Source organism: Coregonus clupeaformis, chromosome 1 (genome assembly GCF_020615455.1).
Source record: "Coregonus clupeaformis isolate EN_2021a chromosome 1, ASM2061545v1, whole genome shotgun sequence".
Classification (NCBI taxonomy): domain Eukaryota; kingdom Metazoa; phylum Chordata; class Actinopteri; order Salmoniformes; family Salmonidae; genus Coregonus; species Coregonus clupeaformis.
Genome location: NC_059192.1, coordinates 82,325,843 through 82,470,021, shown reverse-complemented (window position 1 = coordinate 82,470,021; position 144,179 = coordinate 82,325,843). Strand labels below are relative to the sequence as shown.

The 144,179-nt window shown below is 43.1% G+C and overlaps 3 protein-coding genes and 1 long non-coding RNA gene across 7 annotated transcripts; 3 read left to right on the top strand and 1 right to left on the bottom strand.

Moving 5' to 3' along the window:
* Nucleotides 1–33,470: 33,470 nt before the first annotated feature.
* mcph1 (microcephalin 1) lies at nucleotides 33,471–99,173 on the top strand. Of its 4 annotated transcripts, none has more exons than XM_041888189.2 (16): nucleotides 33,471–33,550; nucleotides 56,347–56,414; nucleotides 56,531–56,622; nucleotides 56,722–56,840; nucleotides 57,078–57,159; nucleotides 57,435–57,546; nucleotides 57,620–57,751; nucleotides 57,874–57,957; nucleotides 58,071–59,252; nucleotides 59,881–60,002; nucleotides 62,799–62,836; nucleotides 62,991–63,153; nucleotides 63,351–63,428; nucleotides 97,555–97,792; nucleotides 97,963–98,047; nucleotides 98,976–99,173. In XM_041888189.2, exons 2-16 carry the CDS (start codon nucleotides 56,372–56,374, stop codon nucleotides 99,007–99,009), a joined length of 2,604 nt encoding a protein of 867 aa, XP_041744123.1. In that variant the 5' UTR covers nucleotides 33,471–33,550; nucleotides 56,347–56,371; the 3' UTR covers nucleotides 99,010–99,173. The 4 variants fall into 4 exon arrangements, with proteins under 4 accessions (XP_041744123.1, XP_041744116.1, XP_041744128.1 ...); XM_041888182.2 differs by having other exon boundaries at nucleotides 97,941–98,047; XM_041888194.2 differs by lacking the exon at nucleotides 97,963–98,047.
* Nucleotides 66,489–80,432, bottom strand: LOC121575241 (angiopoietin-2-like). Its single transcript, XM_041888214.1, has 9 exons — nucleotides 79,874–80,432; nucleotides 74,782–74,937; nucleotides 73,530–73,651; nucleotides 72,958–73,196; nucleotides 72,597–72,724; nucleotides 72,035–72,136; nucleotides 71,712–71,878; nucleotides 68,452–68,582; nucleotides 66,489–67,350 (listed from the first exon to the last, which is right to left on the bottom strand). Exons 1-9 carry the CDS (start codon nucleotides 80,153–80,155, stop codon nucleotides 67,190–67,192), a joined length of 1,488 nt encoding a protein of 495 aa, XP_041744148.1. The 5' UTR covers nucleotides 80,156–80,432; the 3' UTR covers nucleotides 66,489–67,189.
* Nucleotides 99,174–103,875: 4,702 nt separating the features above from the next.
* Nucleotides 103,876–139,661, top strand: LOC121575198 (1-acyl-sn-glycerol-3-phosphate acyltransferase epsilon-like). Its single transcript, XM_041888154.2, has 8 exons — nucleotides 103,876–104,617; nucleotides 113,033–113,102; nucleotides 113,277–113,392; nucleotides 113,516–113,605; nucleotides 115,654–115,744; nucleotides 120,128–120,289; nucleotides 136,922–137,045; nucleotides 137,558–139,661. The coding sequence occupies exons 1-8, from the start codon at nucleotides 104,399–104,401 to the stop codon at nucleotides 137,781–137,783; spliced, it is 1,098 nt and encodes a 365-aa protein (XP_041744088.1). The 5' UTR covers nucleotides 103,876–104,398; the 3' UTR covers nucleotides 137,784–139,661.
* Nucleotides 123,888–127,818, top strand: LOC121575207. Its single transcript, XR_006002308.1, has 5 exons — nucleotides 123,888–125,023; nucleotides 125,189–126,331; nucleotides 126,418–126,672; nucleotides 126,882–127,176; nucleotides 127,260–127,818. It is a non-coding gene; the product is annotated as an uncharacterized LOC121575207 (long non-coding RNA).
* Nucleotides 139,662–144,179: the final 4,518 nt, after the last annotated feature.

Here is a 144,179-nt window from a genome sequence, read left to right as displayed (position 1 = left end):
AAGCAAAGCAGTACCAATACACGTGACAAGTACAAGCATGTTAACATAATAGGTCGGTTTCCTGTACACAGATTAAACCTAGTCCTGGACTAACAAGCAAACTCAATGGAGACTCCATTTAGAATGCTTTTTAGTCAAGGATTAGGCTTAATCTGTGTCTGAGAAACCGCCCCTTCACGTATAACATACGTAAATCTTATACCCATGTAACAGGATTGGTTATGTTTCCACTTGCCACTGCAGAAAATCTGTATTTCAGTGTTTATGTATTCCTATTGGTTGGTTCAAGTCGGATGTCAATAAGGTGTTATGTCATTGGCTACGCTTGCGGATAGGGGGAGATCGTGATCTTCAATTCTTCCCAGTCTGATATTGACATGCAAGCGGTGGGTCACGTTCCCCCCCATGTACTCTACAAGGTGTCGAAGGCATTCCACAGGGATGCTGGTCCATGTTGACTCCAATGCTTCCCACAGTTGTGTCAAGTTGGCTGGATGTCCTTTGGGCGGTGGAACGTTCTTGATACACACGGGAAACTGTGTGTATCCAGCAGCATTTCAGTTCTTGATACAAACCGGTGTACCTGGCACCTACTACCATAACCCATTAAAAGGCACTTAAATATTTTGTCTTGTCCATTCACGCTCTGAATGGCACACATACACAATCCATGTCTTAATTGTCTCAAGGCTTAAAAACCCTTTGTTAACCTGTCTCCTCCCCTTCATCTACACTGATTGAAGTGGAATTAACAAGTGACATCAATAAGGGATCAAAGCTTTCACCTGGAATCACCTGGTCAGTCTGTCATGGAAAGAGAAGGTGTCCTTAATGTTTTGTACACTCTGTGTGTATGTGTGTGTGTGTGTGTGTGTGTGTGTGTGTGTGTGTGTGTGTGTGTGTGTGTGTGTGTGTGTGTGTGTGTGTGTGTGTGTGTGTGTGTGTGTGTGTGTGTGTGTGTGTGTGTGTGTGTGTGTGTGTGTGTGTGTGTGTGTATGGTACCTGTTAGATATTGGGTGCTTCCTGGGATGTGCTTTTATTATTATTGTTATTGCTGTAAGAGCGAGTTAGCTAGCATGCGCTAATTGTAATGGTCCCTGCTAATTCACAGTTATTTCCATGCTAACAGACAAATCACGAATCTACTGCCATCAACATCCTGTTGTCCTGCACATCTAATGTGCTTTCTTGTGTCTCGTCAGGTACTTACATTTATTGTATTTTGTACTGTTTTTGTCATTGTTAAGATGTTTGAAATTATATGAGAAAAATATATTCCATTTTATTTGGAACGGCAAGCCAGACAAAATTAAATGGGCCTATTTATATAATGAATATGAATTCGGAGGACAAAATTATTAAATATTAAAGCATTAGACATATCTGTCATGAGCCCTCTCACTCCACCGGGTTACCACCTTAATGTGTTTCCACTATCTTCCACTCTGCTCATCTCTCTCTCTCTACTCAGCCTAACGAGCTCCACCTGTCCCTGCTCTGCTCGGCTCTAATTACTCTGCCAGCTGCGCTGCATTACCCACTAACCTCTCCCAGTATTTAAAGTCCCGTCTGTCAGCTCTCCTTTGTCAGATCGTCTGCAAAGCTCACACCCCGGAACCTGTGTGCTCGCGCTTCTGGCTCACCCCTGTTTTGTGACCCCCGGACCTGCCTGATTCTTGGATACTCTTCTGCCCCAGGAAAACCAGACCTGCTTTCTGCCATTACGACTCCTGACTACTCTTCGACCCCGGTAACTCTGACCAGCCTTCTGCCTTGCTACAACGTATTTGGATTTCCCTTGAACTGTACTTCTGCCTGTTTTCATCCGCCCCGTTGTGTCTGTGTTTCCTCCCCCCCCAGGACTTCTGGACCACCAACCACCGGCGTCATCGGACGCATCGCTGCCACTGGGGGGAGGCACAGACCCAGCACATCGGACGGGATAACCCCTGGAGCCTTCACTCACTCCCTACATCCCTTTCCCCTTAAGTTTAAATAAACTTTCTGGTGTGACGCAATTGTGGTCCTCTTGTCGTCTGTCTGAACCGTGACAGTACGATCTGACCATCATGGACTCAGCGCACACTTCCCCCGACATGGAAACCGAAGAACCTGAGCAACCCACCGCCATGCTACGCCTGGAACACACTGAGAGAGAGCTAGGCCGCATGAGCGGCGACATCACCTCTCTGCTTCAGGTCGGCTACCAACAGCATCAGCAGTTCCAGCAGCACCAGCAGCAGTCCCAGCAGCAGCAACAACAACTCGCCAGGATCATCCAACTCCTCACCAACCTTACCCCAGCCAGTCTGCCCACCAGCCCTGCCTCCGAGTTACCTGCCCCGGTCATTTCAGCCGCTGCCCCGGAACCCAAGATTGAAACCCCGAGCGGTTCAACGGCGATTCTACCCAGGTCCGGCCATTCCTGACTAGCTGCCGACTTCAGTTCTCCTTGCAGCCAAGGACCTTCGCCACGGAGGGGGCTAGGGTCGGGTATGCCATCACTCACCTGACGGGCCGAGCTCGACTCTGGGGAACAGCAGAGTTCGAACGTCAAACCCCCGCATGTGCAACCTTCGACCTGTTTGCTGAGGAGATGCTGAAGGTGTTTGACCTGGATTCACCAACCGCAGAGGCGTCTCGTGAACTGTTCAGTATTCGACAAGGCAGACGTACAGTCGCAGACCATTCCATCGACTTCCGAACCCTGGCAAGACGAAGTTCTTGGAACACACCATCGTTGGTGGACGCGTTCTTCCATAGCTTGGCAGACTATATCAAGGACGAGTTGGTCTCCCATGAACTGCCTTCCACTCTTGATGAAGCCATCGCACTGACTGTCCGGATCGACAGAAGGATACAGACCCGTCGTCGTGAGAGGGGGCGCCAAGGTCCACCAACTACCGGCATTCGGAGAGATCCGACTGGGCTCCTGTCAGCTACTGCCACTCACCCAAGTCAGCTTGATCAGTCTGAGCCTATGGAGATTGGGCGAGCCTCTCTCACTCCTGCAGAGCGCCAGCGCCGCTTCACCTCAAACCTCTGTCTCTATTGTGGAGGTGATGGACATCGTGTGGTAACCTGCCCTTTAAAGCCGAAGCTCACCGGGCATAGGGGGAGTCCGGTTGAGCTCAATGACCACCCAGTCCTCCGACCGCAAACCCTTGCTGCAAGTTCACCTCCGCCTCTCTGACTCTACTCACACCCTGGCTGCTCTGGTGGATTCTGGCGCGAAGCCAACATAATGGACATCAAGCTGGCACGCCAACTGGGACTGGAGAACCTCCGTTTGACACCTCCTATTCCTGCCCGGGCACTGGACGGACACTTACTCGGATCGGTCACTCATGTCACGGCCCCGGTCTTGATGGGTCTGTCCGGAAACCATCAGGAAACTATCCAGTTTCACCTGCTCCCCTCTCCAGGCCAACCCCTCATCCTGGGTTACCCATGGCTCCGCCGGCACAACCCTCAGCTCGACTGGGTGACCGGGGTGATCAGGGAGTGGGGAGAGGACTGCCACCGAACCTGCCTGCTTGCTGCCGCACTACCCCCTCGGCCAGTACCTACTAACTCCGCCCCTGACCTCTCCCATGTCCCAGAATGCTACCATGGTCTCAGAGAAGTGTTTAACAAAGCAAGAGCCACATCTCTGCCCCCTCACCGACCGTACGACTGTGCCATCGACCTCCTCCCTGGAACAGCCCCTCCTAGGGGGCCGTCTTTTTCGTTGTCTGCTCCTGAAAGAAGGTCCATGGAGGACTACATCAATGACTCTCTGTCCACAGGATTGATCCGTTCTTCTTCATCTCCGGCTGGTGCTGGCTTCTTCTTTGTGGGGAAGAGGGACGGATCTCTTCGCCCTGCATCGACTACAGGGGACTCAACGACATCACAGTGAAAAACCGTTACCCTCTCCCTCTGCTCACCTCTGCTTTTGAGTTGCTCCAGGGAGCCACTGTTTTACCAAGTTGGATCTCAGAAACGCTTACCACCTAGTGCGGATCCGGGAGGGAGATGAATGGAAGACCGCATTCAATACACCAACAGGCCACTACGAGTATCTGGTTATGCCTTTTGGCCTCACCAATGCTCCTGCTGTGTTCCAGGCTCTAGTGAATGATGTACTGCGGGACATGTTAAACAAGTTTGTCTTCGTTTACCTGGATGACATCTTAATCTACTCCAGAAACCTGTCTGAACACACCCGCCATGTCCAGCAAGTCCTTCATCGTCTTCTGGAGAATTCCCTCTACGCCAAGGCAGAGAAATGTGAGTTTCACGTCAAGACAGTGGCCTTCCTGGGGTACATAGTGGCAGAGGGAAGTATCCAAATGGATCCTGCCAAAGTATCAGCAGTCACGTCATGGCCAGTTCCGGAGAACAGAAAGAAGCTGCAACAGTTTCTGGGGTTTGCTAACTTCTATAGAAAGTTTATCCGGAACTACAGTACCGTTGCTGCCCCTCTCACTGCTCTAACCAGCACCAAGCAACCCTTCACCTGGACCCCAGCAGCCGACAAGGCCTTCAGTACCCTCAAGGTAAGGTTCACCTCCGCTCCCATCCTCCAGATGCCTGACGTGGACCGGCAATTCATTGTGGAGGTGGACGCCTCGGATGTGGGAGTTGGTGCTGTGATTTCTCAGTGGGCTGCGGAGGATGGGAAGCTCCATCCCTGTGCCTTTTTCTCACGTCGGTTGTCCCCCTCTGAGTGCAATTACGACATAGGGAACCGAGAGCTGCTGGCTGTGAAGCTTGCCTTGGAGGAGTGGCGTCACTGGCTGGAGGGGTCCACCATTCCATTTCTCGTTTGGACCGATCATAAGAACTTGGAGTACATCCGCACGGCCAAACGGTTGAACTCCAGGCAGTCCCGCTGGGCCCTGTTCTTCACCAGGTTTAATTTCACTCTGTCATACCGGCCTGGATCACGCAACACCAAGCCAGACGCCCTCTCCCGTCAATTCCAGAAGGATGACAACCCCTCCAAGGATCCTGTGTCGATTCTGCCAAGTCCCTGCATCGTAGCAGCTCTGACCTGGGCTGTTGAGGAACAGGTGCTGGAAGCTCTCCGTAACCAGCCCGGTCCCAGCACTTGCCCAGCTGACCGCCTTTTTGTCCCCCGAAAACCTAAGGTCCCAGGTCGTTCAGTGGGGACATGACTCCCGCCTTGCTTGTCACCCTGGCTCCACCCGCACTTACAACCTGCTCGCCCAGAGGTTCTGGTGGCCCGCTCTGAGAAAGGATGTACGGGAATTCGTCCAAGCCTGCCCCATCTGCAACCAACACAAGTCGTCCTGCCAGCCCCCAGCCGGATTGCTGCAGCCCCTGCCTGTGCCCAGACGTCCCTGGTCTCACATCGCCCTTGACTTTGTCACGGGGCTGCCCCCTTCAAGGGGCAAGACCGTCATTCTCACCATAGTTGACCGATTCAGCAAGATGGCACACTTCATTCCCCTCCCCAAGCTCCCAACCGCCAAGGAGACCGCCCAGGTGGTCCTGGAACACGTCTTCCGGATCCACGGACTGCCAAAGGATGTAGTTTCTGACCTGGGTCCACAATTCTCCTCCGCTTTTTGGAGGGAGTTCTGTCACCTGCTGGGAGCCACAGTCAGTCTGACTTCCGGATTCCATCCCCAATCCAATGGGCAGTCAGAGCGGGCAAATCAGGAGCTCGAGAAGGCACTGCGATGCATGACTTCACGCAACCCCCACTCCTGGTCGCAGCAATTGACATGGGTGGAGTACGCACACAATTCTCTGACCTGCTCTGCCATCGGTATGTCCCCTTTCCAATGTGTTTATGGATACCAGCCTCCTCTATTTGCCAGTCAGGAAGGGGAGGTTACTTGCCCATCTGCACTTGCGTTTTCCCGTCGATGTCGCCGCACCTGGTCACAGGCCCGAGCCACACTTCTCAGATCCGTTGCCAGCTACACTACCGGGGCCAACCGTCGGAGAATCCCTGCTCCCACCTACCATGTTGGTCAAAGGGTGTGGTTGTCGTCAAGGAACCTGCCACTCAGGGTGGAGTCGCAGAAGTTGGCACCTCGGTTCATTGGCCCATTCCCTATCATAAGAGTGATTAGCCCAACTGCTGTCCGGCTCCAACTGCCTAATTCCATGAGGGTGCACCCCACTTTCCATGTGTCTAAGATTAAGCCCATTCATGAGAGTCCGCTGGTCCCTGCTGCGCCTTGTCCTCCTCCTCCACGGCTCGTCGATGGTGGTCTGGTTTACACCGTCCGCCGCCTGCTTCGGTCCAGACGGAGGGGTAGGGGGTCTCCAGTACCTCATTGACTGGGAGGGCTATGGACCTGAGGAAAGGACCTGGGTGCCAGCTAGTCGGATTGTGGATAGGACTCTCATCACCGCCTTCCACCAACGGCATCCTGATCAACCTGCAATCCGTAGGGGCCGCCCCAGAGGGATCCCTAACCGTCCTGCCCGCTCGGCTTCCTGTCCTGTGCCTGATCCTGTCTCGGGACCTGTCCCATCTCCCGACCACGGCCCTCCGGCTTCCTCCGAGGATGAGGGCGTTCGCTCGGACCGTTCGGAGGAGTTCTAGCCCTCCTCCGGCTCCCCTCCTCCCGCCCGGCGTGGTGTTGCTCTTGGGACTTCTGGGGCCGTCCCTTGGGGGGTTCTGTCATGAGCCCTCTCACTCCACCGGGTTACCACCTTAATGTGTTTCCACTATCTTCCACTCTGCTCATCTCTCTCTCTCTACTCAGCCTAACGAGCTCCACCTGTCCCTGCTCTGCTCGGCTCTAATTACTCTGCCAGCTGCGCTGCATTACCCACTAACCTCTCCCAGTATTTAAAGTCCCGTCTGTCAGCTCTCCTTTGTCAGATCGTCTGCAAAGCTCACACCCGGAACCTGTGTGCTCGCGCTTCTGGCTCACCCCTGTTTTGTGACCCCCGGACCTGCCTGATTCTTGGATACTCTTCTGCCCCAGGAAAACCAGACCTGCTTTCTGCCATTACGACTCCTGACTACTCTTCGACCCCCGGTAACTCTGACCAGCCTTCTGCCTTGCTACAACGTATTTGGATTTCCCTTGAACTGTACTTCTGCCTGTTTTCATCCGCCCCGTTGTGTCTGTGTTTCCTCCCCCCCCAGGACTTCTGGACCACCAACCACCGGCGTCATCGGACGCATCGCTGCCACTGGGGGGAGGCACAGACCCAGCACATCGGACGGGATAACCCCTGGAGCCTTCACTCACTCCCTACATCCCTTTCCCCTTAAGTTTAAATAAACTTTCTGGTGTGACGCAATTGTGGTCCTCTTGTCGTCTGTCTGAACCGTGACAATATCACTAAAAGCTTCAGTCATACAAAAGCTATACTTAAATCCGAACTGGTTCTCTAGCAAATTAGTAAGATTGTCTCACCCAATGTTCAAGAATGGCCTTTTTCCCTTTATTCAGATTACAACCACTCACTTTCAGTTATTTGAAAAGGAAATCATCTCCCAAATATCACTATTTCTAAAACAAGCCATAGAAAGTTGGTTGCAATTTCAATTTAATCCTCCAGAACTGACAGAACAAATAATGCAACAAATATTGTGGTTAAACTCAAATATACTAATTGACAAAAAAACTTTTTTTTTGTTGATAAAATGTTTAAAAAAGGTATAATCTTTGTAAATGATATCATCGGTAGGACTGGTGGAGTTATGTCGCACATGCAGCTAACCAAAACATATGGAAATGTCTGCTCTACCCAAAATTACAACCAAATAATTGCAGCCTTACCGCAAAAATAGAAGAGGAAAGTGGAAGAGGGAGAAAGTAAGGAACTTGTCTGTCGGCCTTGCATTAAAGAACATAATTGGTTAAGGAAAACTGTGATAAATAAAAAAGTATATCAGTTTCATTTAAGGACCAAAGCATTGACAGCCGTCCCATATAGATTGCAAAATAGTTGGGAAGAGATTTTTGACTTACCGTTCCCTTGGCATAGTGTTTATGAACTAATACGCAAAACGACACCGGATTCAAAACTTTGAATCTTTCAATTTAAATTATTATATAAAATTCTTGCTACCAATAGAATGTTATTTGTATGGGGGATACAATCTTCCCAGCTCTGCAGATTTTGCTGCGAAGAGACAGAATCATTAGATCATTTGTTTTGGTACTGTCCATTTGTAGCTTGTTTTTGGACACAGGTCCAGGAATGGCTAAAGGATTGCAATATTTACCTGGAGCTAACCTTGCAGATAGCATTACTGGGTGATCTGAAAAGTCATAGTCAATCGATCAATAACATAATAATACTTTTAGCAAAAATGTTTATTTTCAATTCACAATCTGTAGAAACAATGAGAATAGAAAGGTTCAGAACTTTTGTAAAACATCACAGTACAGTTGAAATATATATGGCAAATAGAAATCCTATATGGATGGTGTTAAGAGATAGATGGGAGGTGTTGAATGGAATTGAAGGATGGGACTAATAACAACTAACAAATAATAACAAGATAACTAATAATGTAAGCATACTGTGTCCATAATAAGTATATAGGTTGTAGGTTGGGAGCTTTTGTGAAAGAGCACAGTTAGAAAGATATGGCATATAGAAGCAAACCGGATGGACATCATGAAAATGATCGGAGAGGTTGAGAGTAGAAGAAGTTCAGGAGAAAAAACAAACAAAATATAATTATTGTAAAATTGACTGTGTACATAAAATGTAGATTTATTTTATTTTTTATTTCACCTTTATTTAACCAGGTAAACCAGTTGAGAACAAGTTCTCATTTACAACTGCGACCTGGCCATGATAAAGCAAAGCAGTGCGATAAAAACAACAACACAGAGTTACATATGGGGTAAAACAAAACAAAGTCAAAAATACAACAGAAATACATATAATATACAGTGTGCAAATTTAGCAAGTTATGGAGGTAAGGCAATAAAATAGGCTATAGTGCAAAATAATTACAATTAGTATTAACACTGGAATGAGAGATGTGCAAGAGATGATGTGCAAATAGAGATACTGGGGTACAAATGAGCAAAATAAATAACAATATAGGGATGAGGTAGTTGGGCGGGCTAATTTCAGATGGGCTGTGTACAGGTGCAGTGATCGGTAAGGTGCTCTGACAACTGATGCTTAAAGTTAGTGAGGGGAGATAAGTGTCTCCAGCTTCAGAGATTTTTGCAATTTGTTCCAGTCATTGGCAGCAGAGAACTGGAAGGAATTGCGGCCAAAGGAGGTGTTGGCTTTGGGGATGACCAGTGAGATATACCCGCTGGAGCGCAGACTACGGGTGGGTGTTGCTATGGTGACCAATGAGCTAAGATAAGGTGGGGATTTGCCTAGCAGTGATTTATAGATGGCCTGGAGCCAGTGGGTTTGGCGACGAATATGTAGTGAGGACCAGCCAACAAGAGCGTACAGGTCACAGTGGTGGGTATTATATGGGGCTTTGGAGACAAAAGCGGATGGCACTGTGATATACAACATCCAATTTGCTGAGTAGAGTGTTGGAGGCTATTTTGTAAATGACATCGCCGAAGTCAAGGATCGGTAGGATAGTCAGTTTTACGAGGGCATGTTTGGCAGCATGAGTGAAGGAGGCTTTGTTGCGAAATAGGAAACCGATTCTAGATTTAACTTTGGATTGGAGATTCTTAATGTGAGTCTGGAAGGAGAGTTTACAGTCTAACCAGACACCTAGATATTTGTAGTTGTCCACATACTCTAGGTCAGACCCGTCGAGAGTAGTGATTCTAGTCGGGTGGGCGGGTGCAAGCAGCGTTCGGTTGAAGAGCATGCATTTAGTTTTACTAGTGTTTAAGAGCAGTTGGAGGCTACTGAAGGAGTGTTGTATGGAATTGAAGCTCGTTTGGAGGTTTGTTAACACAGTGTCCAATGAAGGGCCAGATGTATACAAAATGGTGTGCGTCTGCGTAGAGGTGGATCTGAGAGTCACCAGCAGCAAAAGCGACGTCATTGATATACACAGAGAAAAGAGTCGGCCCAAGAATTGAACCCTGTGGCACCCCCATAGAGACTGCCATAGGTCCAGACAACAGGCCCTCCGATTTGACACATTGAACTCTATCTGAGAAGTAGTTGGTGAACCAGGCGAGGCAGTCATTTGAGAAACCAAGGCTATTTAGTCTGCCAATAAGAATGCGGTGGTTGACAGAGTCGAAAGCCTTGGCCAGGTCAATGAAAACGGCTGCACAGTACTGTCTATTATCGATCGCGGTTATAATATCGTTTAGGACCTTGAGCATGGCTGAAGTGCACCCATGACCAGCTCGGAAACCGGATTGCATAGCGGAGAAGGTACGGTGGGATTCGAAATGGTCGGTGATCTGTTTGTTGACTTGGCTTTCAAAAACTTTTGAAAGGCAGGGCAGGATGGATATGGGTCTGTAACAGTTTGTATAAGTATAAGATAGTAAGTATAAGCTGGAAGTAGAGGCCTAAGCATTGTTGTTCACTAGTTTACTCCAAGTAGGGAAAGGGTGGCGGGGATGGAAAGTAATAAAGGGGAATATATATATTTTTTTTAAAGGATATGTATGTATGTATGTATGTATGTATGTATGTATGTATGTATGTATGTATGTATGTATGTGTGTATGTATGTGTGTGTATATGTGTATATGTATATGTATATATATATATATATATATATATATATATATATATATATATATATATATACTGTATGTGTATGTGTATGTATATATATATATATATATATATATATATATATATATATATATATATATATATATATAAAACATGGGGGATTGGGAGTAATGCAGACAATTACATTGATGGAAGTTACAATCTATCTGCAATATTAAGCTGATCTACCCCCAAAATAAATAAAAAAGAAAAACACCCACATTTTTGTTACTGAATGTTGATGGTTCACATAGTATCTAATGGTATTGTTGTTTCACGTTCTTGATATTGTTGTGATGTTTCACACTGTTTAAGGAAAGATCATGCATCTTTTTTCCCCCATACCTTGAGAAGTTTGAGATGCATCTTCTGTGAATTAATTTACTCAGCTGGCTGCATCTAGATGAAAAAGGCTATGGAGTCCAGTTGCTTGTGGATCAAGAGCTAGCTTCCTGTGTTTCTACATGACTGGACAAGTTTTTAAAAAACGTAAAATATTTCCCCCTGATATAACCTCTGTTGGTTTATCCAGCACCCACCTCCCTGGCATTCTCTTCTAATTGCATTGTGCAGACATGAAGCAAAGCATGAGAAATGAAGGCCAGGCACTCCAGCGTAGTGTGGTATTCAAAGCGTCAAGCATTGCTCATAAAAATTGTACAAATCAATAAAATAACCAGGAGTACCACAGTATGGCTATGCATTTTCCCACAGTTCATTGATCTTCAAACTTTCAAAGAAATACAAAAATTATTTTCCACTTTCTAATGACCAATGCATCCTGGATATGTCCACGTGACTGCACACGTGTAAACATACAGTGCATTCGGAAAGTATTCAGACCCCTTGACTTTTTCCACATTTTGTTACGTTACAGCCTTATTCTAAAATGTATTAAATGTTTGTTTTTTCCTCATCAATATACACATAATACCCCATAATGAAAAAGCAAAAACAGGTTAAACATTTTTTGGGGAATCATTTACAAATAAAATACTAAAATATCACATTTACGTAAGTATTCAGACCCTTTACTCAGTACTTTGTTGAAGCACCTTTGGCAGCGTTTACAGCCTCGAGTCTTCTTGGGTATGACGCTACAAGTTTAGCACACCTGTATTCGGAGAGTTTCTCCCATTATTCTCTGCAGATCCTCTCAAGCTCGTCAGGTTGGATGGGGAGCGTCACTGCACAGCTATTTTCAGGTCTCTTCAGAGATGTTCGATTGGGTTTAAGTCCGGGCTCTGGCTGGGCCACTCAAGGACATTCAGAGACTTGTCCCGAAGCCACTCCTGCGTTGTCTCTGTACTTTGCTCCGTTAATCTTTTTTTCGATCCTGACTAGTCTCCCAGTCCCTGCCACTGAAAAACATCCCCACAGCATGATGCTGCCACCACCATGCTTCACCATAGGGATGGTGCCAGGTTTCCTTCAGACGTCACGCTTGGAATTCAGGCCACAGAGTTCAATCTTGGTTTCATCAGACCAGAGGATCTTGTTTCTCATGGTCTGAGAGTCCTTTAGGTGCCTTATGGCAAACTCCAAACGGGCTATCATGTGCCTTTTACTGAGGAGTGGCTTCCGTCTGGCCACTCTACCATAAAGACCTGATTGGTGGAGTGCTGTAGAGATGGTTGTCCTTCTGGAAGGTTCTCCCATCTCCACAGAGGAACTCTGGAGCTCTGTCAGAGTGACCATCGGGTTCTTGGTCACCTCCCTGACCAAGGTCCTTCTCCCCTGATTGCTCAGTTTGGCCTGGGCAGCCAGCTCTAGGAAGAGTCTTGGTGGTTCCAAACTTTTTCCATTTAAGAATGATGGAGGCCACTGTGGTCTTGGGGACATTCAATGCTGCAGAAATGTTTTGGTACCCTTCCCCAGATCTGTGCCTTGACACAATCCTGTCTCGGAACTCTACGGACAATTCCTTCGACCTCATGGCTTTGGTTTTGCTCTGACATGCACTGTCAACTGTGGGACCTTATATAGACAGGTGTGTGCCTTTCCAAATCATGTCCAATCAATTGAATTTACCACAGGTGGACTCCAATCAAGAAACATCTCAAGGATGATCAATGGAAACAGGATTCACCTGAGCTCAATTTCGAGTCTCATAGCAAAGGGTCTGAATACTTATGTAAATAAGGTATATTTGTTTTGTATTTTTAACATATTTGCAAACAAATTCTAAAAACCTATTTTCGCTTTGTCATTATGGGGTATTGTGTGTAGGTTGATGAGAGAACATTTTTTAAATCCATTTTAGAATAAGGCTGTAACGTTAAAAAAATGTGGAAAAAGTGAAGGGGTCTGAATACTTTCCGAATGCACTACATGCTCAAAGACAACATTGGGAACCAAGTCTAACTTCACAGTTACAGTGTGGGAAAAAGGTATTTAGTCAGCCACCAATTGTGCAAGTTCTCCCACTTAAAAAGATGAGAGAGGCCTGTAATTTTCATCATATGTACACGTCAACTATGAGAGACAAAATGAGGAAAAAAAATCCAGAAAATCACATTGTAGGATTTTTAATGAATTTATTTGCAAATTATGGTGGAAAATAAGTATTTGGTCAATAACAAAAGTTTCTCAATACTTTGTTATATACCCTTTGTTGGCAATGACACAGGTCAAACGCTTTCTGTAAGTCTTCACAAGGTTTTCACACACTGTTTGCTGGTATTTTGGCCCATTCCTCCATGCAGATCTCCTCTAGAACAGTGATGTTTTGGAGCTGTCACTGGGCAACACAGACTTTCAACTCCCTCCAAAGATTTTCTATGGGGTTGAGATCTGGAGACTGGCTAGGCCACTCCAGGACCTTGAAATGCTTCTTACGAAGCCACTCCTTCGTTGCCCGGGTGGTGTGTTTGGGATCATTGTCATGCTGAAAGACCCAGCCACGTTTAATCTTCTATGCCCTTGCTGATGGAAGGAGGTTTTCACTCAAAATCTCACGATACATGGCCCCGTTCATTCTTTCCTTTACACGGATCAGTCATCCTGGTCCCTTTGCAGAAAAACAGCCCCAAAGCATGATGTTTCCACCCCCATGCTTCACAGTAGGTATGGTGTTCTTTGGATGCAACTCAGCATTCTTTGTCCTCCAAACACGACAAGTTGAGTTTTTACCAAAAAGTTCTATTTTGGTTTGATCTGACCATATGACATTCTCCCAATCCTCTTCTGGATCATCCAAATGCACTCTAGCAAACTTCAGACAGGCCTGGACATGTACTGGTTTAAGCAGGGGGACACGTCTTGCACTGCAGGATTTGAGTCCCTGGCGGCGTCGTGTGTTACTGATGGTAGGCTTTGTTACTTTGGTCCCAGCTCTCTGCAGGTCATTCACTAGGTCCCCCCGTGTGGTTCTGGGATTTTTGCTCACCGTTCTTGTGATCATTTTGACCCCACGGGGTGAGATCTTGCGTGGAGCCCTAGATCGAGGGAGATTATCAGTGGTCTTGTATGTCTTCCATTTCCTAATAATTGCTCCCACAGTTGATTTCTTCAAACCAAGCTGCTTACCTATTGCAGATTCAGTCTTCCCAGCCTGGTGCAGGTCTACAATTTTGTTTCTGGTGTCCTTTGACAGCTCTTTGGTCTTGGCCATAGTGGAGTTTGGAGTGTGGCTGTTTGAGGTTGTGGACAGGTGTCTTTTATACTGATAACAAGTTCAAACAGGTGCCATTAATACAGGTAACGAGTGGAGGACAGAGGAGCCTCTTATAGAAGAAGTTACAGGTCTGTGAGAGCCAGAAATCTTGCTTGTTTGTAGGTGACCAAATACTTATTTTCCACCATAATTTGCAAATAAATTCATTAAAAATCCTACAATGTGATATTCTGGATTTTCCTTTCTCAATTTGTCTGTCATAGTTGACGTGTACCTATGATGAAAATTACAGGCCTCTCTCATCTTTTTAAGTGGGAGAACTTGCACAATTGGTGGCTGACTAAATACTTTTTTTCCCCACTGTATATTATTATTCTGGCCACTGAGACAAAAACACGAATAAGATTCCATCAGAAACAGTCCAGAGGGGAAAAGATTTTAAAAGAAATACACTTGACCTACTATGTGCAGCATTATTATAATGCTTACCCAATAAAAATTCACTAAATCACAGATATGGCACATTATTACACACATTAGGAGACAAATTACAGACAGTAGCCTACAAGTAGCAAAATATAATTTAATTTATTTTAATGATTGAAATAGGACTATAGCCTATTGTTTATATTTTAATGCAGTCATCTCGGTTTTAATTTGAAGCATCATTTTATACTACGCTTGTTTGTATCAATTGCAAAGACATTGGCAACTTTGTTTTGTAGTCAACTTGTTCTGAAGTTATCAGCGGTCACAGAGACACAGAGATCACCATGTGATTCTATTTGTAGCAGAAATCTCCAATAGTGTGCAACTGCAGCCCGCAATACGGGGCATTGTTGCATGTGGGCATCCCATTGGTTCTTTCATGAACACCCCCCCTCGAGCCATTGGTTCCCGACCTTTGCACTCTATTAACATACTCTTTGAAGAGAAACTCAGATGGTGCACAGAAGAAGAAGAAGAAGAGAACAGGACAGATGAATAGATGACACATGGTAACTCCTTCGTGACTCTATGGTGACACATCAGCACCATGGTAAATTAGGAAGCTGAGTATACAGTTGAAGTCGGAAGTTTACATACACTTAGGTTGGAGTCATTAAAACTCGTTTTGCAACCACTCAACAAATTTCTTGTTAACAAACTATAGTTTTGGCAAGTCGGTTAGGACATCTACTTTGTGCATGACACAAGTAATTTTTCCAACAATTGTTTACATACAGATTATTTCACTTATAATTCACTGTATCACAATTCCAGTGGGTCAGAAGTTTACATACACTAAGTTGACTGTGCCTTTAAACAGCTTGGAAAATTCCAGAGTGGCTATCACAAAACCCTGACCTCAATCCTATAGAAAATGTGTGGGCAGAACTGAAAAAGCGTGTGCGAGCAAGGAGGCCAACAAACCTGACTCAGTTACACCAGCTCTGTCAGGAGGAATGGGCCAAAATTCACTCAATTTATTGTGGGAAGCTAGTGGAAGGCTACCCGAAACGTTTGACCCAAGTTAAACAATTTAAAGGCAATGTTACCAAATACTAATTGAGTGTATGTAAACCCACTGGGAATGTGATGAAAGAAATAAAAGCTGAAATAAATAATTCTCTCTACTATTATTCTGACATTTCACATTCTTAAAATAAAGTGGTGATCCTAACTGACCTAAGACAGGGAATTCTTACTAGGATTAAATGTCAGGAATTGTGAAAAACTGAGTTTAAATGTATTTGGCTAAGGTGTATGTAAACTTCCGACTTCAACTGTAGGTGATTGAATCAGTCAACAGGCACACAGAACATAAGCTTTGGCCTAAACACACTGAGGAAAGAGTTTGAAAGAAGAGGATTTTTGTATATGTCCCCGTCAAGATTCTATATTGTATCACGCTCAAGCTTGGGCTTGTGGGCGTGCTCTGCAGCATTCTCCAGAAGGTCTGTAGGGGTCAGGCTAACAGTGAGTCAGTGCTGCTGTTCATCGACAGCAGAGATCTCACTCTGCACAGCTGCTACTTGCCATGAGCTGCTGTTGGTTACTTACAGTAGTGTTATTCTACCTTGGTCTAAGGGATGTGGTCATCCTGGTTAGGCTACAGGTGGGCTGTATCAAGTTGCATTTTGAACTTGAACTAATGTCCACTTGAAATCTGTGTCATTCTATTTTTATACAAGTTAGGCTACTCATTAAACATCAATGCCTATTGTATGGAAAAGTCCAAGTTATGCATGCATAGCTCAAGATACAGTATAGGAACTGCCCTAAAGGAAGTCAAGTGGAACATTATTACACAATTTCACAGAACACTACAGTATTGAACCCTGTATTGACGGTCTCATTTCCCACTCTGACAATGAGTCTGCCTGTCCAAGCTCAATGAAGTCAGTCAAATCAACAACCCTGTCACGATCGTCAGGGAGAGACCAATGCGCAGCGTGTTGAACGAACATGGTATTTATTATCTTCAGTGATAACATACACAATCCAACAAAACAATAAACGACTCGTGAAGTCCTCGGTAACAATGACCAACACGGAACAAGAACCCACAAACACAAAGGGAAAACAGACAGTTTAAATATGGCTCCCAATCAGAGACAACCAACGACAGCTGACACTCGTTGCCTCTGATTGGGAGTCACTCTGGCCAACCTAGAAATAAACACAACAGAACTACCAACATAGAAATAAACACATAGAATGAACACACCCTGGCTCAACATATAGAGTCCCAGAGCCAGGGTGTGACAGTACCCCCCCCTAAACTGCGACCGCGCCTCCACTAGAACAAAACAGGGGAGGGCTGGGTGGGCATTTCTCCTCGGCGGCAGTTCCGGTTCCGGCCTTGCCCACCACCCTCCAATAAACCCCCCATAGCGCCCCTGGTCCAGTCTAGCCCCGCTGGCTGGAGCTGAACTGGACGTAGCAGGAGCGGTTAGCTTCAGCTCCATAGTGGAGCAGTTGACCGGTACCTTACCAGGCACCGGTGACCCAGGCACGGGTTGTGCTGGACTGACGACGCGCACTCCTGGCTTGGTGCGTGGAGGAGGAACGGGCCTTACCAGGCTGACGACTCGCACCCCTGGCTTGGTGCGTGGAGGAGGAACGGGCCTTACCAGGCTGACGACGCACACCGTAGGCTTGGTGCGTGGAGCAGGGACAGGCCGGGCTGGGCTGGCGACGCACCCCGTAGGCTTGGTGCGTGGAGCAGGGACAGGCCGGGCTGGCGACGCACCCCGTAGGCTTGGTGCGTGGAGCAGGGACAGGCCGGGCTGGGCTGGCGACGCACCCGTAGGCTTGGTGCGTGGAGCAGGGACAGGCCGGACTGGCTGGCGACGCACACCGTAGGCTTGGTGCGTGGAGCAGGGACAGGCCGGACTGGGCTGGCGACGCACACCGTGAGGCTTGGTGCGTAGAGCAGGGACAGGCCGGACTGGGCTGGCGACGCACACCGTAGGCTTGGTGCGTAGAGCAGGGACAGGCCGGACTGGGCTGGCGACGCACACCGTAGGCTTGGTGCGTGGAGCAGGGACAGGCCGGACTGGGCTGGCGACGCACACCGTAGGCTTGGTGCGTGGAGCAGGGACAGGCCGGACTGGGCTGGCGACGCACACCGTAGGCTTGGTGCGTGGAGCAGGGACAGGCCGGGCTGGCGACGCACACCGTAGGCTTGGTGCGTAGAGCAGGGACAGGCCGGACTGGGCTGGCGACGCACACCGTAGGCTTGGTGCGTGGAGCAGGGACAGGCCGGACTGGGCTGGCGACGCACACCGTAGGCTTGGTGCGTGGAGCAGGGACAGGCCGGACTGGGCTGGCGACGCACACCGTAGGCTTGGTGCGTGGAGCAGGGACAGGCCGGACTGGGCTGGCGACGCACACCGTAGGCTTGGTGCGTGGAGCAGGGACAGGCCGGACCGGGCTGGCGACGCGCATCCTTAGCTTGGTGCGGGAAGCAGGAACAGGCCGGGCCGGACTGGGAACACACACCACCGGCCTTAAGCGGGGATCAGGAACGGGCCGGACCGGCAATACACCCCAGTACCTCTCGCCGTGCCCCTACATCTTCCTTCCCCCTTCTCACCAATGGCTCCCGTAACCTGGTGGCCCTCTGAACTCGCCCCTTGTCTGCCTCCGTCAGCCCCGTCGTCCATGCCGTGTGCCCCCCCCCTAAACATTTCTTGGGGATGCCTCTCGCCTGTCCGACGTTGACCCGTTTGGCGCCGCTGCTCCTCTCTCCGTCACCTCTCTACAGTCTCACTCCATGGCCGACGATCCATCCCGGCCAGGATTTCCTCCCAGGTCCAGGACCCTTTCCCATCCAATATCTCCTCCCATGTCCAGGCTGCCTGCTCCTGGACACGCTGCTTGGTCCTGGTATGGTGGGTTCTTCTGTCACGATCGTCAGGGAGAGACCAATGCGCAGCGTGTTGAATGAACATGGTATTTATTATCTTCAGTGATAACATACACAATCCAACAAAACAATAAACGACTCGTGAAGTCCTCAGTAACAATGACCAACACGGAACAAGAACCCACAAACACAAAGGGAAAACAGACAGTTTAAATATGGCTCCCAATCAGAGACAACCAACGACAGCTGACACTCGTTGCCTCTGATTGGGAGTCACTCTGGCCAACCTAGAAATAAACACAACAGAACTACCAACATAGAAATAAACACATAGAATGAACACACCCTGGCTCAACATATAGAGTCCCAGAGCCAGGGTGTGACAAACCCATTCCAGATTTTACCAGTAACCACTAATAATTTCGAGCCTACAGTATATAGACTAGTGAACCATGTCAAGACACCATTTGATCTAACTAAGCTCAACCATGCTCAGTCTAGATTGATAGAAGTTGCTTGCTTGCTGACTTTTCATGACATACAGTATCTGGGTTGGAAAGAAACAAGGTGTGTGGACTGTAGAGCGCTGTGGTCTAGAATGCATCAATCTGTCTCTTAATTCATTGTTTTCCTCCTATCAACTGGAGCTTTTTGTGTTTGTTATGAGCCCTTGAACTCGGGGGAGATGTGAACATGAGCTGACTGTTTGAGATGCCTAAAGTTATTCTACATGATTCTGAGCATGTGTCGAATCTGTGGAACACCTCTACAGCTAGGGTCTCTCCTCTGAATCCACACTTTTAGTTTTCGAACAGATAGCATTGGCCTAGAGCTAGAAACAAAAGTGCTTTTGAGAATAGCAATCCCACAATTGAAATATAGTCTGAATATGGGCATTTGAATATCAGTCAATCAATTCAACGGTATTCAGTAAGAGAGGACAAACGTGGATATTTCTAAATGGTTTTGGGGACTAGGAATTAAAGACATTATCTAAAAAGAAAATGTCAATGTGCCTATCCTATGTCAAGAGGAATTTCTGTGATAAAACATTTTATGACGCATGGATACCCCAAATTATGATTATTCTTCCTGTCTATCTTATGAAGTCCCACAGCTTGGACATAGTGGTCTGGCATATCAATAATTAATATTTGGCATGCATAAGTGTTGGAGGAATTGTGGACAGCTGTGAGGGACCTCCAGACAGAGCCCCACTGAAGAAAATATCATCTGCTACAGGTGCAGCACAGTGAGGGAGCGAGCCTTTCATCCTCTCTTGCACTCCCTGTCCTGACCATTGGTAGTGATTCAATATGTCTCAATTACAGCTATGACAATGTGCAATTTATAATTCCGGGTGCAATTTTGCTAAACTGCGAACAGTAAGTGTTTTAAAGATTATTTCTTGCTGATATGAAAGTTAAGTTCAAAAGGTTTCTAAAACCGTATCGCAAGCGAGGATTATTAACATTTCTACGTTAAAACAGCGCATCAGGATGGTAGTCCACCACACGTTTCAAGTTACGTTTTACAGTTTTTTACTAATTTCAGAACCTTGACGTCATTCTTCAAAACTCTAACACTTTTTTCAATTGCTTGGATACAATACACATAAAACTAAGATCATTTGTTCATTTAACAAAAATCACCTGTTCAATATGACACAACTTAACATCAAAGTACTACTATTTCAAAAGGCAATTCACACATTACATTTCAGATGAGTGTCTATTCATTTCATTACAATTATCCAACTATCAATTGATACAACTGCTCAAAATGATAAGTAACTGTTGCATTACTCTTAATGCATAGTTGTATGGAAACAGACAAACAATATTCCATGTTTAGATCATGCAAGTTTTAAGATAACGAGATTCATTGTCACCAATTAGCGTGGAGCATGAACCAATTAGACTACATTATCTATGGATGTAATATTTCATCATCATTCTTTATCAGACACCGTTTCTATGGTCCCATGTACCACCTTTTCAGACTATTTACAGTATTGACAGTACTGCACTGTATGGATGCAGGCCCTTGTAATTGCTTATCCAATTCTGCCAACTCGTTACTGATGATTGAGTTCACATTGTGGAACGAGTATATAAAGAATTGATTGGGATCCACTTGCAACAACATAGCGATACGTACTGTAACATGGAGCCGGCAGGTGATCCAGGTCACAATAGAGGTCAAGCAGTGGTGGGAGGAAGATGTGTTGGTCAATGGAATGGCAGGGGACAAGCACCCCTTCTGAGAGGTGGTCATGGGCCTCGTTTGAGAGGTGTGGGGGAACGTGGTAGAGGACAAGGCCACGGACCAAGACAGCGGCAGCAAAAGCAGTGTCCAATGAAATCCGAGCAATAGTTGTAGACCATGTCATAAATCATGGCATGACAATGACTGAGGCGGCTACAATGATACAACCAAACCTCAGAAGGTCAACCGTGGCCTCAATAATCAGAACTTTCTGCATTGAGAACCGATAAGTCGTCAGCATGCACTAAACATTATGCTACTCTCAATTGTCAAATGACTGCATACCAATGTGTATCACAGAGTAGGTGATGTGACCAAGTGTCTTCTTACTGTAATGTTCCCTGTAGAATTGAGACTAGGCCAAATAGGGGAGGCAGAGGCAAAATTCTGACTGACCAACAAGAGCAGGCTGTGGTCGATTTGGTTCGGGCCAGAAATGATATTCGCCTTACAGAAATTCGCCAGCATATCTTGGACAATGAAGACATGTTTAACAATGTGGAAACCATAAGTTTGCCGACTATTGCACGAATGCTGAAAAGGCACCAGGTGTCTTTAAAACAACTATACCGTGTGCCTTTTGAAAGAAATGCAGACAGAGTGAAGCAAATGAGGACTGAGTATGTTCAGGTATGTTCAGTTTCAAGATGACTGTTGTAATAAAATTCCCTAATAATTCTACATTGTACAGTAATCAGTAAATCTCTTTCCAAAATGTATTTTTAGAGGGTGATGGAGCTTGATGCTGATGACAACCATCACAAATTCATATATTTGGATGAGGCAGGCTTTAACCTGGCCAAGACAAGGAGGAGAGGTCGGAATTTCATTGGCCAGCGGGCAACCATCCAAGTACCTGGACAACGTGGGGCCAACATTACCATGTGTGCGGCTATATCAAATCAAATCAAATTGTATTGGTCACATGTGCCGAATACAACAGGTGCAGACATCACAGTGAAATGCTTACTTACAGCCCTTAACCAACAGTGCATTTATTTTTTACAAAAAAAGTAAAAATAAAACAACAACAAAAAAAGTGTTGAGAGAAAAAAGAGCAGAAGTAAAATAAAGTGACAGTAGGGAGGCTATATATACAGGGGGGTACCGTTGCAGAGTCAATGTGCGGGGGCACTGGCTAGTTGAGGTAGTTGAGGTAATATGTACATGTGGGTAGAGTTAAAGTGACTATGCATAAATAATTAACAGAGTAACAGCAGCGTAAAAAGGATGGGGTGGGGGGGGCAGTGCAAATAGTCCGGGTAGCCATGATTAGCTGTTCAGGAGTCTTATGGCTTGGGGGTAGAAGCTGTTGAGAAGTCTTTTGGACCTAGACTTGGCACTCCGGTACCGCTTGCCGTGCGGTAGCAGAGAGAACAGTCTATGACTAGGGTGGCTGGAGTCTTTGACAATTTTGAGGGCCTTCCTCTGACACCGCCTGGTATAGAGGTCCTGGATGGCAGGAAGCTTGGCCCCAGTGATGTACTGGGCCGTACGCACTACCCTCTGTAGTGCCTTGCGTTCGGAGGCCAAGCAGTTGCCATACCAGGTGGTGATGCAACCAGTCAGGATGCTCTCGATGGTGCAGCTGTAGAATTTTTTGAGGATCTGAGGACCCATGCCAAATCTTTTCAGTCTCCTGGGGGGGAATAGGCTTTGTCGTGCCCTCTTCACGACTGTCTTGGTGTGTTTGGACCATGATAGTTCGTTGGTGATGTGGACACCAAGGAACTTGAAGCTCTCAACCTGTTCCACTACAGCCCCGTCGATGAGAATGGGGGCGTGCTCAGTCCTCTTTTTTTTCCTGTAGTCCACAATCATCTCCTTTGTCTTGGTCACGTTGAGGGAGAGGTTGTTGTCCTGGCACCACACGGCCAGGTCTCTGACCTCCTCCCTATAGGCTGTCTCATCGTTGTCGGTGATCAGGCCTACCACTGTTGTGTCGTCGGCAAACTTAATGATGGTGTTGGAGTCGTGCCTGGCCATGCAGTCATGGGTGAACAGAGAGTACAGGAGGGGACTGAGCACGCACCCCTGAGGGGCCCCCGTGTTGAGGATCAGTTTGGCAGATGTGTTGTTACCTACCCTTACCACCTGGGGGCGGCCCGTCAGGAAGTCCAGGATCCAGTTGCAGAGGGAGGTGTTTAGTCCCAGGATCCTTAGCTTAGTGATGAGCTTAGAGGGCACTATGGTGTTGAATGCTGAGCTGTAGTCAATGAATAGAATTCTCACGTAGGTGTTCCTCTTGTCCAGGTGGGAAAGGGCAGTGTGGAGTGCAATAGAGATTGCATCATCTGTGGATCTGTTGGGGCGGTATGCAAATTGGAGTGGGTCCAGGGTTTCTGGGATAATGCTGTTGATGTGAGCCATGACCAGCCTTTCAAAGCACTTCATGGCTACAGACGTCAGTGCTACGGGTCGGTAGTCATTTAGGCAGGTTATCTTAGAGTCCTTGGGCACGGGGACTATGGTGGTCCGCTTGAAACATGTTGGTATTACAGACTCAGTCAGGGACATGTTGAAAATGTCAGTGAAGACACTTGCCAGTTGGTCAGCACATGCTCGGAGTACACGTCCTGGTAATCCGTCTGGCCCTGCGGCCTTGTGAATGTTGACCTGCTTAAAAGTCTTACTCACATCGGCTACGGAGAGCGTGATCACATAGTCATCCGGAACAGCTGGTGCTCTCATGCATGCTTCAGTGTTGCTTGCCTCGAGCGAGCATAGAAGTGGTTTAGCTCGTCTGGTATGCTTGTGTCACTGGGCAGCTCGCGGCTGTGCTTCCCTTTGTAGTCTGTGATAGTTTTCAAGCCCTGCCACATCCGACGAGCATCAGAGCCAGTGTAGTACGATTCAATCTTAGTCCTGTATTGACTCTTTGCCTGTTTGATGGTTCGTCGGAGGTCATAGCGGGATTTCTTATAAGCGTCCGGGTTAGAGTCCCGTTCCTTGAAAGCGGCAGCTCTACCCTTTAGCTCAGTGCGGATGTTTCCTGTAATCCATGGCTTCTGGTTGGGGTATGTACGTACGGTCACTGTGGGGACGACATCATCGATGCACTTATTGATGAAGCCAGTGACTGATGTGGTGTACTCCTCAATGCTGTCTGAAGAATCCCGGAACATGTTCCAGTCTGTGCTAGCAAAACAGTCCTGTAGCTTAGCATCTGCGTCATCTGACCACTTTTTTATTAACCGAGTCACTGGTGCTTCCTGCTTTCGTTTTTGCTTATAAGCAGGAATCAGGAGGATAGAGTTATGGTCAGATTTGCCAAATGGAGGGCGAGGGAGAGCTTTGTATGCGTCTCTGTGTGTGGAGTAAAGGTGGTCTAGAGTTTTCTTTCCTCTGGTTGCACATTTAACATGCTGGTAGAAATTAGGTAGAACGGATTTAAGTCCCCGGCCACTAGGAGCGCTGCATCTGGATGAGCGTTTTCCTGTTGATTTATGGCCTTGTACAACTCATTCAGTGCAATCTTAATGCCAGCATTTGTTTGTGGTGGTAAATAGACAGCTATGAAAAATATAGATGTAAATGTAAATGTAAAACTCTCTTGGTAAATAGTGTGGTCTACAGCTTATCATAAAATACTCTACCTTAATTTTAATTTAATAATTTTAGTCATTTAGCAGACGCTCTTATCCAGAGCGACTTACAGTTAGTGAATACATATTTTTTTATACTGGCCCCACGTGGGAATTGAACCCACAACCCTGGCGTTGCAAACGCCATGCTCTATCAACTGAGCTACATCCCTGCCGGCCATTCCCTCCCCTACCCTGGACGACGCTGGGCCAATTGTGCGCCGCCCTACCTCAGGCGAGCAAAACCTCGAGACTTCCTTAGTATTTGATTTTGTGCACCAGCTGTTGTTTACAAATATACACAGACCGCCACCCCTTGTCTTACCGGAGTCAGCCGTTCTATCCTGCCGATGTAGCGTATAGCCCGCTAGCTGTATGAAATCCATGTTGTCGTTCAGCCACGACTCGGTGAAACATAAGATATTACAGTTTTTAATGTCCCGTTGGTAGGATAACCGTAATCTTAAGTCGTCCAATTTGTTCTCCAATGATTGAACGTTGGCTAATAGGATTGATGGAAGAGGTAGTTTACTCGCTCGCCGTCGGATCCTTATAAGGCACCCCGATCTACGTCCACGATATCTCCGTCTCTTCCTCACGCGAATGACGGGGATTTGGGCCTTGTCGGGTGTCTGTATGATATCCTTCGCGGCCGCCTCGTTGAAGAAAAAATCTTCGTCCAATACGAGGTGAGTAATCGCTGTCCTGATATCCAGAAGCTCTTTTTGGTTATAAGAGACGATGGCAGAAACATTATGTACAAAATAAATTACAAATAACGCGGAAAAACACACATAATAGTACAATTGGTTAGAGGGCTGTAAAACGGCAGCCATCTTCTCCGGCGCTGTTCTTCAACTTCACCATCAGAAGATGGTGTGGTGGGACGCAGACCTCTTATTGGATCATATAATGCAGCTCTCCTTGTAACCTTCCTTGATGAGCTCGATCAGGTCTGTAGAGCTGATGGTGTGACCTATGTCATTGTGTGGGATAATGTCAGGTTCCACCATGCTCATATGGTGCAAGCATGGTTTCAGGCCCATGCACAATTTTCCATCCTGTATTTACCCCCATACTCTCCTTTCCTTAACCCGATTGAGGAATTTTTCTCCACATGGAGATGGAAGGTTTATGATAGGTGCCCTCATGAACAAGTCACTCTTCTCCAGGCCATGGATGACGCATGCAATGACATTACGGCAGACCAGTGTCAGGCCTGTATTCGCCATGCCCGACGTTTTTTTCCAAGATGTTTGGCTGATGAAAACATCCATTGTGATGTAGATGAGAACCTGTGGCCAAATCCACAAGACAGAGTTGATGAAAATGTAGAAGTACAGTAATCACTCCTATGTTTTGCTTTTTACAGTACAAGCAAGCAAGTTGAGGAACACTGCATTTGATGTTTTACAGTACTGTATTGTTTTTCATCAATATATTTCAGATTTTGTTCAATGATTCCACTGTGTCTGCAGTATTCTCTCTACTACTGCAGTACTTTTACAGGGATGTATTTACATGTAGTACCATAATGAAACATGTATCACCTATTTTGTACTAAAATATTTAATGATTGTATGAACAATGACACAGTGAAACTATCGGTTGCTTGTGTGTGGGTGACCTAAATTAACGTTTCATTGGTATTTCACAATACATTTGTTTTTTGAACCAATGATTGTGCAAGTGCAAGATTTCTTTAAAGATTTGAATGCACAATGCAATGTTTTGAAAATTGGACAGCCTGTGTTACAAGTGAAGACCGTTTTGAGTTTTGTGTCTAGAGTTTTGAAAAATGACGTCAAGGTTCTGAAATTAGTACCAAAGTGATTGTAAAAAACTGTAATGTCACATGCACAAGTACAGTGAAATGCCTTTATTGCAAGCTCTAAACCCAACAATGCAGTAATCAATAACAATGTAATACTAAAAATAACGTAAGGTAGAACAAAAATACACGAGAAATAAGAAATAAGCAGAACACAAGAAAGTAAGCAAGCATACTATATACAGGGCCAGTCAGTTCTAGTACCATATTTACAATGTGCAGGGATACTGGAGTGATGGAGGTAGATATGTATAGGGGTAAGGTAACTAGGCATCAGGATATATGATAAACAGAGTAGCAACAGCGTATATGATGATTGTATGTGAGTGGGTGTGCGTGTGTGTGTGTCTAGAGTCAGTATAAATGTATGTGCATATTACGTGTGTGTGATCAAATGATGAAGTGAGTGTTTGTGTGTGTGTTGGAGTGTCTTTATGCGTGAGTGTGTAGGGCCCTGTGAGTGTGCATAGAGACAGTGCAAAAAAATAATACAAGAGTCAACTCAGTTTGTGTAGCCATTTAGTTAGCTATTTAGCAGTCTTATGGCTTGGGGATAGAAGCTGTTCAGGAGCCTGTTGGTGTCAGACTTTATGCACCAGTAGTGCTTGCTGTGCGGAAGCAGAGAGAATAGTCTATGGCTTGGGTGGCTGGAGTCTTTAACGATTACTGGTACTGAATGGCATGGAGCACGGCCTACCCTCACCACCAGGGGTCGGCCCGTCAGGAAGTCCAGGATCCAGTTCCAGGGTCCCTAGCTTGGTGATGAGCACTGAGGTGTAGTGAATGAACAGCATTTTCATATAGGTATTCCTCTTATGAAGAAAGGGCACCCGGACCACAGCCTGTCCTCCCCGCTTCCATCACTCAGAGGCGGGCAGTATAAGAGCATCATGGCAAAAACTGACAGACTGGCCAAAAGCTTCTACCCCCAGACCATCAGGCTGCTGAATAGCCCCCACTAGTCAGCTACCTGCTCCCCTGCCCCCTCCTGTCCTGCAGACTTCCTACCCCTCCCCCCACACCCCTGCTGCTCCTCCTATGGACATTTGACCCCCTCTCTTCAACTGACATTTACCATGCCCCCACCCCCCAATGGACATTTATCATTGTTACAGTTGTAAATATGTATATATATATATATTTTTTTTTGTATTATTGTTTCATTCACTTCTCTTTGACCTGTACTGTTGGAGCTTAAGAATCTCACTGTACCCTGCAATTACATGTACCCTGTGCATGTGACTAATAAACTCTAAACTCTAAAACTGTTTTGGTCCCGTACCTACCACGCTCTAACAGCGTGAAGCAAACCCATGCACACGCGCAGATACTGGGAGCAAAGTCTTGCATCTCGATCATCGCAATATCTGTGGGGCTGCTCGTGGCAACTTTATTTTGCTGAGTCTACCTTTAAAATGTTCAATGTTTATTTGGGTATGAAAATCATGGATAGGCTATATTTATATTCTGTAAAAAAGATACGTCCACCATATGAGTTTTCTGTAGAAAAATAAATCAACATTAATGCCAATGTCAATATCAACTCAAGCAATTATTTTACCATACCATCTTGACCAACATGGCCAGCTAAAGCATATTTCCACCAGCTTAGCCAAGCTATGGTCTACCAACTCAACAATGTTTCCACCAGCTTGAAGCTGGTTTATCATCAACTGACCAGCTCAGGGGTCAAACTGGATTTTCCAGCAGGAAGACAAAGTCTTCATAAAAACTGTGAGCCAGACAGCTCTGGGACACATGCAGAAGTTGCAGAACTTTGTCCAAGTATCCATTTAAGTTCTCCTTTTGCTCCCATTCTCCCAGTGCACATCTTTGGAGGAGAAAGATGAATGATACCCTCTTTGGATACCACTTGTTCAAAATGTGACTGAGCACAGAGTGGTTGTGTCTGATGCTGGTGAGAGGACAGCTGTGCAGGAGAGCATTGGGCTGATGGCAAGAGCTTTCTCTTGTTGCTTTGTTCACTGTTTAATCGGGTCTGCAGTTGTTGTTTTTGTCTCCTTTGCCAATTATGTGGTGGAGTGAAAGAAGCAAATGGTGGTCCCGTTCCTCCTTTTTCGTTAGCCCTGGTGCAATCCACAGTGTCAAGCTGTCTCAGAGCAGCTGGGCCCAGTGCATCTGCTCTCTGGTAGTGGAACGCCACCTCTCCCTATAATTAATTGGAATAAAGGTAGATGCCAATACACACTGACATGGATAGGAAAGCAGCTGCCAACTCTTTTGAGAATTCTAGCTTCAGAGCTTAATCAAAGGCATAAGAAATTAAAAGTATTGTAGACTCAATGCGAAATAACCACAGGTCTCGCTCTAAGAATGTCCCAGTATATCTATGAAGACAGGACAAATTAGATCTGTATTTGTATGAGAGTTTGATGACGGACAATGCCAACCCACTGGGCAAAAACTGGTTGAATCAAGTCATTTCAACCCAAAAATTCAATGTGACGTTGAATCAACGTGGAAAACTGATTGGATTTGAAAAAAGTAATTTTTTTCACCCAACTTTTAACCTAAATCAAATGACATTTTGAATTCACATTAGTTGACAACTCAACCAAATGTATATCAAAACTAGAGATTGAACTGATGACTGTGCCCAGCGGGATGGAGAACAATGCTTGTTTTCTCGATACATGTTACTTTGAGCCCTGATATCTGTGTTCAGTTATTAAACTAACAGCTCTGTCTTCACTGGCAATAAGTGAGATCTGCTATATAATGCATTGTTTATAAAGGTAGAGAACTATTTGTGATACAGACAGACAGATGCTGAAAATTAATTTCCCCTCGCAGATTGCAAGCCTCACACGTGGCAAACCTCTTTACCATACCCTCTGTGGGTCTATTTATTTGGATCCCCATTAGCTTTTGCAGAAGCAGCAGCTACTCTTCTTGGGGTCCACAAAAAACACAAAAGATGACAAGTAACAAAACACTGATACACTGATAGTCAAGGACAGTCACACAAATGTAAAATACAACGATATACAAACAATACAATAAAAAAAATATACAAACAATACAACAACAAAAAGTATGTATGTTAGAGTGTGTCTGTGTGTGTGCGTGTGTTAGTGTCTGTCCCCTCACAGTCCCTGCTGTTCCATGAGATGTTGTTTAATGTTTTTTTTAAAGGTCATTTTGCTTTTTGCTTGAGTAATTGGAGATGGAAGGGAGTTCATGGCTCTGTATAATACTGTGTGTAACAGTGAATTCATTTTGTACTTGGGGACTGTGAAGAGACCTCTGGTGGCATGTATTGTGGGGTATGTACGGTTGTCTGAGCTGAATGTTATTTGATTACGCAGATAGTCTGGAATTTTCACCACAGTAATATTTCTCATAAGAACTAGAAGAGATACAGTTAATCTCTCATCAACTCTCAACCAGGAAAGACTGGCATGCATATTGTTGATGTTAGTTCTGAATGTGCAGTTAAGAGCAAAGGGGTGTTGCTCTGTTTTGACCATATTACTGGACAGTAATCAAGATGGGACAAGACCAGAGCCTGAACAACTAGTACAGTTGATTTTTGTATCAAAAACGCAGAACATATTTTTCTAACAGACATACCCCTCCCCATCTTCACAGAAACTTTGTCAATATTTCACCTTTATTTTGACAGGGAGTCAATGCTGAGACCAAGGTCTCTTTTCCAGATGAGCCCTGTATAGCACCACAATACACATCAAAATACAATCAACACATTAAACTACACATTCATATACAGTACCAGTCAAAAGTTTGGACACACCTACTCATTCAAGGGTGTTTCTTTATTTTTACTATTTTCTACATTGTATAATAATAGTGAAGACATCAAAACTATAAAATAACACATATGGAATCATGTAGTAACCAAAAAAGTGTTAAACAAATCTAAATATATTTTATGTTTGAGATTCTTCAAATAGCCACCCTTTGCCTTGATGACAGCTTTGCACACTCTCACAACCAGCTTCATGAGGTAGTCACCTGGAATGCATTTCAATTAACAGGTGTGCCTTCTTAAAAGTTCATTTGTGGTATTTCTTTCCTTCTTAATGCGTTTGAGCCAATCAGTTGTGTTGTGACAAGGTAGGGGGAGTATACAGAAGATAGCCCTATTAGGTAAAATACCAAGTCCATGTTATGGCAAGAACAGCTCAAATAAGCGAAGAGAAACGACAGTCCATCATTACCTTAAGACATGAAGGTCAGTCAATACGGAAAATCTCAAGAACTTTGAAAGTTTCTTCAAGTGCAGTCGCAAAAACCATCAAGCGCTATGATGAAACTGGCTCTCATGAGGACCACGACAGGAATAAAATACCCAGAGTTACCTCTGCTGCAGAGGATAAGTTCATTAGAGTTACCAGCCTCAGAAATTGCAGCCCAAATAAATGCTTCACAGAGTTCAAGTAACAGACACATCTCAACATCAACTGTTCAGAGGGGACTGTGTGAATCAGGCCTTCATGGTCGAATTGCTGCAAAGAAACCACTACTAAAGGACACCAATAATAAGAAGAGACTTGCTTGGGCCAAGAAACACAAGCAATGGACATTAGAGCGGTGGAAATGTGTCCTTTGGTATGGAGTCCAAATTGGAGATTTTTGGTTCCAAAGCCGTGGCTTTGTGAGATGCGGTGTGGGTGAACGGATGATCTCTGCATGTGTATTTCCCACCGTAAATCATGGAGGAAGAGGTGTTATGGTGTGGGGGTGCTTTGCTGGTGACACTGTCTGTGATTTATTTCAAATTCAAGGCACACTTAACCAGCATGGCTACCACAGCATTCTCCAGCGATACACCATCCCATCTGGTTTGGGCTTAGTGGGACTATCATTTGTTTTTCAACAGGACAATGACCCAACACACTTCCAGGCTGTGTAAGGGCTATTTTACCAAGAAGGAGAGTGATGGAGTGCTGCATCAGATGACCTGACCTCCACAATCCCCCGACCTCAACCCAATTGAGATGGTTTGGGATGAGTCAGACCGCAGAGTGAAGGAAAAGCAGCCAACAAGTGCTCAGCATATGTGGGAACTCCTTCAAGACTGTTGGAAAAGCATTCCAGATGAAGCTGGTTGAGAGAATGCCAAGAGTGTGCAAAGCTGTCATTAAGGCAAAGGGTGGCTATTTGAAGAATCTCAAATATAAAATATATTTAGATTTCTTTAACACTTTTTTGGTTACTACATGATTCCATATGTGTTATTTCAAAGTTCTGATGTGTTGACTATTATTCTACAATAGTAAAAATAAAGAAAAACCCTTGAATGAGTAGGTGTGTCCAAACTTTTGACTGGTAGTGTACGTAAATAATGTAATTCCTTTCTCCAGGAAACAGGTAGATGTTGGCCTAAGCACAATGCCAGAGGTACTGTATTTCTACTCAAAGACTCCAGACATTGGTCCAATAAATACATGTTCTGATTTAATTTGCCTGATATTCTGGAACCAATACAATAGTCCCAAAGTGCAAAAGCTAATCAAGCTAAAAATATTTGATTAATATTTGATGTATTAATATTTATGAAAAACAAGATGTCTTTGGTACACTGTATGGTATCCCCTTGATGAACTTCTCAATATAATCAAGTCCTCAATACACACACAGCAAGCATCCACTGCAGAATGTTGAGGCAAGCTAGAGACATAGAGACCTCTACTGGCAAGAGGTTACAGCATATTAGGTATGGTATCACCTTGATGAACTGCTAAATAGAATCAACACCTCAGGCGACATAGAGACCTCCACTGGCAAGAGGTTACAGTATATTAGGTATGGTATCACCTTGATGAACTGCTAAATAGAATCAACACCTCAGGCGACATAGAGACCTCCACTGGCAAGAGGTTACAGTATATTAGTGTAGTAAACCCTTATATTGAGGGTCATTCAAAAAGCATTCAAAATAGATGATTATAAAAATAAGATAGAACTGTATTTAAAAAAAACGTTTTTTTGTATGTACTGTCTTGCTGTTTGCTTGGACAATGTGTTAGGGTCAATGAATCCAATAGAGTAGTTGAAAATCAATTTAGCATTACCCCTGCTAATGAGTTTGAGTGATGGAAAGCTTCTCAGTGCCATGCACCTGAAATTGCATCACATCTAAATGATCAACCAATCTGAGCTAATGCATTTTCGGCTAGTTTTATGAGACTTTTCTCCATGGCTCTTTGCCCAAATTGTTGTTGTTTTTGTATGGAGAGGGAAATGTAATAACGATTGTTGGGTTGACAGTCAACCTTTTGATGGGTGTGTCCCCTGCACATTACTTAGCTTTATATGAACTCTCATAATTCAATTTTTTTCACAGAGAGACTCCACAGAGTACATGACTCTATGAGACTGGCTGCAAACATGAGTTACTTTCTAAAATGTTTGACTGTTTCTCATTATTTTCAGTAGAGATAACAGGTACAATTTGAATTTCACACCTGAAACGCAATTTGCTTAATTGGAGCAAGAGAGTAAAAATGTCTCACCAACCAACAAGCAAAGTAGAGTATGAGCACAAATGTGGCAACTGTTTATGCAAATGAGTGCATTCATATCCAAAAGAATGGTGAATTAGAATGATAGTCAGGCAGGTATTGTGATTCCAGATGCAAGTGCTGCATGGATCATTTAGAACAATCAACCCCATCACCCAGCCTCACCAGCCTTTCATAGTATGCTTTTGAGATTTGTCAACCAAATACATTTTGAACAAAATTAACATGCAGGCCTATTCTTACTTCTGAAGGGCCCTGGTTCCCGTCAAAAGCATTATGGCAAATGTTTTTATTCAGCAGCACCATCATAGCCATATAATATGTGTCAGTCACTCTTGTCATCCTCACTGTTTTATAAAATAAACAAATGCATTGCTTAGCAGTGATATTAGTTGAAACACAAAACAGTTTGTCAGGAGGTGTCTGGGGACTGGAAGCTAGAATGAGGAGAGGAGACTATATCCAGAGGAGGATATGGATTCAAAAGCTATTGTTCTCATAAATGCTCTATCATCATCTTGTTAAAAGCCAAAAAAATCTAGCTAGCTAATAATGTAAAAGGTGCATGACCATTTATCATAGCCTACCAGTAATTTAGGATTACTGTATATTTCTGACCAACCAATGACAGGTTCGTACGTTTCTATTTCCCAGCATGCCTTGTGTCCTAAAAATATACGCGCGGAAAGTCTCAAGATTGTGCAAGGATTTGGCCAGTGCCAAACTGTAAGTAGCGAAAAGTTTTATTTTTTTACCACACAGTTTTAGTACACGCTTTATGTAAGTAACTGGCTGGATGACAGTACTGGATCTGTTTGAAAATGTCGTCACACACTCAGTCGGAATATACTAGCTAACTTGCTTTGTTTAGCTAGAGTAGCTAGCCAACGTTAGCACTCCTACCTTTATGGCAAGTTGCTAAGTAACGTTATGGTACGATTTGCATTCACACGCTAGGAAGTTAGCTAGCTACTTTGCTAGATATCTTCGGACTCAAGGTTTAGTGAATTTGCTAGCCGTCAAATAAATACCTAAACGTTAACGTTACACCACAGACAGAACAATGAGTTATACAAAACGTTGGTTACACTTTCGAGTTCTAAATGTAATTTCTACATATTTTCACATCGCTTAGGCCCATGACCAGGTTGGATAAAAAAAAATCACAGGTCGGGTGTATTCAGGATTCTTTTAAAGTTGAACACTCACTCAAAACTCGACGATTTGGTTTGAAGTTAATGTTTGGGCTTGAAATTTAGAGTATGCTAACTGGGGGACATTGAATTACATTGTTTTTTTTGTTAGGAGATGCTAATATTGAAGTGGAACTGACAGCGTTTTAGCAATATGAAATCATATTAAAATCTGTTCATATACACCCCCAGGAATGACACTTTTTTTCATAAATTCATAGAACATTTGGGAATATAATAATGAATTTATGAAAATTCTATTGCAATATAGCGGCCGTGCGTTTGGATATTTTTAATAGACACTGTAGTAAATAAAACCTAATAAAAACATCGGTCTTGTCCAGGACCTGAGTCTACACAGACAGATGCGCCATAGCCAATCAGAGCTACAGTAAGCCAATATGCAAATAAGCCATTTGCCACACTGTCCTGCCATAATTCACATTGAAATGGGCTGTGTGTTTACAGGCATTACCAACAGCGTGACTTTATATCCTTAGAACGCATTTGCCACAAACACCCTAATGGATTTCTACAAATATGGGAGTCCTCTTACATTTTGAAAACTTCACAGTGTATTATAGAATCCCATGTATTATAATCTCCTGCTGTTGTGGTCTTAAGCAAGGCACTTAACCCCCACAAACTAAAATCCTGCACTGATAGGCTACTGTATGAAACACATGTGGTCCATCAACCCTCCATCTGGAGAGCTACTGGGTGTGCAGGCTTTTTATCCAACCCTGCTCAAACACACCAGTCAGCTTTGTCGGAATTACACAGGCAGTATTGAATAGAGGAGAATCCTAGCCAATTTTGAGTGCTTGAGAGACTGTTTTACAACCAGAGTATGCAGCATTGGTTTAATCAACTGCGCACTCGTATCAACTGCGTGTTGGTCATTTGCGGTTATACACAAGTGCCTGAGTGAAGTTATTTTAGGACATCTGACATAACAATGACGCATTAATGTATGCTAAATAGTTAACTAGCGAGATAACCAGCCAAGCGACACAATGTTTTGAATTGGCTATCTAGTTAGTCTGTTGTATATTAGTACTCACAGCTGGGACTGTCATTCCTGGAAGGAAAACCAGTCTAGCAGGAGGAACACAAGAATATCAATTAATATAATTAAAAGAACCTTGCCATAGCATGTAGAGACAAAGCACACATAGTGGAAGAGCTAAACCTTTCCGTGTAGTTGTCATAATTTATATTTTGGATTTATAATTTGTGCTCACTTCTTCGAATGAACATTTTGATGCTTTAATGTGCAACTGCACAAAGTCTTGGATGCACGTACATTGTAGCCCGTCTCACCTTGACTAGGTTGGTCATGGTGGTTCTAAAGTACTTGATGGTCATCTGGATGATAACAGGATTGTATTTCCCTGTTCAGACATGAGATTCTCTCCAAGGATCCTGTTATCATCCAGATGACCATCAAGTACTTTAGAGCCACCATGACCAACCTAGTCAAGGTGTTCAAACAGTTTGAGACGGACAGAAGGTTGTGTTCATAACAATTCAACTGTTTTGCCTTGTTAGCTCAATTCAGAGCTTGTGAAATTATACCTACAGTGAGGGAAAAAAGTATTTGATCCCCTGCTGATTTTGTATGTTTGCCCAATGACAAAGAAATGATCAGTCTATAATTTTAATGGTAGGTTTATTTGAACAGTGAGAGACAGAATAACAACAAAAAAATCCAGAAAAACGCATGTAAAAAATGTTATAAATTGATTTGCATTTTAATGAGAGAAATAAGTATTTGACCCCTCTGCAAAACATGACTTAGTACTTGGTGCCAACAAGGGTTTTGCCAATCAGAGGTCAGACGTTTCTTGTAGTTGGCCACCAGGTTTGCACACATCTCAGGAGGGATTTTGTCCCACTCCTCTTTGCAGATCTTCTCCAAGTCATTAAGGTTTCGAGGCTGATGTTTGGCAACTCGAACCTTCAGCTCCCTCCACAGATTTTCTATGGGATTATGGTCTGGAGACTGGCTAGGCCACTCCAGGACCTTAATGTGCCCCTTCTTGAGCCACTCCTTTGTTGCCTTGGCTGTGTGTTTTGGGTCATTGTCATGCTGGGATACCCATCCACTACCCATTTTCAATGCCCTGGCTGAGGGAAGGAGGTTCTCACCCAAGATTTGACGGTACATGGCCCCGTCCATCGTCCCTTTGATGCGGTGAAGTTGTCCTATCCCCTTATTAGAAAAACACCCTCAAAGCATAATGTTTCCACCTCCATGTTTGACGGTGGGGATGTTGTTCTTGGGGTCATAGGCAGCATTCCTCCTCCTCCAAACACGGCGAGTTGAGTTGATGCCAAAGAGCTCGATTTTGGTCTCATCTGACCACAACACTTTCACCTAGTTCTCCTCTGAATCATTCAGATGTTCATTGGCAAACTTCAGATGGGCATGTACAGTGGGGAAAAAAAGTATTTAGTCAGCCACCAATTGTGCAAGTTCTCCCACTTAAAAAGATGAGAGAGGCCTGTAATTTTCATCATAGGTACATGTCAACTATGACAGACAATATGAGGGGAAAAAATCCAGAAAATCACATTGTAGGATTTTTTATGAATTTATTTGCAAATTATGGTGGAAAATAAGTATTTGGTCAATAACAAAAGTTTCTCAATACTTTGTTATATACCCTTTGTTGGCAATGACACAGGTCAAACGTTTTCTGTAAGTCTTCACAAGGTTTTCACACACTGTTGCTGGTATTTTGGCCCATTCCTCCATGCAGATCTCCTCTAGAGCAGTGATGTTTTGGGGCTGTCGCTGGGCAACACAGACTTTCAACTCCCTCCAAAGATTTTCTATGGGGTTGAGATCTGAAGACTGGCTAGGCCACTCCAGGACCTTGAAATGTTTCTTACGAAGCCACTCCTTCATTGCCCGGGCGGTGTGTTTGGGATCATTGTCATGCTGAAAGACCCAGCCATGTTTAATCTTCAATGCCCTTGCTGATGGAAGGAGGTTTTCACTCAAAATCTCACGATACATGGCCCCATTCATTCTTTTCTTTACACGGATCAGTCGTCCTGGTCCCTTTGCAGAAAAACAGCCCCAAAGCATGACGTTTCCATGATGTTTCCATGTTTCCACAGTAGGTATGGTGTTCTTTGGATGCAACTCAGCATTCTTTGTCCTCCAAACACGACGAGTTGAGTTTTTACCAAAAAGTTATATTTTGGTTTCATCTGACCATATGACATTCTCCCAATCCTCTTCTGGATCATCCAAATGCACTCTAGCAAACTTCAGACGGGCCTGGACATGTACTGGCTTAAGCAGGGGGACACGTCTGGCACTGCAGGATTTGAGTCCCTGGCGGCGTAGTGTGTTACTGATGGTAGGCTTTGTTACTTTGGTCCCAGCTCTCTGCAGGTCATTCACTAGGTCCCCCCGTGTGGTTCTTGGATTTTTGCTCACCGTTCTTGTGATCATTTTGACCCCACAGGGTGAGATCTTGCGTGGAGCCCCAGATCGAGGGAGATTATCAGTGGTCTTGTATGTCTTCCATTTCCTAATAATTTCTCCCACAGTTGATTTCTTCAAACCAATCTGCTTACCTATTGCAGATTCAGTCTTCCCAGCCTGGTGCAGGTCTACAATTTTGTTTCTGGTGTCCTTTGACAGCTCTTTGGTCTTGGCCATAGTGGAGTTTGGAGTGTGACTGTTTGAGGTTGTGGACAGGTGTCTTTTATACTGATAAGTTCAAACAGGTGCCAATAATACAGGTAACGAGTGGAGGACAGAGGAGTCTCTTAAATAAGAAGTTACAGGTCTGTGAGAGCCAGAAATCTTGCTTGTTTGTAGGTGACCAAATACTTATTTTCCACCATAATTTGCAAATAAATTCATTAAAAATCCTACAATGTGATTTTCAGGATTTTTTTTCTTCTCAATTTGTCTGTCATAGTTGACGTGTACCTATGATGAAAATTATAAGCCTCTCTCATCTTTTTAAGTGGGAGAACTTGCACAATTGGTGGCTGACCAAATAATATTTTTCCCCACTGTATGTGCTTTCTTGAGCAGGGGGACCTTGCGTGCGCTGCAGGATTTCAGTCCTTCACGGCGTAATGTGTTACCAATTGTTTTCTTGGTGACTATGGTCCCAGCTGCCTTGAGATCATTGACAAGATCCTCCCGTGTAGTTCTGGGCTGATTCCTCACCGTTCTCATGATCATTGCGACTTGAATTCTAAGTAAATCACCTTCACACCACCTCCTCCATGCTTCACGGTGGGAACCACACATTTAAAAAATCATTTTAGTCATTTAGCAGACGTCTTATCCAGAGCGACTTACAGTTAGGTAGTGAGTGCATACTTTTTTCTTTTTCATATGCAGAGATTATCCGTTCACCTACTCTGTGCCTCACAACGACATGGCGGTTGGAACCAGAAATCTCAAATTTGGACTCATCAGACCAAAGGACAGATTTCCACCGGTCTAATGCCCATTGCTCGTGTTTCTTGACCCAAGCAAGTCTCTTCTTATTATTGGTGTCCTTTAGTAGTGGTTTCTTTGCAGCAAATTGACCATGAAGGCCTGATTCACGCAGTCTCCTCTGAACAGTTGATGTTGAGATGTGTCTGTTACTTGAACTCTGTGAAGCATTTATTTGGGCTGCAATCTGAGGTGCAGCAGAGGTAACTCTGGGTCTTCCTTTCCTGTGGCGGTCCTCATGAGAGCCAGTTTCATCATAGCGCTTGATGGTTTTTGCGACTGCACTTGACTGACTTTCATGTCTTAAAGTAATTGACTGTCATTTCTCTTTGCTTATTTGAGCTGTTCTTGCCATAATATGGACTGGGTCTTTTACCAAATAGGGCTATCTTCTGTATACCACCTCTACCGTGTCACAACACAACTGATTGGCTGAAACACATTAAGAAGGAAAGAAATTCCACAAATTGACTTTTAACAAGACACATCTGTTAATTGAAATGCATTCCAGGTGACTACCTCATGAAGCTGGTTGAGAGAATGCCAAGAGTGTGCAAAGCTGTCAAGGCAAAGGGTGGCTACTTTGAAGAATCTCAAATATAAAATATATTTTGATTTGTTTAACACTTGTTTTAGTTACTACATGATTCCATGTGTTATTTCATAGTTTTGATGTCCTCACTGTTATTCTTCAATGTAGAAAATAGTAAACATTTAAGAAAAACCCTTGAATGAGTAGGTGTGTCCAAACTTTTGACTAGTACTGTACATCGTGAATCGCCCATACATTTGAAAAAATCTAGATATGTTTTAGGCCATATTGCCCAGCCCTAGTTAGGGCGACCCCTAAGTTTAACTTGCTAGTTATCTAAGTAAGTGGCCGAATTAAAAAGGTCACAGGGCATCATACTGTGTTAGCTTACTGCCGTGTTTGAGAAGTCAATGCCCTTTGCATGAGTTATTTGTACAGCTGCCACTGCACCTTGATTTCCTTGCGTTTTTCTTCTCTCTGTTCTTGGACCATCTGCTCCTATCTTCTCAGAGCAGGCAGGCCCGTTGCCCGAGTGACTCCCAGACTCCACACACAGTGTACACAGTACTGTCACAGAGAAATGAGACCGATATTTCACCGGATATATAAATGTGAAGCATCTACTTGGCGTTTCCACTCGCTACCAAATATGGTAGTGAGAGAAGCCCGCTGGCGAGATGGATTTTGGCCGACATTCTGCAAATTTTCTCATCGATGAAACATTTGATCTCAATAAAGTTTTCTGTTCCAAAAACTAGAATATGTTATGAACAGAGTGGACTAAGTTTTGTATACTTTACCCTTTGCAAATGTTTTAAAATTGCATTGTTTAGAAGGAGTGCAACGGCGAATTGAGTTATTGCACACTTCACAGAGTAGGCGTTCCCTAACGGAAATATGCAGATGCATGCTAGAACACGCCAATAGGATCTCGCTAGCTCGTGCTTGGCTTTGCCCACCTCCTTGCTTGTTTTGCCTGCTATGACTCATTTGTTCCCATTGGAAACGACAGATTGTGGTCTCTTGGTTTAGTTATACAAATCTTTGGTACTTTTCTTCCTTCAGACCAGCATGCTCCAAAACTTTGTTCATTTGCACAATGGCTCTCGTTCACATTCGACTGTAAATGTCCACACTCAACAAAAATGACATTCGGTAGCGCCTACCTATATACAGTTGAGGTAGAAAGTTTACATACACTTAGGTTGGAGTCATTAAAACTCGTTTTTCAACCACTCCACGCATTTCTTGTTAACAAACTATAGTTTTGGCAAGTCGGTTAGGAAATCTACTTTGTGCATGACACAAGTCATTTTTCCAACAATTGTTTACAGACAGATTATTTCACTTATAATTCACTGTATCACAATTCCAGTGGGTCAGAAGTTTACATACGCTAAGTTGACTGTGCCTTTAAACAGCTTGGAAAATTCCAGAAAATGATGTCATGGCTTTAGAAGCTTCTGATAGGCTAATTGACATCATTTGAGTCAATTGGAGGTGTACCTGTGGATGTATTTCAAGGCCTACCTTCAAACTCAATGCCTCTTTGCTTGACATTGGAAAATCAAAAGAAATCAGCCAAGACCTCAGCAAAATAATTGTAGACTTCCACAAGTCTGGTTCATCCTTGTGGAAGTCTGAAGGCACCACGTTCATCTGTACAAACAATAGTAAGCAAGTATAAACACCATGGGACCACGCAGCCGTCAAACCGGTCAAGAAGGAGATGCGTTCTGTCTCCTAGAGATGAACGTACCTTGTTGCGAAAGGTGCAAATCAATCCCAGAACAACAGCAAAGGACCTTGTGAAGATGCTGGAGGAACAGGTACAAAAGTATCTATATCCACAGTAAAACGAGTCCTATATCGATACAACCTGAAAGGCCACTCAGCAAGGAAGAAGCCACTGCTCCAAAACCACCATAGAAAAGCCAGACTACGGTTTGCAACTGCACATGGGGACAAAGATCGTGCTTTTTGGAGAAATGGTCTCTGGTCTGATGAAACAAAAATAGAACTGTTTGGCCATAATGACCATCATTATGTTTGGAGGAAAAGGGGGGTGCTTGCAAGCCAAAGAACACCATCCCAACTGTGAAGCATGGGGGTGGCAGCATCATGCTGTGGGGGTGCTTTGCTGCAGGAGGGACTGGTGCACTTCACAAAATAGATGGCATCATGAGGAAGCAAAATTATGTGGATATATTGAAGCAACATCTCAAGACATCAGTCAGGAAGTTAAATCTTGGTCGCAAATGGGTTTTCCAAATGAACAATGACCCCAAGCATACTTCCAAGTTGTGGCAAAATGGCATAAGGACAACAAAGTCAAGGTATTGGAGTGGCCATCACAAAGCCCTGACCTCAATCCTATAGAACATTTGTGGGCAGAACTGAAGAAGCGTGTGCGAGCAAGGAGGCCTACAAACCTGACTCAGTTACACCAGCTCTGTCAGGAGGAATGGGCCAAAATTCACCCAACTTGTTGTGGGAAGCTTGTGGAAGACTACCAGAAACGTTTGACCCAAGTTAAACAATTTAAAGGCAATGCTACCAAATACTAATTGAGTGTATGTAAACTTCTGACCCACTGGGAATGTGATGAAAGAAATAAAATATGAAATAAATCATTCTCTCTACTATTATTCTGACATTTCACATTCTTAAAATAAAGTGGTGATCCTAACTGACCTAAGACAGGTAATATTTACTAGAATTAAATGTTAGGTATTGTGAAAAACTGAGTTTAAATGTATTTGGCTAAGGTGTATGTAAACTTCTGACTTCAACTGTATATGTATAACTTTATGTGCTGGATTGCCTGTCTTTGCGATTCGTTTTTTTCTTTCTTTTGCGCTCGATAGCATATTTAGCTAGCAGCCTCCATGGAAATTCGCTTTTACTTGTGCTAATGTTGTAAGCGTTCTGGTAATAAACACAGAGCTTTTTTGCGTTTTTGTCGCCCCCTTGTGTGCTAAGCAGCTAATACCGTAAATCCCGGTGTGAGAGAAGGATGGTATGAGGATATTAAAATCTGGATATCGCTCAACCCTACAGCCTAGGCTACTGCTCAAATGTATTTTTTTCATTTTTTTAGGGGGTAGATCAGCTTTAATATTTCAGATACATTGATGGAAGTTACAATCTAATTGTCTGCATCACTTCCAATCCCCCATACGTTTTTTTCTCTCGCAAATATATATATATATATATATATATATATATATGTGTGTGTGTGTGTGTGTGTGTGTGTGTCAGGGACAAGATTGTAAAACCTACACAAGGCTGGAATGGGCTACAAGACCATCGCCAAGCAGCTTGGTGAGAAGGTGACAACAGTTGGTGCGATTATTCGCAAATGGAAGAAACACAAAAGAACTGTCAATCTCCCTCGGCCTGGGGCTCCATGCAAGATCTCACCTCGTGGAGTTGCAATGATCATGAGAACGGTGAGGAATCAGCCCCGAACTACACGGGAGGATCTTGTCAATGATCTCAAGGCAGCTGGGACCATAGTCACCAAGAAAACAATTGGTAACACACTACGCCGTGAAGGACTGAAATCCTGCCACGCCCGCAAGGTCCCCCTGCTCAAGAAAGCACATATACAGGCCCGTCTGAAGTTTGCCAATGAACATCTGAATGATTCAGAGGAGAACTGGGTGAAAGTGTTGTGGTCAGATGAGACCAAAATGGAGCTCTTTGGCATCAACTCAACTCGCCGTGTTTGGAGGAGGAGGAATGCTGCCTATGACCCCCAAGAACACCATCCCCACCGTCAAACATGGAGGTGGAAACATTATGCTTTGGGGATGTTTTTCTGCTAAGGGGACAGGACAACTTCACCGCATCAAAGGGAGGATGGACGGGGCCATGTACCGTCAAATCTTGGGTGAGAACCTCCTTCCCTCAGCCAGGGCATTGAAAATGGGTCGTGGATGGGTATTACAGCATGACAATGACCCAAAACACACGGCCAAGGCAACAAAGGAGTGGCTCAAGAAGAAGCACATTAAGGTCCTGGAGTGGCCTAGCCAGTCTCCAGACCTTAATCCCATAGACAATCTGTGGAGAGAGCTGAAGGTTCGAGTTGCCAAACATCAGCCTCGAAACCTTAATGACTTGGAGAAGATCTGCAATGAGGAGTGGGACAAAATCCCTCCTGAGATGTGTGCAAACCTGGTGGCCAACTACAAGAAATGTCTGACATTTACATTTTTTACATTTTAGTCATTTAGCAGACGCTCTTATCCAGAGCGACTTACAGGAGCAATTAGGGTTAAGTGCCTTGCTCAAGGGCACATTAACGTCATTTAGCAGACGCTCTTAGCCAGAGCGACTCACAAATTGGTGCGTTCACCCTATAGCCAGTGGGATAACCACTTTACAATTTGGGGGGGGGGGGTAGAAGGATTACTTTATCCTATCCCAGGTATTCCTTAAAGAGGTGGGGTTTCAAATGTCTCCGGAAGGTGGTGAGTGACTCCGCTGTCCTGGCGTCGTGAGGGAGCTTGTTCCACCATTGGGGTGCCAGAGCAGCGAACAGTTTTGACTGGGCTGAGCGGGAACTATGCTTCCGCAGAGGAAGGGAGCCAGCAGGCCAGAGGTGGATGAACGCAATGCCCTCGTTTGGGTGTAGGGACTGATCAGAGCCTGAAGGTACAGAGGTGCCGTTCCCCTCACTGCTCCATAGGCAAGCACCATGGTCTTGTAGCGGATGCGAGCTTCAACTGGAAGCCAGTGGAGTGTGCGGAGGAGGGGGGTGACATGAGAGAACTTGGGAAGGTTGAACACCAGACGGGCTGCGGCATTCTGGATGAGTTGTAGGGGTTTAATGGCACAGGCAGGGAGGCCAGCCAACAGCGAGTTGCAGTAGTCCAGCCGGGAGATGACATGTGCCTGGATTAGGACCTGTGCCGCTTCCTGTGTAAGGCAGGGTCGTACTCTCCGAATGTTGTAGAGCATGAACCTGCAGGAGCGGGTCACCGCCTTGATGTTGGCGGAGAACGACAGGGTTTTGTCCAGGGTCACGCCTAGGCTCTTCGCACTCTGGGAGGAGGACACAGCGGAGTTGTCAACCGTGATGGCGAGATCATGGAACGTGCAGTCCTTCCCCAGGAGGAAGAGCAGCTCCGTCTTGCCAGGGTTCAGCTTGAGGTGGTGATCCGTCATCCATACTGATATGTCTGCCAGACATGCAGAGATGCGATTCGCCACCTGGTTATCAGAAGGGGGAAAGGAGAAGATTAGTTGTGTATCGTCAGCGTAGCAATGATAGGAAAGGCCATGTGAGGATATGACAGAGCCAAGTGACTTGGTGTATAGGGAGAAAAGGAGAGGGCCTAGAACTGAGCCCTGGGGGACACCAGTGGTGAGAGCACGTGGTGCGGAGACAGCTTCTCGCCACGCCACTTGGTAGGGAGCGACCGGTCAGGTAGGACGCAATCCAGGAGTGAGCCGCGCCGGGAGATGCCCAGCTCGGAGAGGGTGGAGAGGAGGATCTGATGGTTCACAGTATCAGAGGCAGCAGACAGGTCTAGAAGGACAAGAGCAGAGGAGAGAGAGTTAGCTTTAGCAGTGCGGAGAGTCTCCGTGACACAGAGAAGAGCAGTCTCAGTTGAATGACCAGTCCTGAAACCTGATTGGTTTGGATCAAGAAGGTCATTCTGAGAGAGATAGCAAGAGAGTTGGCTAAAGACGGCACGCTCAATAGTTTTGGAAAGAAAAGAAAGAAGGGATACTGGTCTGTAGTTGTTGACATCAGTGGGGTCGAGTGTTGGTTTTTTGAGAAGGGGAGCAACTCTCGCTCTCTTGAAGACGGAAGGGACATGGCCAGCGGTCAAGGATGAGTTGATCAGCGAGGTGAGGTAGGGGAGAAGGTCTGGAGAAGGGAGGAGGGGATGGGGTCAAGCGGGCAGGTTGTTGGGCGGCCTGCAGTCACAAGTCGCAGGATTTTATCTGGAGAGAGAGGGGAGAAAGAAGTCAAAGCATAGGGTAGGGCAGTGTGAGCAGGACCAGCAGTGTCATTAGACTTAACAAACGAGGATCGGATGTCGTCAACCTTCTTTTCAAAGTGGTTGACGAAGTCATCCACAGAGAGAGAGGAGGGGGGTGGGGGGGGGAGGGGGGGGAGGATTCAGGAGGGAGGAAAATGTGGCAAAGAGCTTCCTAGGGTTAGAGGCAGATGCTTGGAATTTAGAGTGGTAGAAGGTGGCCTTAGCAGCAGAAACAGATGAAGAAAATGTAGAGAGGAGGGAGTGAAAAGATGCCAGGTCGGCAGGGAGTTTAGTTTTCTTCCATTTCCGCTCCGCTGCCCGGAGCTCTGTTCTGTGAGCTCGCAATGAGTCATCAAGCCACGGAGCTGGAGGGGAGGACCGAGCCGGCCGGGAGGATAGGGGACACAGAGAGTCAAAGGATGCAGAAAGGGAGGAGAGGAGGGTTGAGGAGGCAGAATCAGGAGATTGGAGGGAGAAGGATTGAGCAGAGGGAAGAGATGATAGGATGGAAGAGGAGAGAGTAGTGGGAGAGAGAGAGCGAAGGTTGCGGGCGGCGCATTACCATCTGTGTAGGGGCAGAGTGAGTAGTGTGGGAGGAGAGCGAGAGAGAAAAGGAAACAAAGTAGTGGTCGGAGACATGGAGGGGAGTTGCAGTGAGATTAGTAGAGGAGCAGCATCTAGTGAAGATGAGGTCAAGCGTATTGCCTGCCTTGTGAGTAGGGGGACGGTGAGAGGGTGAGGTCAAAAGAGGAGAGGAGTGGAAAGAAGGAGGCAGAGAGAAATGAGTCAAATGTGGACATAGGGAGGTTGAAATCCCCCAAAACTGTGAGGGGTGAGCCATCCTCAGGGGAAGGAACTTATCAAGGCGTCAAGCTCATTGATGAACTCTCCAAGGGAACCTGGAGGGCGATAGATGACAAGGATATTAAGCTTAAATGGGCTAGTGACTGTGACAGCATGGAATTCAAATGAGGAGATAGACAGATGGGTTAGGGGAAAAATTGAGAATGTCCACTTGGGAGAGATGAGGATTCCTGTACCACCACCCCTCTGACCAGATGCTCTCGGGGTATGCGAGAACACATGGTCAGACGAGGAGAGAGCAGTAGGAGTAGCAGTGTTTTCAGTGGTGATCCATGTTTCCGTCAGCGCCAGGAAGTCGAGGGACTGGAGGTTGGCATAGGCTGGGATGAAGTCAGCTTTGTTGGCAGCAGAACGGCAGTTCCAGAGGCTGCCTGCGACCTGGAACTCCAGGTGTGGGGTGCGTGCAGGGACCACCAGGTTAGAGAGGCAGCAGCCACGCGGTGTGGTGCGTTTGTGTAGCCTGTGCAGAGAGGAGAGAACAGGGATAGGCAGAGGCATAGTTGACAGGCTGTAGCAAATGGCTACAAAAATGCAGAGGAGATCGGAATGAAATGAGCTAAGCATCTGGGAGAGGAGAGAGCAGGGCCTCCCTCACCAAAAACTTCTACCTCAGAAACTAAAATTGTTTCACTGAACCACCCGAACAAAAACTCTCCCAACTTCCACCTTTAGAAACCAGAATTGCTTTGAACCACAGCGGTTCAATGTTTAAAGGAATAGACTCAACCCACTTTATTCAGCTAGCTAACTATGACACCATAGCTAACTAGCAAGCTAGCATCCAATAACAATAACACACCGTTTAGCACCAACACTTGGTCACAACAAACCACCAATAGTGTGATAACACACTAAACAGATCATTCGTGTCTGTGTCAAGTTCCTTTCATGACGCAGCAATGATTAAACGTTGGCTAGCTAGGACAAGTATATTGTATTTGGCTACTACCGTACAGTTAGCTGGTCGTGTTGGGTAGCTAGCAATGGCCACTGTGTTGACTTTGTTTGAAGAACGGCTAGCTAGCTAGCTTCGTGCTACACCCGGCACACAATGGCTATTGGCTATTGTATCTGACCTCTGTGATTGCCAACAAGGGTTTTGCCACCAAGCACTAAGTCATGTTTTGCAGAGGGGTCAAATACTTATTTCCCTCATTAAAATGCAAATCAATTTATAACATTTTTGACATGCGTTTTTCTGGATTATTATTATTCTGTCTCTCACTGTTCAAATAAACCTACCATTAAAATTATAGACTCATAATTTCTTTGTCAGTGGGCAAACGTACAAAATCAGCAGGGGATCAAATACTTTTTTCCCTCACTGTATATATACAGTGGGGAGAACAAGTATTTGATACACTGCCGATTTTGCAGGTTTTCCTACTTACAAAGCATATAGAGGTCTGTAATTTTTATCATAGGTACACTTCAACTGTGAGACGGAATCTAAAACGAAAATCACATTGTATGATTTTTAAGTAATTAATTTGCATTTTATTGCATGACATAAGTATTTGATACATCAGAAAAGCAGAACTTAATATTTGGTACAGAAACATTTGTTTGCAATTACAGAGATCATACGTTTCCTGTAGGTCTTGACCAGGTTTGCACACACTGCAGCAGGGATTTTGGCCCACTCCTCCATACAGACCTTCTCCAGATCCTTCAGGTTTCGGGGCTTTCGCTGGGCAATACGGACTTTCAGCTCCCTCCAAAGATTTTCTATTGGGTTCAGGTCTGGAGACTGGCTAGGCCACTCCAGGACCTTGAGATGCTTCTTACGGAGCCACTCATTAGTTGCCCTGGCTGTGTGTTTCGGGTCGTTGTCATGCTGGAAGACCCAGCCACGACCCATTTTCAATGCTCTTACTGAGGGAAGGAGGTTGTTGGCCAAGATCTCGCGATACATGGCCCCATCCATCCTCCCCTCAATACGGTGCAGTCGTCCTGTCCCCTTTGCAGAAAAGTATCCCCAAAGAATGATGTTTCCACCTCCATGCTTCACGGTTGGGATGGTGTTCTTGGGGTTGTACTCATCCTTCTTCTTCCTCCAAACACGGCGAGTGGAGTTTAGACCAAAAAGCTCTATTTTTGTCTCATCAGACCACATGACCTTCTCCCATTCCTCCTCTGGATCATCCAGATGGTCATTGGCAAACTTCAGACGGGCCTGGACATGCGCTGGCTTGAGCAGGGGGACCTTGCGTGCGCTGCAGGATTTTAATCCATGACGGTTTAGTGTGTTACTAATGGTTTTCTTTGAGATTGTGGTCCCAGCTCTCTTCAGGTCATTGACCAGGTTCTGCCGTGTAGTTCTGGGATGATCTCTAACCTTCCTCATGATCATTGATGCCCCACGAGGTGAGATCTTGCATGGAGCCCCAGACCGAGGGTGATTGACCGTCATCTTGATCTTCTTCCATTTTCTAATAATTGCGCCAACAGTTGTTGCCTTCTCACCAAGCTGCTTACCTATTGTCCTGTAGCCCATCCCAGCCTTGTGCAGGTCTACAATTTTATCCCTGATGTCCTTACACAGCTCTCTGGTCTTGGCCATTGTGGAGAGGTTGGAGTCTGTTTGTTTGATTGAGTGTGTGGACAGGTGACTTTTATACAGGTAACGAGTTCAAACAGGTGCAGTGAATACAGGTAATGAGTGGAGAACAGGAGGGCTTCTTAAAGAAAAACTAACAGGTCTGTGAGAGCCGGAATTCTTACTGGTTGGTAGGTGATCAAATACTTACGTCATGCAATAAAATGCAAATTAATTACTTAAAAATCATACAATGTGATTTTCTGGATTTTTGTTCTAGATTCCGTCTCTCACAGTTGAAGTGTACCTATGATAAAAATGACAGACCTCTACATGCTTTGTAATTAGGAAAACCCGCAAAATCGGCAGGTTATCAAATACTTGTTCTCCCCACTGTATATAGCTATTTAAAAATATATATCTATTCAAATATCTTGCAAATCTTATTTTCCATCATTATCAATTAATATGCGTAATAATGTCGGCAGTTAATGCATAATATTTTAACCTATAACCCGGATTGCCATTGTATTACATTACATTTTTGACAAGCAATTATTATTTTAGCAAACATTTATTGTGGTTCATCCTATATTCTCCCTAACATCCTTACCCCCTTGCAACAGATGTGGGATAAACATACACGCACATACTCTAACACACTCAAACCTTAACTCCACAATCAACCATAAGATCAGATGCTCAATAGTTGTTACATCCCAGAGCCCAACTCAAGAAAGGACCTGATTTACGAATGCATATACAGTTACAGCTGTTTGACAAAGCATGCAAGATTGAGCAAAAATTGACAATTATGTGAGATTTGAGCAATCTATTTAATCTATGTCAAGTCCTAGGTGATGGAGATCAGATCCACCCTCTTCACCTGAGACACAAACACTCTGGTACCCCGTTGTAACCATTTTTCCCAAGCATCTCCGTGCAGTCAGACCTTTGATTATTTTGTGCCACTTGGGCCACAATAATAAGCTCCCTCTCTGATTGTCCGAGTGTGACCCCCTCCCCATGGGTTACTGTAGCCTGTGTTGCCAGCACTGCCACTACCTGGGTGGAATCCCCACCGACTAGGTACAAGGTCGTCAAGGTTCTCATTAGGAGCTTTGAGAATTTCCTTGTATATTATGCTCTCCCATCAGGGGGCTCTGGCTTTGTAGGACCAACCCTGCCAGGCAGGCTCAGAATCTTGAGGGGGCGGTGCTGCTCAAGTAGGTCTCTGACCGCATTTATTTTTCTGTTTAGGCTGCATATAGGCAACTCACAGCAGGTCCATAAAACAGATGGGGACTTCTCTTTGGTGTATGGGTCACTCAGGTGGGTGTCTAGGATATAGGGTTGGGGATCGTTCCATCATGATAGGACAATAAAAAAATTGATTAGATGTATACTATATTTTAAAATGTATATCCCTCATATGCACAAAATTGAAAGCTCTCTCTCACAACCCCTGCTCACAGACACACGTTGGTTCTGGGATATGCAACCATTTCCTTTCTCACTCACTTAATGCCACACTTATTCAAACACAAAAACGCACACCACACCTTCCATCACAATTCATCCACACATACCCACATACTGTGCCTTCTATGTCTTCTTTTCGCTATGTTTATATCTCCACTATGTTGATTGAGTACATGTGTTCTAATTAGTTGTATTTGAAGATGTATTATTTTGCTTGTTATCTTTTCTTGTAATACCGTTTTATCCTTTTATGAAATACTATAAATGTTATTTATTATTACAATCCCTACAATGGCTAGTATTTGGTGCTCCATTATTCGACTCCTCTATTAGAACTTTCAGAATAGCCATGGAATAGTCTTTGTGTCGCGGTACATTTGGTTGTCAATATACAGTTTATCGACAACGAGAGCAACACGCTTCCCTTTTAATCTATTTTCCTTGAAGATTGGGTACAGAACTTTGCGCCGTTCTGCAATCTCCCTCGAGAACTGATCATTCATTCCTATGTTGGTGCCAGCAAGTTTTTTACCTAGGCTTTTAACCATTACTTTATCCTTAAAAAAGCGAATTTGGCAACGATTGGACGCTCATATATCTGTCCTCTTTGTCCGAAACGGTGTACACGTTCGAGTTGGATTTTATCGACAGCCTCGAGTGGGATTTGAAGCGCTGTTAGAAAGAAGTCCTTCACAATAGTCTCGGTTACCTCTCCCTCTTTTTCCTGGATACCCGTAAGTACTAGATTTTCTCTCATCGGCTTCTCTCAGAAAGTTGTTCTCCTTTTTAAGTTCCTTAACGTCCGTTTCTATCTTAGTGACTGTCTCTTTTAGTTTTTTTGTATCTTTCTCCATTATCGCAGCTTTTCCATCACTCATTTCAAGACTCGCCTTCAACTATTTTACATCATTACTGACCAACTCTAGTATGCCCAGTTTGTCATTTATCGACTTCAACAGGTCGCTTTCCACACTTACCAGTCCCAGTGGTGAAAAGCATAAATAGTCTATCAGTCGACGAGTCGCGTTTTCTCTTGGAGATTGATTCTCCTCGTTTATCTTCCGTCATGTTTGGGTGTTGCATGTTGTTGTAATATTTGTCGATACATTTCTCTAGCCTTATAATTTGTTTTGTGTTATTATCCAGATTGAATGTTATTACCCTCGAATATATGAAGTGCTAATATTTAGTCTAACTTACTGATTATTGAATATTATGTTTTTATCTTGAGGTGATTTTTACCGCTGTGTATTCAATACTGCTCAAATGTTGCTGTAATAGGTCTACATGTTTCTCCTTTGCATGGTGTTTTGTTTTTTTGGTTATTCATTTCATTGTCAAGCTTTAAAAACCGAAGCCAGACTGCCACATTTTAGTAGCCTAGCTAGGACTGTGGCATGTCTGTACACTTTCCCTCCGCTGCGCGAAAGCAGCGCAATTGAAGTTGAATTCACAGACGCGAGTGCATCAGGCTGTAATTTCATAAAGTAGATGACTCAATGGTTTACTCATTTATACTCGCTTGTGTGTCCTATTCGTTCCGCAGGCCTTGTGTTTGACCCGTGTGCTAGCCTATTAGCCACGTTATAACTGACTTGTGATGATTGCCCTTGTTTGATTGTATTGAGATTCCCAGCCTTAGTTAAAGTGGTCAGTTTTTGTTCAAAATATTGAGTCATTGAAACTGAAACAGTGCATCCCGAATGGAGGCTGCAAACAATGTACCAGGCCAGCTGTGATTTACAACCTGATAGCAATATTTTTTGGACTACCAAGAAATGTATTGGTGAATTATACAAATCATGCATTGAACTGCATCCGTCTATTCTGCCAACAATGTCTTACTGTATGTCATGGAATTTTCAGTCAAATATAACCTATTTTTAAAACCTCTTATAAAGTTGGTTTTGAAGCATGAACTGGAATTTGATATTTTTTTACTGACATTATGATTGTCTGTTTATTTCATATCTGCAAAGTAGTTAAAAAGCTGTCAGTTCAACTTTAACTGTTGGTGGCAGTGGCTAACCATAGGATGGATTGCAGTCTCATTTGTAACTCATTTGGGTGAACTATCACTTTAAAATAGGACTGTAGAAAATCCTGTCTAAAGGTGGTACTCCAAGAGGGTTGCCCGCTCACCCCTGATCTACAGTGCATTCGGAAAGTATTCAGACCCCTTGACTTTTTCCACATTTTGTTACTTTACAGCCTTATTCTAAAATTGATTAAATAATTTTTTCCCCTCCTCAATCTACATACAATACCCCATAATGACAAAGTGAAAACAGGTTTTTAGAAATGTTTGCTAATTTATAACAAATAAAAAAACAGATACCTTATTTACATAAGTATTCAGACCCTTTGCTATGTGACTCAAATGTGCTCAGGTACATCCTGTTTCCATTGATCATCCTTGAGATGATTCTACCACTTGGAGTCTACCTCTGGTAAATTCAATTGATTGGACATGATTTGGAAAGGCACACACCTGTCTATATTAGGTCCCACAGTTGACAGTGCATGTCAGAGCAAAAACCAAGCCATGAGGTCGAAGGAATTGTCCGTAGAGCTCCGACACAGGATTGTGTCGAGGCACAGATCTGGGGAAGGGTACCAAAAAATGTCTGCAGCATTGAAGGTCCTCAAGAACACAGTGGCCTCCATCCTTCATAAATGGAAGAAGTTTGGAACCACCAAGACTCTTCCTAGAGCTGGCCGCCCGGTCAAACTGAGCAATCGGGGGAGAAGGGCCTTGGTCAGGGAGGTGACCAAGAATCCGATGGTCACTCTGACAGAGCTCCAGAGTTCCTCTGTGGAGATGGGAGAACCTTCCAGAAGGACAACCATCTCTGCGGCACTCCACCAATCAGGCCTTTGTGGTAGAGTGGCCAGACGGAAGCCACTCCTCAGTAAAAGGCACATGACATCCCGCTTGGAGTTTGCCAAAAGGCACCTAAAGGACTCTCAGACCATGAGAAACAATATTCTCTGGTCAGATGAAACCAAGATTGAACTCTTTGGCCTGAATGCCACGCGTCACGTCTGAAGGAAACCTGGCACCATCCCTACGGTGAAGCATGGTGGTGGCAGCATCATGCTGTGGGGATGTTTTTCAGCGGCATGGACTGGGAGACTAGTCAGGATCGAGGGGAAAAAAGTACAGGGAGATCCTTGATGAAAACCTCCTCCAGAGCGCTCAGGACCTCAGACCGGGGTGACGGTTCATCTTCCAACAACCCTAAGCACACAGCCAAGACAATGCAGGAGTGGCTTTGAGACTCTGAATGTCCTTAAGTGGCCCAGCCAGAGCCCGGACTTGATCCCTATCTAACATCTCTGGAGAGACCTGAAAATAGCTGTGCAGCGACGCTCCCCATCCAACCTGATAGAACCTAAGAGGATCTGCAGAAAAGAATGGGAGAATCTCCCCTAATACAGGTGTGCCAGGCTTGTAGTGTCATACCCAATAAGACAAATATATATATATATATATATATATATATATATATATATATATTCAAATAGCCTAATTACACCAGAAAAAGTGAAATAATAAAAGTATGGGGAAAAACAGTAGTGTTCTTTCTGCGATAAGCAGACTAATTGTACTATATTTTAGCCCATTGTAGGGGATGGGAATTGTTCTTACTCAGCTATTGTGAAAGACCAAATACATTTAATAGATGATAAAGTCTCCTGAAGACAAGATGATATAGCTTAAATCTGCACCGCCCTACACCCAACCAAAATTATATTTCAATCTATTGTCCCCCCAGTGCCCCACTAGAATCAATTACACATTTGGGTTCACAATTTGTTTGGGCAAAATAATGTTCATAATACCGTTATCAGGTTACCCTACCAAAATTCATGCTGAATGCTGCCTTTTTGTTGTTACAGCATAATGAACCTAGTGGTAAATTGCTAATGACCAAACAAGGTGAATATAAGGTAGCCTATGGATCTGTGCTCATGCAAGTGGTGGATTGAATCACTTGTAGTAGTCTATTTAAGTGATAATGCCAGAGAAGCCGGTGTTTGGAGGATATATTGGCATGGGTGTTGGGCCTGAGACAGAGTCGAGGGCCGGCAAACCGTGCCAATATATCCTCCGAACACTGGCTTCGATGGCATTATCACTTTTATACAACGGGTTACCAACATATTCAAATAATGATTGACATATTTTCATAAATGTTATTTCATCCTTCCACAAGATATAGTCCCGACAAATCTAGGGTTGCTACCCAAGCCGGCTGTTCGTCCGTTCTATCGGTTCGGTTGCCAGTCTACCCAGTCGTTCAGTCTTGGACGTTTGTTCTAAATGTTCCATTGCCATTCTTGCTGGCAACGTTCTTATCCCTTACTTGCTAGCTAGCCAACTATGGCTAACTTACAGTCACGTCAAACAGTACAGCCAGAATAGCTGCATTTGCGTTTGTTTAAGCTGTTTTCTAGTGACATTTATTTGGACACATAACAATGAGCTAATGAGGCGTGATTTCGCCTGGCATAGAAAATGTGCTCTCTCGTCAGGACACTGTTGTTCAGAGGAGCTAGCCAACAACACAGCTAACACAATCACTTCAAACTTCTTTTCAATTGACATTTCTTTGTATATATCCATAAAAATGATGCCAGCTGATTCATGATTACAACTGGCTGAGAAACACTGCCTGCCTGTCTCTCATCCCAACTCCCGACACATTCATTACTATGGGACAGCTGGAGATCAAATTTCAATATTGAAACAATGTTGCAAATATCGGAGAGACAGACTGCAAGGTTTATACAAATCTCCACTGTTAAACTAAATGTTAGTCTAAATAGAAATGTGAGATAATGTCTAGATGTTTTTTTTGGTGGAGATCAAGTTCATAAATTGCCTGGCTGGGCTGATGAGACAGTGGATTGCGCAGTCAGAAGGAACTGAGTAAATAGGCATTTTAACGTCAGATTTAGTCGGTGGTAACTTGTGGATTATAAACTGGGTTGTTTGAGCCCTGAATGCTGATTGTCTGACAGCTGTGGTATATCAGACCGTATGACAAAACATTTATTTTTACTGCTATAATTACATTGGTAACCAGTTTATAATAGCAATAAGGTGACTCAGGGGTTTGTGATATATGGCCGATATACCACGGCTAAGGGCTGTGTCCAGGCACTCCGTGTTGTGTCGTGCTTAAGAACAGCCCTTAGCCGTGGTATATTGGTCATATACCTCACCACCTCTGTCCTTATTGCTTAATTATCACATGCTGTCATAAGGAAGCATTCTGCGCCTGGAGTGACAGCAAATTAATTAGTTGACAATTGTGCTGCTCTTTTGACAATTGAGTTCATAAACTTTGATCAGAGCGTAGAACGAACATGCCTGTCCAGTCTGCCGTGGCTGCACTCTATTCGTGAGGGGCGTTTCTTTACAAATGCGCATCCAATCGCCTTGGTCCCATACCCTTACTACAGTGGTTCCCAACCTTTTTTCACTCAGGCCCCCCTTCCAGTATTGGGGAACAATCACAAGCTTCAATCTGCCGTGGTTCACAGTGCGGTTGTAGAAAGATTATTGATCTCCTGGGTGAAGGGTCGTCACTAGTTGCCACAAATGACTAAACCCCGCCTATTTCTACAATTTATCTTATTAAAATCAGATTTTAAACCTAACCTTAACCACACTGCTAACCTTATGCCTAACCCTAACCTTAAATGAAGACCAAAAAGCATATTTTTGTTTTCATGAATTTTTTTACGAAATACACCTATCCAATTTTGACTTTGTGGCTGTGGTAAGTAGTGACAACCTGGGTGATGCTGCCGCAGTTACAATGCTATTGATGTAGAATTGCAGGTGCATATGCTCTGATTTCAAAATTATTTGGAGGCACTGTTGAAAAGTTAACGTACTTGATTAATTAGAAAATAAGAGCAGTACTTTTTTCAATGCGTGAGAAATGAGAGATGTGATTAGTGTGTGAAGAGGGTCAAATGCGTGTCTCACACCCATTACGTGAGAGTGGCCAGCACTGCATTGTTCATGATGGTATCTTAAAGCTGCAATATGTTAACTTTTTTGGTGACTTTGTCGGAGCTTAGGACCACACGTAGTGGTACTTAATCGGCAGACCTAGACCCTGTCACACTGAACAAGCACAGTCATCCGACAACCGTTTACTACCAAAGAATTTGGGACGGTAAAATCGTGGCATAAGACTGCTAAAATCATACAGTCTGCGGGCCTTAAGCGGTGCTTATAGCTGAGAACCCTTGGGATAAAACATAATTACTTGTTAATGCCTTAGATTCTTGAGAGCAAGCTAGCTAGCTATGAGTTTCAGTTTGCATGTGGGTGTAGCCCCCACATTGCACTAGCTAACTGACTCACTTTCCTTCCCTAAATTTAACTTGGTTACTTATTTTTCTCTGATTGTAGGGAAATCCTTCAGTAAGAGACTCAAATGACCTCAAACAGTAGGCCTAACTGTGCTGCTATTCTGAAAGGTAAATGATGTGTACACATTTCATGGTTTGAATAGCTTGCCTAACTAGCTACAGTTTGTTCATGTATTTTCTCATTTTTATGTGAATCAAGTATGGGGTTTTGATATTTTCTCTAGATGTTGTTGCCTACGTTGATGTGTGGTCATCAAGTAAAACAGAGAATTACTCCAAACCATTCATCCAGCAGCTGCAGGATATGGGAGCTGAGGCGAGTTACCCTTTTATAGCTACACTGCTAACTAATTACACAGAAGTTTGTTTTTACTATGTGAAATTTCACATTGTGATTTTCCCTGTGTAATTCCAGGTATCAAAAACCTTCAATAAACAAGTTACCCACGTAGTCTTTAAAAATGGCCATCATGCCACTTGGAATAAAGCCAAGAAGACTGGTGTGAGACTTGTGTCTGTCCTTTGGGTGGCCAGGTAAACCTCAAGCTTCATTTCAGTTTATATGCTTTTTTTCCTGAAAGTGCATCGTCATAGCAATGACGACGATGTATCTTCAATATATTTTGGTCTGCGTGATGACAAGTCAGTGATATTACCATTTTGTTGTTTTTGCAGTTATTACATCAGCCACAAGATGTCACTGACAGACAAATAAAATAGTTGGGCGCTCTGTTATCCTATCACTCATGTTGTTTTGGTTTATTAATGCAGATGTAAAGATGATGGTGAACATGTTAATGAAGAGTTGTGTCCGGCATTAAATGATGAAGTCAATCCAGCACTCAAGAAAAGGGTGATAAGCAAATTTACATTTCTTTGCTAGGTTAAAATAATTACTGTACGTAACTTTTCTTTGATTACTGTCATCAACTACTTGGCTGTCTATAGTTAAACCATATTTACTTTATTTCTTCATTTATTATATAGTTGAGCAAGGACTTTTTGCCTAAAAACATGAATAATTAGGCTATGGGTCTAATTAAGTATTTTTTTATTGAAAGGGTCTATTAAAGTTTTTCTGAGATTCATCCAAATCTAAAATAATTGTATATATTTTATTTCATACAGCATCGTTGTATGCAGCCAAGAGACACCCCTGAGAGAACCCCTGAGAATGACAGGCGCATGAAGAAAAAACTGGACAAGATTATCAAAGACCTAGTACCAAAATCACCTCTTAGTAAGAAATCTCTCTTCATGTCTGACATTTTGTGTGTGGATGTGGTTTCATATTGAAATGTATTTCTGTTTAGTTACAGATGTGTCCCCTTACATTATTGACGAAGAGAACGGAATAGTTTTCAGCCCTTCTATGAAAAGGTCTGACTCCATGGCACAGCGCCTGAAAGAAATGAGAGAGAAAAGGGAGAACCTCTCCCCGACCGGTATGTTTTATGTGTGTATGGCCAATTGTTTGATGTGTATAGTATGTGTAGCAAAACATGGGTCAGAGTCTAATGTGATAGAGCTGAGTTATGTGGCAACTCTAGTTAATGCTTTCTCTCAGCTTCACAGATACAATCTAGGTTATCACCTGAGCTCAAGACTTCTCTTGGGAATATACCATCCCGCTCTTTCTTGCAACAACTGTGTAAGTACTTGGACATAAGATGCATTGACGGTGTCAATTAACATATATTATATAATATTATACATTTCAGTATCTTTTCTTATTCTCATAATGGCATATCTTTCCCTATGCAGATGAAGAACCGGATGATGACTTTAATGCATCTGTTGGCTCAAATAAGACAGATGGAGAGAAGCAACATGAAGCCACCAGTGAAACACAGCACAAGAAAGACTTTCAGAAACCTTGGATGTCACCTTGCAGCGTTGTGCCGAGACAAAAGACAAGTAATTTACCCAATTCACCGGCTAAAGAAAAAGCAAGTAAACAAGACAAAAATCCTAAAAGGACCTCAATCAAAAGTGATGGCATCAAGAAACACATCTCTTTAGATAGTCCATGCCGGGATGACCTGCCGAAGGGTAGCAAGAGTGTGCAATCAGTGTTTACATTTGACAGTTTCGTAGTGGGAAAAAATAGACGATCAACCAGCAGAAGTAACATGGCAAAAGTCATACCACCTGTTAGGAAAAGCAGAACACCACAGTCCCTTCCAGAAAGTAAGCCAACTGCTAATCTGGAGATTTCTAGTTCTACAATTTTACCAGAAAAACTCAATATGCCTCATCAAACGTCCGTAAAGATTACCAAACTGAAATCAAATGTGAGCCAACGAAGAAAATCCTTGCTTCCTGCCTTGGCAAGATCTTGCACTGTCTCAAATGACTCTCATGCCTCCTCCTGTGCATATGATGATGAAAATGATGGGGTATTTGAGGACTTCTTCTCTCCAGCTAACAACCCTCGGAGACAACAAAGTCTCCTTTTGCCCAGCTTGTCATCACTGTCCAAGGTTCTTGTTCCCTTTGAACTGGAGCCTCCGCCTAGCCCTGGGAAGAGGAAGAGGGGCAGGAGTGAAACCACAAGGTCTGAGTTAGTCAGTGCCAAAAAGAGAAAAAATGAGGTGCCAATTGTAAAAGAGACATCCAGTGAGTCCAGCAGTGTAAGTAGCGTGTTGGATCAACACGAGCACCCACACCAGGATACAAAAGGACTTGCATCCTCCGAGGACAATAATACAAAGCAAACTGTGACTAAAAGAAGTACGCAAAGCACATTGTCATTCTCTAGAGTGCCTAAAGACTCAACCGATGAACTGACTAGTGCCCCTGAGAAGTGGAGCGCGTCAACAGATCCCACGCACCTTTCAAAACCAAATTTGACAGCGGCCAACAAAGCACTAGATAAGCAAAACAGTTCGTATCTCTTACCTCGGCACAAGGACAATCGAGGGAAAAGTAGCCCACGTTTGGAAAGTATGTGAATTCTAAAACCTAAATACTACAAGATGTTGGGATGTTACCATGTCATCAATTTAATCAATGCAATGGCATTTAAGAGATTGTTTTAGCATGTTTTACTAATCAATATAACTGATCAACATGAAACACCTTAGACTCAGGTAGTAATAATGTGCTGTAGAATTGGCACTGTGGTTGTTCATGGTTTCATTATCCACATGAATATTTACAATCTTTTCTCTGCAAGTGTCCCAAAATGGGGTTTTATTACAGCAACAGCATAGCACTTATTAGCCACATCAGAATTATTACCTTGATCAGTATTTGTGAAGCAAAGGCTGAAAAATGTTTACTTTTACATTGGAAAATGTTTGGCCATGTAAGTTAATCATACTGTGTTTTAGTATAGCCTAGTGTCATTCCAGCACAAGTGGAAAATTAGATTAAATTAACTGTTTTAATACTGATGTGATGGTACATTTTCTAATAAACCGATGTTAACCTTTCTTTCCAGAATGACCTTACTGACAATATCTGTTCGCATGATAGCCCCATCGCACAGAAACACAAGTGAATCAGCATTCAGCAGGAAGAAAATGCACCTGTGTGTGTGTGTTGTTTGTAACATTTTCAACATTTTCAGTTGTAGGCAGAGGAACTGCATATGCTGCAGCAGCTGGTGTCACAGACACAATTTCTGACAATTTAAGCAAACAGAAAAGACAAGTCAATGTGGTGGACAAGAGTATGGACAAAAATACAAAGGTAACCATCTTCTAAGTTGCTGTTGTGGTGTTCGCTGTAATTGTTATAGCCCAGCATTTAAAGACGTTAAACATACAATAGCATTTTCAACAATGTTATGGTTTAGATATATTTCTTAGATATTGATTAACTTGACAGTTTGAATTAAATACTACTTGGAATTAAATACAATTCCTAAACTATAAACTTGTCCTCTATCGCTTGGTGAAACCAAACCGTGGAGGAACATTGGCATCTTTTTGCCTTTGTGTTCCATTCCTTTTGAATACAGCTGCTCAGAAAGTGTGCAGTACACGCATGAGTATTCATGAGTAGTCTTTGAAGCTGCTGCCACAGGGGCTCTGTCTGTAGTCTTCAGGGGTTCCTGTGTGTTACCTCCATGTTGGTAGCACAACATCCTTGTCTGTGAAAATGCACCTGGCTCAGTCTTTGTGTTCTCTCAACCTGAACAAAACTTCAGCTTTTAACACTGGTGAAAATGGCTTTCATCTTCCCTACGAATCTTGTTTGAATTCCCATGTGAACTGTATGAATGAATGAAGAGCCCACGTAAGAAGATAACTCATTATGAGGTTATGGAGTGCTCTTTTTGGATTAGACTCAACCCCCCTCAGCATCTGGACAAAGGTAGTCTTACCAAAAGCGGAAAGAAGTCATGTGCAAGGGCAACATCCATGACATAAACCACTTTTAGCCTCTTTGTTCTTCAGACAGTATCATACGTATCAAACTTAAGACAATCAGTTTACTGAGGCACTAGAGTATAGTGATTTTAAGACACAAAGTCCTTTTAAAATAACTCATGTTTGGTGAAAAATTGTTTGGGTTGATGAAGCATGGCATCTGATGTGTACTTTGTTCCCTTAGCAGCAAGGGGAGTTGTCCTGTATGTGTATCATGCAGCATTTGTATGATACCCTAAAGTAGAAATGAGTACTTGGCTCTATAAGATGGCATTGTGTATGTGTCCTTAAAGAACTTCAGGAAACATGATGTCATAACCACTTTATTCATAGCATGTAGCCTAACCATGTGATTGTTGAAGTTTTTCAATGCACGGCAATTGCAAATTAAGTCACTGTTCAATCGTGACAAGTTGTAATCTGTTCTTTATACCCTCAAAGGTGATTTTCAGTTGAAATTGGCCATCCCAGACCCCCAGATGGATTAGGACAAGGGCCTATGGAAGTTGACCTCTTTCACTGTATGAATAGGGCCTGAGTCATTTCAGTTTGCATAGACTGGCCATCAAGGGGACCTCGTCATATCCAAAAGAATTTCCTTCATTTGTGCAAGGCCCATTGAAATGGAGCCTGGTGCAACAGTTCACACCAACTCTTTGTCTCATGTTTATTTAGTGTGGACCCATTCTTCAACTGCTGCAAGAACATGTCCATTGCATAAGTGAAGCCAAAAATTCCCCTTGAGGAACCTTCAAAACGTAGCTGTTGAAATTCCTCATAGTTTGTTTCTGGTTGAAGGAGTGAAAAGTGAATAGAACTGCTAGTGCTTTAGGGTTGTTCCCTCTAACAGAAAGTCTTTGTGGCCTTTTTGAAGTCTGAAAAGCATTCTCTTGCTCAGTAGCACACAAAATTGCTACTGAAAACATTGTTTCCCCCTGATAAACACCTTTCTTTGGTATTAGCAACTGCAGCATTATTTTCCATCTCACTTAATCAGCATCCATCACAGTGGTAATGGTTTATGTCCATCTTAAAGATAAGTAACTTATTTCAGCACTGAGCTAATCCTTTGTGATTAATGATGACCCAAACCATGTCATGCTTTACTAAAGAAAGCTGAGAACCTTTTTCAACCAATGATGTGCATTCATATAGGGGTTTTGGGTGTGTTATATGTCGGGTATGGTAGATTAAAAGGGTTATTTTGTCATGGAGGCTCTAGGTGGTGTTGAAAACCTTCAAATGAAAAGCAAGGACTATTTTGTATTTCTAACACCGTTATTTATTTGAGTCATGATGGCCCTCGGATAAAATGTCAAATAATCCTCAGCTCAGTCAATATACTGTGTTAACTTCTTCTCAACCTAATGCCTGTTTTAAACCACCTCAACCCCTGCCGTATGCTGCCTGTTTCCAACCCCTGCATTGCAACCTTTTTATTAGTGATCACACCTGGCCACATATTGATGTCACGGGCACCCTGTTATGCCTGTAAAGCAGTCATATATTGGGCTGTTATGCCTGTAAAGCAGTCATATATTGGTCTGTGTACTGGTGGGCTGTTTTGGCTGCCCTCTGCTCAGGAGGCCTTCACCCCAGACTTCCTGCTGGGGGACTGGAGAGCGGTTCCTGACAGGAAAGAGCCTGGTCGCCCTGTCTGTCTCTCTAACTGGCACTCAGGTGTTCAGTGCTAATGGCCTGCTGTGTGGGGGGGCCACTGCACTGTGCACACATGATATGGATGGGACAGAACCACACTAACTAGGTTGATAATTCTATTTCAATACAGATGCTCTCCAGCCTGTTTATCACTGTTCATGGCCTTGGGTTTCATTTCCTCTTCACACATCAAATATGCAGATATCCGGCATGTGGTGTTCTTTTGAAAATGAGCGAGATACTGTTTACCTATCCAGAGCTGTACCGCTGTGTTGCCCCTCAATATCAACAATGGAACGCAATAAGGAAACTATTGAAAACTGATAAAGCCTTTAACACTGCTATTATCCCATGGTAATTTTTTAGGTGTGTACTTTGTATTGAACCTCACTACATGCTAATGTACTCTAAAGTGCATATAATTGGTTTACATTTGGTTGATTTTTCATTTCAGACTCTAAGGACATTAGTTATGACAAGCATGCCCACCGAGTAAGTATATCCAACTGTATGATACATCCACCTTTTGAATGTTAGACAGATTATCATTTGATAGTGTCTTGTTGAATTCAATGCTTTGCTTTCTCAACCTAGGTATTTAGAAATCCCATTTCAGGTTTTCCTCTTTTGTCCTCTGTTTCCTCAGAAAGCAGCACACAGTGACCCAGGTGGTAAGAGCTCTGGGTGGGTTCTCAGTGGTGGACCAGGTGTGTGAGAGCACTACCCACGTGGTGTCAGGGAGCCACCGGCGGACCCTCAACATTCTCCTGGGCATCTCCCGTGGCTGCTGGATCCTCTCTTTTGAGTGGGTATGTATGTTATTTGTGTGGGTCTTTGGCAACGTGAATTAGCTGATTTAGATTTTTTGAATGTTAGTTGAAGAACACAACGCTGTTTAGCACACGTTGTACTGTAGATTGTACATTACACATGATTTTGCCATCCATAAACTCCACAGCTCAAGAATCTGGCCAATGGTAAACTCTGGTAATTTTCCCCTAAACAGATTTTGTGGTGTTTGGAGCAAAGACAATGGATTCCAGAAGAACCATATGAACTTTCAGATCAGTTTCCAGCAGCACCTGTAAGTAACTGAAGATTCTGCTAATATTGTACACCATTCTTATCTAAACACACAGCTGGGGTTAAATTGGTTAAATCTATGCTTTTATAATGAAATAGTCTGGTCAGTTTACCATCTTTTTGACTATCATATGCTACAACTGTGTCTAAGACCTGGAATTCCAAACAGAAGGAAGTGGGTTGGAAACCTGCTAATTTTATTGCCATTCATTAATTTTCAAGGCGTTTGTTTTTTATTCCGGCATCCTGTGTCAGATGTGGATGTTGCCTCTTCCTGTCCTCCTCCATTCATGAATCTTTGTCCTGCATCTGTGAAGGGGAAGGGGTGTTTTGGTATAGAATATGTCTCATCACATTTCCTCTTGAAATCACACACAGTTCTGTTGTGGCGGCCAAAACAATCCACCCATTCCCTAAAGGCTCTTGATGAGCCAGACCATTTGATTTGAGGGGGGCCATTCAGCATTTTTACCTTACACATACTCCATATGTGCTGATTCCTCTCTTGTGGATAGTGTTGAGGCAAATAGCTTCCTGGCAGTTCCTGCAAAACGTCTGATATTGTCAGAGAATCTAACTGAATTGAAAGTTAAAGGCATGGTCTGGCTCATCAAGTATGAAAAATGTATGCACTCACTAACTGTAAGTCGCTCTGGATAAGAGCGTCTGCTAACTGACTTAAATGTAAAAGTAAAGCAGAGGCATATGACACATCAGACATTAAAACAAATGCTTTATGTTTTGTGTTAAAGCAGAATGAAGACATAAGAACTCTAGGTTGTAGTTTCAACATGATTGGAATTAAGTTCTAAAGTCTATTTGTTTGCATTCCTAACGTTGACAAAACCATTCTCCATACTCCACATAGAAAAAGTCCCAAGTAGACTAATCCTGCTCATACCACCAGTCACTTAGAAGAATTAAGTGAAAAATAACGTGGTCCCGAATGTTCACAAAAGCATGGGTGAAGTTCATTACATGAATAAGTTATGACCATAAATCACATTTATTTCTACAGTAAAACAATTAAATTAGATTGATAAATATAAGCAGATATGCTCCATAGTACTGGATAACTTGTACAGATTGGAGTCATGACAGAGTATGTAGTAAGTCAGGCAAAAGAGGTGGAAGTCGAAATAATCAATCGATTGTGTAATCATGGAAAAAGTTGAACACACTTTAGAATTTGTAATAGATATCACATTTGCTTGCATAATTAGGTTAATTGACATTGATGATGACATGTTTTGAGTAACATGCCGATCAAAGTTATCACATTGATTTTAATACATTTTGTGAACCATCTATACATTTAAATTAAATAATGTACAGTGCCTTCAGAAAGTATTCACACACCTCGACTTTTTCCAAATTTTGTTGTCTTAGTCTGAATTTAAAATTGATTTTGTGTCACTGGCCTACCTCATAATGTCAAAGTGGAATTATGTTTTACACATTTTTACAAATTAATAAAAAATGAAAAGCTCATGTCTTGAGTCAAGTATTCAACCCCTTTGTTATGGCAAGCCTAAATAAGTTCAGAATAAAAAATGTGCTTAACAAGTCACATAATAAGTTGCTATAATAATGTTTAACATGATTTTTGAATGACTACCTCATCTCTGTACCCCACTCATACAATTATCTGTAAGGTCCCTCAGTCGAGCAGTGCATTTCAAACACACATTCAACCACAAAGACCAGGGAGATTTTACAATGCCTCGCAAAGAAGGGCGCCTGTTGGTAGATGGGTAAAAAAAAAAAAGCAGACATTGAATATCCCTTTGAGCATGGTGAAGTTATTAATTACACTTTGGATGGTGTATCAATACACCCCTGTCACTACAAAGATACAGGCGTCCTTCCTAAATCAGTTTCTGGAGAGAAAGGAAGCCGCTCAGGGATTTCACCATGAGGCCAATGGTGACTTTAAAACAGTTACAGAGTTTAATGGCTGTGATAGGAGAAAACTGTAGATGGATCAACATAGTTACTCCACAGTACTTACCTAAATGACGGTGAAAAGGAAGCCTGTACAGAATACAAATATTCCAAAACATGCTTCCTGTTTGGAAGAAGGCACTAAAGTAAAACTGCAAAAAAATATGGCAAAGAAATGAACTTTTTGTCCTGAATACAAAGTGCTACGTTTGGGGCAAATCCAATACAACACAGCACTGAGTACAACTCTTCATATTTTCAAGATTGGGGGTGGCTGCATTATATTATGGGTATGCTTGTCATCAGCAAGGACTAGGGACTTTTGTTTTTGATAAAAAGAAACGGAATCGAGCTAAGCACGGGCAAAATCCTAGAGAAAAACCTGGTTCAGTCTGCTTTCCCACAGACACTGGGATCAAATTCAGCTTTCAGCAGGACAATAACCTAAAACACAAGGCCAAATATACACCAGAGTTGCTCATCAAGACGACATTAAATGTTCCTGATTTGCCTTGTTAGTTTTTACTTAAATCGGCTTAAATCTATGGCAAGACTTGAAAATGGCTGTCTAGCAATGATCAACAACCAACTTGACAGAGCTAGAATAATTTTTTAAAGAATAATGTGTAAATATTGTACAATCCAGGTGTGCAATGGTTTTAGACTTACCCAGAAAGACTCACAGCTGTAATTGCTGCCAAAGGTGATTCTAACATGTATTGACTTGGGTGTGAATACCTATGTAAATTTAAATGTCTGTATTTCATTTTCAATACTTCGCATCGCTGTGCCACTAGAGATCCTGGTTCGAATCCAGGCTCTGTCGTAGCCGGCCGCGACCGGGAGACCCATGGGGCGGCGTCCAGGGTAGGGGAGGGAATGGCCGGCAGAGATGTAGCTCAGTTGATAGAGCATGGCGTTTGCAACGCCAGGGTTGTGGGTTCGACTCCCACGGGGGGCCAGTATGAAATATATAATGTATGCACTCACTAACTGTAAGTCGCTCTGGATAAGAGCGTCTGCTAAATGACTAAAATTTAAAATGTAAATGGGGTATTGTGTGTAGATGGGTGAGAAATCTATTTAATCCATTTTGAATTCAGGCTGTAACAAAAACATTTTTGGGAGTAAGTCAAGGGGTATGAATACTTTCTGAAGGCACGGAGTATGTACAATTGCTGTAATAAAGAAAAGCCGTAGATTCATTACTGATTGCCTTTTTTCATTATGTTCATATTTGATACGAAGTATTGCGCTTTGTACCCCAGTTTTCTATGCTTTTAGTGTTAGGGCTATTGCTACATTTTATTTTACATTACAAATCTAACTTATTTTCCAATTCATTGTATCAAATGTAATGGGGTGAAATATCGTTATTACAAAATTGACTTTGTCAACCTTGCAATGTGTTACACACTGACATTTCCCCTAGTATTGCTAATTAATAGAAAACAATACTGTTATCTCTACCACAGTTCCAGTTTGCTATAAATACAAGATTTCCAATGTGTCATCTTTTGACTGCCTTGTCCCAGTTGGTTATGCAGTCCAAAGTCCATATATTTCTGAGTATAGATAGTTCATAGACTTTTCTGCTAGTCTTCACCTGTCCATTTTGTACAAAAGTTGTTAAAAAATTGCTGAATTGTTCCTTCCCTTGTGGAATGCTTGGAAGTGATGAGGTTGCTGTTATGGAGCACTTCAGTCTCTTTGGTCTTTTTTGTTTGTCTTTCTTGTCTGTGTAGTTGTTTCTCAGAGTGACAGAGCTCTGCTCTCCATTCTATGCATGTCTGTGAGAGGCATGTCTCTGGGACAGCCTCAGAAGTCTACTGGTCTGATCATAATTGTAGTGGACTTCAGTGAGTAGCCTGAGCCTTTCCAGTAGTACCATTTGATTCCATTGAATCGATTTGAGTTCTGGCCCTGCTGGAAAAATATTCCATTCAAGTTGGAGGGGCCGCAGGCGTCAAACCACCAGCCTAGGAAAGCAGAAAAAAAAAGAGATTGTCAGTCTGAGGGTTTTCAGGATGTGCATCGGGTGCATTGTCGATAAGACAACAAGCCCAATGAGTAACTGTGCTTCACCTTTTAAACATTGATGCTTTGAATTATCACATTACTTCAAACTTGCACACTTTTGTACCCCTAGTTCGTACCCCCAGTTTCATTGAGTTACAGTGCCTTGCAAAAGTATTTATCCCCCTTGGCGCTTTTCCTATTTTGTTGAATTACAACCTGTAATTTAAATAGATTTTTATTTGGATTTCATGTAATGGACATACACAAAATAGTCCAAATTGATGAAGTGAAATGAAAAATATAACTTGTTGTAATTGCTCCAAACGGTGACTCTACAAAGTTTTGACTTTGGGGGGGGGTGAATAGTTATGCGCACTCAAGTTTTCAGTTTTTTTGTCTTATTTCTTGTTTGCTTCACAATAAAATATATTTTGCATCTTCAAAGTGGTAGGCATGTTGTGTAAATCAAATGATACAAACTCACCCAAAAATCCATTTTAATTCCAGGTTGTAAGGCAACAAAATAGGAAAAATGCCAAGGGGGTGAATACTTTCACAAGCCACTGTAAATGGGAAGGTCTGGATTGTTATCACATGGAGTGCAAGCTAGTGCAGGTCATTCCCCCCCGGGTGTCTGTCATCTTAGTTAATATGCAGCTGGTTATCCCCAACAATTCCCTGAGGTGGAGGGATTCCTCTGTGCGAGACTTCTGAGGGGACCCTCTCATTTGGAGGAGACCCTCTCATATGTCGAGTAAGCAGACACCGATACACTGAAGGAGTCCAAGTCTGGCCCCAAAGCAGTCCCAAATATCAGTGGCATGGAGCCGGACCTCTATTCTGAGCTCCGAGAGAGAGAGGGGAAAAAATCCTCAGTTCCCAGACTATTAATGTCAGCCGTTGCAGGGGCAGAATTCCCAAATGAGCTGATCAGTGATTAACTCAGCTAATTCTGCGAGGCTGTGCACTTCAGTTAATGTGAAAATGGAGGGAATAATTTATCTTCTTAATAAAGGCTAGTGAAAACGCTAAGGTGGTATGCAAATGAACCTGTTCCTTACCTCCTGTTGTCAATTGTGAGCATTTGCAAACACATTTGTCGTTGTCTGCATCTTTTGTGCTGAAATCACTTCCCGGCTGACCAAGGCTACTAATTTTGCCTGCTGTGCCGCTGTAGCCTTTAAGGTGTATCCTGTGAAATGAAAACGGAGAAATACATTGTGAGGAGGAAGTACATGATTGCTATTCCTCAAAAGTGTTTGCCCTAGGTTTTATTTCAGCAGTGGTGGCAATGATTTTGACTGTAGTTTTTATTTTGGTGTGTGTTAGTTCTCAAAGATGATGTTATTAAAAAATATATGGCTCCATTATCTTTTCTACATTATATATGGTTTACACCGAAAACGTTTTACCATCCCCAAAATTATATGTATTATACAGCTGCGAAAAAAATTAAGAGACCACTGCAAAATTATCGGTTTCTCTGGTTTTACTATTTATAGGTATGTGTTTGGGTAAAAATAACATTTTGTTTTATTCTATAAACTACTGACATAATTTCTCCCAAATTCCTAATAAAAATATTGTCATTTAGAGCATTTATTTGCAGAAAATGACAACTGGTCAAAATAACAAAAAATATAGTATTGTCAGACCTCGAATAATGCAAAGAAAATAAGTTCATGTTCATTTTTAAACAACATAATAGTAATGTTTTAACTTAGGAAGAGTTCAGAAATCAATATTTGGTGGAATAACCCTGATTTTCAATCACAGCTTTCATGCGTCTTGGCATGCTCTCCACCAGTCTTTCACATTGATGTTGGGTGACTTTCTGCCACTCCTGGCGCAAAAATTCAAGCAGCTCGGCTTTGTTTGATGGCTTGTGACCATCCATCTTCCTCTTGATCACATTCCAGAAGTTTTCAATGGGGTTCAGGTCTGGAGATTGGGCTGGCCATGACAGGGTCTTGATCTGGTGGTCCTCCATCCACACCTTGATTGACCTGGCTGTGTGGCATGGCGCATTGTCCTGCTGGAAAAACCAATCCTCAGAGTTGGGGCAACAATGTCAGAGCAAAAGGAAGCAAGTTTTCTTCCAGGACAACCTTGTACGTGGCTTGATTCATGCATCCTTCACAAAGACAAATCTGCCCGATTCCAGCCTTGCTGAAGCACCCCCAGATCATCACCGATCCTCCACCAAATTTCACAGTGGGTGCAAGACACTGTGGCTTGTAGGCCTCTCCAGGTCTCCGTCTAACCATTAGACGGCCAGGTGTTGGGCAAAGCTGAAAATTGTACTCATCAGAGAAGATGACCTTAGTCCAGTCCTCTACGGTCCAATCCTTATGGTCTTTTGCAAGCCTCAGCCTGGCTCTTCTTTGCTTCTCATTGATGAAGGGCTTTTTTCTAGCTTTGCACGACTTCAGCCCTGCCCCTAGGAGCCTGTTTCGAACCGTCCTCGCCGTGCACTTCACCCCAGCTGCCGTTTGCCATTCTTTTTGTAGGTCACTTGATGTCATCCTACGGTTGTTGAGTGACATTCGAATGAGTTGGCGGTCATCCCGGTCAGTAGAGAGTCGTTTTCGCCCTCTGCCGGTCTGTAGCTTTGTTGTCCCCAATGTCTGCTGCTTGACCTTGTTCTTATGAACTGCAGTCTTTGAAATTGTAAGGATGGAAGCAACCCGACGCTCACTGTATCCCTCTGCCAGTAAAGCCAGAATTGAATCCTCCTTTTCCTCACTCAAAACTTTCCTTTTCAACTCTTTTGGCATGGTCAATAGTTCTTTTTTGATTGATTATTACTTTTGAGGTACTATTAGCACTGTTTTTGCCATCCAGCTGGTCCTATTGCAAGAGGAAAGTGATGACCACAGCAGTGGTTTTTATACTTTTCCTTCTGCAAGTAAATAGCAGGCACTGGTGATGTCTTGGGGTACAGATTTAATGTTTACGAGACTGATTCATTTTAGCCTTCTGTTACCTAGTTTCACAGATCCAAACCATTTTCCAGTTGACAGCACATTTGTTTTGGACTGGTGACCCTCCCACCCCATATATTGATGTATATATTCAGGCAAGGTAAATGTTTTGTTTGTCATTTGTTGATTTTCAAGAACATGACTTGCACACCATTTCATTATAATTACTTTAACATTACGATATCAAAACATCTTGAGTAATTGACTCTGTCATGCAGCTATGATATATTTATTTCCACATCGCAAAGTAATAAGTTATCACCTATATTCAATGGTCCTCCACACAGACTCCCCCAACATTGTTACAGACGATAGCCCTATTTGGTAAAAGACCAAGTCCATATTATGTCAAGAACAGCTCAAATAAGCAAAGAGAAACGACAGTCCATCATTACTTTAAGACATGAAGGTCAGTCAATACGGAAAATTTCAAGAACTTTGAAAGTTTCTTCAAGTGCAGTCGCAAAAACCATCAAGCGCTATGATGAAACTGGCTCTCATGAGGACCGCCACAGGAATGGAAGACCCAGAGTTACCTCTGCTACAGAGCATAAGGTCATTAGATACCAGCCTCAGAAATGTTTGGTTCCAACCGCCGTGTCTTTGTGAGATGCGGTGTGGGTGAACGGATGATCTCTGCATGTGTATTTCCCACCGTAAAGCATGGAGGTGGTGTTATGTTGTGGGGGTGCTTTGCTGGTGACACTGTCTGTGATTTATTTAGAATTCAAAGCACACTTAACCAGCATGGCTACCACAGCATTCTGCAGCGATACGCCATCCCATCTGATTTGGGCTTAGTGGGACGATCATTTGTTTTTCAATAGGACAATGACCCAACACACCTCCAGGCTGTGTAAGGGCTATTTTACCAAGAAGGACAGTGATGGAGTGGTGCATCAGATGACCTGGCCTCCACAATCCGCTGACCCCAACCAAATTTAGATGGTTTGGGATGAGTCGGACCGCAGAGTGAAGGAAAATCAGCCAACAAGTACTCATTATATGTGGGAACTCCTTTAAGACTGTTGGAAGAGCATTCCAGGTGAAGATGGTTGAGAGAATGTCAAGAGTGTGCAAAGCTGTCATGAAGGCAAAGGGTGGCTATTTGAAGAATCTCAAATATAAAATATATTTAGATTTGTTTAACACTTTTTTGGTTACTACATGATTCCATATGTGTTATTTAATAGTTGTGATGTCTTCACTATTATTCTACAATGTAGAAAATAGTAAAAAGAAAGAAAAACCCTTGAATGAGTAGGTGTTCTAAAACTTTTGACCGGTAGTGTAAGTAGCCTACATTTATACACCACACCTGGGAAACCTAGGCCTACCTGTAGTTTTCTGCTTCACTGCCTAGAGAGAACTGGTCATATAGTGAGAATCCTGTGTTTTCCTCCCAATCCATCATCTGTATTCTCAAGACGTATGGGTGCTGATTGGTCAGTATCGAAACAAACTCATTTCCCAACCAGTATTCACCTGAAGGGTTTCCGAAGCCCTTTGAAGGAACATAAAACAGAATTAATCACCTTTTGCATGATCACAATGTCACAGTTGAGTAGCATTCTGAGATATTTTAACAAAAATTTTGCCACTTGCCAGTGTTATCTAAGTTTTGTGCTGTGGGACTGGGATAATTTCCTTTAGCTCTCACCATTTTGTACTCTTTCCATGTACGGTGAAAGTCAACACGGCCATCAAATCGTTTTTGTAGTACTGTCCATCCACCCCCCTCTGTCTCCATGTCACAGTAAGCCTTCAAACAAAAAAACTGATTACTCCAGCTATCAATGATAGTAAATTCAGATTTTTGACTACACTGAGGGACTTTCGACTTCAGCAGCAAACTTGACAAAAGCAGTCTCCTCTCTGTCTAGTTGAAAGGAATGGGAGGTTTCTTAAAACAAGTGATGTGCCAGAGTCTAACTCTGACTACTGAAAAGTATCTAAGGAGATCCCTACTCGAGCTCGGGCATGCACAAAACAAACCAAAGGCTGAGAACATTTGAATTTACTCTGAATTAAAGGGAATCTATGCCGTCGTTGGACATAGGCAACATTTTATTCACGTGTTATTATTACACACATTTGCAAGACAATTAATTGGCTGTGGTGTTAGAGAAATAGCTTATTTTTTAACTAGTCTGCATATGATTGTACATTGATTTAATGTTGGGAGCTTGAATGGGACCAATAACATCAGAGTTTAATTCTACCTTAATCTCCTGTGTAGTGTTGGGAAGGGTCAGTGAGTAGACTCCACTGTCTGTGTTCCCCGACTTGTAGACCGCAGCACAGTCTGGGTACGTGGTCGGTGTATCCTGCATCATGGTAGGCTTGTTCCCTGCAAAAAGTGGAGGGCACATCAAATTGATAATACAGCAAAGTTGTGCATGTACTTTTACATAAATACATACTGGTAAACTGACTTTTCAAAGGTAGTGATTTGATCAACAGTTGACATTCGGCTACAATAATTGAATTGCCCATAGTATTCTGGCCTTAATCAGTGATGCCACTGAGATGCCAATGTAGCCCCCTCCTGAGTCTACCAGACGCTGTCATAGTGTCACCCACCTCCACCTGTGGGGACGGAGATTGTGGAGATTAGGTTGTTGACGGTCTCAAGCAGCTCCTGTTGCTGCTGCTGCAGGGCCGAATTGTTGGTGGTGGCCCGGAGCAGCTGTTGCTCCAGCTCCTCGATGACAGCCGTCTGTCTCAGTATCAGTGTAAAGAGCTGCTCCTTCTCCTCCTTCAGCGTCTTCAGCTCCACCTGCCTTTTCTCCTCCATCTCCCCCACCCTCTTCTCCAGGTAGCTGGGGAGGAACAAGGGCAAGGTACATGCTCAGCAACTCACAGCAGAGCTGGTGGGCATTACTGGTCTTGTAGTACTTCTTAGTGTGTTGGTGTTGTCCCAGCAATTGTCATTTCCAATCCAAGCAACTAGCCGTCTTATCAAGAAGCAGATTGTTTTACGGTAACAGAACATATAAGCCTACAATTGGGCAAAAATGTGTTTAACAGGAAACATTAGCCTAAACATTTAGGCTACTGTCTAGTGTTTGTAGCCTTGTTTTAGTTGAAGCATGATTTAGAGATGTGGCACCTGAATGAAAGTGCAGTTTGTTAATACAAACAAATATCCTTACCTGTTTTTGTCATTCAGCTTGCTTATTTCATTTGTTTGGAAAATGAGCTGTTTTTCCAACTTACTCGTTGACAGAGAGTTCTCAAGAAGCTGACGTTCGAGCCGAGTTGTATGATTTATTACCTAAAGATGAAATAGACAATTACTTCCCACATAAGGTATTTTAGATTAGATTAAGCTAGTAATTGCTGCAAGCCCTTTACAGATTAAATTAAGTAAACACCATTTTGTATTGTCATTATGTGTAATATTTGGCAAGAACCAAATGAACAAGTAATTTTACTTTCGTAATTTCAGAACCTGCCCTTGAGGTAATCTCTCAATTGGGGATGTGGTATGATTAAATGAAACATTGGTCTTTCCTAGATAGAAAAAATCTGTAATGGATTATGACATCTCCCTGTTTTTCTCTTGAGTAATCTGTTTCACAAACAATTCCACAGTTCACTGCAATTATTTTGGATCAGCTACAGTTCAAAAGAAATTGTGCACAGCCAGCCATCAGTTTAGTTTTTTTCCCTCTCACTGAAAACATTTACAGTACACTGAATACAATACAATACAGGACCTCAAGACACTTATCTTGTAATAGTAGCGCTTAACTTGATTACAATTTCAAGTCCAAACTTGAATTGTAACAGTCCTATCTCACTTCATGTGCAAACACGGTTTGTGGTTCACTTCACGTTCTAAAGAGCACAATGTGCATGGGCCTAGATGGTCGGAAAAATCTGTTTCGTAACAGGAAAAAACAGAACAATCAAATTCCAATAAAGGACAGATATGATGGAAATGGAGCTACTGTGAAAGTGGCTGTAAAATGTAATGAAAGTCTCCTCACAGACGTATTGAACTCCTGGGTCTAGAAAACCCCCTCTGATTTTCCAGTTTGAGGAACTGAACTCAGCAAAAACATGGGCCAATTTGTTGTTTACATGAATGTTGGGTATGTGTCGGTCTACATTGGACCTGGTGTTGGTGACTTTGAACAGACGGATGTCTGATTCTGACAAATTGATAGACCCTTTCTTGTGGGAATACAATGCTGTTAATAACAGGAAATGCTGTGTAGTTCGTTCACAAAAGGTCAATGACCTACAGCAAATCCTGGCCCTGTTGGACAGCATTCGTTTTTTTCATATTTTGCTAATTTCTATTATTTTTGTTAATTGTTTGGTGTAGGCTATTGGGTTTTGAATGTTTTATTAATTTAGCATATATTTTCAAAACTATATTAAGTGAAAGGTCCTCACCTGCTCCTCAACGTTGGTCAGCTTCCGTGTTTGCTCAACAGTCTGACTCAGCAGATTGGTTCCAAACTCTATCATGGCTGCCGTGTGGTTGTGCACTGCATTCTGCTGGATCTGGAACATCTCCTGCTTCATGCTTTCTTGTATGTAGTTCTCCAGCTGCAGTAAGGATGAAGAAGAGTTGATGAAGGCAGGTTATTGAGATGGTTTAGTGATATACCATGATATTGGGCCTTTGTCCATGTTTGCCCAGCAATGGTAGGGGAGCTGGAAAAGGAGTGGTTATAAACTCAGCAAAAAAAGAAATGTCCTCACTGTCAACTGCGTTTATTTTCAGCAAACTTAACGTGTAAATATTTGTATGAACATAACAAGATTCAACAACTAAGACATAAACTGAACAAGTTCCACAGACATGTGACTAACAGAAATTGAATAATGTGTCACTGAACAAAGGGGGGGTCAAAATCAAAAGTAACAGTCAGTATCTGGTGTGGCCACCAGCTGCATTAAGTACTGCAGTGCATCTCCTCCTCATGGACTGCACCAGATTTGCCAGTTCTTGCTGTGAGATGTTACCCCACTCTTCCACCAAGGCACCTGCAAGTTCCTGGACATTTCTGGGGGGAATGTCCCTAGCCCTCACCCTCCGATCCAACAGGTCCCAGACGTGCTCAATGGGATTGGGATCCGGGCTCTTCGCTGGCCATGGCAGAACACTGACAATCCGTCTTGCAGGAAATCACGCACAGAATGAGCAGTATGGCTGGTAGATTGTCATGCTGGAGGGTCATGTCAGGATGAGCCTGCAGGAAGGGTACCACATGAGGGAGGAGGATGTCTTCCCTGTAACGCACAGCGTTGAGATTGCCTGCAATAATGACAAGCTCAGTCCAATGATGCTGTGACACACCGCCCCAGACCATGACGGACCCTCCACCTCCAAATTGATCCCGCTCCAGAGTACAGGCCTCGGTGTAGCGCTCATTCCTTTGACGATAAACGCAAATCCGACCATCACCCCTGGTGAGACAGAACCGCGACTCGTCAGTGAAGAGCACTTTTTGCCTGTCCTGTCTGGTCCAGCAACGGTGGGTTTGTGCCCATAGGCGACGTTGTTGCCGGTGATGTCTGGTGAAGACCTGCCTTACAACAGGCCTACAAACCCTCAGTCCAGCCTCTCTCAGCCTATTGTGGACAGTCTGAGTACTGATGGAGGGATTGTGCGTTCCTGGTGTAACTCGGGCAGTTGTTGTTGCCATCCTGTACCTGTCCCACAGGTGTGATGTTTGGATGTACCGATCCTGTGCAGGTGTTGTTACACGTGGTCTGCCACTGCGAGGATGATCAGCTGTCCGTCCTGTCTCCCTGTAGCGCTGTCTTAGGCATCTCACAGTACGGACATTGCAATTTATTGCCCTGGCCACATCTGCAATCCTCATGCCTCCTTGCAGCATGCCTAAGGCACGTTCACGCAGATGAGTAGGGACCCTGGGCATCTTTCTTATGGTGTTTTTCAGAGTCAGTATAAAGGCCTCTTTAGTGACCTAAGTTTTCATAACTGTGACCTTAATTGCCTACCGTCTGTAAGCTGTTAGTGTTTTAACATCCGTTCCACAGGTGCGTGTTCATTAATTGTTTATGGTTCATTGAACAAGCATGGGAATGAAGATCTGTGAAGTTATTTTGATTTTTACAAATGATCTTTGAAAGACTGTCCTGAAAAAGGGACGTTTCTTTTTTTGCTGAGTTTATTTCGTACAGGGCATAAAGATTGGAGTGTACTGCCTTGGTCCTCTGGCAGAGTTATTAGATCATTGTGATGGGGTTAAATTAATTGTGTATGAAACTGTTGTTTACCATATGGATGTCACAGTGAAAGTATAGGCTGTTCTTCTTTAGAATTACTATTTTTAAGCAGGACAGCCTTGTCATGGAGTTCATGGCTTTCCCCCTTGTGTCTGACCCAGAAGTCTCTTGAGCAGTACAAGTGGGCAGAATTATCTGGTGACAGGCCAGGCATTTTGACAAGTGTTTAGATTACATGATGTTGAAGCCTCTAAAAAAAAATTGGGGCAGGAAGTTCATGTACTTCTGTTTCAGAGGGGTCAAAAATGGAAGACTGAGAATATTTTCCCAGCATTGCTGCTGATTGATATTTGATCTACACTAGGGATTAATAGCTTCCCGAAAATCGAACGCTTTTAATATGGTCGTTTTTGGTCATATCAAATTGTATCACTGTCAATGGGGACTGCACTGGAATGCCCTTTCAATATCTTAAGGCTCTTTTTGTAAAATGTTACTGCTGACTGAGCCTCCAAAGGAGTTTGGTTCAGTCATCGTGAATGCAAACTCATAATTGTAACATCCTATCTGTAGACATTTTTTAAATAAGCTTTTTTCTCTATTGTCTGTCCCACACGGTATAGTTTTCTTTAGAGAAAATATGAGCTTTAAACAGGAGTCTTGTTCCCCTATCCAGTAGCAACCTGTCAAAATTAAACTGCCAGATTTAAAACAAACCCATCATAAAGCTCTTTCCTGCATTGAGTTCCTGAGTGGCAATCAGGACTGAAAGTCTTGTAAACAGGATGGAAATGATGAGTGATGAGTTGCATCCTCTACGACACTGCGTCTTCCACGGCAAGAGGATATCATGGCGTTAGTAGGCCTAGTTGTTCTGATCTTTGTTTGCGTAAACAATTAGGCTGTATACCCATCTGCCAAAAAGGTAAACTTTTGGGACAATTTTAAAACGGGAAGTATATTTAGCTTTTTGCCATGGTAATGAATGACAAGTGCTGCAATCAGTGCTAATTGTTTGTCTTCCTTTCTCCACTTCCATCTTGTCTGTGTTCCTGGACACAAAGGCACGTGGAGGCTGGAAGAGTGTGTCATCGGAACTGCGAGCGGGACATTCCATTGACGGCTAATGGTCTAATCAGTTGTTTACTCCACTCCTGCCTCTAAGTATTCCACGAGGAATGCTTGTTTGTCCTCCCCGTTTACGTGAAAAGCGTGACGCAAACTGACATTTATTTTACCGGCACAACAACAAAGTCCCTCAGCCTATCTTCCAATTTTTTTGTGTGGGACAGTGCAAGAATTTGAGGTATTACCTCGGCTCTCACAATAAATTGTATTTTCATCATTTGATGTACAATGATTTCCTCTGTCCTCGACTCGGTCTTACATGGGGAAGTTCAGAGGAAGACCCTTTCCTCTGTTATTACAGATAATGCCAATATACCGACAAGCTGTATGTAGTGTATGAAATTATGACACGTCAGGAAATATTTCATGTTAAAAGGGCAATTTCATGTTTTTATTCATTAGCAATGTATTAGGTAAATGTATACTGATATTTTGGATAAGGCTTGTTTGTTAATTGTTACTAGTAGTAATGTGCATGAAAGGACCCTTTTACATAGCCTACTTTTTCCTTTAAAATACCTCCAGAATTCTGGATGTGTTGAGTCGACCTCATTTTTATCAAGAGAGCCTCTTAACCTTTGCAGATCTCCTATAGATTAGTTCCGCTCACTTAATGTTTGTTTTACATCAATGTATTGCATTTCAATTAAACAAAAAATTGACTTTCTTTCCTTGACAGATATTAATGACAAAGTTCTTAATCCTTTCCTTCCGGAGTAGTCACTTTGGGACGAATCCTAACCTCAAACACACGTTAATCTGACTTTAATGCAGCATAAATCATGCATGTCAATTTGATTTGAGATTTTAGCAGAGTTACGCATATGTATCTCACGTAACAAATCTGTCCTTGGAGGATAAAGGCCTGTGAGGCAGTAACCGCTTAATGAACTGAATGAAGGATCATTATGGAGTCTAAAGACTAGAGATTCACTATTTGAACCGCTTCAACCGCTTCATTTCTAGGCTTTTAAACTCTTCCGGTGTGAAAAAAAACCCATTTTTTAAAGACAAGCCTACATTTTTCTAAATAGTGTTCTTAAGCATGGGCTCTGCTCTGATAAAACGGCAATGATAAAAGGTCTAGGGACCCCAATGCTTAGCAGCAGCTTACCGAGCTGGTGGAATGATTCAGGCCATGGTCTTGTTTTTTTTGGTTCGAGCTGTGTGATCAGGCAATGAGTTGTGCTTGTCGTGTCAGAGCTCTATAGACCTCATCATTAATCAAACTCTAAGGGGGGTGAAAGAATGTAGGGAGCCTTTGCCCGTTCCTTTCACACAAGCAATGGCTCAGTAGTGCTGAAAGGGATGCGCAGATCCTTCATCTGGGCACCTGTGTAAAGGCTTTGTCACTCTTCGGCCCTTCTCACCCACTCAGAGCCACCACAGCCCTGCTTCTGTGACACTGCTTTGTTTTACGGTCCTTTGGGCTACTTTCTCCCTACTTCGGCTCACATTCGCTTTCTTATTGCTCAAGACTGAATCCATGTGAAGATGCCCCCTTTGAATAGTAGGACTGTCACAATTCACTTGCCTGCATCCTTACAAGGTCAAGTTCACTACTCTCAATCAGAATCTGAGGATTTTTTAAATCTGAATGAGTCTTTCAAAGCCTTCTTGGCAGTAAAGAAAGCAACTGTAGTATAACGCGCCTGCACATCACTGCAAAGTTGGTGTGTATACTCGTCTTTTCTGATGGGGGGGTGTGACATTCCTATAGAAAGCAACTTGTAAAGCATATTGTGCAGAGTGAGAAATCATGACACTACGTAACATCACCTCTGCACAGTAGGCTGCAAAAACTTGCGGTCTCTTATCTTTATCATCTCAAGTTGGCGTAACATAATGGCAGAGCAGCAGAACCATTAACTTACTTCTTAATCTTTTAACGGTTCACAGCACCCAACGGGTTATCCGGAACCAAGTCCCTTGTTACGTTTTAAATGCGGGCACTCTACCAGTGTACCTGGACATGCAAATAGCACATTTTTATGGAACCATTTGTAACATAACATATTGGAGGGATGTAAAATATCATACGAAATAGAGGGACCCCAAAAAAGTATAATACCATGGGAATGGGTGTGAGACGGCATTGAACACACACCTGCACTCCCAGTAGAGAAGCTGCTGTGTGACGTCAAGCAGAAGACTTTACCTTGAGGAGCCACTGTGTGTTGTTCTCTATGATGTTCTCCAGCTGCTCCAGCCTCTGGACCGACTCGTCATACTCTGCCGGATCGTCCTTCTGGACCAGGTTGGTGTAGGTGCTGCTCGGGGTCTTGCAGTTGTCCTGCTCAGGCAGCAGAAAGGTGTAGCTGCACAGGCCATTTTGGATCTGGTACGGTCTCTTAGCAGCTGTTGGGTCTGTAGTTTTCCTGTAGCCTTCCCCCAGGGCCAGGCAGCAACTCAAGACCACCAGTAAGCCAACATAAAACATTTTAAGAATTAAAACAAAAATGTTATTGTAAAAATGTTACCCAAAGCTCTCCTTTTTGGGTCACTCCTTTTCAGTTGAATGTTTTTCAAGGTTAAATATTGTTGTAATTCTTTCCTCTGGAATATCCAAGTGCACACAGTCCTCTTCCAATTCTTCAGGTTCTTTTATAGGCAGGAGGAGGGGATACAGTCAGTGGGTACGCCGGGTAGATGGTGTCATTCCTAGACTGCACGTTACCCCCTTTTTCATTAAGTCCCCAGCCTCTTGGTTTCAGCTGCAGTTGGCCCTCCGGTTAGCTAGCTATGGGAGTGAAGGCAAGGCCCCTCCCACTATATCCCTGTAGCCAGTCACCGTGAAGAGCCGCTGGGCTGGAAGAAGCAATGTGGAGACCACTTGTTACACACACACACACACACACACACACACACAGGAGCAGATGCACTAATTAAACACTTCCCACCATATCATCTTCTTTGCCTGAGTGAGCGCTTCATCAACAGGTCAGGGAGAAGGGCAGAGAGGATAAAGCAACAATGCCCATATTTGTGTTTTCTCACAAGCCGATGGCCGAACATCTTTTCAGGATGCAGTTTCCTTCTTCAAGTAAAGTCTGCAATTGCGATGTCCATCCTTACCCGTGGTAAATATTTTCTACCCGCCACAAAGCACAGGCATTTGTCTAAGTGAGAATGTTAAAGGAAGGAGAGCCTTTTCTCTGTTGTCACATTCCATTCCGATCGCTTTGCTCAGTCATAAAAAACATTAGCTCTTATTTCCTGTCATTCTCCAACTCTGTGCTGTATCTGGATCTTGTTACACATGTAGGGATGAGATCCAGTATGTTTACAGAGGGAGACGAGTATCTGGCTGGGGTTCTGGGGACATTAATAAAGCTCATCCTTCCATTTCATGTCATTATGATAAGATGCTAAATCTCCATTTTAATGTGACTTTAAAATAGACTGATCTTGGCTTCATAGAGCCCTGTTGTCCAGAGTGCAGCTTTGCCTGCTTCTTTTCCTTTGTGGGAATGAAGTAGTCGAGGTTCTTCATCTAGTCCTTTTTTTAAGTATATTTTTTTCATCCTCTGGTCCTGGCAACTGTAGACGGGCAGCTGGGGAACCATCATAATCTCACACTACACAGTAGCCGTGTCTGAAGCGTAGGTAATGTAGCCTGAATATTAGCTTATTGTGCTGTAGTTAACTTTCGATTAGAATCTTCAGTGGTGCCTGTATGTCGCCAGACCACGTTCCCCTCACGATTTTCCCACCTTTGATTTTAGAGGATGTTTCAGGTCAGGGCGGCTGTGTTCCCTGCATCCTGTCTCGAGCCTTCTCAGACTATCATGGAATAGCATGAGGAAAAAACTGCCCCAAATAGCATAGTCATTTGAGCCCAGACCTAGGTTCAAATAATATATTTGTCCATACTGAAAAAATATTGTGATTATTCAGGAGTTCAAGCATGGTTTGATACTTATTTCTTCATAGGGAGGGCGTATAAGCAATACATTTAGCTGGGAAACTGTCTTTCAAGGAGACTTGTGCCTCAAGGAAAGGGGATTTTTTTTAAATGCTGGCTTAATTTCATAGGTGCCAACCAAGCTCCGGAATGTTTGTGCTTTGTTTTAACTCGGTGGTTGCTTTTTGGTTGTGTGTGTACAGCCACCCTTGGGAGATCTTACATGGTCAGCTATTCAAGGCTTTCAGTTATAGTAGAGGGAGATGAGGTGCTTGATCGAGGTGTACAAGTGATATAAAAACCATGACCATTTTGACATCTCTACAACTACATCTACTTGCATGTTTGATACTTTTTAGGAATTATAGATGTATCATTAAGTCCTGTGGTTTTAGTTGTAGAACATTAACATAATTCATCTAGATGTCCAACTGACACACTTGGCAAACATAACTGGTTTACATTAACCTTTGGCTTGAATGGATGAGTTGGGTCGGTGCAAAGTGAGGTCACACATTAAAGGTCCACTGCAGCTGTTTTTTATCTCAATATCAAATCATTTCTGGGTAACAATTAAGTTCCTTACTGTGTTTTCAATTAAAATGGTCAAAAAGAAACAATAGCTTCTTAGCAAAGAGCAATTTCTTAAGCAAGAATTTAGCTAGGACTGTCTGAGAGTGGTCCGAGTGGGGATGGGAAAACTGAAAACTAGCTGTTATTAGCAGAGGTTTGGAACTCTTTCTTGTTGGTCTATTAACTAATTGACCACCTGGTGAGGTCACCAGGTAGGCCAAAACTCCATCCCACCAAAACAGGCTGAAGACAGACATAAATAAGTTTAATGTCAAAACTAATAATAAGGCTGACTATCACACAATTTAACTTTAAACATAGCATAAGATTTATGGAGAGTGTATTGCATTTATTATCTTCAAGATAATGAGCCAGCCTGTCATGTATAGTAAAGGTGTTTTTCAGTCATTGTCTATTCCAATGATGTGAGCATTATGAAACTGCTGATATCACACACGATGGAGGTGGGCTGCACAGGAAGTGAATCCGCTTGGAGGATGTTTTGTCTTAAACCCCAGGGATGTTTCTCAATCATGGTCATCTTCCTATTGCGCCACTGACTTAATTCTTAATTTACTTTAACACTGAAGCTGAACATATTTCACCTCTGAGTGAAACCGCTTGAGTCTCTCTCTTTAGGTGTCCGCATGCTTCCCATCTGAAACAGTTCGGAACAGTTTGTACATATATTACGAAGACATTTTGTGATGTTTTTGGGGGGCTTTTCGTGCCCCTTCATTGGTGATTGGTCAACAGTAGGGATTCTTCAATGAAGTGTTTGTCATTCAACGATAGACGACTCGTTTTCATGAAAATAAATTCGATTCAGAAATACTGCACCAAACATCCTAATTATACTAAACAAAAATATAAACGCAACATGTAAAGTGTTGGTCTTATGTTTCGTGATTTTTATATAAAATATCCCAGAAATGTTCCATATGCGCAAAAAGCTTGTCTCCAATTTTGTGCGTAAATTTGTTTACATCCCTGTTAGTGAGCATTTCTCCTTTACCAAGATAATCCATCCACCTGACAGGTGTGGCATATCAAGAAGCTGATTTAAATAGCATGATCATTACACTGATGCACCTTGTGCTGGGGACAATAAAAGGCCACTCTAAAATGTGCAGTTTTGTCACACAACATAATGCCACAGATGTCTCAAGTTTTGAGGGAGCGTGCAATTAGTATGCTGACTGCAGGAATGTCCACCAGAGCTGTTGCCAGATAATTTAATGTTAATTTCTCTACCATAAGCCGCATCCAACGTCGTTTTAGAGAATTTTGCAGTATGTCCAACCGGCCTCACAACCGCAGACCACGTGTAACCATGCCAGCCCAGGACCTCCACATCCAGCTTCTTAACCTGCGAGATTGTCTGAGACCAGCCACCCGGACAGTTGATGAAACTGAGGAGTATTTCTGTCTGTACCTCCACACATTGACTCGGTACCAATACCCCCTGTATATATCCTCCTTATTGTTATTTTATTGTTGCTCTTTTATGTTTTAATTTAGTCTATTTAGTAAAAACAAAACAAAACAAATCTTAACTCTTATTTTTGTTAACTGCATTGTTGGTTAAGGGCTTGTAAGTAAGCATTTCACGGTAAGGTTGTATTTGGCGCATGTGACACATTTTTTGATTTTTGATTTGATAAAGCCCTTTTGTGGGGAAAACACATTCTGATTGGCTGGGCCTGGATCCCCAGTGGGTGGGCCTATGCTCTCCTGGGTCCCACCCATGGCTGCGCCCCTGCACAACCATGTGAAATCCATAGATTAGGGCCAAATGAATTTATTTCAATTGACTGATTTCCTTCTATGAACTGTAACTCATAAAATCATTGAAATTGTTGCATGTTGTGTTTATTTTTGTTCAGTATAGATGTAAAATTGCCCGACCTAAGCTCTCCTCGGCAAAAACATCAGAATTAATGACCGATGTCTTGAGTTATCTATTCATTCTGACTTTTGAGGGAGTGTATACTGGCTATGGCGTCTCAAAATTGACAAGCGGTACTACTGACTCTTTTTTTTCTTGCGTTTTTCAAGCGAATGTCAAAGGTATGCGAGCACACTCTTTCCCCTAGCAGAACCGAAGAATGCGGATGCCTTTTGAGTGACAGTTTTGTACTTTGAGAAAATGATCAACATAGCCAAAGGTCTTACATTATTCCAAAGGTCCTTTAGTCTTGTCCCTTTTTAGGTATATTCTGTCTATTTTTAAGCATCAGTTCCTATTACAATGCATTGACCATCATATCATATAGTAATAATAATAGGCCTACCACACAATAACCAACATCCTCCGTTATTGAGGTGATCCATGAGCGCATTGCATTTGCCTTCTACTCACACACTCATAAGTCCCAGCACACACAAGAAGCGGAACCACAGGAAGTGAAGTGATGTAACATAATGTGAAGGAAATGCGGCACGTTTTAGGCAGATGACCACAGAGGAAGGCTGTTCATTCCAGAAACATAGAACATGGAATGGTTCAGGTGTTCTGGTTGAATCGCTACACCATTAGATGTGTGGCCGTTGATGTTTGTCTGTCAGTCCTTTCATGTTGGGAGGAAGAGCATCAGGGGGAAGGAAGTGACACAATGACCTAGCCTTTTTTCCCCCTGGAATTAACATCCAAAACCCAATCTGCTTCAGGCCCCTTTGTGGATGCTACAAGGCTCTATAGACACAATAGGCTACATCTGGTGTATAGTGTAGAGGATATGTTTAGTTAATTAAATAGTAGTTTGTTCTTGGGACACATTTTAAGATCATTAAAGACAACTTATTTTCAGATGCACAACTGATCCATGGTCGCCCAGTGTGGCAGCCCCCTGCTCCAACCTCTCCAACCTGTGTATGTGTGTCTCTTTCGGAAGGGATTGGGATAAAGCGGAAGTACAATTTTGGTTGGACCTTAAAGTGGCACTGAAACGCTCAAATCAACCTACAACATTGTTTTACATGTCAATGTTAGGTAACGTTGATGAACGTGATGTTATGAAAATGCTTTGAGAACATCATATTAAATGTTTTTCGAGAGCCTAGCACAAACTTAGAGATGTGACCGCAGCCAAATTGAAACAACGTCATGGGAATGGTAGAGCGTCCGCATGCCTACTTTACTCATGGCTTTTTGATCAAGACCCTGATCAAGATGTGAATAAACTAAAAGCTATAACGACCAATTTGCGATGGAACAACAATAAAATACCAACAGGCTGGCTGGTAGACAAACCTTTCAAGTGATGTCATTGACACGTTATCAAAATAGTGGCGGCACGCTGTAGTCGGATGAGGCAATTTTTTTTAACACGTTTTAACAGAAATTAGTTTTTCAGCAGTTTTAAGGGTGGGAACATGCTTTATCACATTTGGTTATCAAAATCACCTTAACTTTCAAAAATGTTTCAGTTTATCTTTAAAGTGACAAAGTGATCTTAATCTTAAAACAAGTTTATGCTTTGTCTGACAATCATTCACAGTACACTATTTGACTCATGAGATTGAAAAACGTTTATTAATTTCATATCCCGTTACTACAACCCAGTGATTTTCATAAATTGTTGCAGCTTAAGCTTCTCATAAAATAAACCCAAATGTCACCTTTTTTGAGGACTGCTTTTGTGACTTGTTTACTGCACACATCTGCCAAGCAGCTGTTTTAGATTGGAACCCAATCATTTTCTGATAATAATTTAAGGTAATAACAACCAGAATCTGGGGCGGATTTGCCATCTGGCAATTCTGGCAAATGCCAGATGGGCTGGACAATTGTTTTTGGTGGGGGGTCGAAATTGACACACAGTGCATTCGGAAAGTATTCAGACCCCTTGACCTTTTCCACATTGTTACGTTACAGCCTTATTCTAGAATTGATTAAATAAAACATGTTCCTCATCAATCTACACACAATACCCCATAATGACAATTTTTTGCTAGTTTATAAAAAACTAAAAATAGAAATACCTTATTTACATAAGTATTCAGACCCTTTGCAATGAGACTCAATTGAGCTCAGGTGCATCCTGTTTCCATTGATCATCCTTGAGATGTTTCTACAACTTGATTGGAGACCACCTGTGGTAAATTGAATTGATTGGACATGATTTGGAAAGGCCCTGTCTATATAAGGTCCCACAGTTGACAGTGCATGTCAGAGCAAAAACCAAGGACTGGGAGACTTGTCAGGATCGAGGGAAAGATGAATGGAAAAAAGTACAGCAAGATCCTTGATGAAATCCTGCTCCAGAGCACTCAGGACCTCAGACTGGGGCGACAGTTCACCTTCCAACAGGACAAGTCTCTGAATGTCCTTGAGTGGCTGTAACGTAACAAAATGTGGAAAAAGTCAAGGGGTCTGAATACTTTCCGAATATACTGTGTGTGTGTGTTTGTGTGTACAGTGAGGGGGAAAAAAGTATTTGATCCCCTGCTGATTTTGTACGTTTGCCCACTGACAAAGAAATGATCAGTCTATAATTTTAATGGTAGGTTTATTTTAACAGTGAGAGACAGAATAACAACAAAGAAATCCAGAAAGACGCATTTTAATGAGGGAAATAAGTATTTGACCCCCTCTCAATTGAAAGATTTCTGGCTCCCAGGTGTCTTTTATGCAGGTAACGAGCTGAGATTAGGAGCACACTCTTAAAGGGAGTGCTCCTAATCTCAGCTTGTTACCTGTATAAAAGACACCTGTCCACAGAAGCAATCAATCAATCAGATTCCAAACTCTCCATCATGGCCAAGACCAAAGACCTCTCCAAGGATGTCAGGGACAAGATTGTAGACCTACACAAGGCTGGAATGGGCTACAAGATCATCGGCAAGCAGCTTGGTGAGAAGGTGACAGTTGGTGCGATTATTCGCAAATGGAAGAAACACAAAAGAACTGTCAATCTCCCTCGGCCTGGGGCTCCATGCAAGATCTCACCTCGTGGAGTTGCAATGATCATGAGAACGGTGAGGAATCAGCCCAGAACTATACGGGAGGATCTTGTCAATGAGCTCAAGGCAGCTGGGACCATAGTCACCAAGAAAACAATTGGTAACAAACTACGCCATGAAGGACTGAAATCCTGCAGCGCCCGCAAGGTCCCCCTGCTCAAGAAAGCACATATACATGACCGTCTGAAGTTTGCCAATGATCATCTGAATGATTCAAAGGAGAACTGGGTGAAAGTGTTGTGGTCAGATGAGACCAAAGTCGATCTCTTTGGCATCAACTGAACTCGCCGTGTTTGGAGGAGGAGGAATGCTGCCTATGACCCCAAGAAGACCATCCCCATCGTCAAACATGGAGGTGGAAACATTATGCTTTGGGGGGGGGTTCTGCTAAGGGGACAGGACAACTTCACCGCATCAAAGGGACGATGGACGGGGCCATGTACCGTCAAATCTTGGGTGAGAACCTCCTTCCCTCAGCCAGGGCATTGAAAATGGGTCGTGGATGAGTATTCCAGCATGACAATGACCCAAAACACACGGCCAAGGCAACAAAGGAGTGGCTCAAGAAGAAGCACATTAAGGTCCTGGGTGGCCTAGCCAGTCTCCAGACCTTAATCCCATAGAAAATCTGTGGAGGGGAGCTGAAGGTTCGAGTTGCCAAACGTCAGCCTCAAAACCTTAATGACTTGGAGAAGATCTGCAAAGAGGAGTGGGACAAAATCCCTCCTGAGATGTGTGCAAACCTGGTGGCCAACTACAAGAAACGTCTGACCTCTGTGATTGCCAACAAGGGTTTTGCCACCAAGTACTAAGTCATGTTTTGCAGAGGGGTCAAATACTAATTTCCCTCATTAAAATGCAAATCAATTTATAAAATGTTTGACATGCGTCTTTTCTGGATTTGTTGTTATTCTGTCTCACTGTTCAAATAAACCTACCATTAAAATTATAGACTGATCATTTCTTTGTCAGTGGGCAAACGTACAAAATCAGCAGGGGATCAAATACTTCTTTCCCCCACTGTATGTGTATGAATATATATATATATACAGTGGGGAGAACAAGTATTTGATACACTGCCGATTTTGCAGGTTTTCCTACTTACAAAGCATGTAGAGGTCTGTAATTTTTATCATAGGTACACTTCAACTGTGAGAGACGGAATCTAAAACAAAAATCCAGAAAATCACATTGTATGATTTTTAAGTAATTAATTAGCATTTTATTGCATGACATAAGTATTTGATCACCTACCAACCAGTAAGAATTCCGGCTCTCCACAGACCTGTTAGTTTTTCTTTAAGAACCCTCCTGTTCTCCACTCATTACCTGTATTAACTGCACCTGTTTGAACTTGTTACCTGCATAAAATACACCTGTCCACACACTCAATCAAACAGACTCCAACCTCTCCACAATGGCCAAGACCAGAGAGCTGTGTAAGGACATCAGGGATAAAATTGTAGACCTGCACAAGGCTGGGATGGGCTACAGGACAATAGGCAAGCAGCTTGGTGAGAAGGCAACAACTGTTGGCGCAATTATTAGAAAATGGAAGAAGTTCAAGATGACGGTCAATCACCCTCGGTCTGGGGCTCCATGCAAGATCTCACCTCGTGGGGCATCAATGATCATGAGGAAGGTGAGGGATCAGCCCAGAACTACACGGCAGAACCTGGTCAATGACCTGAAGAGAGCTGGGACCACAGTCTCAAAGAAAACCATTAGTAACACACTACGCCGTCATGGATTAAAATCCTACAGCGCACGCAAGGTCCCCCTGCTCAAGCCAGTGCATGTCCAGGCCCGTCTGAAGTTTGCCAATGACCATCTGGATGATCCAGAGGAGGAATGGGAGAAGGTCATGTGGTCTGATGAGACAAAAATAGAGCTTTTTGGTCTAAACTCCACTCGCTGTGTTTGGAGGAAGAAGAAGGATGAGTACAACCTCAAGAACACCATCCCAACCGTGAAGCATGGTGGAAACATCATTCTTTGGGGATACTTTTCTGCAAAGGGGACAGGACGACTGCACCGTATTGAGGGGAGGATGGATGGGGCCATGTATCGCGAGATCTTGGCCAACAACCTCCTTCCCTCAGTAAGAGCATTGAAGATGGGTCGTGGCTGGGTCTTCCAGCATGACAACGACCCGAAACACACAGCCAGGGCAACTAAGGAGTGGCTCCGTAAGAAGCATCTCAAGGTCCTGGAGTGGCCTAGCCAGTCTCCAGACCTGAACCCAATAGAAAATCTTTGGAGGGAGCTGAAAGTCTGTATTGCCCAGCGACAGCCCCGAAACCTGAAGGATCTGGAGAAGGTCTGTATGGAGGAGTGGGCCAAAATCCCTGCTGCAGTGTGTGCAAACCTGGTCAAGACCTACAGGAAACGTATCTCTGTAATTGTAAACAAAGGTTTCTGTACCAAATATTAAGTTCTGCTTTTCTGATGTATCAAATACTTATGTCATGCAATAAAATGAAAAATGAATTACTTAAAAATCATACAATGTGATTTTCTGGATTTTTGTTCTAGATTCTGTCTCACAGGTGAAGTGTACCTATGATAAAAATGACAGACCTCTACATGCTTTGTAAGTAGGAAAACCTGCAAAATCGGCAGTGTATCAAATACTTGTTCTCCCCACTGTATGTATGTATATGTGTGTATATATATATATATATATATATATATATATATACTGCTCAAAAAAATAAAGGGAACACTTAAACAACACATCCTAGATCTGAATGAATGAAATAATCTTATTAAATACTTTTTTCTTTACATAGTTGAATTTGCTGACAACAAAATCACACAAAAAGTATCAATGGAAATCAAATGTATCAACCCATGGAGGTCTGGATTTGGAGTCACCCTCAAAATTAAAGTGGAAAACCACACTACAGGCTGATCCAACTTTGATGTAATGTCCTTAAAACAAGTCAAAATGAGCCTCAGTAGTGTGTGTGGCCTCCACGTGCCTGTATGACCTCCCTACAACGCCTGGGCATGCTCCTGATGAGGTGGCGGATGGTCTCCTGAGGGATCTCCTCCCAGACCTGGACTAAAGCATCCGCCAACTCCTGGACAGTTTGTGGTGCAACGTGGCGTTGGTGGATGGAGCGAGACATGTCCCAGATGTGCTCAATTGGATTCAGGTCTGGGGAACGGGCGGGCCAGTCCATAGCATCAATGTCTTCCTCTTGCAGGAACTGCTGACACACTCCAGCCACATGAGGTCTAGCATTGTCTTGCATTAGGAGGAACCCAGGGCCAACCGCACCAGCATATGGTCTCACAAGGGGTCTGAGGATCTCATCTCGGTACCTAATGGCAGTCAGGCTACCTCTGGCGAGCACATGGAGGGCTGTGCGGCCCCCCAAAGAAATGCCACCCCACACCATGACTGACCCACCGCCAAACCGGTCATGCTGGAGGATGTTGCAGGCAGCAGAACGTTCTCCACGGCGTCTCCAGACTCTGTCACGTTTGTCACGTGCTCAGTGCGAACCTGCTTTCATCTGTGAAGAGCACAGGGCGCCAGTGGCGAATTTGCCAATCTTGGTGTTCTCTGGCAAATGCCAAACGTCCTGCACGGTGTTGGGCTGTAAGCACAACCCCCACCTGTGGACGTCGGGCCCTCATACCACCCTCATGGAGTCTGTTTCTGACCGTTTGAGCAGACACATGCACATTTGTGGCCTGCTGGAGGTCATTTTGCAGGGCTCTGGCAATGCTCCTCCTTGCACAAAGGCGGAGGTAGCAGTCCTGCTGCTGGGTTGTTGCCCTCCTACGGCCTCCTCCACGTCTCCTGATGTACTGGCCTGTCTCCTGGTAAGGCCTCCATGCTCTGGACACTACGCTGACAGACACAGCAAACCTTCTTGCCACAGCTCACATTGATGTGCCATCCTGGATGAGCTGCACTACCTGAGCCACTTGTGTGGGTTGTAGACTCCGTCTCATGCTACCACTAGAGTGAAAGCACCGCCAGCATTCAAAAGTGACCAAAACATCAGCCAGGAAGCATAGGAACTGAGAAGTGGTCTGTGGTCACCACCTGCAGAACCACTTCTTTATTGGGGGTGTCTTGCTAATTGCCTATAATTTCCACCTGTTGTCTATTCCATTTGCACAACAGCATGTGAAATGTATTGTCAATCAGTGTTGCTTCCTAAGTGGACAGTTTGATTTCACAGAAGTGTGATTGACTTGGAGTTACATTGTGTTGTTTAAGTGTTCACTTTATTTTTTTGAGCAGTGTGTATATATATATATATATATATATATATATATATATATATATATATATATATATATATATATATATATATATATATATATATATAATACAGTGCTATGAAAAAGTATTTGCCCCCTTTCTAATTTTCTCTACTTTTGCATATTTGTGATACTGAATGTTATCAGATCTTCAACCAAAACGTAATATTAGATAAAGGGAACATAAGTGGACAAATAACAATTACATATTTATTTCATAAACAAAGTTATGCAACACCCAATTCCCCTGTGTGAAAAAGTAATTGCCCCCTTACACTCAATAACTGGTTGTGCCACCTTTAGCTGGAATGACTCCAACCAAATGCTTCCTGTAGTTGTTGATCAGTCTCTCACGTAGCTGTGGAGGAATTTTGGCCCACTCTTCCATGCAGAACTGCTTTAACTCAGTGACGTGTGGGTTTTCAAGCATGAACTGCTCGTTTCAAGTCCTGCCACAACATCTCAATTGGGATTAGGTCTGGACTTTGACTAGGCCATTCCAAAACGTCCAATTTGTTGCTTTTTAGCAGTTTTCATGTAGACTTGATTGTGTGTTTTGGATCATTGTCTTGCTGCATGACCCAGCTGCGCTTCAGCTCACAGACGGATGGTCTGACATTCTCCTGTAGAATTCTCTGATACAGAGCAGAATTCATGGTTCCTTCTATTAAGGCAAGTCGTCCAGGTCCTGAGGCAGCAAAGCATCCCCAAACCATCACACCACCACCACCACCATGCTTGACCTTTGGTATGATGTTCTTACTGTGGAATGCAGTGTTTGGTTTTCGCCAGGCATTACTGAGCTGAGGTGAATTACCATTGTGAGGGCATAGGCCTATATGTCTCATAGCTAGTAGCCTACAACTGCAGTTTTTTTTAGGAGATTACGTTTACTGTTGGATGAATACATGGCTACTAATCAAATCAAATCAAATTTTATTGGCCACATGCGCCGAATACAACAGGTGCAGACATTACAGTGAAATGCTTACTTACAGCCCTTAACCAACATTGCATTTATTTTAAATAAAAAAGTAAAATAAAACAACAACAAAAAAGTGTTGAGAAAAAAAGAGCAGAAGTAAAATAAAATAACAGTAGGGAGGCTATATATACAGGGGGGTACCGGTGCAGAGTCAATGTGCGGGGGCATTAGTAGCCAGGGCAAACTTAATGATGGTGTTGGAGTCGTGCCTGGCCATGCAGTCATGGGTGAACAGGGAGTACAGGAGGGGACTGAGCACGCACCCCTGAGGGGCCCCCGTGTTGAGGATCAGTGTGGCAGATGTGTTGTTACCTACCCTTACCACCTGGGGGTGGCCCGTCAGGAAGTCCAGGATCCAGTTGCAGAGGGAGGTGTTTAGTCCCAGGATCCTTAGCTTAGTGATGAGCTTTGAGGGCACTATGCAGTGGGTATTATATTTACAGTTAGCGATCTCGTTAATGGTTTTTGAGTTTCCATTTTCTCAGGTGTTGAATCCCAAATTAATTGGCCTATGATATTAGTTAGTGCAAATGAAGATGTATGTAATTAATAATAAAAAATATATGGGAATTCTGGATTTTCTTAGTATAATTGTAAACCCAAAATTCATGTAAATCATTGGATTAGGTTGCACATCCAAAATATCTTGAGTCATGCATTCCTGCTTGGACGTGTTAGATGAAACAACTTATTTATTTAATACCTCAGTAGTGTATTTATTACACTTCTTAATAAAGCACTATGTATGACTTTTACAAGATGATTACTCGTGATTTTGGGCACTAGTGCCACCAACTGTAAAAGTTAGAGGCACCAGCTACACCAGGGGAAAATGCTAGTCTGGAATCCTGTAGTAATTAACACTCAGGGTAGGTGTTGATTCAGGGAACACATATGACCAGCACTCATTTGCAATATAGCCTAATGGCTTGTTTACAGTCCGTATATTGTCTGTAGACAATTGTCATAGCGACATCATGAACATTCTATTGTCGTCCGACATTAAACTTGTCGTTATGAAAAAGTACACAAAACGACAGCCTCTGCATGACATCAGCAGCCTGGTGCTCCAAATAGCATATTTTCTCAATTTTAACGCCAATAAACCCATCTATTTAAAAATGAATTCAGTAAATGTCAGCTTAGCAAGCCAGGCAACTAAAAGCTATTTTATAAACAATACTTTTGTTCGTTGCTAGCTAGTTAGCTAGCTGGCTAGCCAATTCAAATAATGATAAAATGCCAGGGCCGAATTCTTGTCCCAGTCCAAATCAGTGTTCCCTGATTTAAAGACCCTGTTTTCACGGATAATCCTCATGTCTTCATTATGAATCCACCATTAGGATCACGCCCGTGTACTTTTTAATGCTAAGTTCACACTCCCTCTGAACCATTTGACAAACCCTTGATAATATAGTGATAAAAAGGCTACTGCTATGTACAGAGGAGGACCAAAATGCTTTAAAGCCTGTTTTCTGGCACTCATTCAAAAGGAGCAGATTGTCCCTTTCAGCCTTGCAACCGACCCATGCTGGACACGGAGCGGCACTCCAGACTTCCCCTGTAGTTTAGAGCACCACTCAGTAGTCTTAAGATGGAGCACAATGTCAGCGAAGACTGCATGTATGTTCTCATTCAGTGCTTTCAGGCAAGTAGAATGGAGAGCCTGGACCGCAACCCAAGGAAGTAAAAACCAGGTGCGGAGAATGGCATTGTATTGAATCTTTGATGTATTACTCAGAGAAACCGCAAGCTATGAGCTGTGTCAGCCAATGTCATAGGACTTCTGTCATCCCTTAGATTCTCAGCACAATAAGGCTTACTTCCCATCGTCCACCCCTAGAGGCTGTGGATAAAGGGGTATTACTCACTCAGAGATGTGGATTGAAGTCCAAGGTAACCAACATGTGTCCTCATAGTGAAATGTAAATGTCTACCTGGTCTGAGTAGGGGATCACCATTAGATTAAGTTTAGTATAAGGTACAATGCTTTACCCCTTGTCCAACCTCCAAAATGTGCACCGTTATGAACCTAAGACATTAAATCCATTGCTAAAATGACACAATGGAAAGCAGTAAACAAAATAAGTGTAATGAGTTCTTTCCATGTAGTTAGCTTTTTTTTTCTTTGTATATTCAATCATTACAAGTCAATAAGCATGGCCCCAAATTACAAAAACTACTGTAATCATTCATCATGACTCCTGTTATAACACGTTTTACTGCTAAGGGTTTTTATGGTTCACTCTGGCAGACACATTCATTTTCAATATCGAACCTCAAATCCCTTTCACACATCGTGTTGTATTTCACATACATTTTATTTCAATTCAACACTTGTCAAGATATCAAATTAGTAGATTGTTCTTCAAGTGGGGAAATGGTAGATGGGGTGAGATTTGGGGTCAGATTCGGTCAAGCTTTTTGGAGGGCATTTGATTATACAGATAATGACAACAGCAACTCTGTATGAAATGTGGCTGAACAAAAATATAAACGCAACATGCAACAATTTCAACGATTTTACTGAGTTACAGTACTCTGTAAGGAAATCAGTCAATTTAAATAAATTCATTAGGAACTAATCTATGGATTTCACATGACTGGGAATACAGATATGCATCTGTTGGTCACAGATACCTTTAAAAATATGGGCCTCACAATGGGCCTCAGGAACTCGTCACGGTACTCTGTGCATTCATTGCTATCGATAAAATGCAATTGTGTTTGTTGTCCGTAGCTTATTCCTGCCCACACCATAATCCCACCGCCACCATGCGGCAATCTGTTCACAACGTTGAAATCAGCAAACCACTCGCCCACACAACACCATACACCTGGTCTGCAGTTGAGAAGCCGGTTGGACGTCCTGCTAAATTCTCTAAAACGAGTTGGAGGCGGCTTATGGTAGAGAAATTAATATTAAATTCTCTGGCAAAGCTCTGGTGGAGATTCCTGCAGTCACCATGCAAATTGCACGCTCCCTCAAAACTTGAGACATCTGTGGCATTGTGTTGTGACAAAACTGCATATTTTAGAGTGGCATTTTATTGTCCCCAGCACAAGGTGCACCTTTATAATGATCATGTTGTTTAATCAGCTTCTTGAGATGCCACACCTGTCAGGTGGATGGATTATCTTGGCAAAGGAGAAATGCTCACTAACAGGAATTTAAACAAATTTGTGCACAAAACTGGAGAAAAATACGATTTTTGTATGTATGGAACATTTCTGTGATCTTTTATTTCAGCTCATGAAACATGGGACCAACACTTTACATGTTGCGTTTATATTTTTGTTCAACGTATTTACAAATGCAAGGTGTTTTTCTGCCCCCTCCTTGTGAAAAGAGAACACTGCAACACACTTGAGTTGTGACAACTAATGGTCTGGCAAACACACAATAAATATACAAAATGTACATTGCTGAATAACTACTCTTTTAGCTACACTGCTCATAAAAATAAAGGGAACACTAAAATAACACATCCTAGATCTGAATGAATGAAATAATCTTATTAAATACTTTTTTCTTTACATAGTTGAATGTGCTGACAACAAAATCACACACAAATTATCAATGGAAATCAAATTTATCAACCCATGGCGGTCTGGATTTGGAGTCACCCTCAAAATTAAAGTGGAAAACCACACTACAGGCTGATCCAACTTTGATGTAATGTCCTTAAAACAAGTCAAAATGAGGCTCAGTAGTGTGTGTGGCCTCCACGTGCCTGTATGACCTCCCTACAACGCCTGGGCATGCTCCTGATGAGGTGGCGGATGGTCTCCTGAGGGATCTCCTCCCAGACCTGGACTAAAGCATCCGCCAACTCCTGGACATTCTGTGGTGCAACGTGGCGTTGGTGGATGGAGCGAGACATGATGTCCCAGATGTGCTCAATTGGATTCAGGTCTGGGGAACGGGCAGGCCAGTCCATAGCATCAATGCCTTCCTCTTGCAGGAACTGCTGACACACTCCAGCCACATGAGGTCTAGCATTGTCTTGCATTAGGAGGAACCCAGGGCCAACCGCACCAGCATATGGTCTCACAAGGGGTCTGAGGATCTCATCTCGGTACCTAATGGCAGTCAGGCTACCTCTGGCGAGCACATGGAGGCCTGTGCGGCCCCCAAAGAAATGCCACCCCACACCATGACTGACCCACCGCCAAACCGGTCATGCTGGAGGATGTTGCAGGCAGCAGAACGTTCTCCACGGCGTCTCCAGACTCTGTCACGTCTGTCACGTGCTCAGTGTGAACCTGCTTTCATCTGTGAAGAGCACAGGGCGCCAGTGGCGAATTTGCCAATCTTGGTGTTCTCTGGCAAATGCCAAACGTCCTGCACGGTGTTGGGCTGTAAGCACAACCCCCACCTGTGGACGTCGGGCCCTCATACCACCCTCATGGAGTCTGTTTCTGACCGTTTGAGCAGACACATGCACATTTGTGGCCTGCTGGAGGTCATTTTGCAGGGCTCTGGCAGTGCTCCTCCTGCTCCTCCTTGCACAAAGGCGGAGGTAGCAGTCCTGCTGCTGGGTTGTTGCCCTCCTACGGCCTCCTCCACGTCTTCTGATGTACTGGCCTGTCTCCTGGTAGCGCCTCCATGCTCTGGACACTACGCTGACAGACACAGCAAACCTTCTTGCCACAGCTCGCATTGATGTGCCATCCTGGATTAGCTGCACTACCTGAGCCACTTGTGTGGGTTGTCGACTCCGTCTCATGCTACCACTAGAGTGAAAGCACCACCAGCATTCAAAAGTGACCAAAACATCAGCCAGGAAGCATAGGAACTGAGAAGTGGTCTGTGGTCACCAACTGCAGAACCACTTCTTTATTGGGGGTGTCTTGCTAATTGCCTATAATTTCCACCTGTTGTCTATTCCATTTGCACAACAGCATGTGAAATGTATTGTCAGTCAGTGTTGCTTCCTAAGTGGACAGTTTGATTTCACAGAAGTGTGATTGACTTGGAGTTACATTGTGTTGTTTAAGTGTTCCCTTTAATTTTTTTGAGCAGTGTATATTAAGATGAGCTCTTTTAAAACACCACTGCAAACAACTCCACTCTTCCTGAAAAGACATCCCATCTAAGACCCTATCATGTTCTCTCTCCTCCCAGATCTGCCGTCTGCAGCAGCACCTGTCTGCAGGGGAGCACCAGCAGGACCTCTTCCTGAATCAGCCTGCGATGTTTGTCTCCCGGAACACCCAGCCCCCCACCCACAGCCTGGTGGAGCTCATCCAGCTGTGTGGGGGCACAGTCTGCAAAACGGTCCGGCAGACAGGCCTCTGCATAGGGGAGTACAACGGCAAGAGACCAGAAGGGAGCAGGATTCTCTCTGAGCAGTGGGTGCTGGGTAAGATATCAGCCCAGTGTTAATTCATATGTATCCCTTTTACTCTCCATCCCATATACAGGTTGAAAATTGTAGATTTCGTCACTGATAAGCACTTAAATTGTAACAGTGGCTGTACAGTAACATAGTATACATTACGTCAGAGCAGGCTCTGGGTCTCCGCTTTACAGGGACGTATGGGATTCAACTGACAGAAGTTCTAAACCGGCGCACCACCCACAACAAGAAGATGCCCCCATCCTTCCCGCAAATTGGGTACATTTGCACATTGTGGTGTTGTCTCAGTGAGGGGAGTGCTGTAAATCAAGAGCCCTCAATGTGTTCTGAAAGATGAGAAGTCGAGAATTATAAATACGGCTTTGTCACACAAGCAAACCACACACCCATGAGTCTAAATGTGCACTTCAAATTTCCAACTCATGTCATTTACAGCATCGAAATGTATGATCGCAATGATGTTGTACAGTTACAAGAATGACATGGCGTCATACCCCAGGTTATTCTAAACTAAATGGGCCTATGTTCGCTGTGTTGTGAAGAAAATGGCCATGGAAGACGCACCTGAATGCACTCATGACATCATTCCATATGCACCAAAATGTTTGTTTTTCTGAAGTACCTTGGGAAAGCCTAACACTGCAAGGTTGTATTTTATAACTTTGCTAGTCATGTTGGCAATAGAATAAGCTTTCAAATGATGCCCACCTTACCCAGATTGCGATTTGTAATGGACTGGTTTTGGATTGTGTAACAACAGTAATTGTGTGAAGGGGGGATGCAGGGCTGCGTTCCAAACTAAAAACTGTGCTCGCTTCAGTTCCTCAATGGAACAGCTAGGAGAGCTCCAGAAAGCACCTAATAATAGTTGAATGCTCTTTCCTTGAGTTATAAAAGTGCATTGAAATTACTTAGGAACTGTGCACACTTTGAAAAGCTCTATGGCCACTTGTAGATACCAGGTACACCTCTCACTCAAACCCTTTACATTTTTTTTCTCATGTTGCATCTACCCCAAATGTTCATGAATATTTGTATTATGTTACTAAATGTTGTGATAGTTTTTTTGATGGTGTGGTGTTACATTTGGCTTTAGTTTAGAATATTTATGTAGATTGAAGTTTTTACCTACTGTCTCATTATGCTTATTTAACAATGGCATTCATTGACTTACTTTTTCCTCTAGATTGTATCACACATCTCAAGCAACTTCCATATGAGAAATATGACTTGGAATGGAAGTCCCAGTAATATGAAGTTGGACCCAAACATGGAGAGAACACAAATGGAAATCATTTTTGGCTTTTTTTCCCTTGAACGTGAAGTGTGACTTTCTACTGTTATTGCATTCTATTTAATAAAACGTTTACCTTGTTAGAATGTTCTCATCGCAGCATAACTTTGCAGGTTTTTGTTTGATATATACTGAAGTATAAGGACATCTCTATTTGTGATTATTTGTCACAAACTAGTCATTTCAGTCCATCCACTCATGTCAGTTCCAACTCAAAGATGAGTCTATTGTCAAAGCAGTGCTTTTATGTCATAGGAGTTTACTATGCATTAAAGATAGCTGGTTAGATGACACAAACTGATCTGGGACCAGGCTAGTGCTTGTACAATACTGTATAGCACAGAGTCACACACTTGTCAGGTATCATCAGACACACACTACTACCAAAATAACTTTAAAACTCAGCCTTAGTTTTAGGCAGATCTTGCTTTACTGCTGCTTGCATCAGGAACTGACACCAGGGTTAGTGCTATGTGGGATCCTTGGGACGTCCTTACCTAACCTTAACCTTCAAGGCCCAGTGCAGCCAAAAACGTGATTTCCCTGTGTTTTATATATATTTCCACACTGAGGTTGGAATAATACTGTGAAATTGTGAAAATTATAATGCTCTTTTAGTGTAAGAGTTGTTTGAAAAGACAGGCTGAAATGTTTTTTGGGGACATCAACAGGCGGTAAATTAGTTACCAATAACAGTTCCAAACCTGTGCCAATAACATAATTTGCAGTTTTCCCTTCCCCACTCAGACCCCTCCCAACTCAGACCCCTTCCCAGACATCTAGCAAAATTCTTGCTTGAGAAATTGCTCTTTGCTAAGAACCAATTTTTAAAAACCATTTTAATTGAAAACAATCACAGTAAGGTACTTAATTGTTACCCAGAAATGATTTGATATTGAGATAAAAACGGCTGCATTGGACCTTTATAAGTTTTAAATGTCAACTTAAATGGGGGTGATGTCAGATATGGGATGTCCCAAGGATCCCATTTATTAACTGTCATCCACCCTTAGCAACCACCAACCTCAGAACACTTCTTTAAACCAATAAGCTTGCACAATGTTGGCAAGTGGCATACGCCTCCATCACACCAACAGTGTCATTGCATTTTGGTACACCAGAAGTTCATTCATTTTCAATGGAACGCTCAGTTTGCCTTGCAGCATTGCATTGCAGAGGCAGCTGCAGTGCGTTCTGTGTGGCGCATATGTTGGATTTATTGAAGTATGCATCAAATTGTATGCGTCGATGGCTTGACAGAAATGGTAGCAGAAGGTGAATGTTTAACTATCTGTGTGGTGCAAGGCAAACAGCGTATCCAAATGCTGCGTACCAATTTGCGCAATATACAGTTGAAGTCGGAAGTATACATACACTTAGGTTGGAGTCATTAAAACTTGTTTTTCAACCACTCCACGAATTTCTTGTTAACAAACTATAGTTTTGGCAAGTTGGTTAGGACATCTACTTTGTGCATGACACAAGTAATTTTTCCAACAATTGTTTACAGACAGATTATTTCACTTATAATTCACTGTATCACAATTCCAGTGGGTCAGAAGTTTACATACACTAAGTTGAATGTGTCTTTAAACGGCTTGGAAAATTCCAGGAAATGATGTCATGGCTTTAGAAGCTTCTGATAGGCTAATTGACATCATTTGAGTCAATTGGAGGTGTACCTGTGGATGTATTTTTAGGCCTACCTTCAAACTCGGTGCCTCTTTGCTTGACATCATGGGAAAATCAGCCAAGACCTCAGAAAAAGAATTGTAGACCTCCATAAGTCTGGTTCATCCTTGGGAGCAATTTCCAAACACCTGAAGGTACCACGTTCATCTGTACAAACAATAGTACACAAGTATAAACACCATGGGACCACGCAGCCGTCCTACCGCTCAGGAAGGAGATGAACGTACTTTGGTGCGAAAAGTGCAAATCAATCCCAGAACAACAGCAAAGGACCTTGTGAAGATGTTGGAGGAAACAGGTACAAAAGTATCTATATCCACAGTAAAACGAGTCCTATATCGACATAACCTGAAAGGCTGCTCAGCAAGGAAGAAGCCACCGCTCCAACACCGCCATAAAAAAGCCAGACTACGGTTTGCAACTGCACATGGGGACAAAGATCGTACTTTTGGAAGAAATGTCCTCTGGTCTGATAAAACAAAAATAGAACTGTTTGGCCATAATGATCATCGTTATGTTTGGAGGAAAAAGGGGGTGGCTTGCAAGCCGAAGAACACCATCCCAACCGTGAAGCAAAGGGGTGGCAGCATCATGCTTTGGGGGTGCTTTGCTTCAGGAGGGACTGGTGCACTTCACAAAATAGATGGCATCATGAGGTAGGAAAATTATGTGGATATATTGAAGCAACATCTCAAGACATCAGTCAGGAAGTTAAAGCTTGGTCGCAAATGGGTCTTCCAAATGGACAATGACCCCAAGCATACTACCAAAGTTGTGACAAAATGGCTTAAGGACAACAAAGTCAAGGTATTGGAGTGGCCATCACAAAGCCCTGACCTCAATCCTATAGAAAATGTGTGGGCAGAACTGAAAAAGTGTGTGCAAGCAAGGAGGCCTACAAACCTGACTCCGTTACACCAGCTCTGTCAGGAGGAATGGGCCAAAATTCACCCAACTTGTTGTGGGAAGCTTGTGGAAGACTACCCGAAACGTTTGACCCAAGTTAAACAATTTAAAGGCAATGCTACCAAATACTAATTGAGTGTATGTAAACTTCTGACCCACTGGGAATGTGATGAAATAAATAAAACCTGAAATAAATAATTCTCTCTACTATTATTCTGACATTTCACATTCTTAAAATAAAGTGGTGATCCTAACTGACCTAAGACGGGGACCTTTTACTACGATTAAATGTCAGGAATTGTGAAAAACTGAGTTTAAATGTATTTGACTAAGGTGTATGTAAACTTCCGACTTCAACTGTAGGTGTGATCGAGGCATTATGTCTTATTATTCCACTGTCCTTGCTATCCGGGTTCCTTGGGACGTCCCTACCTCAGTTAAGTTTAAATGTAAATGATTGCGTTATGGTAAAGCCTCGATCACACTGACAGCTTTGTTGCATTTTGGTACACCAGAAGTACATTCATTTCCAATGGAATGCTGTGTTTGCCTTGCAGCATTGTATTGCAGAGGCAGTTGCAGTGTGTTCTCTGTGGTGCATAAGTGTTGGATTTATCGAACATATGCATGAAACTGTATGCGTGGACCAAATGGTTGTAGTTATACAGTTGACACTGCCACTTTCAACCAGTTAGCAAGTTGGACATTTCCGAGTTTCCTAGTTCCGACTAGCACATGAACGCGGGATGAGGGACGAGCGTTGGAGTGATGCGCCATCTGACATAAGACACTAGCGGTGCGTTCAGTTCACTTGGTTTGCTACAACTTTCCCCAAAACGTTCTTGTACTTTCTTGAACAGACTTTCGCCTCGATCACACCTACAGCGTCATTGCGCAAAATGGTACGCAGCAGCATCTGGATATGTGTACAACAAAAGTTCAACATTCACCTTCTGCTACCATTTCTGTCAAGCCGTCTACAGCATACAATTTGATGCATATGTTTGATAAATCCAAGGTATGTGCCACACAGAATGCACTGCAACTGCCTCTGCAACTAAATGCTGCAAGGCAAACGCATTGGAAATTAACGCCTTGATCACACCGACAGTGTCTTTGAGCAAAGTAGTACGCAGCATCATCTGGATATGTGTGCAACAAAAGTTCACCATTCACCTTCTGCTACCATTTCTGTCAAGCCGTCTATGCATACAGTTTGATGCATCAATTAGATAAATCCAAAATATGCACCACACAGAATGCACTGCAACTCGGCATCATCAGGATATGTGTGCAACAAAAGTTCAACATTCACCTTCTGCTACCATTTCTGTCAAGTGGTCCATGCAATGCAGCGTTCCATTGGAAATGAATATACTTCTGGTGTACCAAAATGCAATGACACTGTGGGTGTGATCGAGGTGTAATGTACTTCTGGTGTACCAAAACCATGTCGGTGTGAACAAGGCGTTTGAGGAAGGTTTGGTGGGGTGTGGCTTGAAGCAACGAGTGACGTATTTAAAGGGAAGAAGCCATGCTGACAGCGTTCCCCAACCCACAACCCTCACCGTTTTTCAACTGGTCGTTCACTACAGCAGCGTTTCCGTTCAATTGAACGTTCCAGAACGTAACGTACTGAACGCAGCCCAGGTACGGGTTAGGGTTTAGGGTACAGAAGCCCCAAAGGACCCCAGATAGCATGAACCATTAAAATCAAATACAAATGTATTGGTCACATACACATTTAGCAGTTGTTATTGCGGGTGTAGCGAAACGCTTGTGTTCCTAAATCAAACAATTCAGTAGTATCTAACAATTCAAAACAATACACACATCTGAAAGTAAAATAATGCAATTAAGAAATATGTAAATATTAGGACGAGCAAATTATTATTAAACATGGGTAGAATTTCAATAGCCAGTGCTATGCGGGATAATTTGGATGGCCCTACCATAACCCCGACCCTAACATTAGCCCTTACCTTAACCGTTTACATTTAAATTTTAAAATGTCAACTTCAGTGAGGTAGGGAAGTCCCAAGAATGCCGGATAGCACGGACCAATCGCAATTGCGTCCTCTCTCCTCGCCGCCTCCTCAAAATCCATTGGATGAGAAAGCCAGAGGTCCCGCCGCTCTGACCTTTTACTCCAATGGGTTCTGAGAAGGAGGCGACGAGAGAGGACGCTAGGAGTATGCAATTGAGATTCTTCCATTGAGTCCATGAGGAGGCGTGTGAGTGACTTTGGAAGAGGCAGGTTTTGAACTAAAACTTCACTCTTGACCAAGGAGAATTTATATGCTAAGAACGTAGTAATGATTTACCACTGCAGTTTTAACCGTGGTTTTGTAAGACACCATTTGTTTGGGTTATGGGCCAATTGAGCAGTGTTTAGCTAGTTAGCCGCGGAGTAAGTTAGCTTAGCTAGGTAAAGTTAGCTGGCTATCGGAGATTCGAGGTCATTTGCTGGTTTTACGTTGAGCTGTTGCGATATGCATAACGTTGACATGTGGTGTTACTATGTGGCCGTTTATATAAACTGTCAAGCTACTACCTCTAACTAGCTATCTTACTTTGACAGTTTGAGTTGGGTTAGCTAACGTTAGCTAGCTAACTTTCAACAATAAACAGTCAACCGAGAAGTAAGTTAACGTGCAGATATCTTATCGTTATAACGTTAGCTAGTTGAACAAGATATAAGTGTGCAGTAGTACAGAATGCTGCTCTCCCTGGTTGTGCACACGTACTCGTTGCGGTACTGGTTTCCTGCAGTGGTAATGCTAGGCACAGCTCCGGCTTATGTGCTGTCATGGGGTGCTTGTCGTGTGCTTACTGCTGTCCTACCATCAAGACTATACCGCAGGATGGACGACCACCTCTATAACATATACCAGAGCCTCGTCCTCTTTTTCTTCGAAAACTATACCGGGGTGGAGGTGAGTAGGCCTAAGTTACATTTCATTTTAAGGACACAAATGGAACCGTTACTCCCAGCTCCTCAATGAAAATGCATGCAACCTGTATTGCCTCTTGGCTTGCTCTACAATCCCTGATTGCACGTGGGGAATCCTCACTGCAGTCAACCTACCCTGAAAATAATCGGTCAAGCCATCCGCGCTGTAGAATTTGGGTGCGCGCATGCGCTAAACATTATGGTATCACGCGGAATATGCTCTACAATTAGAGAAACTCCGATCTATGAACCTCTTCTGAACATAAATTATTTAGTGTTGCCAGTGAATTGTGTGATGGCGTGATGTTTATACCCAGTAACTTGATTCAAAAAGTGAGGCAAATTGTATTGACTTTCTTCACCCTTTTTTTGGTTCGGTTAGTTAGACCGTCTTTAGTGATTTGAGATTGCCCTTAACTATGATTGCATTTGGATGTCATGACATAGGTCAGGAATAGTCTTGCAGCAAAGAAACATCTAATCCAGGGGTGTCAAACTCATTTTAGCTCAGGGGCCACATGGAGGAAAATCTATTCCCAAGTGGGCCGGACCGGAAAAATCATGGTATATATAACTTAAAAACAACAACTTCAGATTGTTTTCTTTGTTTTAATACGATCAACATACAACATAAAGCTGGAGCCTGAGGACAGTGTGTCCAAAATAGTACAAGCACAACATCACTATTAATCATAAAACACGTCAAGTTTATTTGAAAATTCTAAAGAAAAAGAACACACAAACACACAATGCCTCAGTGATTAACAGAACTGTTTCACAGATCACAGAACTATATCAGGGTGTCATTTCTCAGGCAGAGATGTAGATAAAAATAATGAAATCCTGTTCCCCAAACAAGTGCAAGAACCACAGAGTCAAGAATAGGTTAAATATACAAATAAAATAAAAACAATAGCACATCAACATAAAAACATATAAACATAAAGCTGGAGCCTGAAGACAGTGTCCAAAAGCACAACATCACTATTAATCATAAAACACCTCAAGTTATTTGAAAGTTCTGAGGACAAAGAACACAAACACACAATGCCTCAGTGATTCACAGAAGTATATCACAGATCACAGAACTATATCAGGGTGTCATTTCTCAGGAAGAAATGTAGATAAAAATAATGAAATCCTGTTCCCCAAACAAGTGCAAGAACCACAGAGTCAAGAATAGGTTAAATATACAAATAAAATCAATTAAAAACAATAGCACATCAACATAAAAACATAAATCTGAAAGCGTTGCTCAAACTCCCGTAACAGTCCCGTTATTTTATCTTTGAACCGCTTCATGTCTGCCACATGTTGGGTCGCGCACACATTTTTCAGACAGGGGAAGTGAGCTGCATCACCACCGGCAAGTTGCGTCTCCCACAATGACAGCTTCAACTTGAAAGAACGTATGCTGTCATAATACTGCGTGACAACTTTGTTGCGCCCTTGCAGCTGTTTGTTCAAGTTATTCAGGTGCTCTGTAACATCCACCATAAATGCAAGGTCCTGCATCCATTCTGCGGAATGAAATTCTAACACTGGTTTGCCCTTTTCTTCCATGAACTGTTCAATTTCTTCTCGTAAATCAAAGAAACGCCTCAGCACAGCACCTCGGCTTAACCATCTTACCTCAGTGTGGTATGGCAGGCCATAGATGTGGTCTTTCTCTCTGAGAAGGCTGTCAAACTGACTGTGATTCAGGCTTCTGGATCGGATGAAATTAACAGTTTGGATGACCACCTTCATGACGTTATCCATCTTTAATGACTTGCAACACAAAGCCTCCTGGTGCAAAATACAGTGAAAAGTCAAAAAATCACGTCCTCCATTTGCAGATTGCACTTTCTCTCTGAACTTTGTCACAACGCCTGCTTTTTTCCCGATCATTGAGGGCGCACCATCTGTAGCCAGGCTGACAGCGCGGGACCAGTCCACTCCGACCCTGTCCAGCGCGCCCGACGAGTGCGGTAAAAATATCAGCTGCTGTCGTTGTATCTGTCATCGGCACCAACTCCACGAACTCCTCGGTGACGGTCAATGTGTCATCAACTCCAGCGGATGAAAATGGCCAGTTGTGCAACATCTGTAATGTCCGTGCTTTCATCAATTGCAACTGAAAACGCAATAAATGACTTTACTTTTTGCTTCAACTGGCTGTCCAAATCCACTGAAAGATCGGAAATCCTGTCTGCAACTGTGTTTCTTGTCAGGCTGATATTTGCAAAAGCCTACCGCTTTTCAGGGCACACAATCTCCGCTGCCTTCATCATGCATGTTTTTACAAATTCACCCTCACTAAATGGTTTTGAAGCCACTACGATTTCATTAGCAATGAGGTAGCTAGCTTTCACTGCAGCGTCACTGATGTCTCGGCTGTGAGTAAACACAGACTGCTGTTTCTTCAGACCCGCCAACAGTTCATTCACCTTCTCTCATCTCCGCTGTCCTTGAAAGTTGTCATATTTGTCGGCATGAAGACTCACATAGTGGCGACGAAGGTTATATTCTTTCAGCACTGCAACATGCTCTGAACACACCAAACATACAGCTTTCCCATTCAATTCAGTGAATAAATAGGATGACAATTTTTCTTGGAACACTCTGCACTCTGCGTCCACTTTTCTCTTTTTTGACAGAGACATATTGGGGCAATGAGGGTGCCAAAGCACATAATGTTAAAAGTAGAAGCCGTAATAAATATCGCGGGCAAAACAAAGTAGCTCATTGGCTGCACGTGCTTGACCTACTTGCTCTGCCCCAGTATAAACAGTTTGCTTGCTTAACACAATTGCTATTGCGCCATCCAGTGGACGCAATTGGAACAGCAGTTTATTTTATTGAAAAATTGCAGCGCATTTTTATACTTTACAAAATTATTATTATTATTTTTATTTTTTCAAAATCATCTCGTGGGCCGGATTAAACCCGTTTGCGGGCCTGATCCGGCCCGCGGGCCGGACGTTTGACACCCCTGATCTAATCACTTTATAAAGGCACGGATCTGATTAAAATCATATTCGGATTAATATAGCCATGATTAGATTTTCTAATTATCATAACCTATTGTCAAATATGATAATATGTAATATTTGAATCGTTCTGGTTTTAATTGAAGAGCTAATTCAAATAGATTGCCAATAAAAATAATTACTGGGTTAGTTTAATCTCATATTCCATCATATTTATCCTGTATTTGAGACTCAATTAAAGTTTAACATACTGTTTCAAATACTGTATCCTTAAAACCCAAAGAGCAAGTAATGCCGATGTAGTAGCACAGTGGCTAGGAAAAACGCCCTAGAAAGGCAGGAACCTAGGAAGGAACAGAGAGAAACCAGGCTCCAAGGGGTGGCCAGTCCTCTTCTTACTGGGCCGAGTGGAGATTATAAGAGTACATGGCCATTAAAGCCAGATCGTTCTTCAAGCTTTTCAAACATTCATAGGTGACCATAATAATATCAGTGGTTAAAGAGGGTGCAACAGGTCAGCACCTCAGGAGTAAATGTCAGTTTGCTTTTCATAGCCGAGCATTCAGAGGTAGAGAGAGCGGGTCGAAACGGCAGGTCCGGGACAAGGTAGCACATCCAGTGAACAGGTCAGGGTTCCAACTACTCCACTACCTGTTATGCACTAGAAGAAATGCACCCCTCCAAACATACTTGCATCACATAAGCGAAAATGGCATTCATCCCGATTAAAGACTACATTTAAAGACTGTTTCAAATACTTAAGTAAACTCAATGGATTAATTTAGTACAACTACTCCTATCTATTTAATGGACTAAAAGCATTTCTACTGTACCATTTTGAAAATGCACCTCTCAAAAAACTACTTACACTACATTAACAAAAGTATGTGGACACTGCTTGTCGAACATCTCATTCCAAAATCATGGGCATTAATATGGAGTTGGTCCCTCCCTTTGCTGCTAAAACAGCCTCCACTCATCTGGGAAGGCTTTCTACTAGATATTAGAACATTGCTGCGGGGACTTCCTTCCATTCAGCCACAAGCATTGGTGAGGTCAGACACTGATGTTGGGCGATTAAGCAGGGCTCGCAGTCGGCGTTCTAATTCATCCCCAAGGTTTAAGATAGGGTTGAGGTCATGGCTCTGTGCAGGCCTCTCAAGTTCTTCCACACCGAACTCTACAAACCATTTCTATATGGACCTCGCTTTGTGCACAGGGGCATTGTCATGCTGAAACAGGAAAGGGCTGTCACCAAACTGTTGCCACAAAGTTAGGCGCACAGATTTGTCTAGAATGTCATTGAATGCTATAGCGTTAAGATTTCCCTTCACTGGAACTAAGGGGCCTTGCTCGAACCATGAAAAAGTCCTCCTCCACCAAACTTTACAGTTGACACTATGCATTGGGGCAGGTAGCGTTCTCCTGGCATCCGCCAAACCCAGATATGTCCGTCGGATTGTCGGATGGTGAAGCGTGATTCAAAACTCCAGTGAACGTGTTTCCACTGCTCCAGAGTCCAATGGTGGCGAGCTTAACACCTTAACAAACATGTCAGAGCAAAAACCAAGCCATGAGGTCGAAGGAATTGTCTGTAGAGCTCCGAGACAGGATTGTGTCGAGGCACAGATCTGGGGAAGGGTACCAAAAAATGTCTGCAGCATTGAAGGTCCCCAAGAACACAGTGGCCTCCATCATTCTTAAATGGAAGAAGTTTGGAACCACCAAGATTCTTCCTAGAGTTGTCTGCCTGGCCAAACTGAGCAATTGGGGGAGAAGGGCCTTGGTCAGGGAGGTGACCAAGAACCCGATGGTCACTCTGACAGTGTTCCTCTGTGGAATTGGGAGAACTTTCAGAAGGACAACCATCTCTGCAGCACTCCACCAATCAGGCCTTTATGGTAGAGTGGCCAGACGGAAGCCACTCCTCAGTAAAAGGCACATGACAGCCCGCTTAGAGATTGCCAAAAGGCACCTAAAGGACTCTGACCATAAGAAACAAGATTCTCTGGTCTGATGAAAGCAAGATTGAACTCTTTGGCCTGAATGCGAAGCGTCACGTCTGGAGGAAACCTGGCACCAACCCTACGGTGAAGCATGGTGGTGGCATGCTGTGGGGATGTTTTTCAGCGGCAGAGACTGGGAGACTAGTCAGGATCGAGGGAAAGATGAATGGAGCAAAGGACAGAGAGATCCTTCTCCCGAGTGGCGCAGTGGTCTAAGGCACTGCATCGCAGTGCTAGCTGTGCCAATAGAGATCCTGGTTCGAATCCAGGCTCTGTCGTAGCCGGCCGCGACTGGGAGACCCATGGGGCGGCGCACAATTGGCCCAGCGTCGTCCAGGGTAGGGGAGGGAATGGCCGGCAGGGATGTAGCTCAGTTGGTAGAGCATGGCGTTTGCAACGCCAGGGTTGTGGGTTCGATTCCCACGGGGAAGTATGAAAAAAATAAATAATGTATGCACTCACTAACTGTAAGTCGCTCTGGATAAGAGCCTGATCAAACATCTCTGGAGAGACCTGAAAATAGCTGTGCAGCGACACTCACCATCCAACCTGACAGAGCTTGAGAGGATCTGCAGAGAAGAATGGGAGAAACTCCCAAAATACAGGTGTGCTAAGCTTGTAGCGTCATACCCAAGAAGAATCAAGGCTGTAATCACTGCCAAAGGTACTTCAACAAAGTCCTGAGTAAAGGGTCTGAATACTTATGTAAATATTATATTTCTGTTTTTTATATTTTATAGATTTGCAAACATTTATAAAAACCTGTTTTTGCTTTGTCATTATGGGGTATTGTGTGTAGATCGATGAGGGGGAAAAAAACAATTTAATCAATTTTAGAATAAGGCTGTAACGTAACAAAATGTGGAAAAAGTCAAGGGATCTGAATACTTATCGAATGCACTGTAGGTCTGCTGATTTAATCAGTGTTGACAATGGAGTAGTCAAGTGCTGAATTCTGTGTAGGAAAGCCCATCTTTAACAACTGCTTAATTCTTCTGTCATACCTGTATTGCAGATAGCTGAGAAAATGCCTCTTAAAAGAAAGCTAGAAGCCTGTGGAAGTCAGACTCTTACAGTATTTTTTAAAATGCCCAGTGCAGTCAATTAGTTTTTTACTGTGTTTTATATCATATTCTACAACAGCTGATGAAACTAACACTGTAAAAGTGACATTTTTTTGGGGTGTCATTTCCTGATAGTTGCTGGTTGAAAATACAATCTAGCATTAGAATGTAAATAAATAAAATAAATAATATGCCATTTAGCAGACGCTTTTATCCAAAGCGACTTACAGTCAATACCAGACGTCGCCACAAATTGAGCTTGTTCAGTAAAAATGTCTTAACTAAGGGAGCCTGGCTGGCTACTTTTTCCATTTGGCTGGGTACTTACTACATGTGCTTGTGGAAAACACTGGAAACGTGGTAATTAACTGCAATGACCGTAATCCATTGCACCTGCTCTTCCCGGACCCGTATAGAGGCAGATACACAGACCATATGAGACCGCATGAGAGCAGAATGTACACAACGACGAGGGGGATAGAGACAGTTCGTGAGGAAGCTCTACCCAATTGATAGTTATAGTAGTTGGTAATAAGCAGTCTTGAAAGTATGCCTTGTGTACTTTGAAGAACTAGTCAAATGATTTTGTCAGCCTACTAGCCTAGCTTAATAGGATGACTCATTCAATTGGGAGCACAGAGATAACGTTACCTGGTTGTCTGGCTGGCTGGATGGCTGTTACTGCTTGGGCTGAGACGAGAGGATGATAGGCATGTACATTTCGGTAAATTTTGCAGCCGACTAAACGTCCTTCATTAACCGGTCAAGAAACGGTAAAACATTTTCCAAACAGTAAAATGTCCTATTTTGTTGCCTTACAACCTGGAATTAAAATGGATTTTTGGGTGAGTTTGTATCATTTGATTTACACAACATGCCTACCACTTTGAAGATGCAAAATATTTTTTCTTGTGAAACAAACAAGAAATAAGACAAAAAAACAGAACACTTGAGCGTGCATAACTATTAACCTTCCCAAAGTCAATACTTTGTAGAGCCACCTTTTGCAGCATTTACAGCTGCAAGTCTCTTGGGGTAAATGTCTCTATAAGCTTGGCACATCTAGCCACTGGGATTTTTGCCCATTCTTCAAGGCAAAACTTCTCCAGCTCCTTCAAGTTGGATGGGTTCCACTGGTGTACAGCAATCTTTAAGTCATACCACAGATTCTCAATTTGATTTTTTCCTTGATGGCCAAAAAGCTCAATTTTAGTCTCATCTGAACAGAGTACCTTCTTCCATATGTTTGGGGAGTCTCCCACATGCCTTTTGGCGAACACCAAACGTGTTTGCTTATTTTTTTATTTTAAGCAATGGCTTTTTTCTGGCCACTCTTCCGTAAAGCCCAGCTCTGTGGAGTATATGGCTTAAAGTGGTCCTATGGACAGATACTCCAAACTTAGCTGTGGAGCTTTGCAGCTCCTTCAGGGTTATATTTGGTCTCTTTGTTGCCTCTCTTATTAATGCCCTCCTTGCCTGGTCTGTGAGTTTTGGTGGGCGGCCCTCTCTTGGCAGGTTTGTTGTGGTGCCATATTCTTTCCATTTTTTAATAATGGATTTAATTGTGCTCGGTGGGATGTTCAAAGTTTCTGATGATTTTGTTTATAACCCAACCCTGATCTGTACTTCTCCACAACTTTGTCCCTGACCTGTTTGGAGAGCTCCTTGGTCTTCATGGTGCCACTTGCTTGGTGGTGCCCCTTGCTTAGTGGTGTTGCAGACTCTGGGGCCTTTCAGAAATGGTGTGTGTATATATATATATATATATATATATATATATATATACACACTGAGATCATGTGACACTTAGATTGCACACAGGTGGACTTTATTTAACTAATTATGTGACTTCTGAAGGTAATTGGTTGCACCAGATCTTATTTAGGGGCTTCATAGCAAAGGGGGTGAATACATATGAACGCACCACTTTTCCGTTATTTATTTTGTATAATTTTTTGTAACATGTTATTTTTTTCATTTCACTTCACCAATTTTGACTATTTTGTATATGTCCATTACATGAAATCCAAATAAAAATCAATTTAAATTACAGGTTGTAATGCAACAAAATAGGAAAATCGCCAAGGAGGATGAGTACTTTTGCAAGGCACTGTATAAGGCTATTAAGCTGATGAGACACGTTTTTATGAAGAAAACACTTAAGACACGGTTGGTTTGCCGTTGGCGTTCTCAGTGCTAATTGGATTTTCCACAATCCTGGGTGTGTAATTACAAAGACAGGCACAAATAATTTCAGTTTGGTTACCACCCAAATTTCTTCCATTTTGTTTCTGTTTGACAGTATTCCCTAATGTCTTTTAGGCCTGTTAAACTGTGTTCATTCTTCTTTCTTTAGGTTGTTATTTATGGAGACATGCCAAAGAATAAAGAGAATGTGGTCTACCTTTCCAACCATCAATGCACAGGTGAGCTTTTCCTATTGAACAAAAATGTTAACTAATTCATTTCTGTTCATTCTGAGCTAGAATAATTTGTTAGTTAAAGTTTGGCACATGATGCAGTAAAATTGTATCTCATCAGAGAAAGCTAAGGTTTGCAGTTGGACTAAAACCCTTGCTTTCTCTTGTCCTGTCATACAGCGGACTGGATCATTGCTGACATGTTAGCCATTAGGCAGAAAGCACTTGGCCATGTGAGATACGTCCTAAAAGATGGCCTGAAGTGGCTCCCATTATACGGATGGTATTTCTCTCAGGTAATATATATCTATATATACGTTTTGGACTGTCAAAGAGATGCTATAATATGTATTGTGCTGATTGGTAAGATTGATTTAAGCCTATTTGGTATCCGTTTTTTATCAAATGTTATTTTTTAGCATGGAGGTGTCTACGTGAAGCGAAGCGCAAAGTTTGACGAGAAAGCAATGAAAAAAAAGCTATCTTCACAGACAGTGTTGGGAACACCAGTAAGTATAAAAGGAGCACACTGACAAACTGTCTGATTTGTGAATGTTATTTCCTCCCAAAAGCTTTTTTGGTGATAAGCATGTTATTTCTTACATGGCAGCCAATAACTTTTTACATGGCTGCCAACAAAACTAATGTTTAATACTGTCACTTCATTCAAATGGATTCTATTGATGGGCTGCGAGGCTGTCAGTGAATACCATAAAAGTGCTCTTACATTATCCCAATTTGTCATTTATTGAAGAGCATTGCTATTCTAAAATATAAAAAATACATGAAACCAACTGAAATAAATATTTATAATGGCCATTTTGGTCACTGGTATGTCTGTTCTAAATGTTTCCCTGTGCCTAGTCTATATCAGGAAGGACAGCTGTTGCCAAATAACTTTTTCCCAGGACACTAAGATCCACAGCTTGTTTGGTCTTCTGGGCTACCCTTTGTCCCTGGGCTTCTGTGCTAGCATTTTGTCATGATTTTATGACTAGTCTACTCTTCATGACACCCAAGTTTTCATATGTGCATGGGTACAGTGCATTCGGAAAGTTTCCACATTTTGTTTTACGGTACAGCCTTTTCCTCATCAATCTACACACAATACCCCATAATGACAAAGCCAAAACAGGTTTTTAGACATTTTTGCACATTTATTAAAAATAAAAAACATACCTTATTTACATAAGTATTCAGACCCTTTGCTATGAGACTTGAAATTGAGCTCAGGTGCATCCTGTTTCCATTGATCATCCTTGAGATGTTTCTACAACTTGGAGTCCACCTGTGGTAAATTCAATTGATTGGACATGATTTGGAAAGGCACACACCTGTCTATATAAGGTCCCACAGTTGACAGTGCATGTCAGAGCAAAAACCAAGCCATGAGGTCGAAAGAACTGTCCGTAGAGCTCCGAGATAGGATTGTGTCGAGGCACAGATCTGGGGAAGGGTACCAAAAAATGTCTGCAGATTTGAAGTACCCCAAAAACACAGTGGCCTCCATCATTCTTAAATGGAAGATGTTTGGAACCCCCAAGACTCTGAGCAATCGGGGGAGAAGGGCCTTGGTCAGGGAGGTGACCAAGAACCCGATGGTCACTCTGACAGAGCTCCAGAGTGTCTCTGTGGAGATGGGAGAGCCTTCCAAAAGGACAACCATCTCTGCAGCACTCCACCAATCAGGCCTTTTACTCCTCAGTAAAAGGCACATGACAGCCCGCTTGGAGTTTGCCAAAAGGCACCTAAAGGACTCTGACAATGAGAAACAAGATTCTCTGGTCTGATGAAACCAAGATTGAACTCTGTGGCCTGAATGCCAAGCGTCACGTCTGGAGGAAACCTGGCACCATCCCTACGGTGAAGCATGGTGGTGGCATCATGCTGAGGGGATGTTTTTCAGTGGCAGGGACTGGGAGACTAGTCAGGATCGAAGGAAAGATGAATGGGGCAAAATACAGAGAGATGCTTGTTTGAAACCTGCTCCAGAGCACTCAGGACCTCAGACTGGTGCGAAGGTTCACCTTCCAACAGGACAACTACCTTAAGCACACAGCCAAGACAACACAGGAGTGGCCCATCCAGAGCCCGGACTTGAACCCGATCGAACATCTCTGGAGAGACCTGAAAATAGCTGTTCATCGACGCTCCCCCGTCCAACCTGACAGAGCTTGAGAGGATCTGCAAAGAAGAATGGGAGAATCTCCCCAAATACAGGTGTGCTAAGTTTGTAGCGTCATACCCAAGAAGACTCAAGGCTGTAATCGCTGCCAAAGGCGCTTCAACAAAGTGCTAAGTTAGGGGTCTGAATACTTGTGATATTTCCACTTTTCAAAAAAACTGTTTTTGCTTTGTCATTATGGGGTATTGTGTGTAGATTGAGGGGGGGTGGGTGGAATTTAATCCATTTTAGAATAAGGATGTATCTTAGTCTAGCAGCCTTGTTGTAAAACTGCAGTCTTAGACTACTTATCTTAAGAGTAATGATGTGCTGATCTCCCCTGCAAGACTTCATTTGCCGTAACTCAACCTGTTTGTTTTGGTTTCTGTGCAGATGTATCTTGTCATCTTCCCAGAAGGAACGCGATACAACCCTGAACTCGAGAAGATGATCAGCGACAGTCAGGCTTTTGCCACTAAAGAAGGTGCTCTTTCATACTTTCACATTGATTTACACATTTAGAGCAAGTGTGTTCTTTCATGACTAATAGCAAAGCTTTGGGGAGGATTAACGGATGGGGGTCATGTAGGGGTAATGCATTGCAACATGTACTTCACCTTCTAACCCACCCATGCTTAATGGATTCCTTATCCCACATTGAAAGTGATTGTTGTAGCACTTACATTATTTATTTTTTTCAACCTTCAACCGCTGAAACTCAGCAATTTACCAGTGGCCATGTTCAGAGGCAGAATAAAGAGGAGGACTCAATCCAAAACCGTTTAACTGTATAAGGGTTTTTGGGTCATAAGGTATTTGGTAACAAGGTTTTGAACACAAATACAACTCGCAACTTAAAAGCAAGATACATTTACCGTAACAGCGAATACGTTCTACCCCCCAACTAACTTTTTGCCATCTCTGTTAAAATCCCACAACCCAAATGTTTGTTGACAGCATTAGAGCGGAACCTTAGACAATATGAAAAGCTGCCTGGCTGTTTCGTATTTTTTATCCTCGTCAGTGGATTGCTGGTACAGTGCCAAGAGCTTGGCAGCTTGGACCAGTGAGCTGCTTTAATGAAATATCCCAGAGGCTGTAGCTTATAAATTGCGCAAAAGATTAACTTGTGATTACAAAAGTATGTTACTGCTGGCTTATAAGTGATTTATAATGTTGCTAGACCTAATTCGCAAGAGCAAATTGAAAGGTTTGAAATGGCATCTTGTTTAAGACATTTTGTTTCATAAAGTAGAATATATTAGTTTGGTAGCAGACTGATACCTTTGGCCATGTAGTGTATGTGGACACCTGCTCGTCGAACATCTCATTCCAAAATCATGGGCATTAATATGGAGTTGGTCCCCTTTTGCTGCTATAACAGCTTCCACTCTTCTGGGAAGGCTTTCCACTAGATGTTGAAACATTGCTGCGGGGACTTGCTTCCATTCAGCCACAAGAGCATTAGTGAGGTCGGCCACTGATGTTGGGGGATTAGGACTGGCTCGCTCGGCGTTCTAATTCATCCCAAAGGTGTTTGATGGGGTTGAGGTCAGGGCTCTGTGCAGGCCAGTCAAGTTCTTCCACACCGATCTCGACAAACCATTTCTGTATGGACCTTGCTTTGTGCACAGGGGCATTGTCATACTGAAACAGGAAAGGGCCGTCCCCAAACTGTTGCCACAAGGTTGGAAGCACAGAAATGTCTAGAATGTCATTGTATGCTGTAGCGTTAAGATTTCCCTACACTGGAACTAAGAGGCCTAGCCCAAACCATGAAAAACAGCCCCAGACCATTATTCCTTTACTTTACAGTTGGTACTATGCATTGGGGCAGGTAGCGTTCTCCTGGCATCCGCCAACCCAAATTTGTCCGTTGGACTGCAAGAAGGTGAAGCATGATTCACGAGAACGCGTTTCCACTGCACCATAGTCCAATGGCGTCGAGCTTAACACCACTCCAGCCGACGCTTGACATTGTGCATGGTGAGCTTAGGCTTGTGTGCAGCTGCTCGGCCATGGAAACCCATTTCATGAAGCTCCTGACGAACAGTTATTGTGCTGACGTTGCTTCCAGAGGCAATTTGGAACTCTGTAGTGAGTGTTGCAACCGAGGACAGGCGATTTTTACGCACTATGCGCTTCAGCACTCAGCGGTCCCGTTCGGTGAGCTTTTGTGGCCTACCACTTTGCGGCTGAGCCGTTGTTGCACCTATACGTTTCCACTTCACAATAACAGCACTTACAGTTGACCTGGGCAGCTCTAGCAGGACAGAAATTTGACGATCTGACTTGTTGGAAAGTTGGCATCCTATGATGGTGCCACATTGAAAGTCACTGAGCTCTTCAGTAAGGCTATTCTACTGGCAATGTTTGTCTATGAAGATTGTATGGCAGTGTGCTTGATTTTATAAACCTGTCAGCAACAGGTGTGGCCGAAATAGCAGAATCCACTAATTTGAAGGGTTGAATATTAATAAATAATTAAGCTAATGAAAACGTGATTTTCCTATGTTTTATATTTCCACACTATGTGGTTGGGAGAATATTGCGAAAATGATGATAATGCCCTTTAAGTGTATGAGCTGTTTTGAAAAGACTGCCTGAAATTTCAGCCTGTTTTGGTGGAATGGCTTTTTGGCCTGCCTGGTGACCTCACCAGGCGGTTAATTAGTTAGTAGACCAATAAGAACGAGAGTTCCAAACCTCTCTGCCAATAACAGCTAGTTTTCCTCTCCCCTCTCAGACCACTCCCAGACAGTCCTAGCAAAATTCTTGCGTGAGAAATTGCTCTTTGCCAAGAAGCTATTTTTGTTTCATTTTTACAATTTTAATTGAAAACAATTAGGTACTTAGTTGTTACCCAGAAATGATTTGATGTTGAGAAACTGCTTCATTGGGCCTTTTAGATCATAATCCCTTGTCGTCTGACATTTGAGATTGCAGATTTCTCAATTAACTGCTTTGGCCATCACAGCCATATCACCATGAAATGGAACGCAATATATACACAGTGTGGCACTCGATAAACTGCATATCTGTATTCCCAGTTGTGAAATCCATAGATTAAGGCCTAATTTATTTAAATTCACTGATTTCCTTATATGAACACATGTGGGTTTAGATAATTGCTGGTCTCAAATGCAGCCGACATTCTTTCTGATTTAGTGATTACAACAACCGGGTGACATTTGAAAGACATCATTAGTCACCTCTCAGTGAAGGATGGGCTAGTTTGTCCATTGATACTGCAATTTGTCCACTGTCTACCATTCAGTTATGTGACCTGATTATTTAAATGGAGGGCTGTATTACTGTTTGTTGGCATTTATTGTAAGATCCAAATGAAATCCTGGTACTAGAAACAGGTGTGTAGTAGTGACTTGTGTTTACCACTGCTATTGGAAACTTGGTATAATTAACCCTTTACACTAGTGGGAATTGGCCTCTATGGGTAGGACTACATTTGAAATGTTTCTTACAGAAGAAATATGAAATGCATAACCATGGTAGAAATTGAAAGGGAACAGTTTGGAGATAATGGGAAAATTATTACATTTACTGTAATGGGGAAATTATTACAGCTACTGTACTTTTCATTTGTCAATAACAAAATCAGAAAATACTCTGGATACATTCAGTAATATAAGACTATTCCTGGAAAATGTGGGATAGGTAAAAAAAAAAAAAAAAGACAAGTATTTGAGTGAGAGGACTGTCCAAGTGGCCACACACTTCTCCAAAGTGTGCACAGTTCCTAAGCAATTTACATTTAAGTCATTTAGCAGACGCTCTTATCCAGAGCGACTTACAGGAGCAATTAGGGTTAAGTGCCTTGCTCAAGGGCACATCGACAGATTTTTCACCTAGTCGGCTCGGGGATTAGAACCAGCGACCTTTCGGTTACTGGCACAACGCTCTTAACCGCTACCTGCCGCCCATATGCACTTTTATGACTCAGAGAAGTCTTCAACTATAAGGTACTTTTTTAGCTCTCCTAGCTGTGCCATTGAGGAACTAGAGCAAGCACACTTATAGTTGTTTTGTTTGGAACACAACCCTGCATCCCCGCCATCGCACAATTACTGTTTTTTACGCAATCCAAAAACGTCCATTATAAAATCAGTCAGGTTAGGTGGGCATGATTTAAAAGCTTGTTTCGATTGTCAACATGACTAGCTAAGTTATAAAATACGATCTTAGTATTAGGCTTTCACAAGGCAATTCAGAGAAACAGATTGGAATTTTAGTGTGCATAGAAAGGAGTCATGAGTGCATTCAGGTGCGTGTGCCGCAGCAAATTTTCTTCACAATAAACAAACAGGCTAATTCTGTTCAGAACAACCCAGGGTATGACACGATGTTATCTTGTAAATGTATGTTGAATGTTGACACTGTATATGACATGAGTTTAATAATTTGGAAATGTGAAGTGCACATTTGGACTCACGGGTGTTTGGCTTGTATGACATCAAAGCAGTATTTATTATAATCCTCAACGTCTCATCTGTCAAAATACTTTGAGTCCTCTTAATTTACAACATTTCCCTCACTCAGACAGCAAAACATTTGCAAAAGTTGCCCAATTACTGGGAGGGATGGGGGCGACTACTTGTCGCTCGAGGCACTCAAGTTCAGAATGTCTGTCAATCAAAACCCATACAGCGCTGTGATGCACAGAGCCAGAGCTCTGACTTCATGTATAGCATGTTACTGTACAGCCACTATGTTCCAATTTAGACACTTATTAGTGGCCAAATCTGCCATTCTCAACACGTATACAGGTACGAGTATAAAGGGCTACCACTGCATGTCGCCTGGCACAACAAAGAGATTTAACCAATGCTCTCCTGTTTATTTCCCTCAGGGCTGGCTGTCTTAGACCATGTTCTGACCCCAAGAATGAAAGCCTCTCATGTTGCCATAGAGACCATGAGGGATCACCTGAATGCTGTGTATGATATCACCGTTGTGTATGAGGGAACACTGGGCAAAAGCAGTGAAAGACAACCTGCCCCAACCATGCCAGGTATGAGGTTGTTTGAGATAATTCAATTATTTCATATTATAGGGAAATGGAAACACTAGGAAGTAAATCTAAGCAAAGAGATGTAGTCAATCCACTAATACTAAACATGTGCATTTAACATAAAAACAGCTCTATATTTAGTATTTTGATCATCGACAAGGCTGATTTTAGAGGGGTTGGGTTAAATGTGGAAGACACATTTCAGTTGAATTCATTCAGTTGTACAACTGACTAGGTATCTCCCTTTCCCTTTATTTGAGCTATGTTCAGCGCCATTTTAAATTGCAATAGTAACGACTGACGCCAGTGAGTCACTGGCAGGAATCACCCAATTGGCTGTGGCAGCCTTTCTTAAAGTATGGGTCTCGACCCAAAGTGGGTTGCAGACCTGTTAATGGTGGGTCGCGATGTGTCAGAGTAAATGTATAATTATTTCATTGATTACTGGAATTGATTTGGCCAAGTGCAACTGCGCTCACTGTTCAGTGCGCCTTCTGCTTAGCTGCGGTCTCTGCTCAGTTTGGCAGCTGCGCGAGAGGGAGATGCCCCTGTGCTTCGCGGTTTAAGGATATTTTTTTATAGTTTTCTCTTTTTTTTTTATACCTTTATTTAACTAGGGAAGTCGGTTAAGAACAAATTCTTATTTACATTGACGGCCTACACCGGCCAAACCCGGACGATGCTGGGTCAATTGTGCGCCGCCCTGTGGGACTCCCAATCACGGCCGGTTGTGATACAGCCTGGAATCGAACCAGGGGGTTTGTAGTGACACCTCAAGCACTGAGATGCAGTGCCTTAGACCGCTGCGCCACTCGGGAGCTTGAAGAGCACTCCGCGACCCACACGCTGCAGCGTTGTCGTTCAGCTGCAGATGATGCGCTGTCAGCCACTGACTTGTCATTCCCACTCGCCAGCACTCACCACTGTCATCAAATGGACTCAAGCTAGCCATAAGTTCTGACTGAGCTCAATCGTCATGAAACGCAAATACAGCGATGAGTTTCTCTCTTATTTTCATACAAACTTTGAGAAATAACGAGGAGCGCCAACCTTTGTGCGGGGAAGTGCTTAGTAATGAGTCAAAACGAATAAATTAATTAAACGACACGTCCTGACCAAACATCCACAGCATGACAGTAAACCCAGGGAGTTCTTTCAGAACAGGGCAGAATGCTTCAGGAAACAGTGCTTCGACCGTGAAAAAGTAAGTCCGCTAGCAAGGCATTGTTGTCATTTTATAACAGGTGATGATAAGCAGAAATAAGGGAGTACTGTATCTTATAGTAGTAGATGTGAGTTTCTCATTTAAACAATCCCCTGGCCTTGTACACAGCTAATAGCTAACGTTAGCCAAAGCAAGCTAGCTAGCTGCTGATAGTGCAACCCTTAGTAACAGTACAGATGAAGAAGAATGATCAGGCCTACTGTACATCTTACTGTAGAAATTATTGTTGAAAACAAGTCTAGATTGGAACTGTTGCTGTTAAAATACAAGTAATAATTTGTGTTCTGAACTGGAATAAACCAATTGAAGCTAGATGCTTTTTGAGGCAAACACAGTTCTGGGTTGCTCATCTACAGCAGGAAATGGTCTCCTGCCTGACTGAGAAAGCAGTAGATATTCGTATCCATTTTGGCAACGCATACCTATGCGAGTCAGGGTTCTCAACTCTGGCGTACTTAAAAAACAAGTACAGAAACAGACTCAATGCTGAGCATTACCTCTGTGTCGCACTGTCAAACTGAGCCCAGAGTAGACAAGCTTGTTAAACTTCAACCTGTGTAATTTGATCAATCAGTTTATTCCAGTTCAGAAGAAAAAATATTTATTGTATTTTAACAGCAACAGTTCCAACCTATACTTTTTTTCAACAATACTTTCTACAGTAGGATGTACAGTAGGCCTGAATTTTTCATCTGTACTGTTACTTAGGGTTGCATCAAAAACGGAGCCTGTCTGTGTGATGTGATCAGTTTATTCCAGTTCAGAAAATGATTTATTGTATTGTAACAGTTCCAACCTAGACAGATATGTGAAGAGTTTTTAATGGGGAAAAATACCCATATAAGTAGCTATTCATGTTTATTTAATTTCATTATTTGTTTTTGTCTATAGTGAGGGGAAAAAAGTATTTGATCCCCTGCTGATTTTTGTACGTTTGCCCACTGACAAAGAAATGATCAGTCTATAATTTTAATGGTAGGTTTATTTGAACAGTGAGACAGAATAATAACAAAAAAATCCAGAAAAACACATGTCAAAAATGTTATAAATTGATTTGCATTTTAATGAGGGAAATAAGTATTTGACCCCTCTGCAAAACATGACTTAGTACTTGGTGGCAAAACCCTTGTTGGCAATCAGAGGTCAGACGTTTCTTGTAGTTGGCCACCAGGTTTGCACACATCTCAGGAGGGATTTTGTCCCACTCCTCTTTGCAGATCTTCTCCAAGTCATTAAGGTTTTGAGGCTGACGTTTGGCAATTCGAACCTTCAGCTCCCTCCACAGATTTTCTATGGGATTAAGGTCTGGAGACTGGCTAGGCCACTCTAGGACCTTAATGTGCTTCTTCTTGAGCCACTCCTTTGTTGCCTTGGCTGTGTGTTTTGGGTCATTGTCATGCTGGAATACCCATCCACGACCCATTTTCAATGCCCTGGCTGAGGGAAGGAGGTTCTCACACAAGATTTGACGGTACTTGGCCCCGTCCATCGTCCCTTTGATGCGGTGAAGTTATCCTGTCCCCTTAGCAGAAAAACACCCCCAAAGCATAATGTTTCCACCTCCATGTTTGACGGTGGGGATGGTGTTCTTGGGGTCATAGGCAGCATTCCTCCTCCTCCAAACACGGCGAGTTAAGTTGATGCCAAAGAGCTCCATTTTGGTCTCATCTGACCACAACACTTTCATCCAGTTCTCCTCTGAATCATTCAGATGTTCATTGGCAAACTTCAGACGGGCATATATATGTGCTTTCTTGAGCAGGGGGACCTTGCGGGCGCTGCAGGATTTCAGTCCTACACGGCGTGTGTGTTACCAATTGTTTTCTTGATGACTATGGTCCCAGCTGCCTTGAGATCATTGACAAGATCCTCCCGTGTAGTTCTGGGCTGATTCCTCACCTTTCTCATGATCATTGCAACTCCACGAGGTGAGATATTGCATGGCCCAGGGAGATTGACAGTTCTTTTGTGTTTCTTCCATTTGCGAATAATCGCACCAACTGTTGTCACCTTCTCACCAAGCTGCTTGGCGATGGTCTTGTAGCCCATTCCAGCCTTGTGTAGGTCTACAATCTTGTCCCTGACATCCTTGGAGAGCTCTTTTGTCTTGGCCATGGTGGAGAGTTTGGAATCTGATTGATTGCTTCTGTGGACAGGTGTATTTTTATACAGGTAACAAGCTGAGATTAGGAACACTCAATCTTTCTGATTGAGAGGGGGTCAAATACTTATTTCCCTCATTTAAAATGCAAATCAATGTATAACATTTTTGACATGCGTTTTTCTGGATTTTTTTGTTGTTATTCTGTCTCACTGTTCAAATAAACCTACCATTAAAATTATAGACTGATCATTTCTTTGTCAGTGGGCAAATGTACAAAATCAGCAGGGGATCAAGTACTTTTTTTCCTCACTGTATATTGCATTTGTTTTAGGCATAAGGGCAATGAAATGTACCAGTATTTACGTATAGTTGCATATTTTCAGAAGCTTGGGTCCCAGGAAAACACAGAATTTGTCATTTGGGTCCCAGGCTGAAAAAGTTTAAGAACCCCTGGTCTCTGGTATTGAGTTTTTGCGCGGAGTGAGTTGAAGAGAGGTTAGGTGCGGACAACTAAGATGGCAACAACAAGTAATAATTCAAACATGAAGTGTATAGCGCCAGGCTGTACGAATTAACGCCAAAAAAATCCCCTGGTAAGCTACCATCGGCTGCCCAAGGACCCACAACCTTTGAAGAAGTAGCTCCATGTCCTGAAGAGGAAGGACGTGCCAGCTCGAGCTCGCAGGATCTACAGCCAGCACTTTGCGGAGGAAAACTTCATGATGAAGGGCACTTTCGATGCGGCAAATGGGAGTTTCCGAATGAAAAGGACTCATAGGCCTACATTGAAGCCCTCTGCTTGCCCCTCCATTTTCAATTTCGAGTGTTATGGTGTAGGTGTTACCGACCGATCAACATCGCTGACTTCAGAGTCAAGCCAAAGCCGGACTGAACAGAGGCGGCGACGTGAGTCAATGGAGCCTGAGGTAACGTTAACCGATCATGAGTCATGACTGTTGTAAACTAGGCTAGCGTTAGAGACTGGATAACTTTGTTGCAACTCTAGTTGGAGGTAACTAGCTAATTGCATCTGAAGTGTTTTGTGTAACACCCCCAAGCAACTCCACTGCAACTAAAATTGCAACACAGTTTCACCGTATAGCCCTGTTATTAGGTAGCTAGCTAGCTTCAAGTTCAGCTTGTCAAGTAATACATTTTTTGCTGACGGATTTGTTTTTGGAATGCTTTGTTGGCGGCACCTCATTTAGTTAGACTGAAGTTGACATGGCTAATGTTTGCTGAAAAATAAATGTCCCTGTATTTGCTTTGCTGTGTGTGTGCTAACATAGCATACAAGACAGGTAGCTTGTTAATGCCAGCTGATATATTTGGGTTCAGTTGTCTTAACAAAACGTTTGTTTGATTTCAGGATGACATCCTGGAGGAGACTGTGCAGGAGGCACAGGTACTTGCAAATCCATGTTATTTCTAAGGCTATTGTTTATTTCAAGACATAATCTGTCATCCCTGAGGCCATTTTGGATATAAAATGGACAATATACAGTATATGCAGTGATTCTTCAATATAACTATAGCCTAATAGATGCCTTAATTTTATTTCTACCAACAGGAAAGAATAGTTAGTACAGCATGCCAAACTGACCCCTGAGTGCCAGTGTTCTTGTGCTGCAGTGGAGGAGAGGTCCACCAGGACCATCACTAAAGAGCTCAAGGCCCAGCTAGATTTCGCTCACAACCATCAGTATACAACTGAGTCCTTCCCCTATCAGCCACAGATGGAGCTGACGGAGAGGTGAGAGTGAGATGAGTGAAGACCAGGACTCGCTGTATGAACCTGAGAGCTCAGAATCACAATCATCACAGTGCGAGCCAAGAGATACTATCGAAGAGTTTGTGCAAGATCCAAAATACATAGTCTTTGATAGCAAGCTGAGGGAGTTTTTCACTGTCAGCCATGAGCCAGGATGTCGAGCAGTTGTCATCGTTAATCCCTGAAAATAAATAGTTTTGCCATCACCATGGAGACCGAGTGTGTTGTGGGCCTCAGGAGGAAGTGGGGGTCCCAGACCAGAGTGGGAAAGTTGTTTGCAGGGAATCTGTTGGTGCCATCAGTGGTCTTCCTTACTGGCAGCTCCCACTCCACATTTGTGGAAATATGTCACCTCAGCCTGGTGTCCATGTTGCTGCGACAGTTCGCAAACCAACAGCGCTTTTACATTGTGCCAGAGGTTAGCCACATGTGGACCCAGCACACGGAGGCCATTCTGGCTACAATTGGTGACAGTCCACTGATCGTATCTGGAGACGCACAGTGTGATTCTACAGGCCATTGTGCCTCCTTTGGCACTTACACCATCCTGGACTCTGCTTCCCACCTGATCCTCGCCCAGGAGACTTGTGCATGTGACCGAAGTGAAGAACAGCTACTGGTTGGAGACGGAGGAATTAGAAAGATGCCTGCAACACGTTGAGGTAAGCTATAGTCTAACCAATATTTTGTAGCTAGCCTAAGGGTTGTAAGTGTGTATTTGCTGGATTCATGAAGAGGACGTAGGTACCTTTTTTAGGATAATAATACAATCATTATTACTAACGGGCCCATGGATGCAGCATTGAAACCCTGGCCACTGACAGGCATCCAAGTGTGAGGGTGCACTTGAAGGACTCACATGCTCATATCTGGCATGAGTATGACCTGTGGCACATTGCCAAAGGTGTGCGGAAACAGCTGGTGGCAATCAGGAAGCCAGAGGTACTGTCATATTTTATAGTAAAATCAGAACTATATGATGATTCAAGTCAGTGACTCAGGTGTCTCATTTATTCCCTGTGTCTCAGGTACTGCCATGGGTGAGGGCATTAACGCACCACTTGTGGTACTTAGCCGCCACTGCTGGTGGGAGTGTCCAGGTGCTAAAAGAAAAGTGGATCACCTTAGTTCACCACATACAAATGAACACCAGTGGGTCACTGGCGACACACTCAACTGCACCTAAAGAAGGAACACGACCCTGAATGAACACATCGTCGGCAGCTTTCGAGGCAGTGAGGAAAATCGTCCTCAACCCGAGATTGTTGAAGGATCTCGATAAGGTAAAAAAAGAATCATATCAACAATTTCTGAACATATACTGCAACATTGAGTAAATTAATAAGCACATTTTTCAAAACCACATTCTTTTTTTCTTGCATTCCTATGTGAATAACTACAACCAATTGATTGAATAAAATCAGTAACAGTATAATTGTAGTAGTCTACTTATTAATCTCTAGTTACAGTAATTAGATATTTTCTTTTGTAGGTGACGAAGTGTGTTCAGACAGGTGAACTCAAGTGTACATGCCCTGTACACTAAATACGTGCCCAAGAGGAACAAGTTTGGCCAGCAGGGGATGGTCGCAAGACTCCAAGTGGCTGCCTTCAACCACAATTATCGGTGGACAGACAGCAGGCTACAACAAAGAAGGGAGTGGTCCGTTTCAAGCAACAGTTCTCCATGGCTGCCAGGGCGTTTGTGGTGAAATCCATCAAGGCGGCGAAGACATGGTGTTTCCGGTCTGAGCTTCTACACGGCATCGTTGACCGCAGTGCCAATGGTATGTCTACTATATTATGTCAGATATAGACATGGAGAGAGAAATTACCTAAAATGATTTGTGTAACTTATATCTGGCTCTAGGACCATCCCAGCAGACTCTCCTGAGTGCCCAAAGAGAGAGAGTGGCAGTCACTTTGGGGGAGCGGGCTGGTGTTCCCGAAAATGGAGAAGGAGCAGGCCATTCAACAGCGAATTCAAAGATACACCCATCCATAGAGACAATCGGAGTCTAATTGTTTTTCCACAGATTTATTTTTAACCGTTTCAACTCTCTCACCCCCCGGACCTGCTGTCTCAACCTATGAATGCTAAGCTATGAAAAGCCAACTGACATTTTCTCCTGAGGTGTTGAAGTGCTGCGCCCTCTATAACCACTGGTTATTATTTTGATGTAAAAAGGGATTTGTAAAATACATTTGATTGTTTGCTGTGCTGCATGCTGTGTATTCACTAACTGATGTGAAATGTATGTAGTATCTGTAACATATTTTGGTGTGTATTTAATCTGCAACTTAACTTCTTAAAGCAGCAATCAGCAGTATAAACAATAAGTGTCCACCCTGCTCCTCTTTCGGTAAAAAGCTGAGGGATGGGGCTGGAGAAATGTAACCACTCTCAAATTCATAGACAGAGCTATGGATGCAAGGATTGACCATCCATGATATAAAAATGATAGTTTTAACCATGTTTTGAGGCTATATTCCAATTATAATCCGTGTTTTTATAGAAGGTGCAACAGGTCAGCACCTCAGGAGTAAATGGCAGTTGGCTTTTCATAGCCGAGCATTCAGAGGTGGAGAGAGGTAGAGAGACGAAAACAGCAGGTCCGGGACAAGGTAACACGTCCGGTGAACAGTTCAGGGTTGCATAGCCGCAGGCAGAACAGGTGATGTGGATGGGGCTGTGCTCGCCCTCCTGTTTCCTGTAGTCCACAATCAGCTCCTTGGTCTTACTGACGTTGAGGGAGAGGTTGTTGCTCTGGAACAACACTGCCAGGTCACTGACCTCCTCCCTGTAGGCTGACTCATCGTTGCTGGTGATCAGGCCTACCACCATCGTGTCGTCAGCAAACTTGATGATGGTGTTGGAGTCGTGCGTGGCCACGAAGTCGTGGGTGAACAGGGTGTACAGGAGGGGACTAAGCACATGAGGGTCAGCGTGGCGGAGGTGATGTTGCCTTCCCTCACCACCTGGGGTCGGCCCGTCAGGAAGTCCAGGATCCAGTTGCAGAGGGAGGTGTTCAGACCCAGAGTCCTAAGCTTGGTGACGAGCTTGGAGGGGACAAGGGTGTTGAACGCTGAGCTGTAGTCAATGAACAGCATTCTCACATAGGTATTCCTCTTATCTAGGTGGGTAAGGGCAGTGTGGAGAGCAATTGAGATTGCATCATCTATAGATCTGTTGGGGCGGTCTGCAAATTGGAGTGGTTCTGGGATGATGGAATTAATGGGTGCCATAACCAGCCTCTCAAAGCACTTCATGATTACAGAAATTAGTGCTACAGGGCGGTAGTCAATGTGGTATGAAGTCTTAGAGTTCTTGGGGACAGGAATGATGGTGGTCATTTTAAAATGTGGGGATTACAGACTGGGACAAGGCGAGGTTGAAAATTACAGTGAATATGCCTGCCAGCTGTTCTGTGCATGCTCTGAGAACGCGCCATGGAACAACGTCGGGCCTTGACCTGATTTTAAAGACCTTTCTCACGTCGGCCTCGAAGAGCGAGATCACCTAATCCTCTGGGTCGGTGACGGCCTTCACACCCGGCACTATGTTGTTGTCAAAGCGTGCATAAAATGCATTGAGTTCGTCTGGTACAGAGGCATCGTTGGGCAGATCACGGTTGGGTCTTCCTTTGTAATCCGTAATGGACTGTAGCCCCTGCCACATGTGGCGGGCGTCGGAGCCTGTGTAATATGATATCAGCCTTATTCCTACACTACCATTCAAAAGTTTGGGGTCACTTAAATGTCCTTGTTTTTGTCCATTAAAATAACATCAAATTGATCAGAAATACAGTGTAGACATTGTTAATGTTGTAAATGGCTATTGTAGCTAGAAACTGCTGATTTTTTTATGGAATATCTACATAGGCGTACAGAGGCCCATTATCAGCAACCATCAGTCCTGTGTTCCAATGGCACATTGTTTGCTAATCCAAGTTGATCATTTTAAAAGGCTAATTGATCATTAGAAAACCCTTTTGCAATTATGTTAGCACAGCTGAAAACTGTTTTGCTGATTTTAAAGAAGCAATAAAACTGGCCTTCTTGAGACTAGTTGAGTATCTGGAGCATCAGCAATTGTGGGTTCGATTTACAGAATCAAAATGGCCAGAAACAAAACTTTCTTCTGAAACTCGTCAGTCTATTCTTGTTCTGAGAAATGAAGGCTATTCCATGCGAGAAATTGCCAAGAAACTGAAGATCTCGTACAACGCTGTGTACTACTCCCTTCACAGAACAGCGCAAACTGGCTATAACCAGAATAGAAAGAGTGGGAGGCCCCGGTGCACAACTGAGCAAGAGGACAAATACATTAGTGTCTAGTTTGAGAAAGACGCCTCACAGGTCCTCAACTGGCAGCTTCATTAAATAGTACCCGCAAAACACCAGTCTCAACATCAACAGTGAAGAGGCGACTCCGGGATGCTGACCTTCTAGGCAGAGTTGCAAAGAAAAAGCCATATCTCAGACTGACCAATAAAAATAAAAGATTAAGATGGGCAAAAGAACAGAGACACAGGACAGAGGAAGATTGGAAAAAAGTGTTATGGACAGACAAATCGGAGTTTGAGGTGTTCGGATCGCAAAGAAGAACATTTGTGAGACGCAGACCAAATGAAAAGATGCTGGAGGAGTGCTTGATGCCATCTGTCAAGCATGGTGGAGGCAATGTGATGGTCTGGGGGGTGCTTTGGTGGTGGTAAAGAGGGAGATTTGTACAGGGTAAAAGGGATCTTGAAGAAGGAAGGCTATCACTCCATTATGCCATGCCATACCCTGTGGACAGCGCTTGATTGGAGCCAATTTCCTCCTACAACAGGACAATGACCCAAAGCACAGCTCCAAACAATGCAAGAACTATTTAGGGAAGAAGCGGTCAGCTGGTATTCTGTCTATAATGGAGTGGCCAGCACAGTCACCGGATCTCAACCCTATTGAGCTGTTGTGGGAGCAGCTTGACCGTATGGTACGTAAGAAGTGCCCATCAAGCCAATCCAACTTGTGGGAGGTGCTTCAGGAAGCATGGGGTGAAATCTCTTCAGATTATCTCAACAAATTGACAACTAGAATGCCAAAGGTCTGCAAGGCTGTAATTGCTGCAAATGGAGGATTCTTTGTCAAAAGCATATGTTTGAAGGACACAATTATTTATATTAAAACTCATTATTTCTAACCTTGTCAATGACTACATTTCCTATGCATTTTGCTATATTTCCTATTCAAACTCATTTCATGTATGTTTTCATGGAAAACAAGGACATTTCTAAGTAACCCCAAACTTTTGAACGGTAGTGTATATTGTCCTTTTGCTCGTTTGATGACTCTGCGGAGGTCATAGTGGGACTTCTTGTACTTATTCCTGTCCTCGGCCATAGCCACAGGGTTGTTGTCTACGATGTGCGGTAGCCCTGTCCTTTAGTCTAGCGCCAACCTCTGTGTGTGTGTAATCCAGGGCTTTTGAATGGGGAAGCAGCGAACCCTCACCGTGGGGACAACGTTGCCGATGCATTTTCTAATGAAGCCGGTGACTGAGGTGGTTAGCTCATCAATGTTATCGGCGGAGTCTAGAAACATATTCCAATCAATGGTAGCAAAGCAGTCCTCTAGCATAATCTGATTCTGGTGACCATTTCTCAACGGAGCGAGTCACGGCTACTTCCTGTTTGAGTTTCTGCTTGTAAACAGGAAGCAGGAGTACGGAGTCATGATTTGATTTGCCGAATGGCGGACGAGGGAGGGCCTTGTATGGTTTCTTGTGGGTAGAATAACAGTGGTCAAGGACTTTATCGCCCCTAGTGGCGTTGGAGACGTGTTGATGGAAGTTGTTTTCTTGTCCTGAGGTGGAATGTATACAACAGTCACGATAACAGCTGAAAACTCCCTCGGTAGGTAGAAGGGTCAGCATTTGACCATCAGGTATTCCAAGACAGGTGAACAGTTGGTCGTCACTTCCACCGCGCTGGCTTTAGCACACCAGTTGGTGTTGGTGTTGGTGTTGATGTAGAGGCAACCCCTCCCCCCTCCCGTTGGTAGCAAATCTGCGATCGGAGGTCATCCATTTTATTGTCATTTTTACATTTTATCAAGTGACTTGCCTCTAACGCCGGCGTTTCCTCTTAGGTAGCCTGAAAATTGGGTCTGAATTTCACAGATGAGTCGAAGTTGAATCCGGAATTGGGGTAAATAACTGCCGATCTGATGTACAAAAGTTATTGTCGGTTATAAGAAATAATAGCGGATACATTTTGTGAAAATAAAGTAAAAATAAATTACGAAATATTCACAAAATAGCTAAATTGGCTGGTGTTCAGGCTCTTTCTGGTATCAAGTCAACCCGCGTTGATATTAACTGACATAAAATGTAATATCCAATGAATGACTGTTACAGTGGTTATGGGGATTTGATTTAAATTATATATTTTTTTACTTCTTGTAACGCTTAGATGCACGGCCCCAGATTAGTATTCTCCCGAGTGGCGCAGTGGTCTAAGGCACTGCATCGCAGTGCTAGCTGTGCCACTAGAGATCCTGGTTCGAATCCAGGCTCTGTCGTAGCCGGCCGCGACCGGGAGACCCATGGGGCGGCGCACAATTGGCCCAGCGTCGTCCAGGGTAGGGGAGGGAATGGCCGGCAGGGGATGTAGCTCAGTTGGTAGAGCATGGCGTTTGCAACACCAGGGTTGTGGGTTCGATAAAATAATGTATGTGCTAACTGTAAGTCGCTCTGGATAAGAGCGTCTGCTAAATGACTAAAATGTAAAATGTAATTAGGGTTGGGCAGTATCCAGATGTTTATCTTCATACTGTCCTTCTTTCATCCTGGGATTTACGTTAGTACTGGCTTAGTACACAAGTGGATGCCAAAAAAAATGAAAAATACCCCCAAAAGGTATATTACCAGAATGCTAACAAAATTAGCACAAGTTTTAGTGAATTTCCATGGAGGCTGTGAGCTAAATATGCTAACGACCAGACAGGCAATCCAGCTCATAAAGTTATACATACAGTGCCTTCGGATAGTATTCAGACCCCTTTTTCCACACTTTGTTACGTTACAGCCTTATTCTAAAATGGATTTTAAAAAATACAAAAAAATCTCAGCAATCTAAACACAATACCCCATAATGACAAAGCGAAAACAGAAATACCTTATTTACATAACTATTCAGACACTTTGCTATGAGACTCAATTTAGCTCAGGTGCATCCTGTTTCCATTGATCATCCTTGAGATGTTTCTACTACTTCATTGGAGTCCACCTGTGGTAAATTCAATTGATTGAACATGATTTAGAAAAGGCACACACCTGTCTATATAAGCTCCCACAGTTGACAGTGCATGTCAGGGCAAAAACCAAGCCATAAGGTCGAAGGAATTGTCTGTAGAGCGAGACAGGATTGTGTCGAGGCACAGATCTGGGGAAGGGTACCAAAATATTTCAGCAGCATTGAAGGTCCCCAAGAACACAGTGGCCTCCATCTTAAATGGAAGATATTTGGAACCACCAAGACTCTTCCTAGAGCTGGCCGCCCGGACAAACAGAGCAATCGGGGGAGAAGGGCCTTGGTCAGGGAGGTGAACAAGAACCCGATGGTCACTCTGACAGAGCTCTAGAGTTCCTCTGTGGAGATGGTTGTCCTTCTGGAAGTTTCTCCCATCTCTGCAGCACTCTACCAATCAGGCCTTTATGGTAGAGTGGCCAGACTGAAGCCACTCCTCAGTAAAAAGCACATGACAGCCTGCTTGGAGTTTTCCAAAAGGCACCTAAAGACTCTGACTATGAGAAACAAGATGCTCTGGTCTGATGAAACCAAGATTGAACTCTTTGGCCTGAATGCCACGCCTAGAGGAAACCTGGCACCATCCCTACGGTGAAGCATGGTGGTGGCAGCATCATGCTGTGGGGATGTTTTTCAGCGGCAGGGACTGGGAGACTAGTCAGGATCGAGGCAAAGATGAACGGAGCAAAGTACAGAGATCCTTGATGAAAACCTGCTCCAGAGCGCTTAGGACCTCCGACTGGGGGCGAAGGTTCACCTTCCAACAGGACAACGACCCTAAGCACACGGTCAAGACAACGCAGGAGTGGCTTTGGGACAAGTCTCAATGTCCTTAATTGGCCCAGTCAGAGCCCGGACTTGAACCCGATCTAACATCTCTGGAGAGACCTGAAAATAGCTGTGCAGCAACACTCCCCATCCAACCTGACCGAGCTTGAGAGGATCTGCAGAGAGGAATGGGAGAAACTCCCCAAATACAGGTGTGCCAAGCTTGTACAGTGAGGGAAAAAAGTATTTGATCCCCTGCTGATTTTGTACATTTGCCCACTGACAAAGACATGATCAGTCTATCATTTTAATGGTAGGTTTATTTGAACAGTGAGAGACAGAATAACAACGAAAAAATCCAGAAAAAGGCATGTCAAAATTTTATACATTGATTTGCATTTTAATGAGGGAAATAAGTATTTGACCCCTCTGCAAAACATGACATAGTACTTGGTGGCAAAACCCTTGTTGGCAATCACAGAGGTCAGACGTTTCTTGTAGTTGGCCACCAGGTTTGCACACATCCTCTTTGCAGATCTTCTCCAAGTCATTAAGGTTTCAAGGCTGTCGTTTGGCAATTCGAACCTTCAGCTCCCTCCACAGATTTTCTATGGGATTAAGGCCTGAAGATTGGCTAGGCCACTCCAGGACCTTAATGTGCTTCTTCTTGAGCCACTCCTTTGTTGCCTTGGCCGTGTGTTTTGGGTCATTGTCATACTGGAATACCCATCCATTACCCATTTTCAATGCCCTGGCTGAGGGAAGGAGGTTCTCATCCAAGATTTGACGGTACATGGCCCCGTCCATCGTCCCTTTGATGCGGTGAAGTTGTCCTGTCCCCTTAGCAGAAAAACACCCCCAAAGCATAATGTTTCCACCTCCATGTTTGACGGTGGGGATGGTGTTCTTGGGGTCATAGGCAGCATTCCTCCTCCTCCAAACACGGCGAGTTGAGTTGATGGCAAAGAGCTCCATTTTGGTCTCATCTGACCACAACACTTTCACCCAGTTCTCCTCTGAATCATTCAGATGTTCTTTGGCAAACTTCAGACGGGCCTGTATATGTGCTTTCTTGAGCAGGGGGACCTTGCGGGCGCTGCAGGATTTCAGTCCTTCACAGCGTAGTGTGTTACCAATTGTTTTCTTGGTGACTATGGTCCCAGCTGCCTTGAGATCATTGACAAGATCCTCCCGTGTAGTTCTGGGCTGATTCCTCACCGTTCTCATGATCATTGCAACTCCACGAGGTGAGATCTTGCATGGAGCCCCAGGCCGAGGGAGATTGACAGTTATTTTGTGTTTCTTCCATTTGCAAATAATCGCACCAACTGTTGACACCACCTCACCAAGCTGCTTGGCGATGGTCTTGTAGCCCATTCCAGCCTTGTGTAGGTCTACAATCTTGTCCCTGACATCCTTGGAGAGCTCTTTCGTCTTGGCCATGGTGGAGAGTTTGGAATCTGATTGATTGCTTCTGTGGACAGGTATCTTTTATACAGGTAACAAGCTGAGATTAGGAGCACTCCCTTTAAGAGTGTGCTCCTAATCTCAGCTCGTTACCTGTATAAAAGACACCTGGGAGCCAGAAATCTTTCTGATTGAGAGGGGGTCAAATACTGATTTCCCTCATTAAAATGCAAATCAATTTATAACATTTTTGTTGTTATTCCGTCTCTCACTGTTCAAATAAACCTACCATTAAAATTATAGACTAATCATGTCTTTGTCAGTGGGCAAATGTACAAAATCAGCAGGGGATCAAATACTTTTTTCCCTCACTGTAGCATCATACCCAAGAAGATTTGAGACTAATCGGTGCCAAAGGTGCTTCAATAATGTTCTGAGTAAAGGGTCTGAATATTTATGTAAATGTCCTATTTCTGTTGTTAATTTAATACATTTGCAAAGATTTATAAAAACCTGTTTTTGCTTTGTCATTATGGAGTGTTGTGTGTAGATTGATTAGGAAAAAAACTAATACATTTTAGAATAAGGCTGTAATGTAACAAAATGTGGGAAAAGTAAAGGGATCTGAATACTTTCCAAACGCATAGGTAGGAGCTACCGAATGTCATTTTTTTAGTTTTGACATATACAAGCGAATGTGAAGAAGAGACATTGTGCAAATGAACAAAGTTTTGACACATGCTTGTTTGAAGGAACTGTACTAGCTCTGGAGCAGCATGTGTACACACTGTGGAATCTGGAGTCGCTAGGGCAACGAGCCTGCCTGCTCTGCTCGGAAAAGAGGGGGGAGGAGCAGACAGGCAGAGAAACAGAAAAAATTAAGAGAACGCATAAGAATTGTCTTGCTGTGTTTTGTAAACACAGATCTAAAATGCTTTTTATTGTAATTTCTGCTCGACATTCACGAATGGGCATTCTATCAGCAGACTGATGTGTAGCTACATTTCTCCTGTACTTTTCGATGTAGCCTACTTTTCTCCAGTAAAATGCAAGATTAACTTTAAACAAAACATTAGGAATTGTAGCTGGCTACATTCTATGATAAACATTAGAAATGTGGTGGCCATGCATCATTTTTGACACTAGATTGTAAGTCGCTCTGGATAAGAGCGTCTGCTAAATGACTAAAATGTAAAATTGACTTTCAATATAAAACACAGGTGAAATGGTTTAAAACGCAATATTTTGAGATCTGCTAAGCGCAATTATGTCTGTCCAATTTGGAAGAGTGTCTGTGCGAGCTGTTGAGACAGTATGATAACCTTTACAACCCTTTGATGCAGTTGAATTCGGACAAGCAAGCAAAAGACAACAGCTGGAGGTAGATATCATGAAATTTGAACACTGATATCAAAGAAACATGGAGAAAGATTTGGGACCGGTATGTTCGCAATCTGAAAAGGGTGAAGGAGACTAGGAGTGGGGCCACAGCAAAGACTGACTCTTCTGGCCTAATTGGACTCCCTCTGGGGAGGCTTGAGTGATGTGACTTGGGGTCTTTGGGGTTTCTTATATCTCAGGAGGTTTTCGTGATACGATTCAGCTGTTTCTTTATGAAAACATAGAACCGTACAAATTGCCCTCACTAGTAGTGTGCAATAATGATTTTAATGATTGCTTTGCCCTCTTGGATCTGGCTGATTGGATGAGTCATATGAAAATGCCAAATAGGTGCTATATCTGAGGGCCTCTAAGAAGAACACAGCAGGCAGGGCTTTTGAGGAGACTATAGTTTCTAAAGCTGGGCATTCAAATTCTGTTTTGGAAATTATGGGAGAAACCACCTGAGTGCGAGTTGTAGTCACTTAATTCCTCCATTTGGAGTAGAGGATGGAAGTTTTGAGAATTTAGGGACACATCCATAATCTTCTGAACCTACATGGTGCCTCATTAACAACCTGTTGAACACACTTTTGATTTGATGGCTGACTACATGGCCTATGGCTGCTATGCTCTTCCTCATGTTGTTTTGTCTCTCATTCATGTTTTCTCTATTTGACAGAATTCCTGTGTAAGGAATGTCCCAGAGTTCACATCCACTTTGAACGTGTGGACATGAAGGAAATTCCTCCGGAGTCAGTGATTTTCCGCAGGTGGCTGCACAAGCGATTTGAGATCAAGGACCAGTGAGTATCCTCATAACCACTTTCTCTAACCCTGTCTGACATTACGACACTGACCAACCTGCTATGCACAATTTCTACATGTAGGCCAAGGTTCAGTTCATGTTAGGAAAATTAATCTGAAATGCAGCCAGCACTTCAACTACTCAAATGGTGGACTGCAATGTTAGTTTGAAGGATGCTAGAGCTGGTCTGGTTTGATTGCTCATTCCATCATATGAGTGCCCTGAATGCACAATAAAAGTGTGCACTGACTAGGGTTGCAAAATTCTGGTAACTTTCCCAAAATATCCAGGTTTCCCGGAAATCCTGGTTGGAGGATGCCGGATTTCCTTGCTATTCTCACTTGATGCCGTGAATCTTTCAACCAGAATTTCTGGAAAACTTCGGAATTTGGGGAACATTTGCAAACCTAGAACTGACAATTACAGTTATAAATTGGTATGATTGGCTAATTTTATACACAAACTGGGGATATGTGTTAACTCTAAAGTTAACCTTCTCTTTCTCCACAGGATGTTGACTACTTTCTATGAGTCTGAGGATCCAGACAAAAAAGGCAAATTCCCTGGAGAAGGTCAAAGGTCCCATCTGAGCATTACGAAGACGTTGCCATCGCTACTATTTTTGGGGGGGCTAACACTGCCAATGCTGTTGACGGAGTCTGGCAGGAAACTCTATGTCCGAACCTGGGTGTATGGGACTCTGTTGGGATGGCTCTGGGTGAATGTTAGTCCATAGGAAGCTTGTGGTGGTCATCATGACATCTGCTATGGGTATGGAAAAACCTTGCCTTTCACTCACCCATCAAGCAGGGGAGTATGTTTATTCAAACAAAGCACCATAAGGTTTATGGGCTTCTACAATTCTGTCCAAATGTATGGTTCATTGCCTAACAGCTGTAAGAGAGATTGGGTTTTGTTTCTTGTGCTGCTTGTTCCTTGCTCTATTGTTGTGTGCGTCAGAACTTGCAGCCAGATAAGGTGAGAAAAATATAAATGGGGACGTTGAAATGGAGGCATATTTCTTTCTTGAATTTCCCCCTTTATCTCAGCCATAAAGTATGAAGACATTACTTCCCTAAACCCTTTAGGCATATTACATAATAAATGTAGCCAATTCTGTACTTTTGCGTGTCCAGCATCCCTTTTCAACATGATGTAATCTTCCATTAGTTGACTAGAGTTAGAGTTCAGCTCTCTGTTTGAGATGTTATGCTGCGTTCATGTGCTCTTGGAATTATTGACAACTCGGGACAGAAACTCCCCAAAATCTCCCAGAATGTTCAGAACTGAGTTTACGACGTCCAAATACGTTCTTTGAGCTTCCAAGTAGGAAATAGGGGTGGGGAGTTAACATGTAACGATAACATGTATCGTACTCTGAGTCTGAGCTTCCCAGTAAGATAGTTTAGAGTTTACTATTCCGAGGAGCATGTGAACCCAGCATTAGAGCAGATTTAATATTCAGTACTCATTACTAAGTACTCATTACAAAAGAGTGATTAGTGTTTATCCAATTGATATGTTCATGAGGGTGATGTAGGGTTTCGGTCTTTAGTGATGGTTACTTAAGCCATACATGTTTAATGTTCTATTTTTTTAATGCCAGGTTCCAAGGTGTCTGCTGTATGTGTTTTGATTGATTGTTGTTGCAGAAATCCACAGATTGTTGCCAAACTCGATACAAGTGCAGGGGTATCGAATAAGTATTTTAGGTGGAGGAACACATCTGTAATCAGGTCAATGTCCTGTCTGCTGTACCTGAAGAACCAATATTGTATTGTCTTCTGTAGTTGACCTAAAGATTGCAAGTGTACTACATTTTCATTAGACTTTCTAAAACAAATTCTGTTGGGAGAGCTTGTTATTCAGAGGCATTTTTGTGTACGCTGCCTTTATGCCATGTTACAGATTACACAAGGGGTATGGATATCTATATATTGAGAAGGCCAGCTGTAGAGTATCTCTATATAGAATTAATATTTCTTTGTATACAAAGTCAACTGTATAATATAGATCACTATTCAAAAACAAATACTGTATGTCCATAATTTTTTATAATATAAACATTACTTTTTCCACTGTCACTTTACATGATGCTATTCTTAGCTTATTTATTAAAGGGGTCTTAACACCTGCCACGCCAATGCCTCGCTTACGTATCCTATCCTTCATTTAATAACAATGTGTAACGACAATACTTTATTTCATTCAATTTGTTTTGTTTAATTCTGTTAATTTGATTTAAAAAAGACAAGCTGATTGTAAATAATAAAACAAGTTTGGTAGACACTTGTGTCAATTGTACCCAGACATTTATGCCTTCTACAGGAGTTAGTCAGTCCTTGGCTTTGGCTTCCACTGAGGACTACATGTAATGACTGCACTGGGACTCCCTCTACTGGACAGCACTGGAACTGTTCTGCACACCACAGTTTATTGGTCTGTCTTCAGTTCATGAGCTTTTGGTGGGCAGTAGTATATGCTGGAATATTTTTGTTTTAAAGCACTTGATTTTGAGAAACTTGTGGAATTTCAAAATTAATGTTTCAATTATATATTTTTTGTAAATAAAGTACCTCTTGGTGTTTCATCAAGCTAAGAGGAGTTTATTTTTTTCCGATGTCCATGTCTTTTTCATACACAAGTCTCTATTTTATTCTGTTATTACATGACAGCATGATAATGTATCATGCTTTTGTATATCACTTGGCAAAAAATAAATCCTGGCTACCAAACGCACCCACATGCAGTGCTGTTCGAAATGTCTACCAAATGCCATTGTATAAAAACTTCAGAATCGCAAATGTTACTATTACACTCGGTTCCAATGGTATTTTATTGTTAAGTTAAGTTTGTTTCAAGTCTACTTTGAAATTCAGATATTTTCTTTACAATTGTCAAATTTGTTTCATTTCTGATATGTACATGGACAGACTGGGGGGGGGAGATTACTTCTACCTCCGCCTTTGTTATAGATCAAACCTTACAAAATATGGAATGAAAAGTGAATGATCTGAAGTTTATTATCTTTGCATGTTGATCGAATATATTTCTATTTTTTGTTAATTTTAAATTATCTAATGCACTGCTAAGAAAGTTCTGAAGATTGTGCTGCTCTTATGCCTATCCTTTAATACTTGTTAATGCAGTGCAGCCAAAGAGCCATACTTATGTACTTCCACCTATGTACTCACCTTTACCCTATAGCACATAACTCAACCTGATCTGAAACCATAAAATTGTTCAGTGATGATTAAATCATGCTTGTGTTCATTTGTGTTTTTGAGAAGTATGTTAGTAATAAAGGAATGACATTCAAAATCGTTTGGATTGAATTTCTTACTTTTTAGTGGGTTGAAAACTGGTTGAACGAGATGGGTGCAGTCTAGGAAGGCGGGGCAAACCTGAATATTCATCAGTCAACATAGAATCCGTCGGGTGATTGGTTGAGCCTTCTTGAGAGGTGTGACGTCACAGATGCTCTACAGAGCCTTCTGTTTAGCTTGCTCGTGCCGCTGGTATGAGCAAGTTAGCACCGTCTGAACGACTTGGGAAACCAGCTTCAGCTTGATCACCAAATTAATTGGGGAAGAAATTAGTCTCACCAGCTAGCTACCAATCTATTTTAGTTTCACTGTCCGATCATTCAAAAAATGATCACACTAATTGTTATTTTTACCTTTCCACAAACTTGGTATGTCTTGTATGTGTTGCTTGATATGAGCAAGTTAACCCAAATGTATCAAAGAATAGGTAATGCGTCCACGATTAGTTAATGGCTACTACTTGGACAGTGATCTAGCTAGATACATGTCAGTAATTAGCTAACCTCATAAATGCAGTGGTCACTGGATAAACTAAATTGAAGAGTTTAAAATATTTGTCTGAAAACGAACTAGTCGCCAGTTATTGTTGCCCGTGGTGTAATAATGTCAAACCAGTTGGCTAATGTAGCCTCTGTGCCCATGAGCTCCCAAGTCTAGATAGCTGTCTTTTGGCATCCACGATTAGCTAGTTGGCTACTGCATGGCCAGTGTGAGCCAGCATGCTACATTTCAGTCAGTAGCTATCCTTCTAAAGGCGGTGGTCACTGTATAAACTATGAATTTAACATATTTGGCTGAAAACAAACTCGTAGCCAGTTGGGGAGCCAGGCCCCCCCAAAAAATATATATAAAAAAATTATGATATATATATATATATATATATATATACACACACATATATACATACATACATACATACAGTGCATTCAGAAAGTATTCAGAACCCTTGACTTTTTCCACATTTTGTTAAGTTACAGCCTTATTCTAAAATTGATTAAATCGTTTTTTCCATCAATCTACACACAATACCCCATAAAGACAAAGCAAAACAGTTTTTTTGAAGTTTTGGCACATTTATGAAAAATACTAAACTGAAATATCATATTTACATAAGTATTCAGACCCTTTACTCAGTGCTTTGTTGAAGCACCTTAGGCAGCGATTACAGCCTCGAGTCTTCTTGGATATGACGCTTCAAGCTTGGCACACCTGTATTTGGGGAGTTTCCCCCATTCTTCTCTGCAGATCCTCTCAAGCTCTGTCAGGTTGGATGGGGAGCGTCGCTACACAGCTATTTTCTGGTCTCTCCAGAGATGTTAGATCGGGTTCAGGTCCGGGCCCTCCTGCGTTGTCTTGGCTCTGGCTGGGCCACTCAAGGACCTTCAGAGACTTGTCCAGAACCACTCCTGCATTATCTTGGCTGTGTGCTTAGGGTCGTTGTCCTATTGGAAGGTGAACCTTCACCCCAGTCTGAGGTCCTGAGCGCTCTGGAACATGTTTTCATCAAGGATCTCTCTGTACTTTGCTCCATTCATCTTTCCCTCGATCCTGACCCGTCTCCCAGTCCCTGCCGCTGAAAAACATCCCCACAACAGGATGCTAACACCACCATGCTTCACCGTAGGGATGGTGCCAGGTTTCCTCCAGACATGAGGCTTTGCATTCAGACCAAATAGTTCAATCTTGGTTTCATCAGACCAGAGAATCTTGTACCCATTCAATGGGATGCGAGCGGAGGGCATTCATGCAGGAAAAAATGGGATGCTCAAGGTTGGGGGAATACCCACATGCAGGAACGCCCCGAATTGTGGGCTGCAATTATACACTATTGGAGAATTGGAGAGAACAGGAAATGGTGCAATGGTTGTGAGCACATACAGTGGGGAGAACAAGTATTTGATACACTGCTGATTTTGCAGGTTTTCCTACTTACAAAGCATGTAGAGGTCTGTAATTTTTATCATAGGTACACTTCAACGGTGAGAGACGGAATCTAAAACAAAAATCCAGAAAATCACATTGTATGATTTTTAAGTAATTCATTTGCATTTTATTGCATGACATAAGTATTTGATACATCAGAAAAGCAGAACTTAATATTTGGAACAGAAACCTTTGTTTGCAATTACAGAGATCATACGTTTCCTGTAGGTCTTGACCAGGTTTGCACAGACTGCAGCAGGGATTTTGGCCCACTCCTCCATACAGACCTTCTCCAGATCCTTCAGGTTTCGGGGCTGTCGTTGGGCAATACGGACTTTCAGCTCCCTCCAAAGATTTTCTATTGGGTTCAGGTCTGGAGACTGGCTAGGCCACTTCAGGACCTTGAGATGCTCTTACGGAGCCACTCCTTAGTTGCCCTGGCTGTGTGTTTCGGGTCGTTGTCATGCTGGAAGACCCAGCCACGACCCATCTTCAATGCTCTTACTGAGGGAAGGAGGTTGTTGGCCAAGATCTCGCGATACATGGCCCCATCCATCCTCCCCTCAATTGGAATGGTGTTCTTGGGGTTGTACTCATCCTTCTTCTTCCTCCAAACACGGCGAGTGGAGTTTAGACCAAAAAGCTCTATTTTTGTCTCATCAGACCACATGACCTTCTCCCATTCCTCCTCTGGATCATCCAGACGGTCATTGGCAAACTTCAGACGGGCCTGGACATGCGCTGGCTTGAGCAGGGGGACCTTGCGTGCGCTGCAGGATTTTAATCCATGACGGCGTAATGTGTTACTAATGGTTTTCTTTGAGACTGTGGTCCCAGCTCTCTTCAGGTCATTGACCAGGTCCTGCCGTGTAGTTCTGGGCTGATCCCTCACCTTCCTCATGATCATTGATGCCCCACGAGGTGAGATCTTGCATGGAGCCCCAGACCGAGGGTGATTGACCGTCATCTTGATCTTCTTCCATTTTCTAATAATTGCGCCAACAGTTGTTGCCTTCTCACCAAGCTGCTTACCTATTGTCCTGTAGCCCATCCCAGCCTTGTGCAGGTCTACAATTGTATCCCTGATGTCCTTACACAGCTCTCTGGTCTTGGCCATTGTGGAGAGGTTGGAGTCTGTTTGAGTGTGTGGACAGGTGTCTTTTATACAGGTAACGAGTTCAAACAGGTGCAGTTAATACAGGTAACGAGTGGAGAACAGGAGGGCTTCTTAAAGAAAAACTAACAGGTCTGTGAGAGCCGGAATTCTTACTGGTTGGTAGGTGATCAAATACTTATGTCATGCAATAAAATGCAAATTAATTACTTAAAAATCATACAATGTGATTTTCTGGATTTTTGTTTTAGATTCCGTCTCTCACAGTTGAAGTGTACCTATGATAAAAATGACAGACCTCTACATGCTTTGTAAGTAGGAAAACCTGCAAAATCGGCAGTGTATCAAATACTTGTTCTCCCCACTGTAACTTGCCTAATTTGGCTAATTTGTTATGAAGATTGTCAGACCGTGTAATGCAGGGTTCTTCAATTCCGGTCCTGGAGGGCCGAAACACCTCTGTTTTTCATCCTCTCCTTCTAATCAGGGGCTAATTCAGACCTGGGACACCAGGTGAGTGCAATTAACTACCAGGTAGAAATAAAAAACAGAAGTGTTTCGGCCCTCCAGGACCGGAATTGAAGAACCCTGGTGTAATGCATTGGTTACCAACCTTTTCTGGTTAATGTACCACCAACTGCATTTTGTTCTGCCCAGAGTACCCCTGAAGTACCCCCTCATGTGCATTTACCAGTAGCCATATGGTCTCATGAGTCTTCTCAAGTACCCCCTGTGGATAGGCCAAGTATTCCCAGGGTTCCTAGTACCC

Excerpts from the sequence above, each read along its gene's own strand:
- LOC121575198 (XM_041888154.2), top strand. The coding sequence starts at position 104,399 with ATGCTGCTCTCCCTGGTTGTGCACACGTACTCGTTGCGGTACTGGTTT. Across the intron at positions 104,618-113,032 it reads AAAACTATACCGGGGTGGAG|GTTGTTATTTATGGAGACAT; the intron begins GTGAGTAGGCCT and ends TTCTTTCTTTAG. Across the intron at positions 113,606-115,653 it reads AGACAGTGTTGGGAACACCA|ATGTATCTTGTCATCTTCCC; the intron begins GTAAGTATAAAA and ends GTTTCTGTGCAG.
- mcph1 (XM_041888182.2), top strand. The coding sequence starts at position 56,372 with ATGACCTCAAACAGTAGGCCTAACTGTGCTGCTATTCTGAAAG. Across the intron at positions 62,837-62,990 it reads ATGACAAGCATGCCCACCGA|AAAGCAGCACACAGTGACCC; the intron begins GTAAGTATATCC and ends CTGTTTCCTCAG. Across the intron at positions 97,793-97,940 it reads CTCTGAGCAGTGGGTGCTGG|GCTCTGGGTCTCCGCTTTAC; the intron begins GTAAGATATCAG and ends ACGTCAGAGCAG.
- LOC121575241 (XM_041888214.1), bottom strand. The coding sequence starts at position 80,155 with ATGTTTTATGTTGGCTTACTGGTGGTCTTGAGTTGCTGCCTGGCCCTG. Across the intron at positions 73,652-74,781 it reads TGACCAACGTTGAGGAGCAG|GTAATAAATCATACAACTCG; the intron begins GTGAGGACCTTT and ends TTTCATCTTTAG. Across the intron at positions 72,725-72,957 it reads CTCCGTCCCCACAGGTGGAG|GGAACAAGCCTACCATGATG; the intron begins GTGGGTGACACT and ends CACTTTTTGCAG.